This window comes from Punica granatum, chromosome 2 (genome assembly GCF_007655135.1).
Source record: "Punica granatum isolate Tunisia-2019 chromosome 2, ASM765513v2, whole genome shotgun sequence".
In the NCBI taxonomy this organism is placed as follows: Eukaryota; Viridiplantae; Streptophyta; class Magnoliopsida; order Myrtales; family Lythraceae; genus Punica; species Punica granatum.
The window spans coordinates 28,188,279-28,327,205 of NC_045128.1; the positions used below are offsets into that span (position 1 = coordinate 28,188,279).

The window sequence follows — 138,927 nt, forward strand, 5'->3', positions numbered from 1 at the left end:
AAAAATACTTTGAGTACTCTTGTGACTACCTTATTATTATTTTTTTCACATTTTTAACACATTTGTTAGTATTTTAAATCCGACCGGAATAAGATAGCAGGTTATTCGATTAATCTACTATTATAAAGGATCTTGTCTATATGGTCGAATCAATTATTTTTTTAAAAAAGGTATTTTTCACCCAAACTTTGTATCGATAAATCAGAAGAAATTTCATAACTAAAATACTTGATATACAAATTAGGAAATATGCATTTTTTTTTTATTTAGCTTTCTAATGGGAAGCATTTTTTCACTTTTGAGAGTATATTCTTCTGCTCTGTTTGGTGTCGCAGTTAAAATCACAAAAATTTTAACTTTAACTTTAACTCAACACACTACACAATAAAAATATACATTTCCCAAGTCAAAAATTTTAACTTTAGCTTTAACTCAACACACTACACAATCATTTGTCCTTTTCCACAATCAAAATCAAAGTTACTTTAACTCACCATTCATGTCCATGAACATTGCAAACACATCATCTTAAGATCTTATCATCATTAATAAATAAACATCTTCCCCACGCACAGTTTTTTAAAATTTTAAAATTTGATTTTCAAAATTAAATTTTTCTTTGTATATTATTAAATCCGATGCAAAAAAGGTAGTATGTGATCCGAGCGACCCATCGAGACAAATTAACAATTTGGTCCTTTTTAACCCATTTCTTAATATTTTATCTCTGACTCGAATAATGTAGCAAATAATCATATCGACCCACTAGACTAAATGACCTGGTTATTATGGTCAAATCAATCATCTCCAAAAAAATATTTTTCACCCAACTTTTGTTTAGAAAAGTCGGAAGAAATTTTGTATAAAAAATATGTTGAGTGCCTTCACAACTGCTTTATTTTTAAAAATTTCTATTTTTATACATTTCTATTTTTTAATTGCTTCATTAATAATCTGATCCGAATGAAATAGCAAGTTATTATGTCCACTAGACGGGATAAACTATCCGGTCATTATGGTCGGATCAGTTATTTCTAAAAAAAAGGTAATATGTCTTCGCACAATTTTTGTATTGATTAATCATAAGAAATTTCATATCGAAATACTAGATATACAAATTTCGATATGTGTTTTCTTAAAAAAATTAGGTTACCAATGGGAAACCATTTCCCAACCTTTGGAGTTTATCCTTCGCGGACCCATGAACACTCTAAACACATCATCTTAAGATCTTTTAATAAATAAACATATATATATATATATAATAATAGGTCTTGATATTATTATATCTAATAACAAATTATTTGACATTCCATTTTGAATCCGCAGCAAAGCGCGAGGCTGATGCCTAGTTTAAGTTATTGTGCTTACAAAAAATGAAATATGTGTAATTCTGTATGAAGTAATAGTATCGGCCAAAGGAATAGATAATATTCTTCAATAAATTTATTATTAATTAAAAATTATTAATTAATTATATTATAACTTATCTTTTTTCGCTATTGTCAATTTGACCGTAAGAACTAATAAGTACTTTAAAAGTATATGTGATCTCGTGCATTTAACCTTTAGTTACCTATCAAGTATATGCATCTCTTTAAAGTTTTCTATAGTTTTATATTTATTTAGACATATCATTTGCTCTCTATATGTTCCCTATCGGTTTTCTACTAGTGATTGTAATATGTGAATGATGAACTAATAGATGAAATACTTTATGATCCTTGTAATTAAGATTCCGATTAAATCAGAAGGTGCGAAGAGGCTATACTATTATTTAAATAATGGAAAAAAATATTCTGTATCTTTTAGGTTTCAATGATCATCATTATTCACTAGACGAACGTGCATAATAGTGTTCTAAATGAATCTATTTAGACATGTAGATTCACTTGTAGTGAGGGACGGATCTAGAAATTTTGTTCGAGGGGGATTAAGTCCAAAGAAATTATATATGGTAAAGTCAAGGGGGACGAAAAATGATAATTTCATTGATAAATTGATAAATTCGACAATTTTCAACAAAAATTTCATAATTTTTCCCGAATCCTAGGGGCGCCCCGTACTCCCCTAAATCCATCCCTACATGTAATTGGTAGAACCGAAGCACATATCTACTGCTTGCCTTCATTTTATATGGTTAAAAGAATCTTTTATATGCAAAATACATATCATTATGTGTATCTTTTTCTTAATATTGCTATTAATATTAATTATGGTGCTTTCTTGTATTTATTGGTTGTTTCTGTGCATAGATTTAATTCTATACAAAAAATCAAATCTGCCTACTCTTGTTTATGCTTATGATGAATGTATTTGATTAACATGTCCAAACCAATTGAAAACTTTTCTTTTCAGCGTAACCACGTAAATCCTCGACTTATTAATTAGTTGAGACTAATCACGTTTGAACATCAGCTTAACCTTGATTATGAGGAGCTTTTAATAGATTTACAATTCCTGTATTGCAAGTAAAGTCCGCCTATTGAGAGCACTCAACTTGTCATTGAGTCAAATTATTGTGATCGAACCAATTGAAGCCTTTCATTAAGAATATTTGGAAGAAAAATTACTTAAGGCGATGAATTCAGTCTCATGAGTATGAGAATAGTTTATATGATAGACATGAGATGTCACATAAATGCATATAAACTGACACAGAGGGATTAGCATAGCGATACAAGTCATCAATTTAAAATCATGAAATCCTCCCCAAAAGAATTTTTCATGCCCATTACGCTGGTCTATTCCTATTTATAATAGGCCCATGACACTTCCATTATTATGAAGAAAAAAACCTGTAAATCTAGGGTATGATGTTTACTTATATTTCAACATTTTAATCGTAACCTATGCATTTCACACAAACCTTCTTCTTTGATATATATGTTTTAAATATCCTATCATCTAAAAGGGAAAAAAAATTGAAGATGAGGATCTATGTGAGAGTTGGTTAAAATAAATTTATCTTTTTACCAAAAAATAAAATACACTTATTTTAACTCATGATTTTACGCATAACCGCTGTGGGATGCTTTTTTTCCCCTCTTTTTTGGGTTATAAAAGCAAAACCTATAGTTGCTTTTACAAATAAAACGAGTGAAAATAAAGAAATAAATAAAATATCGCTTATAAAAATTGATTTCAGAATCTCTCAGATGATTACACTAACTTTTTTTCTTGCATGCATCTAAATCTTCCAATAAACTAAATTATGCATGAGCCCATGAAAATCTCGTTCGTGCCATATATATTTTAGTCAAATTCCTCCTTTTTTTATTACCCAAAAGAAAAATCCCTCCCTTTTCCTCTATTAAATGTCAGGGTCCGTCCCAAAAGAAAACCCATAGTATGATATTCTCCTGCAATTTTCTTTTAAATATTTTCGGTTTTTTATCCTTGTCTTTTTGGTTTTAAAAAGAATTTCACTTCCAAATATATATATTTGTTCTGTGCCATCATGACTAGTTGCCATAATCACTCGACTGCCCATGTTGAACAGACAGAATTTCACCTTGGTATCTCGTATGAGCTAAGAAACTTTAGTTAGAGTTACGCTCTTGATACTGCAAAAAGGGGGGGAAAAAAGTTACGAAAATGTCGAACTTCTCCTCCTTCAAGAAAGCATGAAATACATATCATATGTATATAGTTTATGGACAACATGAAGCATTGAAGCATGGAGGGGATTGTCTCACTTGGATGTTGATTCTTTTTAGTATTGAGCTTCTGAAATTGCTAAGAAAGGAAGATTTCTTCTGAGTATAAATTGAATGATGAAAGGACGGTGCCTTCTTTCTTTGGGGGAAGCAAACTATAAAAAAAAGTCCTTTAATTTACGTTTGGTTTTCGAGCTGGATAAGTGATTTAATTCAACTTGATTTTATATAATAATTATAAGTATTAATAAATATATTGATTTATAAAAATATATATATATATATATATGTGTATATATAAATATGAAAGTAAATGAAAATTTATTATTAAAAAATTAATTTTGAAAATGATTAGGAAAAAAGTATGAGTGAGAAAATATTATTAAATGAAATTTTAAAATGATTAGGAAAAAATACAAGTGCCAAAGTGTTATTAAATGGAAGAAAAATACAAAATAACAATTATTATATTATTGAATTTTGAGAATAATAAAGTTCAATTGGCTAGGACTAAATTATTAATCAAAAACCAAACAAAACCTTAACTTATGTTTGGTTTTGGATAATGATCCACCTCAATTTAATTTTGTATAATGATTGTAAGTGCTAACAAATATATTAATATGTGATAATATATATGTATGTATAGATATGAAAATTGATAAAAAAATTTATTATTACAAAATTAATATGTATATATAAATGTGAATATAGACGGAAAATTATCATTAAAAAATTAATTATAAAATTAATTTAAAAAATACGTCCAGAGAATTTATTATTAAATTAAAAAAATATATAGAAAAAAATAATGTGTTTGAAAATAAAATTTAGTTGAGGTCAGATAGACTTTTATTATTAAAGTGCGTGGCACATAGAGACAGTGACGCATTTAAAAAGATGCCCCCAATAAAGCTTTTTGAGGGCATTTAATGGCTTGGTTGACATGGACGTTGCATTATAAGTCCATAGTTGTATGGGAAAGTTACTTCGCCCTCTCCCAGCTGGATATTGTACCAACCTTGACGTCCACTCCACCTCCCTCCATTTTCCAGCCTTCGTAATTTCGGAACTTAATGACGAAGAAGTAAGAACATCAACCGGTCGGTCGAGTTAAGGAGAAAGTCTTGTGTGTAATGGTTATTTATAACGAAATTTACGTGGTAAAATCACAAAATATTTTAAATTTTTTTGTGATATTTCTAAAAATCAATAAAAGTTAGAATACCTTATAGGATTGTGATTTTATTACGTTGACTCTACTACATATAACCGTTATATATAAGATTTTGCCGAGTGGAGGGGCTTAACTTTTCACTAGTCTCAGTAATTAGTCTTTCAACACCTTATTTAAATTTTCTGTAGACGGCTATGGTAAGTGCCTCTTTTGGTAATGACATGGTACGGGAGCAAGAGAATCTGAGAATGATAAGAGGGTAATGGTCCGTATAGTAATTTGGTTGATTGAGTGTGGGTCATAAGAGTTTTTGGTCTTTTAGGATTTTTGTTTCGAGTACAAGAATAGTTCATGGACCTAATAAAACGTCTTTTAGGATTTGAGTCAAGAAGACATGTCCATGTCTTACACATGCAAGCTGCATCGCAGTTTGTCACACAAAGAGCTAGTTTCTTTGGGTTGGTTTTTTTTTTTTTCAATTGGAATGGAGATACATAAATTTTGTCTAAGGAGATAAAAAGTTAAATAAAAAATATAAATAGTTTCATTAATATGAATGGAATTTGGAACTTTTTAATTTTTAGGCGAGACATGTTTCATTGTATTACGGTCATTCTCTAACGAGTCAACTTCAGGTATACAAATACTTTGAAAGAATACTTAAATGGGACGCCATATTGGGAGCTTCTAGTTGCGCCAATAATTATTCCACAAGCAAATATATTCATATATGAGCTCGTGAGAAAAGAAAACGTGAGAGACTCCTCACTAGAAAGCCGTGCATATGTAGTGTAGTTCCTGGAATTTATGATGCAATCATAACTATATAATTAATTGAGTATTTAAAAATTTAAATAAAAGTAAAATATTTTGCTAAAAATACTTAGTAAAAATCTTCAAAATTTGTATAAATCTTTCGGAAATTTATGCAATTTATATTAAAATTTGTGAATTTATTTCGAATTTTGCGGAATTAATTTATTAGTAATTTAGAGGAAACTCAAGCAATTTACTCTTGATAGATAAGGAGGTTGGAAATTTACTACAGATTTAAAGAATTTACAATCAATCAAAAGTGCAATTATGGAACCGTAAACCTTCCCGCACGTATCGCACCGCTCTCTTGACTGACCATCTAGATGTCCCCTGTGGCCTTCAAATCGCACGGAATGCCGAGTGCTAACCGCAACCTTTAGTCCGGAAAATGTTCAGCCGCTTCCATTAATAGTCAAAACGCGGGGTATGACAACTAGGGTCCCCGTACGACTACTACAAATCTTATCCTCATTCCAATAAGATCGATAACGCGTACACTGCCTCGACCGACTCATGTAAAACCCATTCGAGCCCACGCCGGGGACCTTCCGCCCCGTAAAATAACGGGTTAAGGAATTCAGATCATATGGGAAGGATAATAAAATCTCGTCAAGACGAGTGGCTTGGCATGGCTTGCATTGTGAACATGAGAAAGATAAGGAGATTGGGAAAAGTCATTGCGATTTTCTCCGGGTAAAGAAAACGAGTGAAGATCAGTAGAGAGTTGTTTTAGTACTGTTCCACTGAAAATGAAAATTTAGGGAGTACGGACTGTTGTGTGGGCCCCAACGCCCCCCGCCCTTTCTGACAACCCTCTCTCTCCCTTTACTTGAATTCCCTCTCTCCCCCTTTACTTGAATTCCCTCGCTCTCTTCCTTACATATGTATCCTCCCTTTCATCAATTGTTTTCTACGGCGCGTGAGGTGGCGCGTGGAATATTTTCTTTTTCCCCCCAAAATTTATTATGAGCTAATTTTATAGGTAGAGACATATATACATCAAGGTGGAAAATTAAATATAAATAAAATATATGGGAATCAATTCATATGGTTTGGACTACTTTTTTTTTTTAATAAGATTTTTTGATAAATTTCATGAATGAAAATATTTCATGATTAAAAGAATTTTTTCTTGTGTGTTTATTCTAGTGTTAGGAAATGTAATGATCACAATTAATTCAGTTCGAATTGGATAGGACCTTTATGGATAAATAGAACTCTTATAATATAGATTTTCTTCATTTACAATATTCGAATTTACGACTTTATAAGAAGAATAAGCGTTAAATCTTAAATCAGCTCACATTAATATGATTAAGAGAGAAGCTTGGTGAATTTATCCAGTTCGAATTTGAATTACTTGGGTTGATTAAATTGAAAATAAATAAAGATGAGAAAAATAGAGGGTGCAGGGAAGGAGAGGAGGAGGGGCGTGAGCTGTGGGGGCTGGTCGGTGGGGTCCACACCCCATGTGCCCTCCTTCCTGTCTCCACCAGCTCCTGCCTCTCAATGATTAGCTCTCTCTGCTTCCCTCTCCCAAACCCTAAAACCTTCACTCTCTCTCTCTCTCTCACTCTCTCTCTCCTCCCCACCTCCTCCTCTCTTTCTCACTCTACAACTCCCCCCCCCCACACACACACACACACACACTCTCTCCCTCCCTCTCCCTCTCTCTCTCCGGTGTGTCGTTAATATAAAGCAGTAGGAGAAGAAGAGCCGACCGAGCGGCCAACCATGTCTAATTCGGAAGGAGGCAGCAACGCCGCCGTCACAAACGGCGCAATTATAGACCCCCAGAGGCCGCCGACGGCCCACCCGGCAAACGGGGCCCTCGCCTTGAAGAAGCCGCCGTCCAAGGACCGCCACAGTAAGGTCGACGGCCGGGGCCGCCGGATCCGTATGCCGATCATCTGCGCAGCCCGGGTCTTCCAGCTCACTCGCGAGCTCGGCCACAAGTCTGACGGCCAGACCATTGAGTGGCTCCTCCGCCAGGCCGAGCCCTCCATCATCGCCGCCACCGGGACCGGCACCACCCCCGCCAGCTTCTCCACCATCTCCTCCTCGACTCGCGGAGGCGGGGGCTCCGCTTCTGCCTCGCTCTCCAGCTCCCACCACCATCACCTGGACCACAAGCCCCTCCTGGGACCCACTCCGTTCATCCTGGGGAAGCGGATTAGGCCTGACGACGACCACGATAACGGCAACGGCAACAGCAATAGTAGTAGCGGCAAGGATGAGGTGTCCATCGTAGGTCCCACACTGGGGGCCATGGTGGGCCCGGGAGGGACCCCTGGGGGGTTCTGGGCCCTACCCGCGAGGCCCGACTTCTGGAGCTTCGCGGCGGCCGCAGCAGCCGCCGCAGCCCCTCCTCCGGAGCTGGTGTCGGTGTCCCAGCAACAGCAGACGTCTCTGTTCCTCCAGCAGCAGCAGCAGGCCATGGGCGAGGCCTCGGCCGCCCGGGTCGGGAACTACCTTCCGGGCCACTTGAATCTGCTTGCGTCCTTGTCGGGCGGTCACGGGAGTTCGGGCAGGAGAGAAGACGATGCCCGCTGATTGAAAGAGAGATGAAAAATTCGGGTATCGAAAAACTCCGGCGAACTCTCACGGCAGATTGGTATATATATAATATAAATGTGTATGTGATGTTGTTGAATTGTGTGTGTGTGTAGATGGGAGAGGATGTTAGGTGAATTTTAGGGTTAGGAGATTAGGTTGGATGGAAGAAAGAAGCAGCAGTAGGGGAGACTCTGCTCCAACCAAAATGGAATGTTGAGATCCTAAAATTTAGGAGGGCTCTTGCTAAATTTAACTAGTTTTGCTTTGATTGATAAATTTTAGGGTTTTAGGTTTCGAAAATTTGTTCTAGGATCTTGTCGGGGAGGAGTGTTTCAAGAATTCTTAGGTTCAGACACTGAGATTCCATGGTGGGAATTTCAAGAAAAAAAAAATCTTGGGTTGTCGGGCACAGACCCAAGAACAAATCACGAAGTTTTAGTCTTGTGTGTTTTGCATCAAAATTTTCTGGGCAAGAATCAAAAGGTGGATTCTTGCGCCAGTGGAAAGGTTTGTGTCACTTGTTTGAAGATTGTGCAGTAAAGCCCAATTAAGGGCCTTCGGTGTTCCGAAAAGTCTTATCTACATCCTCGGTTGTTGCTGCATATGCTGCTGGTATCTCGAAGTGGTCCCAATTGCATCGCCACAATTCAAAGTCACTGCTCATCATCCGAGTAAAAAAGCTCTCAGCTGTCAGCATCGCAGCTCTCAAGTTGCTGTTGCTGTTGCTCAGCGAGTGAAATGAAATCGGGGGCTCCCCGAGCACGATGGATCGAATGCCCCTTCTTCCGAAACTGCAAAGAAGAAGAAGAAGAAGAAGAAGAAGACAGAAAGGAGTGTGTGAAAAAGGTCAAGAAATGCTCTGTTTTTCCACTCTGTAAGGCCTCTGTTTTTGGGTAAATTATTTTTTCCTTCCTCCTTGTTGTCTGTAATTCTTATCCAAATTTCTATTAGATTCTATCAGCGTGCAGAAAATAATGGTGCCTTTTCGACATATGTCTGTAACTTGGATTGTTCTTTTCCGGGGTGCTTGTTGTGTGAATAAGAAAAAAGACCCACTCATCATCTTCCTCTTGGATTCGCCATCTTCTCTGAGTGCTTCGACTCGACAATATTCATGGCCTCATTTCGTTTCGCATACTTCTTCTGCTTGTTTCGTGTTGGAGGTGTTAAAATCTTATCGGGTGGTCATTTCCATTTCTTGATGGAACATCTTCTTTAGTTTAGCCGTCTGTAGTCGATAACATGGTCCAGACAGTATTGGATTCATAAATGATCTTGATAAGTGCAGCCCGTCATTGTTGGTCTCGTTCGGGCATTCACCTTATCATATTTGTATTTTGGTCATGAGGACCGTCTAAGATGATACCGTTATGTAATGGGTTTATCACGTAATGAGCCAACAAGTGGGCACCGTGACGTACGGGACCTAAAAGTGCTCAACGACCACAAGAATTGCCCCAAGAGATTATCGTGCCATATCGATAAACCAGAGATTTACATGCGGTAATGACCAACGAAGAAATTCATGTTATCACTCTCCCACGCGGGTTTGCCTTGCCTCTCCGTTCGGGTGCAAGGCTATGGACTTCAGGCATTCTAAGATCTCAATCATACTCCAATGTGAGTAGTAAGTTGAAGGCTCATTCTTCTCACGTAAAACAGATGAAGCAAACTCTGTCCTGGCATGCTTAATTATTTGTTGTTAGTTTCTTTCCAAGTGATCCCATAAATTGAGTAGGGCTGAGAGTAATCCCTTCGCATTCAAGCTGGGCGCTTCAATTTTATTCACTAACATCCGCATAGATACCAGTAAGGACCAGTCACGTACCCGACACCAAGATGCCAGCGAGGCTACAGGGAATGCGAATCTTCTCCTAACCGCAGGGGTTGTGCAGTAGCAGCAAACTCTCCTTATTTGTGGTTGTAGGAGAAAGAACGACAGACTGTACACCTGCACATCCAAGTTGAAACGAGTAACACGACTGCCATCACTTTCGTGGCAGGACAGGCTTTCTTCTCAGCTCTTTAAGCGTGTCCACATTCCTACTCATCTCCCAAATGAAGGCGCCTTAGATTCGAATCATCCGATCAAGGTGGATAACATTTTCGAGAACTCGCCACTTAAAAAACCAAAGCTCCCCACGATTATCTAGCCTTCCGAAAAGGCTGGGAGAGTCAGCTTGGCGATGGTGTATGATAAGAATGAGTTTGGGGCCAACCTGCTTGTAAATCGCGAAGCGAATGCTATTTGGTTCTCCTTGGGATTATTCTAGATGTTTTTGAAGGCAAACAAGATTAAGGACTAAACTGACAAAAAAGAAGTTTGAATATTAAAGTACAGCAGCATCTAAAAGCCTTTGCCGGGAAAAGATCACAAAATGAGGGCAAATTTATGGATTTGAGTGGAAAGTACCGTAGATATAAGGACTCAATTTCACGAGGATTAATTGGATGGAAGAACCAAAGGTCAAAGAATTATTAATAGAAAAAGTCGAACATCTTTTGGACTATTTCAGATTTTGTCCCCGAAGTTTGTCCATTATCTCACTAGACTCCAATGTAGTTTTGCAACCCGTACTGTGTCGTGCTTACTGCTTCCCGCCAGTCATGCACTGCAGGGATGGAGAAATCATCTTCCTTTTTTTATTCGGCGTCTCCTCAGCGCTTCTAATGGCCTCATTTCATGTCACATACTCGTGCTTGTTTCGTTCAGGATACATTAGAATCTTGTCGATTGGTCGTTTCCATTTCTTCGTGTTACCTTTTCTTTGCTTTAGCCATCTGCAGTCGAGAGCACAGTCAAGATGGTATTGGTCCTATTGGATTAGTAAGTGATACTAATAGGGCGGTGCCCGTCATTGTTGGTCTCATTAGGGCTGATCCCCTTATCATATTTGTAATTTAGTTCTTAGAAGACTGTCTGAGATTATACGGAAGTTTCTCCATCAATGGTAAGCGACGGGGTTTATCTTGTACTGAGCAAACAACCGGGCAATTCATCGGTAGATAATTAGTTCGTCCGTTAAATCATGTAATGAGCCCAATTCATTGGTAGATTATTGGTTCTTCAGTAAAATGGTGTTCGATGTGGCGCCGGGATCCTGTGACCATGCATTCGGTGATGTTGAGGATAGTGAAACTACTACCTTGGTCATTTACCAAATTTAGGAGTCTGATCGCATGCATACTTGCACTGAAGACTTTTTACATGCGCCCGACTATTTCAAGGACATGTCCACTGCAGCCCTCAGATAAATACTTCAAACCGACGAACCACCGGGTTCATGGTTGGTCTGATGGACATTAGGAGTCAAGTATAACTGCAATAACTGCAAACTGTCCTTGGTTGTGTTTGTTAAAGGAGCAATGCAACTGCTCTCATCTGTCTGCTCTTCCAGTAAGAGGACACAATAGGAGAGAGCTTGGGGATTTGCACGCTTGGAAATCGCAAACCGAATGCTTGGTTCTTCTCGGGATTGTTCAAGATATTTTTGCAGGATTAAGGACCGAACTAACAAAAAATAAGGTTGAGGACTACAGAGAGGGTGACAGAAAGCCAGCTTAAATTCTCCCTGCATTTCTTCTCCTCAAGAACAAGATAGACCCCAAAGACTCTCAGCTGATATATGCACCATCTCTAACGCCGGGCGAGCAACTCAGACTGGTCTTCCTGCAGCTTCAACTTGAGGTTTGGCTTCTCAGTTTACCATTGGCACTTATGATACTCGTTTTGAAAAGATCGTGTAAATTTTGTGTAGATAAATACGGAGTTGCTAATCTGTTCATGCAAGTCGAAGACTCGAGTCCTTCATAGTACTAATCTTCACGTACTCTTTTAGAAGCCTACTCATGCGAGCTCACGCCAGAAAAATATCAGTTATTTGAGTGTGTTTGGATTTTGAAATTTTTTTAACTCAACTTCACTTATCTTTAATTCAACAACACAATTATTACTTAATTATTACTTTATCTCAATTATTTATTACTTTTTCATACTTTTTCTCATAATTCAACAACACAATTATTACTTAATTATTACTTTATCTCAACTATTCATTACTTTTTCACATTTTTTCTCATAATTCAACAATACAATCATTACAAACCAATTAAAATCAAAACTCAACTCAATTCAACTCTAAATCCAAACACATTCACATTTTAATTAATTTTATTTGGTTTTTGAAAATGAATATGCACTTATATGTTACTGGACAAGTACAGTGGCAAGGGAGGGCAAATTGATGGATTTTATTGAAAAAGACTCTGAAATTCAAGGACCCAATTTTCTGAGCAATCGAATGGATTGGGATAGTCAAAAGTCGAAGGACCAGACTTCTTTTGGACTATTTCAGATTTGTCCCTGAAGTTTGGCCCTTTTCTAGCTAAACTCCGATGTAGTTTGGTAATCCCTACTATCTATCGCTAGTCAATTTCATAAAAATAAATCACATTGAAGGATTTTCGCTTTTATTTTGTTCCTTTTGCTAATCATGCAGGGACAAACAAACGAACCTTTAACCAATCCCTCCTATATTTTACTACCTGAAAATCACGATTAAAAATTACGTAGATTTCTTGACAGTGGTAAGCAAAGCCGATCAGAATCCCCTTAAAAGTTTCTGAGTCATCACTCTTTCTTCAGCGATGATGATCCCACAATAACTGCGAACAGAACAGCCACATAGAGAGGAACTTGCTGCTAACCAGAGAGGCAGTATTCAGACGACTAGTGAAAATCTTTAGGGAAAAATTCATAAATAAGTGAACTTCAGGGGGCCAATTGACCTCAACTTCCTTTTTATGGTTCATTCGTTTTCTTCTCTTCCCTCTCCTCCATCCTCCTCCGTCCAGCCTTCCGTTTGGCCCGACAGCTGCGATCTTGCCAGAGCTCTTTCGTTGAAGCTCGGCCCCTTTGCCAACTGCTCTAATGTGATCTCCATCTCTCTTCTCTCTCTGATTGCAATTGTTATTCTGATGAATGATTCATTCGACTGTTCTGGCTTGTTTAATCAGTTGTCATCTACTAATGTCCTCATTGATTGGAACCACTGGACCCCGTAATTTTTCGGTATTCCCGAGCCGTTGGACCGATTTAAAATCTGCCTCCAAGCTTGCTTGATATAATTATTTCCTGTGGAATTTCAATAATGGTGAGTTTATATGGTATGAAGTGAATTCACTTTCAAGCTGGATTGGAAGTTTTCATTTTGGTATTACATTTATCTGCATTTCGGTATCGGGTTTGTGATCTTGAGCTTATTAAGGAGTGGTTAAGCGAGGAGCGAAAACCGGAATCTTTGAAGGAGCATATTTTACTTATTTCTGTGGTCACCCGAATAACCATAGTTAAGAAGCTCGTAAATTAGAAACTTTTGTTTTCAGAATGTGCAGTTCGTGCAGATGCTGCAGCCCAGGTGAAGGCTCGGTGTACTTCTAAGTCGGAGGAACCATTTGCTTTACTTTTTATCATATGCAAAGCCCATTCTAGAGCACCTTTCATTGAATATATGGTTAGGATAGCCTCGTGTCTCGCAGTTGCAGCACAGGCGAAGGTTTGTGTTCTTTGTTTCGTTCGGGTGTCTTTGGTCATTACTCTGAAGTGATAATGTACGAGGGTGTTCATATTACGGAGGTAAAAGCATCATATGCTGCTGAAGCATATGCTCTTATCTTGTGATGAATTAAAAAAGTTTTGAGTTGGCTAAGAGATTGTGGCTTTGTCTGTTTCATAATTGGCAAACCAGTTGACATATTTTCTTGACATAAAGAGAGAAGTTCGAAGTTGCTTACATATATATATATGTGTGTGTGTGTTGCTGAGAAGGGTTCCTGTCCTTTCAAATCGAGGGAACACATTATGTTTTTTGCACGTGTAACGTGCTGGTTGAGTTCTTCAATGTGATTTCATCTGTACGTGTTAATCTCCTTCTCGTTATAAAACTAATATCATCTATCCCTCAATTTTCAGATGCCAGTTCTACAATCTTCTTGGGCGGACTTAGTATTCAAACCTTCATTCTTCATGTCGCTGGAATTGACGTCAATTTCAGGTCTGAAGTAACCCAAAGAAGATTCCTTCCCTGTCCACCGGTTAGCTTAATCGTGTTGATTTTAGGAGCACCCTTTTGGAGATCCAGAAACTTAACACAATTTGTGTGAATTAAATGACAGAAATCCTCAGTTACACAGCTTGCAGACAGTTGTCTCAATTGCTCGCTTCGGTCATCTTCTTCCATGGGTCTGAATATGTCCTCGCTATCTCATTCCATGGAAGATCGGATGTAACTCTGAGTTCTCTCCTTATCAGTAAGAACTATCTTATTGCGATGGTCTTCTCGTTGCTGGAGTATTTCGTTGAGATCACTTTCTTCCCGGGGCTGAAGGAGCACTGGTGGGTGAGCAACTTTGGCCTCGCAATGATCATAATAGGTGAAATCATAAGGAAAACAGCGGTTATAACAGCAGGCCGGGCTTTCACGCACTTGATCAGAACTTATCATCTGGATCATCACCAGCTAATTACTCACGGGGTATATGGATTTGTTCGACATCCTGGGTACTGCGGCTTTTTCATCTGGTCGGTCGGGATGCAGGTCATGCTCTGCAACCCCATCTCCACACTTGGGTTCGCAGTCCTTGTCTGGAACTTCTTTGCGAAAAGGATCCCATACGAGGAGTTCTTTCTAAGGCAATTTTTCGGGTCAGAGTATGAGGAATACGCCAGTAGAGTTCCCTCAGGGGTACCATTTGTGAAGTAAAAGTGAATCACATGATTTTGTGCATCCTTTTCATGGCGCAGGCATGTGGATGATGTGAAATGCGGACTGGCCATTTGAAAAGGATTGAGAAAATGGGCGTGCAGCCTCAGTTTGGTACTAATTTTCCCTCTGCTGGAGAGGAAAGATTAGGTAGTCAGCCTCGGCCTAACCTTGAGCAATGCATCATCATCTTCGTAGGGGATAGGGAAGATTACTGAGCAAGCTCTTTGTACACTGGCCAGATGCTTAAACCTCTTTGGAAGAAATGATACTGGGTCTAGTGCGCATCATGGTCGGGGATTTCCACTGGCTGCGCGATGCTGCAACAGATCATTTGTCGAAATTAATGCCCAATCGCCCCACAAATAAATTTGAGGGGGCAAAAGACCTTCATCTAATACTTACTATACTTACTACTATTTAAGGGAGAGTTCCACATTGTAACTGTCCTGATTTCGTAAGGTCAATCATAGTGTAAATTGTAAAAGATTAACAAATTATAAAACTCCAAAATAGTTAGCCATATACCGCCAGCCACTAAAAGGGGGTGCCCTCCAACTGCTATCGTTATTCCACTCCCAAAAATCTACCCACTCCCATAACATTTGGTCGATAATTTGTTCTGTATTTCGTAAGCAGAGTTACTCACTCGACTTTGCCAGGAGCGATCAAGTGCCTCGGGTAATAACCCGGTTGTTCTGTTCAATATATGGTCATCACGTTTCAATCGTTATAATTCCCTAGAGTCTCCTCCTTGCAGGATGTTTGCAGATTTGTGCTCAACTACTTGGACGCAGAGCGCTAGCTAGCACCAACTTTTACAATTTCTTTGCGCTCTGCGGCCTCATCGTCCTATTAAATGTCACGACATTGGTATCAAAAAGCTCGGTTTCTGCATTGTCATTCAATGGACGTCTCAGTAATTGTATTCAAGACGCAGAGAAGCCGAGCAAATTTCAACCAGCAGAAGAAGAAAAGGTGCGAAGTTTGCATCTAAGTCATGTAAGCCCGACCTAGCAGGACAACTTGAATGAGAAGCTCGAGAGCACGGGAAGGTGATGGGAATAAGCACTTCAAAGACGAGAGACGCGATGGTTCCTAAAGTATATCGAGGAAGCATTAGATGTCGAGTTTTGGAAGACCATTTGCACGAAGATAAGCGGGAGTGTGAGCAGAACGGAGCTCATTGCTTTCACATTGTCTCAGTTAAACAATGCAAGTGTAAGACGGGACAGATTCATAACCAAATTGGATCCGCGATGACTCAAAGATTGATGACGGTCGTTGATCGGTTGGAGGGCAAGGTGTATAACTGATCGCTCTCTTACATGTGGAGTCGGGTGCTTCGGCTGTTGAGCATTATTCCGATTGAGGTTGATTAGCCGGTCCCAACTGGTGTTTTGTGAATAATATATGATCATGTTCATGCCGCGAATTGTAATTGGAAAAAGAAATTATATATGCTGCGAAAGTCAGGTATGTAATTTATGTCGGACAACTGCATCTAATGCTTATAAAACTCGGGTCTCGCCATTTAGTTTACGTTGGAAGTAGAAGATTCCTTCTACGTAATTGCAATTTGCTTTTGAATACTCCCCCTTCTGTTTATTCGAATACTTTTGTGCCTAGAAACAATTTTATTATGGTTTAATAGTCCAAGTTATAGCACTTTTACTTGTAACACTAAAGTATGTGCGAGTTATTCATATCTATTAGGTACAATGACATATGTGCATTGCTGGTTGTGGTGTCTCCAGCAATTTGTTAAGGCATTTTTTGTATTGAAGGTATATTTATTGATATATAAAATGCAGTATTACAATAATTTGGACGGTAAAATTACAAATAATCGAAATTGCTGGATGCTTGTGCGTGAGAGGGCACGGTCCATAATGCGCCTATTTGTTTAGGCATTTTTCTCAAGACGTTGCCCTCCAATTTATTTAGGAATTTTCATTAGGACGAATATAGCTATTAAAATACCTAAGTCAATAGTGTGATGATTTGGATTGTTAAACCAAAATCGAATTTCCCCCCAAACAGGGAAAATAATTGCGCATGCGCAAGGGCTACTAGCAGATGAAAAGAACAAACTGACTGACGTTATATTTGCAAATCGAAGCAAAAAGACTAGATTACATTCGATCATTAGCGAAAATACCTGCAGTAAAGAACCACATATTCTGTGGAAATCCGATCATTAGCGGTTTACGTTTTGATTTTTTGATCAGCTTGGCGGGTCACCCAACAATTAAGGAAAAACTCAAATAACATTTGCAATATTCAACTAGAACTTCAACGATCAACATTTAATTAATACAATATCTCAGTCATTAGTTGAAACAAACTCAAACACAATCGAGTCTACTACTTGTCAAGACAATAAAAACCTCAAATACAAACTCAAAGTCACTCAAAGTTAATTTAGATATTTGAAACCCTAAATTAACGTTTTAGTTTAAACTCAGGTTGGGCCCCTTATTGGATTTTTTCCTAAAACCCTAGAACCAACCCAATAATTAAATTATGACGTGAAATTCAACCGAATTTGAAATTGGGTATTTGCATTTTAGGTTTTTGGTCGGTGTAGTTTAGGTCGGGTCTGATCATGTACTCTTCGCCCTAGCATTGCCAACTAAATTGCCTAGGTACTCGCATTTGCAATTCATATATACATTAGCGCTCTATCCCGTGCATTGCACGAATTGATTTTCATATATCGGTGATGATGTTAGTTTCATCCATCACATCTAGGAAGATCAATTTTCTTATTTAGAACAATAATATCTTCATTATTAAATGCAATTTTAACAATAATTTTCAACAAAGTAGAGTAACTTTTCATGTAAAAATGAAAGTAAATTTAATTACAATTAGACTAAGTTTTATAATTCAATAATTTTCACCCCAAAGATTTTCCCGTCGTCCCGTGTATTGCATAGACTTATTTTAATTATATATATGTATTTCTTATTGTATTTAAAGAGTTTTAATAATGTTAACTATAATAAGTTGTATATATTATTAATTTTAATATCCAAACATGAACATCAATTTTGTATACGGCATGGAAATATTATTCTAATAAGATTGAAAATGTCCAGTTTTATTCATACATTTAGTTTCTTAATATTATAAGCTTTTTGGTAAAATATCAAAGTTTTCATTAATTTTAATTATTCGTTTTTACTTGCTTTTGACAAAAGGCATAGTAATTTTTTGTTAGTATTTAAATGTTTTGAAATTAATTATTCTTTCAATGATTTTAAAATAGTATTTAATTAATTTTAATATCCGAACATGATTATCAATTTTGTATATGAAATGGAAATATTATTATAATAAAATTGAAATGGTGAAATACAATTTATTCATAGATTTAGTTTCCTAATATTATATGTTTTTTGGTAAAATATTAAAGTCTTCGTTAACTTTAATGATTCATTTTTACTTGCTTTTTATAAAAGGTATTGTATTTGTCTTGTTAGTGTTTAAATGTTTTGAAAATTATATATATTATTCTTTCTATAATATAATGTTTTGTTTAAAATAGTATTTATCGTTTTTATTTTTTAAAAGTATTAATTGAAGCGCATTTATACTATACGCTTAAATGGAAAAAAAAGTCAAACGAGTAAGACAAAGCAACTAATCCTTCTCGATGGTATTAAGGTCAACAGGATTTGGGAAAAACGCTAATAAAGAGATTATAACTTACTCCATCGCACAAAGTAATCCACTATCTTAATTTTTAAATTAAAATTAAACATGCAATGTTATGAATTATATCTATACAACGTGATGCTTAAAGGAGGGTTCGGCACCTCTTCCTTTTCAACAATTTCTAACGTTCAATTGAAACAACCAAACTCAGAACATGACATATCTATCTATTCATGATCCTTGTTGGACTTTATATGCACTAATGCTGATAATCTCATTCTTCGCACCCAATAAAAAACTGAATGGTTATATATATATATATATATATATATATAATCTATATATGTATATAAACTTTTAATCCTTGCAATAAATATTGTTATGGATGTAAATTTCTGATGATATAAGGGTAGAAAGATCAAGGCTCTGTTTGGTTTCAGAGTTGTATTTTAGAATCACAATTCTAACTTAATTCTACCCACTACAAAACAAAATAACTCATACAAAGTCAAAGAGTGGGTCCCATTTATATTACTTTTTCCCACAACAAAACAACATAACTCTTACAAAGTCAAAGGGTGGGCCCCATTTATACCACTCAAAATCAAAATCAAAATCACAATTCTAAAATCCTACTATGAAACCAAACACCACCCAATTAACTATGAAATATTATTTTTGATTCTCAATAAAATTATATATATTCGTTCTCTTAATTAAAAAATTTTAAACTCTAATTGGCCACTTTTAAGGATCCCCATATCCAAATTCTGCATCCGTCCTTGCATCCACGGATCACCGATTAAGTTTTTTTTCCCACTTCAAAATTATGAAATCTTAACTTCTAATTGAAATACAGATAAAAGAGACTCAACAAAATAATTCAGAAATCAACCCAACTTCTTAATAATGTCGCCGATAAAACCTTCAACTCACGAAGCATGCCTCATTGACAGTCTTCTCACCCTATCCTAAATTTCTTAATGCATCTCGACTTGCATCGTTGTAATATTAACATATAAATTTATATGTGATTTTTTTTGCTGAAAAGTAATTATATAATAATATACATTGATATACAAATATATATGGTTGAAAATAATATTTATATATAGGAATTTATTTATATAGTAAGTATATACACCCACAAATCACTTTCATCAAAGTGCAAAAAGGAAGAAGGGTGCACTTAATTAGTCAAGGGCACTTTAATAATTGAAGTGGGTTCGGTCTACCAATCGATAACTCACCTTTTTTGCTCTTTTCATGTCACCGAAAAGACATGTCACATGCGGGTATGTTTCATTCCCTTCTACTCTCCATATCTTCACTTAAATTAGTTATATATATTGGTTCCACGTCTCATATATGTGATTGTGTCCTCGATTGATTTTTTTATCAATCTTCGTTACATAATTAGATTATTAATTCAAGGTGAACATATATAAATTTAGAAAGCATATATAGTCTTAATTAACCAATTCAAAGTCATTTGTATATGAAATGTGTGACATGTAATTGGAAAGCACATTAGTTTTGGTGTGAATGCATGGGATGCGATTTACCCTCTTAGACAGTCAATTGCACTTTGCCTAAAGAGGGAATAGAGGAAATATATATGGAGCCATCAAGATTTCAATTTACCTTTTTTTTTCTCCCCTTAAATAATTATAATTATTGAGAGCAACTTGAAAGAGAAAAGTTAAACATTCTTCTTTGCCCAATTTCTTTTCATGGATGTATTAATCGAGTCGAGTTAAATCTACTGGTTTCAAATAGATGACAACACCGATCCACATCTTAAAAGTTGGATGTACATTGTAATGAGTGAAACATATAAATTAATTTAATTTTATGTGCCACCATGGATCGGAGGGGATTGAAACCTTCTCCACACTTAAAATCTTGAAAGATTCTACCACGATGATATTATTCTTTTGCAGCTAACGTGATTTCATCACCCTATAATTATTTGCCCCTCTATGGACCTCTTCCCCACTTGAGCCAAATCCTATGCCTTTCCCTTGTGCTACCATTTAAATATCGTTAATATAATACATAATACATAATTAGAAAGTTGATTACATTTATATATAAAGCCAATAATATAACTAGTGAAAAGGTCCCACCCGAAAAATAAACTAGAGTATCAAGAAATCTTCTTATATAGTACTTCTTCGCAAAGTTATGTGTGTGTGTGTGTGTGTGTAAGTATGTATATCTAATAATTGATAATCAACCTTGAATTTGAAAGGATTTCTCAATCAATCTATCCTTATTAGTAAAAGTTGTGGTAATCAAAGCAATGTTCTCTCTTTCCCTTTGGAATATATGTTAATCTTGTCTCCACACCGCGGTTTCAGTTTTAAATAGTATCTACACATTAGATTTTGAAACATATCTTAACTATAGAATAGTTAATTCTAATTGTGATTAGATAATTAAGCACTTTCAGCGTAGCATAATATAATTTTGACCAAAGGATGTAATTTATAATATTCCACCGTCCCAACTTTACATTAATGAAAAAATTATAGCAATTGATGTGATGAAGTATAATATTATATGTGCGTTAGGCCTTAGATTAACTATTAATTATTCACTTGAACTGATAGCTAGGGAGCTTATCATTGGTAATACTTGGATGACATTGCCTCGATAGAGCTACATAGACTATGTTGTTTATAATGCGAGAAAGTGTAGCAAGGAAGGACACATTATCCAACAATAATTAAAAGGGGGTCCGGGAGAAAAATCTATCGATTGTCTTTATGCTTGTTGCATCACATGTGTGCATTCCCGCCAACAATTTTCTCTCCGAAGAATTATTCGGTAGGGATGTTTAGTCCGAGCTGAAGTGATCGAAACTAACTACTTCTGAAACATAATATATGTATGACATTAAAAAGAAAAAAAAATACAAAATTTCCAAGAAGTTATGAGTTCACTATGCGAGATATGAATATTAAGTGGACTGCGATATATCTAGAAAATTGTCCCAATATATATTGTAGGGCAGGGATGGACCCGAGATTTTGATCGAGGGGGCGAGTCCTTAGAGCAAAAGGAAAAGTAATTTGCTTAGTTAGGAGTGAATATATATAGTTTCATTAAAAATGGAAGAAAAACTTATTGTTTTCCATATAATATTAAATTTTATGGGGACGACTGCCACTTTAGCCCTCGAATTTGTACGTGTAATAGCAAATTTCTTTAGTTAGTGAACAATAAAATAGAGATAACAAGTTAAAATGGTGATGATAATAATAACAATAATAATAATAATAATAATAATAATAAAAAAAGAAACCGTATTCTCCGAAACTAAATAGCTGACTTAGATTTTTATCCTCGCCATATGGGCCATTAGAATTTCCTCTGATGTAACTCCGTAATATATTCATGTACACCTTTTTTATGTGTTGGATGGATAACACTAATAATTGATCAGAGAGGCTGTCTTTGATGTGGCCAAATTGAAGAGAATAAATTGGGAATTAAAGTTTGATTATGACGTGATATGAAAAATGGGACATTTCACGGTTGATGGTCTGAACAGATCTTTGCGTTAGTTAGACCTTAGATAGATCACGTCTGCAGGCAGGCAATGGATCCTTGGACTGATGTCTTTGGCTGATGGGCAATCCTTAACAAGAGTACTACTGATGTTGCAGGTAGCACCATCATCATCCCCACCACCCCATTTGCCTACTTTTAAACTGGCCACGTAATATAAGGAATCTCATAACAAATTGAAAGAGCATTATTTAAATTTTCTTATGGGGGGTAAAATTTGAGGCGACCCCTTGGCGAGGAAATGAATGATTGAATATAAACAAAGTATAATTCTTATTTAAGAGAACATACATATTGGGCAAGTCTGAGGAGTACACGAGTGAGTGACATTATGGGACGACTTAACCCATGTCAGTTGATCACAAAGGGCTTGGAAAACATTGAATTATAATTGGTATGACTATTACTAATTTCGGACTTTTTTTTGGTTCCCGATAGTTTCACTCTCTCTCTCTCTCTGTACATTCTCGTCTAGACTTGTTGATATAAATACGGAGGGTCGAGTCGAGCTTCAATCCCTGACTCGACTTACCTATACGGTTTCAAGGGTGAAGGACTATATCAACACGATGAACTCTCAAGGAGTGACTGGCAACCAATTCGTCTCCATCAATCTGTCCATGACTATCACGTCTAGTTTTGGTAATTTACGGGTCAGTTTTTCTCGTGCGAGAACTGTTCCTGTTTCTGACTTGCATTGACAAACCGAGAGGTCGGGACTTGGGATAAATGGAGGCCAGAAATTGCGGGTTGAATCCTGCCTCTTGGTTATTGTGATAGCAGTCAATGACGACAGAAAAACTTAGCTAGTGATTATACAGCTAGCCGACGTGTATTTTGAGTGGTTGGTTAGTTGCAAGTCCCATGCAATCGCTAGTAAGACATTTTGAGTGGGGGAAAAAAATTTGCTACTGCTTGAAATCATTTTTCAGAAAATAATAGTCTTTGTTGGGGACCGGATTTTCGACTTGACCTGGTTAGACCCATGAGACCTGACGTTGGTCCACTAAGCCTTGTAAGGCTCATTAAAGGCTAGCAAAGTCCGGCTCGTTAGGTGCGACACGGACTCAGCAAAGCCTAATATAGGGCCAAGCTTGACGGACTCTATTGCAAGGAAGAGCAATGCTGACCTAGACCAGCCAAGCGAAGCACATTGGCTTAGTTTAGATGTTTAATTATCAGTCAAGTAATCCCATATATCATTCCTATTTTATAATCATAATGAGGGGAATATATCCAAAAGTGATAATGTAATCTATCCTTAAGCTCCCTATAAATACTTATTATGAACCTAGGGACAGGATTAATCGACACATTACTTATTCTTTTCCTCGTGCATAAGACTCATACCGATTTGCTTTTACTAAACAATGCATAAATTTTCGATTTCATTATAATTATAGCACGAGGTCAAATTTTCCATTAATTTGGACGGAATCAAGGCTATAGAACGCCCTGACGACCCCAATTGGGAGGTGATGGTCGGGGCCGTAGCTCCATTTGTCGGAATTGGAAAAATCCCTAAGTTTATTTGTTATTTTCGGGCTGGTCGTGGACTCCTGGTTTTTTTTTTTCTGGCCTAAATTTGATGTTAATATTTTATGGCCATGTGGCCATCGTCCTTTGAGTTTGACCCGTCCCTCGCCCTCGGCCCCTTATCGCCTTGTGCGCGTAGAGACCCATCATTGGCCACCTAAGCTCGGCGCACGGTGGGACTGGAGCAGCTGATCCAACCCCCTCTGAGGGACAATCAGAAGAAGACAGCACTAGCGAATAACACCTTAGGCAGCGAACCTTTGCCGGCTTTACGGAAAGTGTCGTGTCCGGGGACGCGATCACATGCTTCCGGTTCCACGATTGCATCATCACCGCCGTCCAGTTCCCCATCGGACGGTCGGATTTCGAACCACGCTCAAATTGTTTCGACTCCCTCCACAGTGTGCTGCTTTTCTGAGCCATCTGGCGAAATCTCCTCCTCCCGGTTCCGTCACCTTAATTACGGTAACCGTCGCCGTTATTCCAAATTGTCAAAACTACCCTTAGCCGAGTCTTCTCGTTTAATTCCATGCCTTTCCTTTTTTTTCTTTTTTGCCCTTTTCAAATTCTTTTAAGTTTTTTTTCCCATTCTAATCTTTCATGATTAGCCTCTTATTGTTGGATATTCGTAGTTGGGAAGATAAATATTGTTATATTTTTTCATATACGGAGAAAATTATGTTGTAAGTCTGATGGTGGCTCTTACACGTCGCACATAGCTAAATGATTATGATAAAATACATATTATAGTTAAAACGGTTTGCTGATTTTAATAAATGATTTTTTAAAATAGATTTTTCTAATTTCTCCTAGTTTTGGATTACTGGACATTATCATCCAAAGAGCATGGTGAATGCTTTTAGATGGATGATAATAATAATGCTAAACTCTTAAAAATTCGTGTTCCTTATTTATTTCATAGGAATTTCATTGTTCTCTAGTGCATTAAACTATAATTTTGTTTCTTAAATGGATCAAAATATATATAATCTAGCTAAAATGATTTACTTGATTGTTTCATTTAAGTGGAATCATTTACCTAAAGCAAAAGACAAGAAGGCTCATGACATATTGATAATTCATTTTGAATTGTAATGCCGTAATAAAGGCTTAGTATTAATAGTGTCAATTCAAATGATTAATGCATATATTATCTAGATGAGGGTCATAATATTCAGACAATAATTTGTTCAAAGATTCGTATATGCAAGTCATTCAAATTTGTAATTTTCAAACGAAATGAAGGTAATTCAAATTTTGTGATAAGAGATGTATGTCAACAAAGTCCTAACCTTTTTCGATCCTGTGCTTATAATGTTCTATATATTATAGTAACCTTTAATAATTTTACATACAAGAGCAAATTATTTTCATCACAAAATAAGAAATATCAATGATTATTCGGTGATAATCAAGATACCTAATGTTTCAAAATACCGATTTGATTATGGAAGTGTATAGGTTCTATCCAATAAATACTGAAAAATTACAACGAAACAAAATGATCTCAAAAGAATGTTGAAAGTATATGGATATTTTCATAATTATCTTGTCGGATTGGATTGTTTTGATATCCCAACATAATGGGAAGAGGACACACCAGGCATTGCTGGAAAAGGACGAGGGTAATACGGTCATTGAAGAAGGCAGTCGCAGGCCGTACGTTGGAAGATCTTTCAAAATCGGTTGGTGCGTTAATTCCCCCAAATTTCAAAATGACAGGGAAACCAATTTATCATTTTAAATTAATAAAAAAAAGAAAAATGTCTTTTTTAATTAATTTATTAATTTATTATTGTGTTGAGTGAGTCTGAGATGAGAAGAGCAGGGAAAAGAGACGAGAAGGGAAAAGCAAAGAGCAAGAAAGCAAAAGCTTCATCGTCTCCATTCCCACGCAAATTGGATTTTTTTTCCCATTTTCATTTTTTTTTTCCTTTCCATTTCTCCTCCCCACCCGATTTTCTCTCTCGCATTTTTCTGAGGAACCGAACGCCCCAACTGTCAACAGCATCAGCAGCAGCTCTGGTTCGTATTTGTGGCCTTGCTCGGGCGCTTAAGCTCCACCTCTCACACGATCTCCGGCCATCTCTGCTTCGAGCTATTCGAGATCCCGAGGTGCCCTTTTGCGCAGATCGAAGCTAACTCGAAGTGCTTCCAGCAATACTTCCTCCCCACTGCCTTCAGCTCAGCTTGAGGTTTGTTGGGTGTGCTTAATTTTCTTTGTTTGTGGATGGGATTTGACGGCAGATCGTTCAGTGACTGGTCTATCGAGACATTCTGTATGCCAAAGTTCAGCTGAACTTACATTAAAGAAAAGCTCTAATTTTTGCATCTGTAGCAGCAGATTAGGAGAGCGAGATCTCTGCTCCAATTTCTTTTTCCCCCAAATTTCGTTTCTTGTTCTTTTTCTTATCACTGTTTAAATGACGGAAGTTCAAAACCTGGGTTTATCTTTTTTTCAGCTAAAACAGATGAAAATTACGTTCTTTTTTTTCTTTTGGGGATATGGCACATTTGAGCTAACTCAAAGGGGGAAGATTTATTTCTGCATATTGGGGTGGAAAGGCAAGGACTTGGAATTTTCATTTGTGATTTGAAAGAGTGGAAGCATTGTGTCCGTCAACTTCAAGAGTCACATGCAGTTTGGGCAACTCGTTTTGATTTAACCAGACAGTAGTGCGAGGGCAGGAATTTTGGATAGCAAAGTTGATTGATGAGCTTTTTCTCTTGAAGATTGGAGGGCACTAGAGGATCTGTATCTTGATGAATGGCCCCCTCCATTAACAATTTGATAGAGTCTCAAACTGGGGCCACTTTAAAGTTTGTTAAAAGTTCTTGTTGTAAAGTAAACTTTTCAGTTCGAGTCCCTATCCTACTGCCTCATCTTATATGCAATCTACAGGTATTAGACTTCTCCTGGAAAAATGTCAGGGACCGTACGGGTCCAACCCTCTATTCAGTCAATCAAATCGTTGCCTGGAGACTTTAGGTTCATGGGTTCACCAGGGTCTGATCGGCTTCAGACAAATGAGAAAAGCCGATTAGGGAGTGGTAAGACTATCACGTTAAGTGTCCCTGAGAATGGAAAGCTCAGGGATGGCATTGACGAAGCTGCCGAGAGTTACGAAGGTGATTTTGATCAGGCCAATGACGATTCACCATACAGTGGCAATTTGGCATCAACTGAGGAAAGGCCTTCTATTGGTGAAGAAGATGTTGATGCAGTTGCTTTGCCTTTGCCTTCAAGCTCAAAGCCTCCTGCTGAGAATAGGTGGGGTGACACCAGTTCATATGCTGGAAAAAAGGTATTTCATTGCCTCTAGTCTAATATTTTGATTCCCGCCTACCATTTTAATTGGAAAGAAGGTCCAAAATTTGGCGAACATTCTCTCATTCTTTGGAATGTACGAACCCAAGGCTGTTCTCTCTTCTAGATGTTATTATCTGCAAACAATGTTCAACTGGTAGAGACAATTATTATAATCTAAATACAAAATCAGTGTCAACCAGAAAGGGCGTGGAACTATTTGTTGCATTTCTTGATCTTAACATAGTGCAATAACTTAAAGCTTTTGACAATATACACACTCTTTTGAATAGGATTGTCCTTATGGTAGTTTCCAAGCAATACATGCATTGACTTTACCTTTTGTTGTAAAATTAGCTTTGGATTATCTGTTTTTTTCAAGTTGATTGTCTATCAATGTTCTGATTTGCTTCAATAAATTGTCTTTTTCAGAAGGTTCAATCATGGTTTCAACTTCCAAATGGGGATTGGGAGTTGGTGAAGATTTTGTCCACTTCAGGATCTGAATCTCTTATTTCATTATCTGAAGGGAAAGTGAGTCACTGTTGGGAATGCTGAGATCATATTCTCTGAATTCTGATTGATGTCCCTCTAAGTTGTGTTTCGTACATTGAGCGCAGGTTTTGAAGGTGAAAGCTGATTGTTTAGTACAAGCAAATCCTGAGATTCTAGATGGCGTTGATGATCTGATGCAATTAAGTTATCTGAATGAACCATCAGTTCTGTACAACCTTCAATATCGGTACAATCAAGACATGATCTATGTAAGTTTATCATATTGGTTTTCCTCCTGGCTTATTATACTGTTTTCTTTTCCTTTTTGGTGTTTCTATTTTATATGATCTGACAACATTCACTAATTTTGTCTCAAGACTAAAGCTGGTCCAATCTTGGTTGCTATCAATCCCTTCAAGAAGGTTCCTTTATATGGGAATAATTACGTTGAAGCCTACAGGCGAAAATCAATCGAGAGTCCACATGTTTATGCTATCACTGATACTGCAATAAGGGAAATGATTCGAGGTGGTTTTAGTTCTCTCCTTCTATTTTTATCTTTGTAGAATATACCTGACTAATGGTCAATATTTGAGTTTCTTTTTTTATCCTAATATTGTATTTTTACTTGCAGATGAAGTTAATCAGTCTATAATCATCAGGTTAGTCTTGTGAAACAATATTCTTCCATGTATTTGATGCATATATAGTCGGGCATTGTGAATGACTGCCTTGCGTCATGACAGAGGCCGTAAATTCATGTTTTTCTTCAGCATAAACAAAGATCAAACTTCAAATGCATCCTTTTGTCTTTATATATTTATATATATATGGTGATTGTTCTTTGCTCTTTGTTCAGTGGTGAAAGTGGAGCTGGGAAAACTGAGACTGCAAAGATAGCTATGCAGTATTTAGCTGCTCTTGGTGGTGGTAGCGGAATTGAGTATGAAATACTGAAGACCAATCCAATCTTGGAAGCATTTGGTAATGCAAAAACATCGAGAAATGACAACTCTAGCCGCTTTGTAAGCTTCTTATCTTTTTAGGAACTCGTGCATCTCTTGATCTTGGACTGGGAAATTTTTTCATAGCGCGAGTGCTAATAATATCACAACTCTTGACCAGGGTAAGCTGATCGAAATTCAATTTAGTGAAACAGGGAAAATTTCTGGTGCTAGGATTCAAACATGTAAGATCTGCTTTATTTAGTGCTTATTGCAAGATACATTTTTCATTCTAAAATAGTTTGACTATATGATGCTAAGATTCTTTTCTTTTTCTTTGGCTTTGTGGATGCAGTTTTACTGGAAAAGGTAATCATCTCTATCCTGCTGTGTCAATTTGAATGATTAGCTCATTAATTTGTTCTGAGTTATTAATTCTTCTGATTTTATGAACAGTCTAGAGTTGTCCAATGTGCAGACGGAGAGAGGTCATATCATATTTTTTATCAGCTCTGTGCTGGGGCTCCTCATGCTTTGAGAGGTACTTACATGGTGCTTTATCTGGACTTGTGTGAAGCATTTTTATGTAGTCTTTCGTGGTTCTATATTTATTTTTGATTTCTCTCTTTTGGAGTACAGAGAAGCTAAATCTGAGGACTGCTGATGAATACAAATATTTGAGGCAGAGCAGCTGCTTTTCAATTGCCGGAGTTGATGATGCCGAAGAATTTTGTGTTGTCATGGTAAATTTCTCTCCTTTCCGTTGCAAGTTCCATCACATGCATTTTCTCTGATTATATGCTCTTTGCATTTGGTGCTAGGAGTTTTTCTTGTAACTGTCACCTTTATTGTTTCAGGAAGCTCTTGATGTTGTCCATGTTAGCAAGGAAGACCAAGAAAGTGTGTTTGCAATGCTTGCAGCAGTACTTTGGCTGGGGAATACCTCTTTTACCGTGATAGACAATGAAAACCATGTGGAAGCAGTAGAAGATGAAAGTGAGCTTCTTTATCCACATTGTCTTTCAGTCTGTATTTGCTGTATACAAGGAGGATGCATATAACGAAAAGAAGAATAAAATATAATGTGGGACTTTGGATATGTAAGCAACTCTATCCTTTAAGAGTTGACATGCTGATATGTAACTCTATCCTTAAATAGTTAACACACTGCCCAATAGTTCAAGGCAATATCTAAATACTAGGAAAGATAGACTTGTGGTTATTTTACGAGTTTATGTTGCAAAACCCAAGAAATGATGCTGTCAAATGTGTTTGCAGGCATTGGCTGCTCCAGTTATAATTCAATGTTGTCGAACTGTTAGATATGAGTTTGCACTTTTATGGATGCTCTTAATCTTGCCTCCTTTGTTTGAATGTTGTTTATAATTATTATGTGGTCTCATGTGTATGTCTTTTGTGTTCATCGTGAAAATTTTCTTTTGGATAAATATTGTGCATTCACTGTTCTTTCTTATGTGGCAGGTCTTAGCACTGTTGCTAAACTGCTTGGATGCAGCACTGGTGAACTTAATCTAGCCCTATCAACTCGTAAAATGAGAGTTGGGAATGATACTATTATCCAAAAATTAACTCTCTCACAGGTAAGATTATTTCCATTTCAATAATATCAATTTTCTTGAGAACAGTACATGCTATAGTCTAATAGCAGGGTCAGTGCAACTTTCCTTGACATATTGTATTACTAGAACCATCTTAATTGTTCATCTTGATCCATGAGGCTCCCCTTCAGGCAGGATTCTTGAAAATTTGACTTTAATTGTTTCACTTATCGCCTTGTTCCATGGCTAACGTGATCCCTATTGAAACTGAAACTGCTCAGCTCTTTCTGTTTACTGCGTATAATGTTTTCTCTTAGTACATATTACTTTTTTTCCCCTTGTTTTCTGAATTTAATGTTTTCCATCTTTCAGGCTACTGATACAAGAGATGCCTTGGCGAAATCAATTTATGCTAGCTTATTCGACTGGCTGGTTGAACAAATTAATAAATCTCTTGCTGTGGGCAAGCGGCGAACTGGAAGATCCATTAGTATTCTCGATATATATGGTTTTGAATCATTTGACGTACGCTCCATACTTCAATTTTGCAATTCCTCTTCTCTTTCCCTCTGTTTTTTTTTATTGTTCTTTTAGATTGTATTGACTGTATGAATATGCTATTTTTCTGTAGAGGAATAGTTTTGAGCAGTTTTGCATAAACTATGCCAATGAAAGGTTGCAGCAGCACTTCAATCGGCATTTGTTCAAGCTGGAGCAAGAGGTATTGCTTCCTAAGAAATCTGTTCCTGTATTAGTTTAAATTTCCAGTCATTGTGGTGGTTTATTTTTTCATAGCTGAAAACAATAGCTTTAAAATTCGTAAACTCAATTCTTTTTATTTGCTTCTATGACAGCTTGCATGCACCAGCATGTGAAGCAACTTTTGGGCTTATCTAATGCTTGAGGACCAGGTGTTAACTGTTTTCTCTAACATGCTCTTTTTCCTGTTTTGTTAAACCAGGAATATGTGCAAGATGGTATCGACTGGGCGAGAGTTGACTTTGAAGATAATCAGGATTGCCTCAATCTTTTTGAAAAGGTATGGAGCTTGGGGAACAATGTGTTCCTCACTATATATATTAAGCTCTTTCTATTTTTTATCTTCCAATTTATTGAGTCTTCTTATCATTTACCCCTTGTTTTAACTGCATTCTGAAATTATATTTCGTACGCGATTTTAATCTTTTCCTCAGAAACCACTGGGGTTACTATCTCTTTTGGATGAGGAGTCCACATTCCCAAATGGTACTGACCTGACGTTTGCTAACAAGCTTAAACAACACCTGCATTCCAACTCTTACTTCCGCGGAGACCGAGGCAAAGCATTTACTGTTAATCATTATGCTGGGGAGGTATTCACCTTCTCAATGTCCAATCATCTCATTTTGTCTTTGCATATAAATTTTCTCATTATCAGCCACTTAATATATTGTAGTAGCGAGACGTCGTAATGGATGAGTTCTACATTATTAGATCACATAAAGAGTCGCTTGTAATTGCAAATGGGTTCAAAGTATAAAGGCCATCCATCTTTTTGTTCATCATTCTTGTTCCTTTTATTGGTTGAAGTTTTGATGATTCAATTTGGTTCATTGTTCAGGTGACATATGATACAACTGGATTTCTAGAGAAGAACAGAGACTTATTGCACTTGGATTCTATCCAACTTCTTTCTCAATGCTCGTGTCCTCTCCCTCAGATATTCGCTTCGAATATGCTTAACCAATCAGAAAAGCCTGTAGCTGGTCCTTTGTTTAAAGCAGGCGGAGCAGAATCACAAAAGCTGAGTGTTGCCACGAAGTTCAAGGTTGCCACTCAACCAGTTTTTAGAACTTATTGAAATTAGATTTATCTGGACGTTTTTAAAACAGCTGAAGATGTAACATTGGAGTATATAGTCCTCGGGAGATCAATTAGTTCTCAGTACCTGATTCAGAAGTAGCTCTTAGATCATCAATCTAGTAGTTCAGTCTAATCTATGGCCACTAAATCCCCTGGGAAAATTAGCTACAATTGCATGAAAGGTTCTAACTAATTAATACATTCAAAATGCTAAGTTGACGCCGAAAATTGCTTAATTTATACCTCTGTTGCTTGTCATTCAGAGTCAGCTCTTCCAATTAATGCAACGGTTGGAGAGCACCACGCCACACTTTATACGCTGTATAAAACCCAATAGTTTACAGTCTCCTGGAGTATATGAGCAAGGCCTCGTACTACAGCAGTTGAGATGTTGTGGAGTCCTCGAAGTAGTTCGAATATCAAGATCAGGATTTCCTACAAGAATGTCTCATCAAAAGTTTGCTCGGAGGTAAGAAAACAAATCTCACGTTTCCCTCCAGATTTAGTTTTGATGCGTAGCCTGAAACTTTTCATATTGTCATTTTCTATCAGGTATGGTTTCCTTCTATTAGAAAGTGCGGCTTCTCAGGACCCACTCAGTGTTTCGGTTGCAATCCTTCACCAGTTCAATATTCTACCTGAGATGTATCAAGTTGGCTACACGAAATTATTTTTCCGAACTGGCCAGGTGAGATGACTGCATTTCTCAATTCATCTAATATGTTGTGCTTTTTTGGTGTCAATTTTGTAATTTATAGCTCATCATCAGGTACTGACTTAAGAAAAATGAAATACAGATCGGGGTACTCGAAGATACAAGAAACCGTACCCTTCATGGGATTCTGCGCGTGCAGAGTGTCTTTAGAGGCCATCGGGCTCGGGTTTACATCAAGGAGCTTAGAAAGGGCATCACAACTCTTCAATCATGTAACCCTTCTCCTCTAAACAATTAAATTGCTTCCTTATGATTTGCAAGTTTAGATTTTGCTTTTGCATTAGCTGAGTCACTGGGATCATATTTTATATGCAGTTATCATTGGAGAAAAGGTGCGAAAAGAGTATGCCGTCTTGGTAAGAAGACATAGGGCTGCTGTTTCTATACAGAAAAGGGTGAAAAGCAAGAGGGAAATGAATAGGTACCAGAAACTTTGCGATGCATCAGTTGCGATACAGTCAGGTAACACTTGAGGTTTTGCTTCAGTTCTAACGCAATGAAATTTCTCGGATTTTCCAGGACCACCTCATGTTTTTATGTATATGTGTGCATATGTATATATAAAAATATATTTCAGTTGAGGTAGAAAGAATTTCTGTTTATTAAAATAGTCTAAAGTGCTACTAGTTATTGGCAAATTGTGACTTCTTTTCTCATCCAAGTTGAACCTTTCTTTTCCTAATATCTGGTTATGAAAAATTGTTTACCTATTCAACATATATATTCAACACATTGTTCCTAAGATCTGGTTACGAAAAACTGTTTTACCTATCAACATATATATTCAACACATTGTGGCTTTTAGATTTCTGATCTTCTTGCTTGTTTTGCAGTTGTTCGTGGTTGGCTTGTCAGAAGATGCTCCAGCGACATTGGGTTTCTGAGATCAGGGTTTAAGGTACAAATGATTTGTGAACTATGTGTTTGATTTTTACATGGAAATATTTCAAACATCTCACAATTGCTTGCATTCCATTGGTTGATATCATCACTTAATTCAACATTTGCAATGCTGAAGAGCGTGAAGTCATTGTTCCATTTCTTTTTTGCCCTTTTTGGTCCTGGAGTTCATAATTCAGGATCTTGGCAGAAGCATTATGATATTCCATTAATGCTGGAAGTAACTTAAAGAGAGCCCTTTTCCCCTAAGGTTTCTAGTACCCTCAGTCAGATTTATCTATGTTCGACTACTCCGGCTCAACCATGCAGTCACATTCATCAATATTGGACCACACTGGCTGAGTAAACTGGCTCGACCAGGAACCAACAATGTTGTGGTCTTGTCTTGGCAATGGACAAATGTGCATTGCCGACCCATATGAACAAACGAAGAGCCAGGACCACTTTTTTGTATGAACCTTTGTGTATGTTTTCACCTGGTCGTTTCCTTTCATAATAACTTTAAAATAAGTCTTTCAACCTATCAAACAGCTTGGTTGAACCCCGAATGCCATAAGCAGTTCATTGTAGAGTCTGCTTCTTTTGCTAAAATGCTGCTGACTGGTGTATATGGATGATGACTGAACCTTGAATTGCGTCATTATAGGGAGCTGAGCCTGAAGAGGTGCTTGTGAAGGCATCCTTCCTTGCAGAGTTACAGCGCCGTGTCCTAAAAGCCGAGGCTGCCCTCCGAGAGAAGGAAGAGGAGAATGACATCCTCAAGCAACGGCTCCAGCAGTATGAGAGCCGCTGGTTCGAGTACGAGGTGAAGATGAAATCGATGGAGGAAGTGTGGCAGAAGCAGATGAGGTCTCTCCAGTCGAGCCTCTCAATCGCGAGGAAGAGCCTCGCAGTTGACGGCTCCAGCAGGAACTCCGATGCTTCCGTGAACGATGATCAGGACCCCACCAGTTTGGAGGCTGGACCTTTGACAGAGAGCAACGGGACCAGGCCGATGAGCGCAGGACTGAGCGTGATAAGCCGGCTCGCGGAGGAGCTCGAGCAGAGGAGCCAAGTGTTTGGAGACGATGCGAAGTTTCTGGTGGAGGTGAAGTCGGGTCAGGTGGATGCAAGCTTGAACCCGGACAGGGAGCTGAGGAGGCTGAAGCAGATGTTTGAGGCGTGGAAGAAGGATTACGGGATGAGGCTGAGGGAGACGAAGGTGATACTGAATAAGCTCGGGAACGATCAGGGAGGAGGGGCTGCTATTGATAAGGTGAAGAAGAAATGGTGGGGAAGGAGGAACAGCTCAAGGATTAATTAATCAAAATTCCTATTTCTTTTTTATACCTCCCCAACCTTTCGGAGAGAGTTGGAGATGGCTGAAACGCGCTTCACCTTAAGAGAGAGATTTTGAGAAATGGTACAAAATTACTAATTTGGTTGCTACTGCTAGATCTCTCATCAAAGTTCATATTTCTCAAATTTGTTGTATATTTGATTTGAGATTGTTTTTGCCACGGAGGAATTTGTTGTGAGCAGGATTTTGCTTGGTACAGTACAGAAGATTGGACTGAACCTACTCAGTTGATATACCAATCATATGTATATTTTCTCGGAAAAACATCGTCTGTCCCAAATTTTATTCGGATTTGCTGACTATACTCGAACGGTTCAATGACATGTTTATGTTCCACTGAAGCTTTCTCGTTGCGTTTCTGAAGCACTGAGAATTCCGATCAATCTCTGGGAGGGTGGTTTCATATCACTTGCTGGGGGAATGGCTTTGTTTCTGCCTAATGAAGACCTTGTTATGATCATAAACTTCTTATAGCCCACAGCCATCACGATTGAAAACCGGCAACATCGATGGAGTTCTTTCTCTTGGAGAGTGTCCTCATGAAGCCATACCTCAAACGGCTAAACAAATCAAATTAGCGATCTGCTAACTAAACCTTTGAATATTATGAATCATATTTATTTTTATTTAGTTATCACACGCTCGTAGGAAGAAATAATCAAATATTAATTGACCGACTCCCGCGAACCTGCTGAGCACAATGAAGTACATGGACCAGGGTCTTAAACGAGGAAGACAGAACTCCTCCACGATCCCGAGCACCATCACGGGAGGATGCCAGGACGGCGGTAATGTTCAATTGTTCATCCAAGGATTCCAAACCTTAACCTGCGACCGGCTTACTGAATCCATGACAACTTGATGCTCCGCGCCGCACTCGATAATTTCTCCGTAGCTTTTTCCCTCGTGGGCCCCGCGGAAAATATGGGACTGGCTCCTAGCAAGTGATGACGTGGCAAGGAAGAGAGGAACATGCTCCGAGCAGGTTCTCCTTAATCCCTCCGAGTCTCTCCCGGCAGGAATTGCTGAGAAAGGGGCCGCCGGTAATATGTTGGCGGGTGGCTCTCGCGTCTCCCACCACCTCAGAGAATGCGACCGCCGCCACCTGGGGCTCGGTCTCGGCCTCGGCCTAGGGTTTTACAGCTCCAGAATCCTCCACCTCTCCTCCCTCATCTCCAAGCGTCCCTCCTCCACCGCCCCTCGGCTGCGCAGCCGGATGAGCTCCAACCTCCAGCCACAGGGGCCTCACCGCGGCGAAGGGGCTCCCACTCTCTCCGACTGTTTCGGGTCCCAGTCATGATTCTTTTCTTGTTCTTCTGCGTTTCTTTGTGATTCGCTTTATGATTCTCATTGCAAATTGAATCTAAAATGTCGTACCTTGGTAGTTATGGATTTGTCTTTTGTTTGTGTGAAGCCAAAGAGAAGACACTTGTGAGGTTCCTTCTGAAGGGATGTCCTCAGTTGCAGGTCCCTCTTACTTCCTCTTGCTCATGAGACATAATCTCGTTCATGTCTAATGTTGTTGTGCCCCAAAAAAAGGAGTTTTTGTTTTCTATTTGATCTCTTTTGAAACAATATGGTGCATTTCAGACGTTTGCCTGTAATGTTAGCTGGGTTTGATTCACATTGCTCGTGTTCTGGTTTTCCTTTTCTTGCTCCTTCATGGATTTCAAAGTTTGTTACTTCGAGTTGTAATAGGGAAGACGGGGAAGATCTCTTTAAATGACTGGTTGTGTGCAAACCTGTTTCTATTAATCGCATTGAATTTAATTCCTTGTCATTTTGCAGTTGATGGTTTGTTAGTTATTTCAATCCCATAGCTTATAGCATTTCTCCCTTTTAATCAGCTTCATTCGATGCAGACATCCCTCCCTATGGCTATGTATGTTGTGGCATTGGGGCATAATGGTTATTAAAGTATGGGAATAAAAAGAGACCTCTTAATGATTTTTCATTTGGAATTGCAATGGTTTCAGAACTGTGCCCTGCACTGCTTGAATAGTTGCTACTATTTGGATAGTTCATTGCTTTTTCACATAAAATTTTTGAGTCATTGAACACTTCGTTTTATTGATTTCTTATTTGCTATATTTCTTGGTTTTAATTTCAATAGGAGGTATAGTGGCACTTGGCAAATTTGATGCACTCCACATTGGTCATCGAGAACTCGTGATTCAAGCATCAAAGGCTGGGGCTCCATTTCTTCTATCATTTGTTGGAATGGCAGAAGTACTTGGTTGGGAACCACGGTAGGGACACACTTTCTTACTGGTATGCTACTCTTAAGGGGCTTTTTCCTTTTGAAAACCACGTTCATCAGGTCATATCCTGGTGGGGTCCGAACTTTTTTTCAGTTAAGTTAGTTCCTTCATGTATAGCAAATCAAGGTTTTACTAGTGGGATTTTGCTTTGCAACACCCTCTTCTTCCAGATCTCTCTCTCTGTCATTTTGTCAAAGGAATTACTGTTTGGTGCTCTTCTGATTGAAAAGTCAGTCCATATCAATGATTGTCTGACTTCAAAATGACCAAAGTTGTTTGCCTCTGCTTTCAGTTTTCCCTGTACATTAATATTTTTGTCCACTACTTTCTCGGCATTTTTCTGAACGTCTCATGCAGTCCACTTTGTTGATGGAAACTCAACATGTTTGTGTTCCTTATTACTTGACTATGCAGATAGTTGTTTGAGAGTTTTTACATATGCAGTGTCTTAAGTTTATGACAAGGCTAGAGCCATTTTTAAGCGAAGGTTCTGATTAGTTCTTAAATAGGACCCTGATAGTCGCCAAATGTGATCGTCCGAGAGTGCTGTCTTCATGGGCCCAATACTGTGGTAATGCCACTCCAGTCGAGTTTGAAATTGAATTTTCAAGTGTTCGATCTCTCAGCCCCAGGCAGTTTGTTGAGAAACTAGCAAAAGAGCTTGGGGTGAAGGGAGTTGTGGCAGGTGAGAGCCACTATTTCTTTGCCGTCTTTGGATTTAACACATGAAATCTGTATTGCACTCATAGTTTCTTCTTTATTTTGATCTTTAGACAGCGAGTATATGCGATCAACTGACGATTGCGCCCATTTCATTCCTCCTAATATTGGCATTTTTGCATATGGTAGGTGAAAATTACCGATTCGGATACAGAGCTGCTGGTGGTGCATCAGAATTGGTGAGGTTGTGTGGAGAATATGGTATGGATGCTTACATAATAAACTCAGTCATGGACAAAAACCAAGATTTGAGACACTACTCCAACGATTTGAAGGAGAGAGGACAAGTGTCATCCACTCGTGTTCGGTATGCCCTTGCTTTAGGAGATGTAAAGTACGTCTCAGAGCTTTTGGGTCGCCCCCATCGTCTAATATTAAAGTCGAAGGAGCACAACCGGTTTACAATTAGTAGCAGTTGTAGAATATCAGCTTCCAAATCATGTTTGTTAAATTTAGCTCCGAGAGATGGTGCATATGATGATTGTTTCGTTGTTATAGGCCACGGAAACTCAATACCCTGTAGAGTAGTGATAGACGCCACAGAAATCCAAGTGGAAATGAAGGAGGCAGGTTTTCTTAACTTCAACAGTTGTAATGTCTTGGAGCTCTTGCATATAGAATTTGGCAGTTCATGAATCTAATAATCATATGCTTAATATATACTTTTCCTCTATTAGATTTCCAAGTAAGATCGTATTGATATGATTCTTTGCCTGTTAGATATTAAACTGATATGGACAGGCTTTGAACTTGATTTTAGCCAGAATACTCAGAAAGGGATTCCCTGAGTCCTTATAACAGGAAGCGTCATATGGTTCCATTATCGGAGGGTAGCTTTTGCCCTCCATGCCTCCACCTCCAACTTGAGGGGTGTATATATACATACATACATACATACATACATACATACCTTGCCTGGGTGGCTTCTAAGCGGTCGTGTCCTCTTTTAGTCATGCTGAAGAAGGTTGTCATGTTGCAGCGGGTTCAGATCCTGTGAGAGCGCCCTTATGCATACTAGTATGGCTCACGACTCCTCTTGTTTTACTTCAATGCCGGTATTTGTAAAGCTTTTCAACGTTTGATGATTGAGTACATATGAACTTTATGAATCGAGGACTCGTCTTGGTTTTGACAGGGAGTCTGTAGGTTGGGAAAATAGAAGAATGATGGAGAGTCGTGTTTATTTTATTGTGAATCATATCATCATCAGCATCATAATCAATGAAGGGATGCATTAGTCCTCGTGTGTCCATTCATGCTAGCTGTGCGTCTCTGTGAAGTGTGAAGATACTTACTGGGGGTGAAATATCAATGATAACTAATAATAGACTTGGTTCAAATGGTTCGGCATTTGTTCTTCGGTTTCGGGTTCAAGTCTCACAAATGGAAAAAATTTATGATTGGGAGATTCGTACCCTTTAGTGAGTCTATCCAACTGAAATTGAATTGATCGGGGCTGATTGAGTTTTCAAATATCAAGATGTATACCGCAAAAAAATCAACGATAACTGGTGGCTTGGTTTGGTTTGTGTGTTGCCCCTCATGTGGCAAACGGCCAGGAAATAAGCGGCTTTCGAACAATTTTTTGACGTGCACTCATAAATTGTCATTTTTGTGGACAACTTTCAGTGAGTTTAGGCTGACATCGTCGTCAACATTGTTGAGATTATGACATTACTCCTCAAAAGCCGCTCAGATATCTCCCGTCACTCGTCATTGCTCAAGAGCGATACCTATTCCTCCTTATATGTTATTTTTCAGTACGATCACGAGACGTCTTTAATTATCGATACTAGTTCTCGTTCAAGTGTAACTCCCAAAATGCTTTCAAGGAGTTTGAACTCCTGATATACTGGAAGAGCAATTTACGAATTTATCGCATCTTGTTGTTCATCTTTTATGATGTACATTTAAGATATGTGACTATGGATGTATCGCATCATAAAAGATAGCAAATTGATCTTTTTAGAAGCCTCACCTTTTGGTTGAATTGCATCGTTTCTTGTCAACTGGAGCCGGTTAGGCTATATGTTTGTTTTCAGAGACCATATTTCTTTTCCATTTCCAAATAGCATTTCTGTAAATTTAGATACACCCCCGAACTTTTCTAAAGTTCTAAAATCGACCACTCCCATACAAGATAATCATCGAGGGGACATGAGAGCGCTCCAACGACCTATTATATATGGGGGAAGGTGCCTGAGCATTTAGCCACCTTAACAAGAAATTGTATATTAACCTCAACCTACCTCAACTTGGCCAATGCCAAAATTTCAATACCGTGCCGGGCAGTCAAGTTCGTTCGATTGTTGTTGCCTTCCATCAGACCAGGTGGTCAGAGTACTTTCCAACATCTCTGATGAGTTGTTCTATATAAAGCCCCGTGTGGTATGATGAGGAGAAATAGAATGAGTTCAATAATACGGAATACAAAAAGCTTCGGGAGAAAATTGATAATTTTGTGGTAGAATACTGTTAATACCCTACGTACACCAACTTAACGAGATGCTATTCTAACCGATAAAACATGCATATTGATTTTATTTGTTTTATTGTTGAAATTTGTTAAATTGGTGGAGCGGCATACCTTCTTTTCTTTTCTTTTTTTAATGAATGTTCAGTCCATTAGCTTGAAGAAAAATGATCATCACAAGGGAATGACTATTTCAGCTATTACAAGTGCAACTAGATAATGAAATAAAGTCGAAGTAGAGATATATGGTTTTCTTCCCTTCATTGCATTCTCTCGTACTAAAATATGTGATTGAAGGCCATGTGACATGGCTTAGACCTTAAGGTTTTCCGAGAAAGGGGCTCATTTGAACATTACAAAAGATTTCTAGTATGATTTCCTAATGATAGAAATACTCGGAAATGGAAAGAAACAGACGATTTTGAGCCTTACACTAAAGCCAAAATTCTTCATCGACTAGAGTTGGTTCATGTGGTCTTGGATTCGAGTTTTTTGAATGGAGAAAAACTTTGATTGTGAGAGCTTTTAGCTTTTAGTAGATCGATCCGACTCGAACTGGATGTCAAGACCAATTGGGCTTTTGAATACCACGATATACATCGAAAAAAATAAAAAAATTCTTCGGCCTGAATTCACAGTAAAAAGAAAAGAATCAAAATAGTAAACCAACATAATGTTAATGTACGAGCCTATAGAACCGGAAATGATGCACAAATCCATATTAGGTGTCTATGGTGTATATATATTGATATGACATATACATGTAAAAGGAAATTACGGATCTTTCCTAGTATACACAAATCTATCATATTATATACTCCAATACGCCCCCTCAATCTGTTGGAGGAGCGGACACCAACAGATTGGTACAATGTGACTAAAAGTTGAAATGGAGACATTCTTTGTGAGTATGTCCGCTAGCTGAGAGGATGTGGGAACATAGTGAATAAGGAGATCTCCTCGAGCAATCCTTTCTCGAACAAAGTGGTAGTCTACTGCAATGTGTTTACTCCGATCATGCTGAATAGGGTAACCATGAAATGAGGTTCGGTCTAATGAATACAACATAGCTAGTGGTGGAGTGCCTGTTGTCTGGACATCTAGCCTAATCAACATCCGCATAGGCTGTAATCTGAAGGTTAGTGGACAAACGAAGCAAAAGCCCATGTGTATGAGTACCTCTCATATATTGAAGGATGTGTCAGGTTGCCTGTAGATGGACTGTACGAGGAGCATGCATGAACTAGCTTACCAAATTAACAACATGACAAATTTTTGGTTGGGTAATGGTGATGTACTGTAATGCCCCTACCAAGCTCCTATACTCAAAAGGATCAAGTAATGGATCTTCGTCAGTTAATAACGAATTAATGTGTTTTGACTGAAGAGGAATTATGGAGACCGAATCGCTGAAGCACATCAGTTATGTATTATTGATAGGAGAGAAATAGGGAGTGAGACTGTCTGGTGACCTATACGCCAAGGAAGAAGTGTAGTGGACGGAGATCTTTCGTAGCAAACTGTCTGGAAAGGATGTTAATGACGTGAGATAAGAGAGATGGAGAGTTGCTAGTGATAATAATATTGTCAACATAGAGTAGCAAGAGAATGACATGAGGACCCTGACAGTATATGAATAAGGGCATATCTACATGACTTGAATGAAAATGATTAGAGGCCAATAATGAGCTGAATTGAGTAAACCATGCATGTGGAGCTTATTTAAGACCATACAGAGACTTATGAAACGACAGACACGATGAGGGTATTAAAGATGTATAAAACCTAGGGGCCTCACTCATATAGACCTCCTCCTTGAGATGACCATGCAAGAATGCCTTTTTTTTTTTTTTACATCTAATTGACGTATATCCCGACCTAAGGATAAACCAATAGAGAGAACAAGACGAACGGTAGATGATTTTACCACATGTGAGAAGGTCTCATTGAAGTCGATGCTAGATTGCTGCCAAAATCCCTGTGCGACGAGTTGACCTTTATAATGCTCAATGGAGCCATCAAAGTTGTATTTAATGCGGTATTTCTAGGTGTTCCAGACCACGTTCATAGTAGGACGATGTGGTACAAGGCTCCACATGTGATTATGCATAAGAGTATTAAACTCTTCGGCCATAACTTGATGCCAACGTGGGTCCTTATTTGACTGAGTATAGTAGGTGGGTTCTGTGACACGAGACTCTAAAGATGCATACAAACTCATTTTATTGATTGGTTTAAAAAATCCAAATTTTGGCTGTGTAACCATGCTATGAGTAGGTTGTGTAATGCTTGAATGAGATAAAGATTCAACTGAAACATGCTCATTAAAAGAATCAGATGTCACGGGGCACCATGTGGTGTATTCCACCCTTTACCTACACGTGTCACGTGAACACTTAAAACACCCGTCCTCAACAACTTATCTCGAGCCGGGCTCTCATCTCTTCCGGACTTGGGTCTTAATTATCCAAGGTGAGCTTCCTCTTCCACACTCGAGCGATGGGGGTCAAACCAATCGCGAGCTGGGCTTCTACTTCATAACTCGAACTTCACTAGTCATGAGTTCCACACTCGGACCTAACGTGGTGTGAGTCCCACGTGGACATGCAAAAGTCTAAACCGTTTTGATATCATGTATGAGCCTATAGAACTGGGAATGATGTACAGACTCATATTAGGCGTCTTGGTGAATATATATTGATATGACGTGTATACGGAAAAGGAAATTATAGATCTTTCTAAGTATACTCAAATCTATCAGATTGTATTCTCTATACTCTAATAGTTAACGAGGAGTAAGCAAAATCAACTCATTAAGAAGAATAGCACATGTTCCAATTCTGAAAAGTGGATCTAGCGAAAGGGGGAGTGTTCTTGAATTCGAAATTAATGCCTCTCCCCATTTATTTTTTTTTAAAAAAAAAACAGAGAGAGAGAAGGTGTGGGTCGAGTTTACACCAGTCGTCCTTCCCTGAAGGGAACATGTGACAAATTTGGTGACAAGTTGAATTACGTTGTCCACAAAGTGCAATATTTTGCTGAACGGACCCACCCAGCTAAGCTTAGCTCGTTGCCAACCAAATGGCTCTCCCTCGTTTGCGCCATTAATATCTAACGTATCATTTATGATTTTGAACGTGGAGCCACATGGACCGACCGGTAAGTCCATTGACTATAAACAAATTAAAGGAAAATTCTAGCATAGACTGTGTTTCAGCTAATGTACGGCCATCACGACCATCCATCCGCGAGATCCTTGCGGGTCCACGCATGGTGGACGATCGTGATCGTAATATTATCTAACATCGGGTCATGCTAGACCATTCACAAAGAAGCACGAGATCTTTCCTAACTGCAATTCCTATTTTCACCTTTAAAAAAAAAGGAAAATAAAAAGAACATCAAAAATGATTTTTATCAACCAAATACATGAACTTCGGGGGGTCTTTGTGGTTATCTTTTATTTGATTTTTTAAATTCTTTCAGAATTTTTTTCAAAAAAATGTAAAATAAAGAAAATAATGGAGGGATATTTTAGGAAACAGAGTATTGGATTTTTCAAAATTTTACATTTTAATGTCTCCTTCGAAAATAGAAGAGATTTTGGTAATTTGTGCATATAATAAAGTCTAATATTAGGAATTACGATGACGGTTACATAATGAAAATTTCTCTTAAATAATAATATATATAAGATATATTTAAGATGTCTAATAATAATATTATTATTTAAGGGAGAAGTCCATGTTGTGACTGCTTTTTTTATTTCCTAAGGTGAACCATATTGTAAAACTGAAAATAAGAAAACCCCACTTCATAATTTCTATCTCACACATAACTGCCTCCATAATTTCCTCTTCAATCGCCTCTCAAACCGCCTTCACAAATCTCCACAAATCGAGTTTGTGCCGAACACAAAAGCAACGTGTGTGAGAGTTAATATATATATATTTATCTCTTTTTTATTGTTTTGTATATATTTGAGGGTCATAATGTTTGACAATAACGCAATTTTCTATGGGCATCTAAAAATAAATTATTTCTCTTTTCCATTCATAATTATAGCTCGTATTTTTTGAGCCGAAAATAATGAGTAATTCCTTTTTCAAATTTTAAATTATGAAATAAAAATTGTGACAAACTGTTTAACCGAATTCGCTCTTAAAAAAAATCAAATTGCGGTAACCATATCTATATTTTAACATTTTTATTCAAAAAAGAAAGTAGTAGACAATCATGACACTTAACATTATCAGATTATTAAATGGATCCCCCATTTAGACAAAGACTGTTGGTGTCATGGTCAAGTTGCGGAGACTCGACTAGGGTTTTATCAAATCCAATCGTTGGGTGACAACCAACTACTTTTTATCTTTTCACATTTTATATGATTAGTCTTTTGGGGTCAAAAATATAAAATATAAAATTAAATAATCTGTTTTCCATTTTAATTAGTTCAATTCAAATTTAAATATCAAAATTACTAAGAAAGTGGATTTATGGCCATCGCAATTGGCTTTTTTCTGATAAACCAAAAATCCACATTTGCTTTTCACATGCTACAAGATTTCTGCCCATAAATCTAGTTCCTTATTTCTGTCCAAAGTCTAACTATTAACAACTCGGAAGATTTTGAGATCATCACAATCGTAGGCTAACTTTATTGGATTCGATTAGATATATATATATATATTTATTTATTATATGATATTTTCCTAGTGTAAAATTAATTGCCATTGTTCACGTGTGATGTAACTACAAGAAAGAAGGAAAAATTTTATATCCACAAAAATAATTATTGTCCAAAGTCAAATCAATCAATTTTCCAACTACCCAAAAAAAAATCAATTTTCCAAAACCAAAGATGAAAAAAAAGAAGGAAAAAAAAGGGTACGAGGGAGGAGAAATAGAAGAGCCGTAAAGTAATTTGTCTGTCCTTATTATATTGAAGCTCCGAAAGTGATTGCGAAGTTCCGTTTCGATCACATAATCAATTCGCTGCTCATCCCATTACCGTGATTCCCAATCTTCTCCAACCCCCCCTGAGGAATCCCCCAAATCGGTAAGTAATTCTTGCTAATTACATGCTCTGGAGGATGTAATTATCCATTTCTGCTGCCGAGCTGAAGTTTCTTGCTCTTGAAATGGTTGGCTTCTATGTAAAATTTGACTTTTTTTTGAACGATTGGTGGCTTGATCAGCTGATGGTGATGATTTCTTTGTTAATGGCCGGTATTCTGATCGATCCCTGCAATTTTTTTTCACCAGTTGAGAGATTGGTGTGGATTGGCGATCAATTTTCTGTTTGTTTGCTGCGAGAAAATGTCGAAATGGAATGATTCTGTGATGGGTTTCAATTGGCTGACCCAGATTAACCACTTTGGCCTTGTACCGTGGGGGGTTTTCATCACTTGATTGTGAAACTGAAGCATCTTTTAACGTCAATGCTACATAGTTTCTCTCTGGGCTCTTTGTTTCGCATATGTGTTGCCAAGAGATTTCGTTTCTCGATCTTAGACTTGTTATGTGATTCTCGCTAGCTAAACTAACTCTTTAAGTTTCTAGAGCTAAAGAGTGGTGAATTCAGTTTTAGATGTTTGATTTGTTTTTATCTTTGAAGTTGAAAAGCATGCTGCTTTACTTCGTCTTTGACTCTTTTCTCCTTCTCTCAGGCTACAGAGTCTCATTCCCAGGAGAGCTTGCAGAATCAGATTCTACTAGAGGACATCTTAATTGAAACTTGAACAGGACTTGTTCTGTTTGTGAGGGAGATATGTTGTCCACGGGCACTGTTGAAGCGGTTCTTCATTTTTCATCTGGGGCTAGTCCTCACATTCTTTGGTCTGACCCAAGTTTTTTTCGATTGGGCGCAAGACTTTCTTCCAATTCTCCGGTTAATTGTAGAAAGAGAAGGGACTCTATGAAAGTAAAAGTTTACGGTCTTTCCCGGACACTCCTCAGTGATGCTGGTAACTGCAGGCTGGAAGGGATAGGATGCTATCATAATAGAAAGAAGGGAATTAACAGATTGAAGCTTGTGTGTTGCAAAAGCCAACACGTAGAGGGACTCGGGGAAATAACTGCGAAGGATGGGAATGCAAATTGGTTTCTTGATAGTGCAAAGGATTTAAGTGCTTTAAATGGGATGGTAAATGGCCCAGACATTCTGGAATTCCAGGAAGTTCAGCAACATGAGGGAAATGGAAGTCTGATTCTAAATGGTGCTAGCAGGGAAGAGAATAGAGTTCAAAGTGCTCAGTTTGACCCCATTGAGGAGGAAGCATGGGACCTATTACGAGATTCTATTGTTTATTACTGTGGAAGCCCTGTTGGGACAATTGCTGCAAATGACCCAACCAGTTCTAATGTTCTGAATTACGATCAGGTCTTTATTCGTGACTTTATACCCTCTGGTATTGCCTTCCTCTTGAAGGGTGAGTATGACATTGTTCGGAACTTCATCCTCCACACACTTCAATTGCAGGTAATTATCCTTTTGTTTCATGTTAATTACTTTTTCTCATTTGTCTTATTCCGGCATTCTTGTTTGTTGTCAATTAATGCCATCTATCACATCACAGAGCTGGGAGAAAACAATGGACTGCCACAGCCCTGGTCAAGGTTTGATGCCTGCTAGTTTTAAAGTACGAACAGTTCCTTTAGATGGGGATGATTCTGCCACAGAAGAGGTTCTGGATCCTGACTTTGGAGAGGCAGCAATAGGTCGTGTTGCGCCTGTTGATTCTGGTAATAACTGATTCCAGTAGTATTTAGAAAAAATTCATTTCTCAGGAAATTTACCTGCTAGTCACTTCTCTACTGTCAAATTGTTATTGACCACAAGTTACACTGCAGGATTATGGTGGATTATTCTGTTACGAGCATATGGGAAGATCTCAGGAGATCGATCTGTTCAGGAAAGAATTGATGTCCAGACAGGGATTAAGATGATTCTAAGGCTGTGCCTTGCTGATGGGTTTGATATGTTCCCTACTCTGTTAGTGACTGATGGTCCTTGCATGATTGATCGTCGGATGGGAATCCACGGCCATCCTTTGGAAATACAGGTAATTTAGGTTTAGTTTGTATTTTGTGGAAATCTTATGTATTTTAGATTGGAAATCTATTACCAGTGCATATAGAGGGAAAATTTTGTGCATCCTTTAAGTGAAATCGCGTTGTGGCTTTTTTATATTGGAACATGCATAAAAAATAGTGCAGATAGATGAATTTGATGTGGCATATTGAGTGCGTAAGCTATCTTTTCCTTTTTCCTTATATTTTTTGTTTGACCTTGGTTCAGTTTTTGATTCATTAGACAATTTGTGTCAGTCAAGGATCATATTCATATAAAAACCTCGCGAGTATGGTTCTATTGATTTCCTTATTTTCCTAGATGATGAATTAAAGAGAAGTTGTTTTACACTGCACTTTTATGGACATATTGGATTATAAAACACATCCTAAGCACCATCCAAGACATGTCCCTTTCATTTTTGTTTCTTCAGGGTGAGAACAATGGAAAAGTGGAAGGAAAAAAAAGAGAGCAGTTTTTCTCTTTTTCTTGTTCATGTATATGCACTAAATCAAGTTGCTTCTAACATTATACCATTGATCCTGTAGGCACTTTTTTACTCAGCCTTGCTTTGTGCTCGTGAAATGCTTGCTCCAGAGGATGGATCTGCTGATCTTCTCCGAGCTCTGAACAATCGTCTAGTGGCCCTATCATTCCACATTAGGGAATACTATTGGACTGACCTGAAAAAGCTGAATGAGATCTACCGTTACAAGACAGAAGAATACTCATATGATGCAGTGAACAAATTCAACATATATCCTGATCAGATCCCTCCTTGGCTTGTTGAGTGGATGCCCAATAAGGGAGGGTACTTGATTGGAAACTTGCAGCCCGCCCACATGGACTTCCGATTCTTTTCGCTTGGGAACTTTTGGTCCGTGGTAAGTGGGCTCGCAACAACGGACCAGTCCCATGCGATCCTGGACCTCATTGAAGCGAAATGGACTGATCTAGTTGCGGATATGCCGTTCAAGATATGCTATCCGGCCCTTGAAGGGCAAGAATGGCAGATCATTACGGGGAGTGATCCGAAGAACACGTAATTTTTCTTCCTTCATGTTATTTTTCGAGAAAGACTAATCTTCCCAGTTCTGGCAAATCGGTTGAGAATTTGCGGAATTTCATTTTTCAGATTTTAAGAAACATGCTACATATGAAAAGTACATGTTAAATTGCATTGGGCGTGCTATATAACATGTAGTGAATTCCGAACTTTTTTATCTTTGTTTTTGAAATGAGAAAAATGGAAAAGTGGTCGAAGTATTTCAGAAACTAATGGACTTTGCACTATGTGCCTTGCATGCTTCTTAATAATAGCTCTTACAGTATTCGGAAATGTAACTTTCAACATTTTTAATTTTTAGTCAAAGTGATTACATGACAAGCACTTGATGCACTGGTATTCTTCTCCTATTGTGACAGAGAAGGGAATACTAGCTTCTTCAATAATTCTTAGGTGGTCTAAATGCATAGAAAATTTGTTGACCTGATTACCATTTCCTAATTTTTTTTTGCGTGAAGAGGGATTATTTGTGTTTTGATTTTTGTGTCTAATGATAATGCAGGCCATGGTCTTATCACAACGCTGGTTCATGGCCCACTCTACTCTGGCAGGTTAGTCCACAGATGATCTACTAATTTTGTTACTATACAATGACAGAGTGCATTTATTCATCTATGACACGACCGCAAAGTTACGTGAAAATCTATGTAACTGTTCTCCTAAGTCCCTCCCGTTGTTTTGTTCCCGGGTCGAAATGATCTGAGTCTTATTTAGGTGCATCTCAGATATTTTGGCGTACCTGCTGTGTTACATTTACGGAGAGCTTCACTGTTCTAGGAATTGCTTGCTCTGGCTTTATAAAATGAAAAAGTGATGCAAGTGCTATATAAAACGTTTGGATTTCGTGTGGTGATTTTATTCTGTTGTTCCTGTGGCCTATTAGAAACGGTTGCATGGCCTTCTTTGTTTCAATGGAGTAACAGGTAAATTATGTTATGGAGTTGCATTTCCTTTCCAATCATGTTATCAAAAACAGGCGAAAAAGTTTGTTTGGCATGTTATTAAATTTATTTACTTGTCACTCCCTGGGCAGTTAGCGTGTAATGACCTTAATTATTTGACATGTTTCCTTTATGTGTTCAATCAATAAATTCATTTATTAGTTGACTTTAAAGATGAGTCAAGTTTTGCTAAATCTTATCTGTCATTGTTTCGTGTTGTTTTTTTTGGGTATTCTCATAATAGCGTCGCTCGATAATGGCATTATGGTGAGCATTAGGTCAAAATTGTGAGCCAAGTCCATAGAACAATATTGTTGTGTTTGGGTAACTAATATAAAATGAAAATAACACGATGAATATGGATTCTCCTTTTTCCCTCTTGCAGCTCACCGTGGCGTGCATAAAGATGAACCGGCCTGACATAGCTGCCAGAGCTGTGGAAGTTGCGGAGAGGCGCATAGCTAAGGACAGGTGGCCTGAGTATTATGACACAAAGAAGGGACGATTTATGGGGAAGCAGGCACGGCTCTACCAGACTTGGTCGATTGCAGGATTTCTTGTGGCCAAGCTCCTCCTCAAGGACCCAGCTTCTGCGAAGATCCTGATAACCGACGAGGACTCTGAGCTCATCAACGCCTTCTCGTGCATGATTAGCGCGAACCCCAGAAGGATGCGAGGACGCAAGAATCCGAAGCAAACCTACATAGTATGAGTGCGATAATCCTCTTTATAGTATTATGGACTGGTGAGTCTTGCTTGTATAGATGGACTCAAGTAGTTTACTGGTTTTCTTAGGTCTATTAATTATATTCTGGGTATTAGAGTCAGAGCTGGTGGTCATCATTCATCATTATTTATTGGAAGTTGTAAAATATGAGTGTAAATATAGTAATATTAATTTTCTCGATAGATATTACATGAGGCCGGCAAACTTAGATGCCCAACAGGCTTCGATATGTATCCGAATTGCACACTCAAAGAAATTTATTTATGTGCTAATGCAAATAGATCATATTTATTTTATTTTTTTTATTTATAAAATATTTAAAGCAGGTCCATCTCCCCTATGGGGGGAGTGGACCTATTTTTTATACTCTTTCTTTTTTCTTCTTTTTTTTTTTTGTCTTTTCCATGTTAAAATATTATTTTTTATTTACATGTTCTATATTTTTTTAGATTTGTACGAAAATTCAATAAATTTCAAGTAATTCAGTCATATTAGGTCTACTAAGTGGTAAAACTTTCCTAAATTTTCTTTCCATGCAAGTAGTGAATTCACCCTAATTTTTTTTTTAAACTTTTATCTAGTAAAATCATATTATTTGTTTATTTTCATTTTATATTTCTTTATGGGTTTTAGAGAATGATATCCGGAAGTTCAATGAGTTATTAATAATCCAACCCGTGCTAGGTCAATAATAAAACTCCACCAATCATTAATTTTCTTCACACGTAAGACTCGAATTTGCCTTAATTTTTTTTACTTTTATCTATTAAAATGGTATTATTTGTCTATTTACATTTTCTATTTCTTTTCGGGTTTTGGAACATGATATCTAGAAGACCAATGAGTTTAGACTAATTCAACAAGTTGGGTTGGCCTATCAAGTAGTAGAACTCTCAAAATCGTGAAATTTCTTCATACACAAGACACGAATTCCTCTTACAAGAAACAAGTGTTGAAAATCACTTGAACTAACTTATATTTGTTATACTTTCTAATTGTTCATTTGTGATTTTAGATCCTTCTATGAAAAAATTGTGAAACGAGCTCAAAGTAGTGTGCATATATATATGTGTGTCTATATATATATATATATATATATATATAAATTGGTGGCCAATCCTTATTTTATCGGATCTTAATGGAATGAAAGTGCATCTTTCGTAATATGGTAAGCATAAAAAAAATGTGCCTTTGACATAACAAGAATCAATTATAATTAATTATATTATAGATTGAGTAAATCCCTTTCAAATTTTAATATAAATCAAAATAGATATATGATCATTGCTAATCAAATCCATACGAATATCTAATTTTCTCAAATCAAGTCTATATTAAACACATGATAATCACATGCTCTAAATGACGGGAGCCTAAAATAAAGTATCAAAATATCAAATTTAAGAAATATATTCAAGTGTATTCTTTTTAAGAAATAAATTAGGACGAGCGGTTTAAAAAACACTAATGAATGAATGGAAAACTGAGGGAGATAGAAAGAGAATGAACAATGAATACAAGAGAAATAAAAAGCACTGTTTTCTTCTTTTCTTTTTCTTGCATATTTAGCTTTGAATACAATTTTGGTGTACTCTAATGTTATACAACTTTTAATATGTACCACAGTTTTAAAAATAAACTATTTATAAATATATATATATATATATGTTAATTGTATTAGATCTCTATCACTACAAATCATCATGCTTTAAATTAAAATTCACTCCTTCAATATTGTTTGAAATTCATGAGCTTATCACATTGAGTTTTGGATATTGTAATAAATTTTTAAAAATTGGATCAAACATGTCATTTTTATTGGCCAAATAATGACCCGCCGCGTTGCTGCGGGCATTGTCCTCGTATATGTGATACTCTAATCCCTCTTTCCCATTTCTCGTTGCATTCAGAAAGTATGATAATGCTATTGATCTGTGTAGAGTCCACGGAAAAATCCGTCATCATGGAAGTTCGGTAATACCTCCTGAGATGAAGTAAAGCACTTACAGAAACATTATTGCCATCCATTGGCTGGTGAGGTGTTCATAGGTTCGGGAAAATAAAATCTTCGTCTCATAAAAAAAAGAGGGAAAAAGAAAATTCATAGGGCCAATTTTGAGAACAAGCTCCGTGGGCGTTGGGCTTGGATGTGGGCTTTAGACATCGTGTGATCGCACCAAGAAGATGAGGCTCCCATAGCATAGCTTGACAGGACAATGGCCATGGCCATGAAAATGTCTAAAGACATTCCTAGATGGAATTGGTTCGTCTAATGAAGGGGATGACGGGAACAATGGTTCCGGAATTCAGCTTCAGGTCGGTACCTAAGTTGGACTGCGAACAAGAGTACTTTTAGGGAGAACCATCAAATCATTTTCATGCGACGGAATTGGTGACTCCATCATGAGTTCTTATCATCTTGATGTGCCGATTACCTAGAGTCGACGCGAAACAGCCAAAACTACGTTTTAGTTATTCCAAATTAACATAGTGTTTTCAAGCTTCCCTTATGATGTCCGAGAAATGCGTAATCTTTTCATGGATATAGGAGCGATGGGTAATTCTTTCCATTTGTACAAATGTATCTTCGCATAAGTGGGGCTGAGTTTATGTTTTGGAGAAATTCTGTAGTTCTCTATCTCGGGATGGTAAAACACTTGGGTCGACTGCCATAGGGTCGTAGGATGTGGGCCCCCCTACTGTACTTGCAGGTTTTTTTTTTTGGGTAATTACATAAAAAATAAGTTTTGATATCATGGTACTTTGGAGTAATTTTAATCATGGAGATAATGATTTGAGACAGGCCATTAGCATGACTATCAAAATAACCTGATATTTGGAGACCAATAAGAGTAGAGACATTTGATAGTAGGTTCCACGCTTATGACGCGGAACCATTAAAAAAGCCCAATAATTTAAACGTGTTATAAAAGGCAATAGTCATTGCGCAAAATCCAAAGACAAAAGCAATATTATAGGTATGGGATGATCCATGCCTAAACCTACGTAATGGGGTGGAGGGACAAGGAAGCTGCCTTGCACCTCTCCCCCATTTATATCAACTCGATGGATATATCGTGTGACACAATTGTTATAATACTGCCAGTTCGGGTTGAATATGGATTTTTACATCGACTGCGAAAGTGATCTCGATTACCCAAAAAAAAAAGAAAAGAAAAGAAAAGAGAGTGATCTTGAGAAATTATTTAGTCTCTAAACACTCCTTTTGCAAAACATTATTCGCTTGAAATTTTTTATTTTTTTTTACTGCAAACCGTCTAGTATTCAAAAGTTAAAAAGAGTAAAATTAATTCAAGTTCGAGTCGAATCGAAAGTATGTCTATCCTAATTATAAATTAGATTTTTTTCATTAATAAAACTCGAAAATTTATTTTAAGAAAACAGATACATAACCACTTGAACTAACTCGATTTAGTTACCGTTACGGATTTTATGGTATTATTGTCCCAAAAGATTTTGGGAAACTCATGGATTCTGGGGGGTAATCTTTGGATCGAATATCCTAAAAGGATGCTTTTTTTTTTTTTCTTTTATAGGTCGCATAAACGCCACGCTACTACGAGTCTACGACACCCATTTTTTCTTTTTTTCCTTTTCCATTTCCCCCCGTCCAATTTCTTTTTTTTTTTCCTTTTTATTTTAATGAAAGAACAGAATAAGCGAGACCGAATATTTCGCGATAACCGAGGAATGAACACAATCTATCTCATCAGTGGGGGAATCCCCATTCCTATAAACAAGGAAGGGCCCTTTCGCTCCGCTCATCTTCTCCTTCCCTCCCTCCCTCCTTCCTTCGATCTCTCTCATTTTCACCATCAAAAGCTCCTCCGAACGCAGCTGCGGGAAGAAGACAAGACATACGGAGAAGAAGAAGAAGAGGAAGAAGAGGCAACAGCAGTGACGAGCAAAGGTCTCTCTTCCGCCCGGATTCACCATTTCCCTTCGGTAGGTACTCTTCCTCCTCCTCTCACCGCCTCTCTCGCATTGCTGTGATATCAGACACAGCCTTCTCCACCTCCTCCTCCGATTCCATTCCTTCGTTCCTCGATTTCCTCGTCTAGGGATTTCGCTTCCTACATTTTCGCCGGATTGATGGGTAAAACATATTTGGGGCGAATTCAATTCCGGTTTTCCGGCGTTTTCCATTTTTTTTTTTTTAAAAGCTCCGATTTCTCCTCAACAAGTGAAAGAATGAATGCATGAATGAATGGATTTTCTGGGTTATAGATTCAAACCATGAAATGTCTCTCCTTTACTTTTTCTTTTTGGGCAGAATAAATATGTTTTGAAACGGCATTCAATTCAAGCTTTCGCCGACCCCAATTTGATTAAAAAAAATGCAGAAATTATAGGAAACGGGGGTGTTTCTCTAATTTGTTATGTTATATAATATGTAAATGCTTTTTCCTGCGAATTGATATAATATACCCCACAAATATGGTATTTTCCAGCTGGATTGATATATATGATTTTTCTACAAATGCTAATTAATTACTAAATAAGACCCCGTAAATTACCTTTTTTTTTTTTTTTTGGTGGGTGAGACAGGAATTGCCTTTTGTATAAGAGGGCCAGCTCATATTTGTATCTTTCGGACGCTGTGAAGGACTCACCAATTTGCATGTTTTAAGTTGTTTGCCCCAATCTGTATTTACACTGAGAATTTCAATTTTTAAGGTTCGACCCACGATTTTACTTTGTATAAAGATGAAACCTTTTTTTTTTTTGGTACTGGAAAAAGTTGAAGGCTTTTTGTCACATTTTTTTTTTAAAAAAAAACCCAAATCTCTCCAAGTCAATTGTATTCAGAAGAAAGGTCAAAATGGGGTTTTCGTTTTCTATTTTCCATTCTCTTTTCGTTTAAATCCCTCTCCCCATTCTGCCCTTCCACCTCTCCTTCCCCTTCCCCTTCCCCATCTATTCCTCCTCCGACCCTCAGCTGACGTTCTTGTTGGGGGCAAAACTGTCTTTTGATTGCTCCCACATAACCGGAAGCCCATGTTGGTCGGTCGTTTTCATGTTTTCTTGAAACATGATAAACACGCGTAAATGTTCTTGCTTATTCTGTTTGTATATGTTAATTGCCCAGTCCTTTTTAAGCCAAGCCTCCGGTGGAATATCCCAAGTTTGCTTCTTTTGGCTGTTTAGAATAAACCCATTCTGATGCTTTGCTGATTCCCCTGGCTGTCTTTATCGTTTTGGGCAGCTGTTTTTTCCTTGCAAAAGGAGAGGCCTTGATAACCATAACAGAAGGTTGTTGGTCGGTGCCGTGTAGTCTTTGACTCAGAATCGGGCTGTCAATAGCACGCAACATTGACAGCCCGATTTCCTTGAACAAAAGTCCGAGGAACCCTTCAGAGAATCAGGTCAGATTACACGTAAACGATTGTCACATGTGAATCAAAAAACCATTTTCAGTTGCTGAGTCGATCTTTATTCAACATCTGGCTCATTTGTGCAGGTGAATCAAACTCTGCATATTTCGGGTTTCTCCGGCTCAGTACGGGTCCGTTATAGGTCTTAAGCATAATCTAGAGACAATTTGAGGGTTATCTGTAATCTGTCTATTCAACCCCAGAATGGGTTCATTGTCCGGGATCATTCAACGTCCCCTTGTCGCAGCAGCTGCTGTTGCTGCGGCTTCTGTATCTGTCGACCTCCCTGATAGGTTCTCCCCTTCCAAGCCCGCTGATACTTGCTCCGGTTCTGGTCAGATCGTTTCATCTCCCTCCGCTTCCCTGAGCGACTTGCATTCCCCATTGGTCTCTCATATCTCTGCCTCAAAGCTCTCAAATTTGTCCTTTGTGAAGAAGATCCATGTCCCTGTCCCTGACATTAAGAAGTACGCTGTCCCCAGTCTAGGGGCAGACATTGCAAGGAGCCCTTTGAGCTCTTCTATCGTGCCAACCTCAGCTCTTCAGAATCTGTATCAGAGGGCTGATTTGGTGAATGCACCGAAGCCTAATGCATTTGTTATTAGCATTCCTACCTCTGCCTCAGGATCAGAGGAGGTTCTTTACAAGTGGCACTTGCCTGATCCAAGTGCTACAGATGTCTCCAGAAATCCCTCCGATTGCTCATCTGCTAAATCGAGGACTGTTGTGGTGTTGTTGGGTTGGTTGGGAGCAAAGCAGAAGCACTTGAAACGATATGCTGAGTGGTACGCTTCAATGGGGTTCCATGCAATTACATTCACCTTCCCGATGAGTGAGATTCTGAGTTACCAGGTTGGAGGCAAAGCGGAGCAAAATATCGAGCTGCTTGTGAACCATTTGGCTGATTGGTTAGAGGAGGAAATCGGGAAAAATCTTGTTTTCCACACTTTCAGCAACACCGGTTGGTTAACGTAAGTGGCCTCTCTTCTCATGTGTTTGTGTCTATTTCTGTAAGAATCTAACCTAAGCTGGACTAATTATGCCGTGGAACCTCACGACATGATCAAATTCCGTGACTGATATGATTTAGAGGAATATAATTGGCTTGTTGTATTTGTATTTAAAGCGTCTGACACTTTGCTGGGTTGGTCCTACAAATTTAGGTATGGAGCCATTTTGGAGAAATTTCAGAAGGAGAACCCTTCTCTAGTCGGAAACATCAGGGGTTGCATTGTAGATTCTGCTCCTGTAGCTGCCCCTGATCCTCAGGTAATTGACTCTTCAAGCATGTTTAATGATTTTAGTTACTACAAGATATATATATATTGTTTTATTTTTATGCCAGGCATCAATACTGTCTGGTATTATTGGCCTCCTAAGCTTTAGGTTCCATTTCCATTTTGTACCGTGCCAATAAAATGAGCACCAATTACCAGAAACTCACATGCTGATAAATACATTACCTTGTTACAATAAAAGAACTTGAGATGCCCAGCCATATCTATTTTAAATTTCTCATTGCGGCATACATGATAAAGAAGCTTATGGTAAATAAGTATGTACTTTGATTCACTTGGTATGCTCTATGGTTTTTATAACATTCGAATCTCTTTATCTAGGTGTGGGCTTCAGGTTTCTCAGCAGCTTTTCTGAAGAAACAGAGTGTGGCAACCAAGGGAATTACAAGTTCGACCGCATCTATCACAGAAGTAGCTTCGGTACCAAAACCTGCAGTCACAGAGGCTGCTCTGCTATTAGTTCTCGAGAAGTTCTTTGAAGTAATCTTGAACCTCCCATCAGTTAACAAGTAAAATTTGCAATCCCTATCATTTAATATACTTTTTACTCAATATAATCTTCTTTAGTTTCTTTGCTAACGTCGTGAAAAAAAAATACAGGAGGCTCTCTGACGTCCTTGATGTACTATCATCACAACAGCCAAAATGCCCGCAACTGTACATATACAGCTCAGCAGACAGGGTGATTCCTGCGGGGTCTGTGGAGTCCTTCATCGAGGAGCAGCGAAGGATCGGGCGCGAGGTCCGGGCCTGCAACTTCATCTCCACACCTCATGTCGATCACTTTAGAAACGACCCACAGCTATACACATCCCAGCTGACCCGTTTCTTGGAGGACTGTGTTTTAACTTGCTGCCGGAGCTCCTCATCCTGACAAGTTAAAAACGCAAGTCCATACAAGTGATTTTTGCGTAATCTGACAGAAACATCTCCATTAATTTGTAATTCTTTTCAAAACAAGTTACCAGATATAGATGATTTATTGTCTCTAGGAATTGTCATTGATCTGGGAAATGTAAAGATCAAATTGAACAGAAATTAGGATAAAGAGGATGAGATTTCTGACAGCATTTGTCAGTTATACTGTACATTCAAACATGGATGGGCATATCGGATGAAGGATTGTTTGGTCCCACATTGCTCCGTTATCTTGATAATGTTTGCCATACTTCGGTGTTGGTGATGTCCTGAATTCGTAGCTTTGCAGCCTCAGAACAACCGACTTATCTCGTATGGGCACATTGATGATAAGATAAACTTGCATGTGGAACTGGGTATCTTCGATATCTTCCTTATGGTAATTGCTCAATATGAAGGATTCTATTGTTGATTTTGTTTGGGAATGCGTCTTTTGGTTCAATGGTCGATTTGGAGAGAACCTGAGAACTGCTTCCTCGTCTTTAAGTTTGTAATGTCTATATTGGCCTCACAGCGCGGCCAGAATGACAATTCTGACATAATTAGAATTTTGTGTTATTTTTAATATTAAAACTTCTCATAAAAGTGCAAAGCCAAAACCTTGAAATAAAATCCGACTTCAAGAAATTTATAACTACTTAATTGTTAAATGCCAAATCAGATTTTTCCATATATTTTTGGACGGCATTCTAACGGAAGGTCTGATTTGATGTATACTTAATCTCTCAAAATTCAATGTGATGTAAAAAATTTCTTGAAGTCGGATTTGATGTACACTTAATCACTCAAGGTTCAATTTGATGTAAAAAATTTCTTGAAGTCGGATTTGATGTACACTTAATCACTCAAGGTTCAATTTGATGTAAAAAAATTTTTGAGATCAAATTTGATGTAACATGCATATCTGGAGGACCAAATCATTAATTTATTCTTTAGCGGGTGACAGCTAATAACTTTGAAGAAAACCTGCAAAGAGAGGTATGCATTTTTTCTGATTATAAAAGAGACACATAGAACTAGTATAATAAAATAGAAATTATAATAGTTGAATTAAACCTGCAAAGAGAAATGTATGCATTTTTCTCCTGATTATAAAGAGATTTATAGAACTAATATAATAAAATAAAAATTATAACAGTTAATAAAGATGTACAAACAGTCACAAAATGAACATCAAATATAGAATATCTTTGTTACCAAGAATGTATGCTTTTACGCTTGCAATTTGTATTCAATAAGATGGTCAAATTTATTCTTTTCATTTTTTATTCAATTTCACCTTTTACATCACGAAAAGTTTTATTTGGTCATTCCGTCAATTAATAGTAATACCTCACTTGGTGGCACAGGTATGTTATTATGTTTCGATTTTAAAGTTTCTTTAAATTTTCAATTTCAATAAAAAAAATTTGAAAAATATAAAAAAATAAGAGCCAAAACAATCCCAAAGCGAAGGGGCAAGAGTGGGGCCGATGATGGCCTGCCGTCGGCCACCATACATGCCACCGGCAACCTTGCCAATTGGTGGTGGCGGCTCAAAGGCGAGCCACTCGCCCCATCTATCCTTCCTCTCTCTCCGGAGAAAGAGATCGAAAAAGGGCTCGTCCCCGGCTATCTCTCCGCTTCTTCCCTCCGTGGTGTTGAATTGTTTTTCTTTGTTAAATTATAGACTTTTTATTTGTTATAAATATATTTAAAAGACACGTAAGAAATGTACATATGGCACCAAGTTTTGCTACCACATTAGCGATATTAAACAATTCATTGGCAATATTGAACAATTCAATTTATTAAAAGTCTAAATAAGACATTTATCGTTATGTGAAAGATGATAATTAAAAAATGACAAGGGTAAAATTGAACATCTTATAAAACGTAAAGAACCAAATTAAACGTAAACAACCAAATGTATACTTATTCCAAAAGATGATATTAAGAAAATGAAAATGATAAAATTGAACATCTTATTAAACGCAAGAACCAAATGTAAACTCATCCATGTAAACTCATCCTAATTGTAAATGAGTATATATTTCTAGAACTCGTTTCTCTCCCAACATTTTACTATAATTTACACTTACATCTACATGTTTCATCATATTAGCTTTTCCAAAATGTACTTGAGCAAAGTAGCAAAGTATTAATTCATATTCATAGAAGTTATTAGTTCTAGCGCGTAGTTATTCTTTTAAAAAATGGTTTTTACTATTCTTTTCTTAATTTTATTTGATTAATGCCTTGCTTAAATAATGTATCACATGTATAATACAGCAAAGATAAAAAAGGGACCAAGACCCTCCCTTGTCTTTTATAATATTATTGGATATAAATAAAACAATAGAATTATAATAGTAATAGTTATTAATAAAACAATAGAATTGCTCTGCTCTACCGAAGGGGGAAAAAAACGAAGCAACAGAATTGCCGTTGAAAATGAAATTTAGAATTTGCCAGACACCTAATAATTAATAATCTCCTAAAACTAAATAAATAAGCTGGACATAATTAAGGAATAAAATCCCTAATTCATTACTTTTTATTACTTTCTCCTAAAACAAAACTTCCCTATTTGTTAAATTCAAGCCCACTTTGCCATCAATGACATGCCTCCAGCACCCAACAGAAGAGCACCATAACCAAAGACTTGCAACTTCATGCTCCCTTGCAATTTCGGCCCCATAAAATCCAATGCTATTAGATCCACCAAGGCCATGTAGTTCAGTAGCCCGGCTGAGCACGCGTTCAGCAGGCCCACCACAATCAGGGCAGTCGGGCTGCTCTCACTGTACACGTTTGACAGGCCGATCCCGAGCACGATCCCCAGAGGAGTGGTGATTGAGAAGAAGAACACCATGATCGCCTTCACTTTCAGTCCGAACTCCCCCTATATGTACAAAAGGAGCAATTGGATGTTATATAGTTAATCAAATCGATCATATATATTTATATAGCATAGCATCGATCGAGGACGGGCAGTTCGTGGTGAGCTTGTACCTGGAGGATGCAGCCGCCGAGGCCCATCCCTTCGAAGAGCTGATGAAAGCAAAGAGCAGCCACGAGCGACTTGATGGTGCAAGCATTGTCCGAGGCCCCCATTGAGAGTCCTATCACCACTGAGTGCACCACTATTCCCAGCTCTAAAACCTATATCCATCAATAAAGATTGCTCTAAGAATTTAAATATATATAGCATGGTGAAATAGGTGCGAGTATAGGGCTACCGGCCCCAATTCACCCAAAAAAAAAAGTCCGAGTATATATAAATAAATGTATACTATAAACAAAAAATATTACATTTATAATTTTCTACCTGAAAACTCAATTAGTACTTAAGACTGAACCCAAGTTTGTGAATTACTATTATTTTCGATGGAAACGTATTTTCAATGTATTCTGAACTTCTGCACTGCACATAAAGTTAAATTAGCTTACTAACGGTGTTATGCATATAGATGTCGACCACTGGACAACAAGTAAAGTCAATTTTCTATTAGTAGATTTCGACCTCTGCAAGGTCAATTTACTAATAAAGCTACTAATCAAATGCTTTTAGAGAATTTCGAACTACCTACAAGTAGATAAAGTCAGATCACTCGAACAGTGCAGTTGCATTAGGCCCAGGGCCCTAGCTGATTTATGTTTAATTTGGTTTGTATATATAAGTTATATATAAGAAATATGACTTCCTAAATGATTACATATATATATATATATATATATGTTGATGGAATAAGATCAATGGGTTCTATCGATTCAACCTGAGCTACAACTCTGTGCCTCAGAAGCTGAGATTCCCCATCGCCAAGATGATCTTCTCCAGGACCGCCATGAACATGCTCTAGCCCGTTCCCCCTGCCGTCCTCGGCTGCCACAACCCCATCCTTTGCCTGACCACTGACTCTGGTACCGCTGCCGCTCGTCCTCGCCCTGAGCTTCCGGTAGTAAGACATGGCAAAAGAATCCACCATCTGGGTGGCAACGGCCGAGAGCATCGCGATGAAGGTGGTGAACGGGAACTTAGCCCAGGGATCCGCGGGCAGGCAGTCGGAGTTGAGGTACTCGAACGAGTCAGGGAGGACATGCATGTAACCTGTGGCGAGGATCACACCCGACGCGAAAGCCTTCACGATCACGAACGGGTTACTGTTGGGCTTGAGGGCCGGAACGGACCGGGTGAACATCGGGAGGCACACCCCGAGCATGCTCGCAGCGAGGATTGACACGATAGCGATGACCTTCAGCTTCATGGCCTCGGGCCCATTCCTGCACCGCCCTAGGGAAGACGACGGGTCGTCCGCCCCGCAGCCACCCTTGCTCTTACTGATCTCCTCGTTCGCGGAGACCACTTGCAAAGAGATCAAAAAGAGGAGGAGGAGTAGAAGGGTGGTGGTCAGAGGAGGGGCCCGGCCGCAGTGGCGGCGGCACTGTTCGCCGGTGGAGAGTAGTGGGGCCATTAATTCTTTTGGGGGCCTGAGGGAGGACTTGACCGGGCTATAGGGTAGAGAGAGAGAGAGAGAGAGAGAGAGAGAGAGAACTGGGAATCGATTTGGCTGGTGGCCAATCAGATTGTTATATAACGGCCGCTACGATCTTGATGAAATGTCTGATTTGCCCCCGGGGTGACTAGCGAGCAGGATGTTTTACCCTCGGGTAAGATGTAAATATTTGGAAATGCAGGAGTGAACTTGGAGTGGAGCGTGCATGTGGTGGCGTGTGGTGCTAAAGGACAGGCGTGTGCAGTAGTATGGCCCACAGTTGGTTTTGACTGTTACGGAGTGCATGGCGTCAGCCAGCCATAGGAGTGACTTGACTCTGCATGCATGCATGGCATTTGATTTACCTTCTTTTGCTTTTTGGGGAGAAATTAATCCTCGTAAGAATCGCATTGCCACGTGGTTGAAACATGAAATCTCATTGTAACACGCGGCATTCTTCCAGCTTTTTCTCTCTCAAGAAAAGAAAAAAAAATAGTATATTAATGCAAAGAAAGGAGGTATATCGAGTATGGAACACATTTTCACTTAGGAATGTAGATAGATAAATTTACAACAAATATGCCTCGCCCAAACTAAAATACACCGAAGATGGCCTGACTACTGGAAGAGTGATGGGCTGGACAGTGAAGCAAACCTCCGAACCTCAAGTTTTCACATTTTCACTTAGGTATATCACTTTGGAATTGATATAATATACCCCAAAATATGGTATTTTTCCAGCTGGATTGATATATATGATTTTTCTACAAATGCGAATTAATTACTAAATAAGACCCCGTAAATTACCTTTTTTTTTTTTGGGTGGGTGAGACGGGAATTGCCTTTTGTATAAGAGGGCCAGCTCATACTTTTATCTTTCGGACGCTGTGAAGGACTTACCAATTTGCATGTTTTGAGTTGTTTGCCCCAATCTGTATTTACACTGAGAATTTCAAATTGTAACACGCGGCATTCTTCCAGCTTTTTCTCTCTCAAGAAAAGAAAAAAAATAGTATATTAATGCAAAGAAAGGAGGTATATCGAGTATGGAACACATTTTCACTTAGGAATGTAGATAGATAAATTTGATTTTTCGTCAGTTCGGACCGTATATTTTTATTTTTTCAGTCATAAAATGGACTACAACTATAATGAAATAAAAATATAAATTAATAATAGTTAGTAAAATGATACTAGTAGTCTCGTCATGAAATCGAATTTACAATCTTTTAATTCAAAAGTGAGCATTTGCGCTTATTATATGGCACCTTTTTTCTCATTGTGAACCTTTATTTAAAATTTCATTTCCTTTTATTAGGGGCGGGCATAGTTTGGTGCTGTTTTGAATATCATTCTAAACCGTGATTGCAAAAATGATTCGATTCTCATCATGAGAATCGAATTTACAATGTTTTTAATTTAAAGGTGAGGACGTGCACTATTCTATGACACCTTTTTTTGCATTTTGAACCTTTATTAAAAATTTAATTTCCTTTTATTAGGGGCGGGCTTACTTTGGTGCTGTTTTGAACATATAAACCCTGATTGCAAAATTGATTCGGTTCTATTCCGAGGATAACTCCAAATCATAACCAATTTATGAAAAAAAAAAACACCAACAAAATATAACCAATTTTCTGATTCAATTAATTGGTTAATTATATTTAAAAATCCGTTTTTAAGCCTTATAGATGGATTAGAGACGGGCTCCGAGGTGAAATTCCCGTCTCTAATCCGGCTATAAGCCTTAAAGATGGATTTGAGACGGCCTCTGTTTGTCGTCAAAATATTTCATAGACGGATATTCCATCTCAATTCCGTTTGTATTTGAAGAAAGCAAAAAAAGAAAAATGCTAAAAAATTATAAAAACCCACCTCCAATACAACAAATCCAATATGCAATCCAAATATACAAAGACTTTCAGACGCGTTAATCCAAAGTGCAAACATAAGTTCAACAAATATAATAATATATAGTCCGATCGAATTTCAGCAAACAAAATGTAAATAGTTAATTGAAAGAAACGACTAGGTCTTATCTGCTTCATCATCGAAGCAATTGCTAACTCCATCGCCGGAGGAGGAGGAATCCACGTCCTCATTACCGTCGGGATCGCTCCATCTTCTTCCTGCCACCTATTCATTATTTATATTAATGCATTGATTTTTTGCTCGTTCGATGCACGGGTTATTAGTTGGAGTGGTTATTTATAGATGAATTTTTAGAAAATTTTGACATCACAAATTGAAATGTCAAATAAGTTTTATATATTCGAATATTTATTATAATTTATATAAACATGTAATAATTTTTTCTTCTAATTTGTATAAATTTCTGTGGTAAGTCGGACTTGCGATAGTAGAATATATATCAAAGATATATCAAAAGTTCTTAATTAAGAAATTCATATAACATATACATCATTGCAATAATAATTTAATTTCTAAGTAATTAAATCAAAATTTGAATATTTTAATTTACAATTTATATTAACATTTAAAAAATTTACTTTTGTATTGTATAAATTTTAATGTGGAAAATTGAGACTTGTAATAGAAGAATATATATCAAATATATATATATCATTTTTCAATAAGAAATTCGTGTAATATGCAACATCGCAATTATTATTTTAATTTGTGAGCCAATTAGTTCAGAATTTAAATACTTTTAGATAAAATCATTAATTTTAGTTTATGAAAGAATAATACTCTTAGAGCTTATCAAAATTTTTTAATTTCATTATTTGTTTGTGCTTTATTGTAGCTAATATTCCATACCTCCAGATCTTCAAGGAGTATTTGTCTGTTCTATATTAATTTTTATAAATTTGAACGTTGTCACATAAAAATAATCCAATCTCTTGGATGAGTGATATGCTTAATTAAGCATTTATAAGATTAGCTATAATTCTTTAAATTTATTAGATTAATTTTAAATTTATATAAACGATTATTTATTTTCTTAAAATAATGAAAATATTTATTTGTTTACGATATTCCAATAATTGATTGAAATATTCCTTCATATTTCTTTCATATTTTCTTTATATCTATATATTGTTATTAATTAGAATATTAACTATTATCATTTATTTTGTATATGGTACATTAACATAGGAATTAGTAATGGTTTACCATGTTACCTCCATTTATTAGGGTGTTGTTAGGTTTATAACACAGGAATTAGTAATTGTTTATCATTTTGCCACTATTTGTTACGGTGTTGTCAAATATATATATATATATATATATATATATATATAAGATAATAATAATTATCGTTGTGATTTGAAGATATTAATTTATTTGACATTTATTATCATACCCCTATTTGTTAGGGTGGATACAACTTTATAGATATATTTAATTACAATAATTGTCATTATTATTCAACAGTAATAATTAATATTACTCAATTTAAATATAATATGCTAACTAGCCTACCAACTGTGTGTTGCACGGGTTTATGATATACTCAATTTATTCAAATTTGTATTAATATACTTTAAAAGAAGGATATTATAATTGAAGCATTGCTTTTTGATAAATTTGTATTGTTTGGTAATGTTAATGAAAATTTAAAATTATATGAATAATTTAAGTTTATAAAATTAATGTATGGAAAACACAATTTGAAAATATTGCTTTTATTTTTTTACCAAGTTTCTAATGAACAGACAATACTTTCAACTAGAAATCAAACATGTTGGTATAACTAAACCAATTATAATATAAATTATTTCATTTAATTTTTTAAATTTATATCACAAATAAATAAATAAAACATAGATATACGTAATAAACTATTTTGAAATTAATCTCTTGCTATCAATTTTTACATTTTAATAATATTTATAGATATGTAATTTTCATAAAACCATAGATACCTACATGAAATTATGACGAAAATTACTACTGATATTCAAATAATCTTTCATATGTAACTTAGATACTAAAATTATTAATTTTTTTTACATTTTATTTAAGAAAATTGAAGGCAAAATTAATAAATTACAACATATATGAATTTCTTCATTATCTCATTATTGATGCGAAAACTATATATACTTAAATTGATATAATATTTAACCTATATACAAAGTCTCTCTAAACTATTTTAGACCGTCAAATTCTATATAAAAACATATATATATATTTGGCGAATAAAAAGATCGAGGATATTTTTATTATAAATAATTTTGTAGATGATAAAATTTAAATTGATTAACTTTCTATAGAAATTATTTATATTTTTTTGTTTAATACATGTATAATTAATGTACTAATTCTACTTTATATTATTTCGTTGGAAGGGATGTCACATTGAACCAACACTCCCAATACATCTTGCATACATATAGTATCAAAAAATTAAAGAAGATTTTTTATGTCCAATTTGAGTCGATCTCAACGGAACCCTTCTTACTGCGTAGAAGAGAAGGTTTTAGGTAGGGATGATAAAATCGGAACCCCTGACATTTTGTACCCAAAACAAAAGAGCTACCAAGCTGCGCTGCATTTCTTTCAATTGGTCTACAGTGTCATTGTAGAGAATCTCCACCCACTTTTCTAGATCTGTGATTGCCTCCATGGATAACAAATTTATCTTGCTTGGTTTTTATTGAATTATGTACTCATACTCCTCGCGCTGCTCTTACCAACGCTTAGTTATTTATATTCTATTATTTAATGCATGCATAATTAATGGACCATTCTAGTTTACATTATTTATATTTTATTATTTAATGCATGCATAATTAATGCACCAATTCTAGTTTACATTATATATTATAGATTTATTAAGACATTTACTCTTTTACTCCTATTTAATAGGGTGGGATGTTATATATATATGAGATCACAAGAGAAAAGCAACAACAAACCAAAGCGCCAGTCCAAATCAGCAGCAAACCGGAAGACCCAGTCCAAACCAACATATCTATATCACAGCCCCGAACTCGACCTTTAAACATCAAATTCAAGCTAGAACCACCTTAATCGAATCAAGAATCATTCCAAAGCAAAGCAAAGCAAATCAGCAGTGCAGTAAGGGTTGTTGAAATGAGCTTGTAAAGGTCCTAACTCAGCCACGTATTGTAGATCATAGCCGAGACACCAAAACACGAAAAAATCATATCCAGTAAATAACTCATCATTGTTCGTTCAGAAGCAGACACTTCTTCAGGTTCAGGAGCAGACAGTTCTTCAGGTTCAGGGGCAGCCAATCCCTCTCTGTTTTTTTTTTTTTTTTTGCATTGCAATCTATCCTATAGTACTATATATGCTAAGTTAGATAGGTGAAATTTACTGAATTGAAACTGATGGCATTGGATGTCATCACGCATGATATTGATTATATGAGTCCTGAGTTTACATCTGCTTCTAGGTTGTGGAGTTAGACACACTATAAGAGCAGGAGAACTTCTGAGATTAAAATTGTGCTTCATGTTGGATTTAGGAGCAAGTTTGAATGATCGTTTATTTTTCAGCATTCATGCTGGTCGGCATCGAGTTCAAATTCTGCAAAAGTAAAACCTTCTTAAGATCATGTTGTAGGCTGTTGACCCTTAAGCAGTAGTCGCGGAGCTTTCTTTTTTCTCTCATCTATATAATTTCATGGAAGCGCCTCCCTTTCTTTTCGTTTTCGAAGTTAGTAGATTACAGTTTATGCAATACATTCTCTGGCTGCTACAAATATGTATGACAGCTTAAATATCAGATCTCGAAATATAAACTCTGAAATTGGAGATACCTTTTTTGTGGTATTAGATACAAGATGCGATCGTATTTCTATAGTAATGCAGAAGCTCCAAACATGAAATATATGTATCAAGTAATCGCTGAATACGCAAGTTTACCATCAATGGATCAATAAAGAATATTATCTTTGAATTAAAAAATAAACCTGAAGTTAAACACTAATAAAAGAACCTATTTGAGATAAAGAGCACGCAAGCCCTTAAGTCGTTTAGTAATCTTGGTGAGGACAATGACCGTCAGCATTGCGAGCCCTAGCACCTCAATTTGCAAACAAAGAAATACGAAAATCTATGAAAAACTAGAGGCGATTGTGACTTGATACTAGCCACCAATCACGCTTGTGAGTTAGCCATGATGCTTTTAACAGCTTGTTTGAAGGTCATGGTCAATTATGGGTATTGGCTGAAAAAAGAGTCATGGGTCTTGATGCAAAAAATGATGTCGTAAGGTGCAGGTGACTGCAATTGCAAAGAGAGACATGGCCAGATATATAAGCATAGGCCTAAGGCAACCTTTCTAGAACGGTTGTGGCCGACATTGTCCCTTCCGGCCGCCTCTCTCCCTCTCAAGTTAGCATCCTCTTTTTAAATGTTAGTACCGCTCAAGTTGAGGTTATATAGGCCTTAAGCTTTGAATATTTTCATAAAGTTCACGTTATTATTATAATTGTTACTAATTTATATTTATAATTTTTAAAAACATTTTTTTATTGTAATAGATGTTACCTCTGCATTTGTTACAAAAATCGAGTCATTGAATTGAGAAATAAGATATTTAATGTTGAGGAAAAATTGAACAAACTAAAAAGATTAGACAAAAGAAATAACACCGAGAAAGTTATAGAACAAAATTAAAACTTTTTTCTAATCAAAGGATCTCAACATAAAAGTTATCAATTTTTTTGGACAAAAATGAATTAAGAAAGAGTGAAAGGTTTAAAATAGAAAAGTACTAAAAAAATATAGGACATAAATAATTTAAAGAAGAAAAGAACAAAAAAAAAAAGAAAAAGAAAAATAACCAAACTTATATAATGAGATTGAACATATATTTTTTCCATTCTAAATTAATTATTCATCATAAAAAAATTTGTAGTTTACTACAACCAGAATTTACAGTACTAAAAACAAACTCTACACACGCTTATATAAACAAGTGCTGCCGAAGCTCGGCTATGACTGCCTGCTAATATGAATCCCATTTTTCTTTTAGATTAGAAATATCAGCTATTATTTTTAAATTTAACTTCTTATTACATATAATTTTCTTTTTAGGCTGTTTCCAATGGGGCTACTGTCTCGTCTCCCCATTGCCACTTGGCAAGGATAGAGACTCGGCGGGCTTCGTTCTCCACCGGAGCCGAGAGAGACGCGCGCTACATGGTGGGAGGCGTGTCTTTGTAAAGGCACCGCAAAGAGATGGTAGGCGGCCAATGATGAGCCGCCATATAGTCCTTTTTCTGCAACTTTTGCTTTTACTTTTTACTTTTTTGTTTTTTTGGGGGGGAGGAGGGGGGGACTGCTCTTTTTTCTGTGGGGCCCACTGCTGTGGCTCATGTGGCATGCAGTGGGCCACACTTTTATTTTTTAATTTTTTTAAGGTATGCGACTTTTTTTTAAATTATTATTTAAAAAAAAGCGTGAATCCACAATAAAAGTGTAATATAGAGATAGGTATTGGAGTTCATAATCTCTCATTTTTTTTATGGAGTGTGGCGCTTATGTGCCAGCCTGAGACTCAATTTCGAGGCACAATTTAAGAGACACAGTTGGAGATAGTTTTGTGGTCTAATAACCTAATTCTTCGTTAGGAACTTAGGATAGTTACATTTTTTCGTAGAAGAAAAGTTTGCTTGAACAAATGAAATGACCAAAATATTAAAAGAGGGTGTAGTGTGGTAATGCACGTTCTCTCTGACAAGCAAAATGTTGTAAATTCGATATTTAATGGGACTACTATTCTCCTTTATTAGTATTTTAGTATTTTTCTTTCATTGTATTAAACGTACAAACTTCTTTTATATTTGAAAAAAAATCAAAATAGGAGGTAAAAGAATTTAATAAAATAAAAAAGGGAGAGAGAGAAATAGAAGAAATTTTATAAAATGAAAAAGGAGGGGTGGAATCTTTGCTTAGAATAAAGAGAACTGACAACGCCACAAAACCAAACACAACAAGAAAGAAGTCCTAATCATCAATCATCATCGATCAAATTATATCAACCACCTGCCATTGCCTTGCCTGTGCTGCCTCCCTTGCCCTGATTCATTTGCCAATCCCCGCCGTCGCCACAGCCAGTGTTAGGGTTTTGGGATTGGGATCTATGGCTTCTCCCTCCGGTGGCGAATCGGGTTCGGGGGCCGTCCCTGTTTGCATCAACGAGATCCTGACCGACGACGAGCTGAGGTCGATCCTCTCGAAGCTCGACACCGAGAAGGACAGGGAGCTCTTCGGCTTCGTCTGCAAGAGGTGGCTCCACTTGCAGAGCTCGGAGCGGAGGAAGCTCGCAGTCCGGGCGGGCACCCACATGCTCATCAAGCTGGCCACAAGGTTCTTCCGCGTGTCTGAGCTTGACCTCTCGCAGTCGGTGTCGAGGTCGTTCTATCCCGGCGTCACGGACAAGGATCTCTACGTGATCGCCAGTAACTTCCGGGGACTGAAGGTGCTGCATCTGCAGAACTGTAAAGGTGCGATTTTTTGTTGGCTCTCTCTCTCTGTTGATTCGATTAAGACTGCGATGTTCATGTCAAAGTAATGATTTTTCCCACCTGAAGATGCGAGTTTATACGTTTCGGAAGGGCTTAAAATGGCCGTTTCCGGAGGAATTATTGAGTTTATGCCATGCTCCAGTGGTCAACGCTCATATTTATGCACCTGGAGCACTCAACACGATCTAAATAGTAACTGAGAAGTACACTCATTGTGGGATAGTTTAAAATTCTTCCCTCCGAAAGGATTGCGACTCAGTTGGACTATGTTTTTGTGAATTTGCTTTCTTGGGTACTCGTTGAACTCTGTGCATTGCAAGCAGAACTATTCTCGCATAATGGCTTCCTTCTAGCATTCTGATATTGTTTGCTAGAGCTATCTGCGTAAACTAGTTCAATCATTGGGGAACTAGAGGTGCGGCTTTTACTTTTTAATCCGTTGGAGAAGCTTCTTTTCCGGTAACTGTAGTGGTTAATTACACAGATATTGTGCTCCATTTTAAAACTGTTTTTGTCCTGCTTCTCAGAATGTCTATGTTTCCCAATAACTGCTTTGCAAAGCTCTCCCGATGAGGAAATTTTGAACTTGAGCTCTTATAGTAAAATTACCCAATGAACTTGTTGATTTAGTATTATTATTTATCTCGGAGTTCCTTGAGTGAGCTTTTATGAAGGTAGCATTTGAGTTGGTTTAATGAGAAAGATGAAGCGGTTACCAAATGTCTGCTTGTCATTTTTGTCCCACAGGTATAAGTGATGTCGGAATGATAGAGCTTGGAGGTGGTCTCTCTTCTTTACAGTCCTTGGATGTGTCTTATTGCAGAAAAGTCACAGACAGAGGACTAGAAGCAGTTGCTAAAGGTTGTCATGATTTGCGAAGACTTCAGCTTGCAGGTTGCAGACTTATCACGGACTTGGCTTTGCAATCTCTTTCCGAGAACTGTCAGAGATTAGAAGAGTTAGGCCTTCAAGGATGTACTAGTATTACTGATTTTGGAATCACTCAACTTGTCAAGTGCTGTAAAAAAATCAAGCTCCTGGACATCAGCAAGTGCAGCAATGTTGGTGATGAAGGGGTTTCTAATGTTGCTAAGTCCTGTTCATTAAATCTAAAGACACTGAAGCTGTTGGATTGCTACGAAGTCAAAGATGAGTCTATAATCTCTTTAGCCACATATTGCAAGAATTTGGAGACGCTAGTCATCAGCGGATGCAAGGATATCTCTGATGAGGCTATGAAATCTTTAGCCTCTGCCTGTGGGAGCAGCCTCAGGAAACTGAGGATGGACTGGTGCTTGAGCATATCTGACTGTGCGCTGAGCTGTATTCTCACCCAATGCAGATCCTTGGAAGCTCTTGATATTGGGTGCTGCGAGGGGGTGACAGATGCAGCGTTTAATGGTCTAGAAAGTGGTGGGGTTGAATTGGGTTTGAAGGTTCTGAAAGTTAGTAATTGCCACGGGATAACTGTGACAGGGATTCGTGTTCTCTTGGACAAATGCAGATCCCTAGAGTACCTTGATGTGAGGTCATGCCCGAGAATTACTAAGGCTGTCTGTGATGAGGCTGGGCTTCAGTTTCCAGAACGTTGTAAAGTTAATTTCGATGGTAGCCTAAGCGAGTCCAATGTGTATGCAATTTAAGACTGTGTAACCATTTCCAGTCTGGCGTCGCTCGTCATGTATAAAGGGGAAAGACGTAACTATTTAATATGCCTTGCTTGGGCAGTTCAGTTGCCGTGGAAGCTCCATATACGAGGAATGTCACATTAGTGACCATTTCAGGAGTTGGGAGGGGTATCTCTTCCCTCTTGGTATTGTGCCTCCTAAGGGGTTGATGTTGGTGTTCAGCCAGTTTGTTTCATATCTCCCAAGTACAAAGGTTTCATGTCTATATGTGTACATTGTTTAATGGATGATGTATTTGGCCTATGATCGTCATGGGAAGAGATTTCTTTGGTTTGTCTAGTTATTCTTCCATGCCCTGCTTCAGTTTGCACTGCTTTGGATCTTATGTTTCTGCACATCAACTGCACAAGCTTCACTTGTTTCACAACCCCTGAAATCGGGCTTCATGACTGAAAGGTCAGTTTTAGATTTTTATCGTATTGAAGAGCCAGCTTACTGTTTCGGAATGCGTGATCAGTTGTCTGGACTTGGATCTAGGATGTTTATTTTTCCTACACACACACACACACAGTGATTTTTTATTTAGTTGTAAGATCTTTTCTGGGTTTCTATTTTAATGGGTGGTCTCTTGAAGGATGAAATTCGACATGTTTTAGTCATTGGAACTAGTTGAGCAACATCTGCAGGTTTAACTCATCCTGCAATGTTCATAATGTGTCCGACTTTCTTCTATGACAATGTATTGAGCAGAACAAATCAAAAGAAGCAATTAAGTCATGTATGCTCAAGACATTTCCTGTTTTCTGGTAACTGGAGAACCACTTGAACAAGAAAATTGAAGCTTTCCAGTGACTACTTGCTGCAGGGGAAAGGGATTGGATCATCGATAAAGAAGAAAAAGAACGCTTCTAGTGGAACATTATAGGCCCCCTCGTGATCTGCGAGTATTGCCAGAGTGTTGCAGAAGCAAAACCAGATGATATGTTGGTTCATCTGTCGATTACCAGACTTTGGTTTTGGACAATTTATTGAAAGACGAGTGGACTAACATCTTTTGTCTTCTACTGTTGTGATGCGTGTGTAATGAAGCCATCTGAGCTGGATGGTTTGCTCTATGACAGAAGCATCCCACCAGTTCTGGTAAGAGCTCGCATTTGAAAATCGAAGGCCATATTCTATGGAAGAAAAAGGGCCATCTCAACAACTCAATAACGTCAACTACGAGTATGAAAACTGTTGTTCTGGATAAATCTGGTGCCACTGATCGCCTTCTGTAGGTTGCAGCATAAGTTCCAAACTGAGTGTTTCCATGATGTAAAATATTGAGCATCAGATTCACAGTCTGCATCTGTGGCCAACGAACTATACCAGTAGTCCTGCAGACATAGGAATGCCATGTTCTCAATCCGGTGCCATTTGATTAAACAATCAGCAAAAGTCAAATGTCAGCCCCTGCTTCTGAGCTTTATCTAGAAATCAAACAATGCGCTGAACACTGCATGTCATATTTACTCACAAGCACATACATTGTGACACATTACTGCAGTACAACCAACAAAAACTTACGACATAATAATGTGGTAAAATGTGATTGCCTGTCGTTCACAGCTGCATGACCGTTGACAATCGACGAATGATTTCTCCAAATTCAGAGCTTTAATGGGTAGTCAACTTCTCGTGCGCAACTGCAAAAGCATTTGAGGGTAATTATCTTTTTCATCTTTACTTGTGGCTTTTCCTTTTCTGATCTTTTTTCCTTTTCATGTTGGTGCTGAAATTAGCTGAATGTGCTTCTCTATTCTTTCTGAAGGTCATCTAATCACTTGACCTCTAAGAAATCTTGCGATGAACAAATCCATTCTGCATTATGCAGGATTATCAAGAAAAATGTGTTGAAGCTTTCAACAATGAATTAATGGCCGATTTCTGACAGGAAAGTATGTCATGCAAAGTTGTCACGAACTAAGATGAAATGTCAACCGACTTAACTGCTGTACACGATCTCATTGTCAGGTTTAAGTAGTTTCCGAAGAGATTCTTCGGATTACCTTTTCCGTAGGTTCCATATTCTTTTGCTACCTGGAACCTCCTCTGTTACAGTCTAGCCGGGTGGCTAAGTTTGAGCGAGCTCACTAGCTAATTTTGAGTTTTACCTGCATGATAAGCATCCTCAGTTATTCTGGGGATTTAATATTTTCAACTTCGAAAGATGATGTCAGGTAATAAGACGCCAGTGTAGAATGTGATAGGTTTAAGAGGCAAAGGATTGCAAATCCAATCTAAGGGCAACTGAAGAACTATAAAGGTGCATTGTAATAAAAAGAGAATATGCAAAGTGATAGATCTGCACCGGCTTTTTCCCTTTGATAAAATCCTTTCTACATTACGAACAGCTAGTCAAGTGCGTCATGGGAGTTTCGTACATCTGATTCAATGATATATTGATCAGCAGACGTGAAAGAAGGCTTCAGGAGAAAGGATATGGAAAGAAGGGGAGAATCTCTTATGGACACTTGTCACGTCAGATTTAAGGTACTATTTCTTCATATTTGCTTGAGAGATGGCCTGCTGAAGATGTTAGTCTTCTGATAATTCAAGAAACCCATGAACCAGAACTCGAAATTGTCCACAGTGACGATCTGCAAGTACTTTTGTGATGGCTTCTTCATGTCCTCACTTTCTTGGCTCTGTCTATTGTGAGTGGGATGAGTACCAGCACATATCATGGATTCTTTAGACAAGGTTTCATTTTGTCCTGTAAAAGCTGTTCTAGAATCTGATTTGGGAAAAAGAATCGTCTCAATGCTCACTGATCAGTATGATCAGATACGGAAAGGGGTCTCTTCTTGCTTACCTTGTAATGGAGTCTGAGACATTCGCCATTGGGAGAAGATATCTTTAAGGATCTCTCACTGCAGAATGCAATGTTTTGGGTTGAGATGAAGAGGAGGCCTGCTACCGGGCCAGCCAAGGTCAATAAATAGCATTGTGAGGCCTTTAGGAGTCTCTCTTTCTTGCTGACATTGAACAGAGTCTTGAACGCTTTCTCCATCCCCCCCATTTTAAAAATTATGGTTCCCAAGCTCAGTTTCCCCTTCACTGTCTCAGATATCTTCCGTCTAAGCCTACCTGGACACATAGAAATATGATATTTTTAATTCAATGGAGGGCAGTTTGAATTGACTGTTTCATTCATTTATAGATTTTCTTGGTTGGAGACTTGCATCAATAGCCTTATGGACTAATCCTTGTAAGACATCGCAGAAGTTATGGAATTTTATTAATTACCGTGCTCTCTGATGCCACTGGCAAAAACATCAGCCTTCTTCCCGAGCTTGTTCATCCGCTGAAGCACTGAACCATTTCTCTGATATTTGACAGAATTCTCATCTCTCCTAGAATACCAATCCAAGGGGGAGTTGGTAGCTTTTCCGAAGTCAAAAAAGGGTAAATAAAAAGCAAACTTTCTTGTTGCATGACTTAGGTGAGGATCATCAACGGAATAAAGGGACAGACATGACTCATGACCTGGTAATGCATGGGAAGCTCATTAGTGAGATTCTTCCCCCGGCCCCCCCGGCCCCCCCATCCCCCACAGTCCCCCCCCCCACACCCAAACAACCCAACCACAAAGGAAGGGTAGATTTCTTCGGGCCAAAGAGATTGCATCATTCAATAGGAGAAAGAGGAACTTTTGTGAGACATGGAAAAGTTAGGAGCAATCTTCGGTAAACGGGGCAATCTTGCAGAAAGAAGACAGTTGGTGGGTTGGTTGATCGGTTAAATTACTAGGGGGTAGGTTCTCCACATTCAATTGGAAAAGAAGTAGAAAAGTGGATCAGACCTTTTGTCTCATACTGTTGAGATGCATGATGAAGCCTTTGAGCTGGAAATTTAGCTTTCTGACTGCAGACCCTAATTTCATTCAATTCCAGAAAAGCTCTGTAAGGAGCTGAGCTTACAGCACTTGGAAATCCTTTTTCTTACACCTCAACAAAATTCCATGTCTCCGAAGGCAAAGTAACCTTTTGTGTTACATATAATGGTTATAGTGAAAATTCCAGACGTGCATTTGATCATGAATTCATAGGAATACCATGTAACAAAATGTTTTGTGCTGAAATGCATCATCTCGGTGCATGAAACAAAGATAAAGAATCCCTCTTATTCTTACAGGTTTACACAAAACAACAGAGATGCTTAAATGAACAACATATTGGACGCAGAATTTCTCTGAGTAGTCTTAACACATTATCATGGCTTGAGCTTTTGTAATCAACAACTTTAACATATGATTCATCCACTTTTGACTCTCTTGCCATTAAAGTTAAGATCAGCTCCATGTGGGTTTGTCTTTAGGTCTGATGTGGCTCTGATACAGCCTTTTAATAAAGTCTGGTTCCCTTCCCCTTCTTTTGGGTAGCGTTTAGAATTCCCTAGCTGCCCTGCAACTAAGGAGACTGAAACTCGGGTAGGTTGGGATTAGAAACTTCAATCTTGTTCAGCAAGGATCAGGTCTTAGGATTCAATCATTGGAGGATTTGATCATAGTAAATGTCACTTGCTGCAGTATTGCTTCAGAACTCGTTTTAAACTGTTGCCTCCACTGAATCAACATCTTTTTGTGAAGGTTTCACGTTCATAATTTCCAATCGTGAGCAAATATACTCTGTGATGGACAGAAAAGGAAACAAGTCTGATTCTGCCATCATTAAGGCTGGAGGCCAACAAGCCAAAGATAAAGAGAAGTAGACGCACAATCCCCTCTTTCCCAACCTCATAGTGAAGGAAAGAGAGACTAGCGCCATCTCCACTTATCATCGACAAAGCTCTTTTTCTATAAAGCATAAAAGCAGCGTCATTCCACTAAAAAGTTGCCATTACAACATGCTCATCATGTCTGCGGCCCTTTTATTCAGTCGATGATCCTTGTCTCAGTCGTAAAGTGTCGAGATTCACCTGCCTGACTTCATCCTCTATAAATACACATTAAAACAAAACCAATCTAACTTTCTCTGCCTCTCTCACTCTCTCTTGGTGATCAATTTTATAAAGACTTCTACGACTGTTCTTACAGTTTAAGAAGTGAGATTCGGAGCTCAAGGAAAACGTTTCAATTAATGTGGGGGAAACGAGATCCTGTGATGAACAAATCCATCCTAGAATATGCTAGATTATCAGGAAAATGTGGGGAAATTTTCTTCAATTGATTAATGTCTTATTTCTGTTGGGAAAGTATGCCATGTAAAGTTGACATGAACTGACATTTATCTCAACCGACTTAACTGTTGGAAACAATCTCATTGTCAGGTTTCAGTAGTTTCTATTTCCTGTCTATATTTACAACCTCCCACTTTGTAACAGTCCACCTTGGTGGCTAAGTTTGAGTGAGCTCACCAATTTGAGTTTACTGGCATGTCAATCATCCCAAGTCATTTTGGGGAATTATGCTTTCAACTGCGAAACAGGATATCAGGCAACCAGAGACCACCACAGAACGCAAAAAATTTAAGAGGCAAAGAATTGCAAATCCAATTTAAGGGCAACCCAAAAACTTTGAAATTGCACTGAAATAGTAAGAAAATATGTGAACTGTGAAGTGATTAATGAGCATCGGCTTTTTCCTGTTGACATAATCTTTTATACATTATGAACAGCTATTCGAGTGCCTCACAGGAGTTTTGCACATCTGATTCAATGAAATGTTGATCAGGCTACATGAAAGAAGACTTCAGAAGAGACGAAAAAGAAAGAAGAAGAGGATCTCTTATATGTACACTTTGTCATGTGAGATTTGAAGGTATTATTTCTTCATTTGTGCTTGAGAGATGGCCTGCTGAAGATGTTTCAGAGTCTTCTGATAATTCAAGAAACCCATGAACCAGAACTCAAAATTGTCCACAGTCACGATCTGCAAGTACTTTTGTGATGGCTTCTTCATGTTCTTGCTTTCGCTGGCGCTGTCTATTCTTGTGAGTGGAATAAGTACCTGCACAGATCATCGGATTCTTAAGACAATGTTTCATTCTGTCTGATAAAAGCTGTTTATGATTTTGATTTGGAATTAAAAATCTCAAAGCTCATTGATTAGCATGAGCAGAGACCGGTTTCTTCTCGCTTACCTTGTAATGGAGTCTGAGACATTTGCCATTGGGAGAAGATATCTTTAAGGATCTCTCACTGCAGAATGCAATACTTTGGGTTGAGATGAAGAGGAGGCCGGCTATCGGACCTGCTGAGGTTGATAAATAGCACTGCGAGGCCTTTAGGAGTCTCTCTTTCTCACTGACATTGAACAGAGTCTTGAATGCTTTCTCCATCCCGCCCATTTGAAAAATGTGGGCTCCCAAGCTCAGTTTCCCCTTCACTGTCTCTAAAATCCTCTGACTAAGCCTAACTGAACACAGAGAAATAAGATATTGTTAGTTCAATGGAGGGCAGTTTGAATTGACTGTTTCATTCATTTATAGATTTTCTTGGTTGAATATTTGCATCGATAGCCTTATTGACTAATCCTTGTCGGATATCAAAAAAGTTATGGAATTTTATTAATTACCATGCTCTCTAATGCCACTGGCAAAAACGTCAGCCTTCTTCCCGAGCTTGTTCATCCGCTGAAGCACTGAACCTTTTCTATGATATTTGACAGAATCCTCGTCTCTCCTAGAATAGCAATTCAAAAGCTTCCTGTTGGGATATGAAACTGATGCGGACATCACTGGATTTCCTATCGCTCGTCTCTGAATTTCCCACTTCATATTCTCCTAAGTATGACGAGATAATTCACTCCAAGTTCTCAAGAAAGAGATGGTTTCACTGAGAGGTCGACTAAGTGATGAAGATTTTGAATCCTCACATGGTATTTATATGGAGATTGGAGGGGAAGTTGGTAGCTTTTTTTAAATAAAAAAAGGTAAATAAAAGGTAAACTTTCTTGTTGCATGACTCAGACAAGAATCATCAACAGAATAAAGGGACAGACATGACTCATGACCAAGTAATGGGAACTTTTTTAGTAAGATATGGTAAGAAGATGCTATTTGAACTTTTTTTCAAAGTTGGCAATATATATAAATTTATTCTCTCCTCCATTGTTCTGTCGTGATTTTTTCCCAAGACAGGGTGGATGTCTTCGAGCCAAAGGGATTGCATCATTCCATAGAAGAAGAAAAAGGAGCTTTTGTGGGACACGAAAAAGTTTGGAGCAATCTTTGATAAATCGCGGCAATCGTGCTGAAGAAGATGGTTGATGAGTTGGTTGATCAGTTAAATTACTAGGGGGGTAGATTAGATTCTCCACATTCAATTGGAAAAGTAGAATAAAAGTGGCTCAGACCTTTTGTCTCGTACTGTTGAGATGCATGATGAAGTTTTTGAGCTGGATTTTTAGCTTTCTGACTGCAGCCCCTCCTTCCATTCAATTCCATAAAGCTCTATAAAAAACTGAGCTTACTGCATTTGGAAATCCATTTTCTTATGCCAACAAAAAATCGGCATTTCCATGTCTCCGAAGGTAAAGTAACTTTTTGTGTTACATATAATGGTTATAGTGAAAATTCCGGACGTGTATTTCCTCATGAATTTTTAGGAATACCATGTAACAGAATATTTTGTGCTGAAATGCATCATCTCAGTCATCTGCCTTGACTAGTGGTATGTATATAGGAATAGTAGGTTAAGAGGACTTCTTCTCGGATATATCATCATCTTGTTAAGGTAGTTTTTCGGCACTTGACCAGTGTCTCCATCTGAATGCATTAGAAATTCATAATGATTTTGACATCTCATTAGATTCATACTAAGTTTCTCTGTTATTGGTTATTCCTAGACTAAAAGAAACCCATATTAATACACATAATTAGTTAGTTAGGAAATATACTTAATTAATCAAAAAGCAGAGTCGAATATCAATTGATCTGAATATTAACTTCAATTTCTCAGCTGGAAAGAAAAGAAAAAAATATTTAGGGATAATGCTTCCTTTTCCTTGTCATGTTGGTGCAGAACTGTATCTAACCTTGCTTCTCCAATTTCTCTGAGAGCAATCAGGACTCTTTTACTTTGGGAAATAGGAAATTACTAAGCTGGTAAATATAAATGAAGATGCCGCTGGATTTTGAGAAACTGAATCCATCATCTCGTAGAGTAATGGGTAAAACATTAGACCCACATAAGAGATTATTGTTGTTTCGACAAAGGGGGTGTACACTAAGCTTTACGCTATATAGATGAGGATAAATCACAAGTTTCCAGAGTTGTTGCATCAAAGTGCGATTGGTCCACCAAAGTTTAATTTCCTTGCTAGATAAGCATCTGTGAATTTTTACTTTTTGATCGAACACAATAAGCTCAATTTGAAGACTATTCTGAGCAGATATTTTGATTTCCCGGAGATCTGGTCATTTTGAGATCAAGAGAAAGTGCAGTGGAATTTATAGGCATTTGATTTTTCATTCACAAACTATCTTTTTAAAAGTATTAACAGATGTTTTGGGTTCTCGGTAGACCTCTTCCATAAATCTGATTACATTATATATATTGGTCAGCTGAGAGCTAAGAAGGAAAAGAAATGAGAAAATTTCTGTTTTGTGCAGTTATCCTAGACTTGGGGTACTCGTTCCGCTCCTTCTAGGCTCGAGAGATGGCCTGCTGAAGATAAGTCCAGGTCTTCTGATGATTTAAGAAACCCATGAACCAGAAATCGAAATTATCTACAGTAAGAATCCGCATATACTTCTGCGATGGTCTCTTCATATTCTCACTTTCATTGGCTCTTTCTATTTTCGTGAGTGGGATCAGCACCTGCACACAAAAATGGCAACTGTTAAGATTTATTCTAGCCGGAACTAAAACTATACTTAAGAACCAAATGAACCTCAAAGCATATTGATTTCAATGTTTAGTGGAGAAAAGGGGACCTGGGCTTTTACCTTGTAATGGAACCGTATGGATTCACCATTAGGACAAGACAGCTTTAAGGATCTTTCACTGCAGAACGCAATGTTTTGGGTTGAGATGAAGAGGATGCCTGCTATGGGACCTACTGTGGTCGATAAGTAGCATTGTGAAGCTTTGATGAGTCTCTCTTTTTCGCTGACATTAAACAGAGTTATGAAAACTTTCTCAATCCCGCCCATTTGAAGAACTCGGGCTCCCAAGCTTAGCTTTCCCTTCACCGTCTCTGATATCTTCGGACTCAGTTTCACTGCATGGAAAATAAGTTTTACTAAGCAAATTTGTCTCTTCTATTCAGGAAAAGCTTATGGAATGCTTGGTTTTTCTCACCATGCTCTCGGAGGTTGTTTGCAAAAACATCGGCCTTCTTTCCAAGCTTGTTCATCCTCTGAAGCACTGAACCTTTTCTCTGATACCCAAAAGAACATTTAGGTGCGGTAAAATATGACCTTGAAAATCTCTGGATGGGATATGAAAGGGCACATGTATCGGAGACGACTGGATCTCCAATGACATGTTTTTCAGATTGCTTCCACATACTCGATCCTGAAGGGTCTTCTTTTTCCCTCTGCTGCAAACTTGTCAAGGAAAGATATTTGATGTGTTGCTGCTGCTGTGAGGGAGGTTAAGGTATCACATCTCGGGATTATTGCAGCGTATTATAACAACTTTATGCTGCCACAGCATGACTCAGCAGTTGATCATCACCAGGGAATAAAGGCACAATAACCTTTCTTCCATCTCTCGATTCCTTTGGAAAAAGTATTTCGTGGAAAGTCCAACTCTTCTGTTGACTATACAGGATAGAGTTTTCTTATCTGCATCACAAATGACGGTGGGAAGTATATATAAAAGCGTTATCTGCATGGAATTCCTAGTTTCATGGTCGTATCGTAGTACATAGCAGTCTCCCGATTTCATGATATACGACGTGGAACATTTAGGAAACCCATAAAAAAAATTGTGCAGTTTTCTCGTTTTGCTAAATCAATATGTGCAGTGTAGACGTAAAGTCATCGGAAAAAGATAACGACCTTCTGAAATAGGATTTGAGCACTAGGAGCGTTATATTCTGAGAAAACAGCATTGATGATTTAGGTAATATTAATAGCAACATCGTCGTTGGAATAGGTTCATATTCCTGGAGAAGCTTGTGAATCTGTGATTCAGCTCCCATGATATGTACCCACGACTTTGCTGAGTCAGAAATTACACCATATGCTTTATGTCTAAGACAAAGTTATGTTTAAAAAACATAAAGCCTAGTCCAACTAACCTTTTCCTTTCTTTTTATTTAAGGTTGAAGCTGATGCTGAGGTGTAGATGAATGTGCATCAGTACACTATTGTTCAATCAAAAGGGGCTTTCTCTGTACTTTTCAACGGGGCCATCACAAAAATCGGCCTTTCAAGCAGTTGGCCTCCAACTACCAACGCCCTCTCTTTATTCCATGGTCGATTCCAAAACAAATCACCCTATCCCAAATGACATTACTTTCTGGATAAAGGCCAGATAAATTCGAGAAACTGGTTCTTATATCGAGAATCCTAGCAGCTTTTGCTAGTTCAGATTTGGTTTGAGCTTTGGTTCCAGTATCGAACTGACGTCCCATATATCTGGCTGTTGGCTAGTGAATGCTCATATAATTTCCTCTACTTGTTGGTCGTCAATATATTATCTTACCCTATTCACTACGGTAAAGCACGATTTCTTCTGCTAAATTATCTGTAATATGGCCTAGCTCCAATATCTGCTAAATAACCATAGACAGAGCAGATTCCAATCCAAGGTGGGAAACCTTAAAACTGGTCTTTCTTAGACAGCTTCCCCAATCCAAATCCTTTATCAGATAGTCTTTGTAAAATGCAAAGATTATATATGATGAAAATCGATTAATACACATGAATTTCCATACATATGATGAGACATATTCGACTAAACGAGTAAAAATCCCGATAAAATGCCACGATCCACTACTATTTTTAACTTGTAAAACAACTGATGAAATATATTTTGGGGTGGGCTTGACGCCCAGTGAATAATCTCAACCTAAACTAGCCAGATCATAGCACAGGTCTAGTGATATAATGAAAATATCATGGAAACCTCTAGAACTTAGATCGTCCCTATACCCCTTTCCAGCTCCCGACCATAGTGGTGGCTCCATACTAGCGGCCTCTCTGCTCTAGGCAACCTTTTCCTATTGCTCGGATTACGACTGGGTTAGTATGCCATAGTACTCATAAATTTCCATCAATCTCAGTCCACATTTCAAAACCTCACTATTTCATTCACGAATATCGTAATCGGTTGTAGAAAAATACATGAATGATCCGAAACATTGACATGGCCATAATAATGTAGTTCTAAAAATACTGACATAACAAGCTCAAGCTCATGCTCAAGCTCTCCCAAAGCCTCTGTTAAGTTTTGCCCGAAATGAAGACAAATGATTGTTATAAGCAGAGAATGAGTAAGGCGGTGCGGTGAAAAGCATGAGCTGGCGGTGAAACTTATAGTATAAGTCATACTTGACACATGTACAGCTTTGAAACTTATAGTAATTAAATTAAACACATATACATATATTTGATTTGAGCCGCAAAGTTTCAAGGGAAGGTTGCGGTAGGCCCAGTTGAATTTTTGAAAACGTAAGAGCAACACTTTAAACAAGATAAAATTAACCAATTATAAAATATACTAAAATGTCAGGTAATGAAATGTAAATACACACGAGAAATCTGGGATATTACATTCTTAAATTTCTGGGGATGTTGAGAATTAAAAATTATTTAAACATTAAAATTAGAAAAAACATGGTCTATCCGATTGCAGAAAAAGGAAGTGGCCACATCACAGACACATCAGAGAGCATGATAACAAGAAAAATTAATTGTCAGTCAGTCCGTCTAAGAGATTCTTCTGGCAGAGAAAAGGAAAACAAAGACAAAAGTTTTCTCAGCAACAAGCTTATCCAACATCATCGTTTCATAGGAACAAGTATTCGAAGATGCCCAAACATTACCAAAACAAAAAGCATAATATATGTGTATTGTGTCTGTAAGATGTCTTCCGAAAGCTAAATTGTATGGAGGAAGTGAATTGACCCGAGTGGAGCTGATTCAAGTTGGAGTTGTTTGTTTTCTTTTCTTTCGTTTTGTTTAAGTTGGTAAGTTTAAAGTGACACCAACTTATTTCTTCAATTTGGAAACATTTATACAAGGAAAAACAGAGCTATATAGAACGGGAATAATTTCTGATGAGAAACGCTGTAACTAATATATATATATATATATGTGTGTGTGTGTGTGTGTGTGTGTGATTTCAAAGCAAATTTGTCAACATTTTGATTTATATGAGCATAATGTTAGATTTGAAGGCATTGAGAAGAGTACAGTAGTGAGAATCATTGCTAGGAGCCTAGAAGGAGGGCACTATCTCTGGCTACTTTAGATGAGTAATATTCAATGAATATTTTCTCATGAGTTGGTCGCGGGGGTGGGTTCCTTTTCGGCTAACCTGTGCTGGATTACACTCGATCCCCAGCCTTGAAGTCAAAAACTTAGCATGCTCCTGAAATATTTTCACTTGTTTATATATGTATGTATGTGTTCGACTTACCATCCAACTTTTCTCTCCACCCGTTTCCTTAAAATAATTATATATATTATTATGTATTATAGAGGTTTATAAGATAAACATTTCAATCTTAACTTTCTGTGTTGCTTGCTGTGGTTAAGCTTAGTCGTGTTTATTCATGACTGAGTCATAAGGCTTTGGCGAATTCTTCTACATGATTTCCTTCTCTAAAAACACAAATTATACGGAATTGACAGTTTCTTCAGTTCCTTCTCTTATTCTTCCGTTTTTACAAAAAACGACCAAGATGCTTAAAGTTGAAGGAAGCGAAGAGCATATCGGATGCAGAATTTCTGTGGATATTCTTAATATCATGGACCACCAACAACTTTAGCATATGATTTATCCTCTTTTGACTTTCTTGCCATTTAAACTTTTGATCAGCTCCATGTGGGTTTGGTCTTAATTAGACCTGGTATGGCTCTGAGATGGCCCTTTTCTTCTTATGCATATGAATAAAGTAATGGGTTCTCCTCCCCCTACTTTTGGGAATCATTTAGAAATGCTCAGGGTAACTAAGGACACTGAGAATCCGGTAGGCTGGGTTTCCTCAGCTAGAAACTTCAATCTAGTTCAACAAGAATCGGGTCTTATTGGGATTCAATCGTTAGAGGATTTGATCACAGTACTCACTTGCTGCAGTATCAGTTCCGGACTCATTTTCAACTGTTGCGTCTACTGAATCAACATTTTTTGTGAAGGTTTCATCCACATATTTTCCAATTGTTAGCAAATATACTCCGTGATGGACTGCAATGGAAACAAAACCGATTCTGCCATCATAAAGGCTGGAGGTGAACATGCAATGGATAAGGTAAAGAAAACGCCCAATCCCCACTCTCTCAACCTTATAGTTAAGAAAAGAGAGACTGGTGTCGTCTCCACTTATCATCCACAAGCCTCTTTCTTCTTTAAAGCAAAAAAGCAGCATCATCCTACTAAAAAGTTGCCATCAACATGCTCATCATGTCTGCTCTCCTTTTATTCTGTTGATGATCCTTGTCTGAGTCATAAAGTTACAGGATTCACCCGCCCGAATTCATCGTCTATAAATACACACTAACTCAAACCAATCGTTACCACTGAACTTTCTCCCTCTTGCTCCCTCTCGTTAATCAATACTATATCCTTCTCTTCTAAAGGGTTTCTACAACTGTTCTTTCAGTTGAAGAAGCGAGAGGTAGAGCTCAGGAAAAGTTATTTGAAGCCATTCATTAATCGAGATTGAAAATGACGATCATGGAACAAGTGATTGGGATTCCGGTGATCTCAGGATCCTTATTATTGACTGATTCTGATTCCATGCAATGTCAATCCACTCATCACGAAGATCAATTCCAAAGGTTAGGAAAAGATTCGATGCTTAAGAGGATGAACAAGCTCCGGATGAAAGCTGATTTTTTCTCTCACAGTTTCCGAGCTCAGGGTAATTTATCCCGAAGATTGGTTATTAAGAAAGGCTTGATTATTTGATTACTTTTCCTTTGCGACCTTACTGATTAGTTTGTCAACTTTTACATGTTTGTAGTGAGATCAAATCTGAAGATGTCGGAAACAGTAAAAAGGAAGCTGAGCATGGGAGCTCAATTCCTGCAAGTGGGTGGAAGGGAGAAAGTTTTCAAGACACTGTTTAATGTCTCTGAAAGAGAGAGACTCCTAAAGGCTTCACACTGCTGCTTATCAACTTCAGCCGGTAACATTGCAGGCTTCCTCTTCATATCCATCAGGAACTTAGCGTTCTGCAGTCACAGATCCTTAAAGGTGTGCTGTCCAAATGGAGAAGCTGTCAAGGTCCATTACAAGGTAAAAAATAAAAATAAAAATGAGGCCTTTCCACGTTTTCCATTTTGAAAAGCACGGAAAGTGTTTTCATTTCCAGCTCATGATGGAATTGCTTTATTTGTTTTGCACAGGTTTTGATCCCACTTTCTAAAATAGAGACAGCAAATCAATGCGAGAATGTTGAGAAGCCATTGCAGAAGTACATGCAAATTGTTACAGTAGACAACTTCGACTTCTGGTTCATGGGATTCCTGAATTATCAGAAAACCTGGAAATATATTCAGCAAGCACTTTTTCTTGAGCAGTAATAGCATTCCACACTCTCTCGCCAGGAAAATGCCCTCTTCCATCTTTTCCTTTCTTCCCAGATGTAAATGCAGAGAACTCAGACTACTATATATATGTAATTGTCGACAAACTGTAAAAGAGGTTTTGTTCAGAGAAATCAGAAACTGCAAAGTTTCACGAACTGGAAGGGTTAATTAGGTGAAAAATTTGTCATTGGCAATTCAGTTTCCTTTTTTTTTTTTCTCCTGGTTTTCCCTTGTACTTGGTTTTTTGCTCGAGCTTCTTCCGCCCAAAAATCAATGTTTACTTATCAAATTTATCCTCAAAATTACATCATAAATGAGGAAAAAATGAAGACGGTGCGGAGGATCAGGTTGCTTCTGTCCATGACAGGACAGTCCTGGGCCTCGATGAATTTGGCCCGCATGTGATTGCACTGTGGTGGGGGTTGCTTGGGATTCAGAGCTTGGAGCCTTCCTTCATGTTCTTCCCAAGGACTGTATCCTTTATGCTTTTTCTCTGCCTCTATTCATTGTGGTCTTCCCCAAGAGCACACCAACTTTACCAGAACTATGGAATCTCCGGGGAAGTGTTTTTTTGCCTTGCCGATGAATGTGCAGTAGGTGATCTTTGAACATAGATGATCTTTCCGCTTTCATTTTTCACCTGATATTTAAATGTCCATTTTCTTGAGCAGACACCTTTTCTTGAGCTGAGATGTGATAGATATAGAAAAGTTGAAGTTAAAGTTTTCCGTGGCATAGTTCTAGGACCATTCTATTTATTTGGATTTAACCTTGTTCGATCTAGCAGATGTTATTGTGATAGATTGCTTCAGTAGATGAAACGAGAAAAAGAAGTCCTCTATACATGTTTCCCACAAAAATTAGTATGCTTACAGTCCAAGGAAGTTAAGAACATTGGCTGTAAGGAATTTTTGCTTGAATCAATAACTTGAGCTTTTGCATGTTGGTTGTCACAACCCGAAATTTTAGCTAAATTTTCTCTATATTTCCTCAATATCTATTACCACATAACTATTCACCTAAAACTGGCTTTCCATAAACTCTCAAAAATATAAAACCAATATGGTAAGCTCTAATATGTATATACATCTCAAAAGAGAGTAATTTTCTTTTCAAAATCAATTACTAAACCAAACTAAACAAAAATTTCAGGTCGTAACATATTCAAATACATTCTATACAAAAAAATACATATAAAATAACTAACGTTTCTACCTAGTCCTCCAAGCTGATCTCCGATATCAAAAGCTCTCTCATGTGCTGCTAGTCTAGCTCCTAGTTCATCTGAAAAATATATGCAGAGTGTGAGCTGCATCTCAATGAGTACTGTATTCCAAAACAAAATGACTTATTATTAAATAAGTATTTAATTTCAAACAAGCAAATATGCAAATAAATGATACAATCTCATCCAATACAACTATCAGCTCACCCGCACAATTACACAGTATATATATATATATATATATGTATAGATACAAACTACAATAATAATCATATCCAATATAGTAATTAAATTTAAGTTCTACTAATAACAAATACACACAACTCTTCCATCTATTTCTCTAATATCCAATATCATGTAAATATCAAATATCCATTCATTAGCATTCCATAAACCTCATAACACAATCACATAACAGATCAAGCTCTAGCAACAACATGACTTTCACAGAACATGTTCAGACAACCTCAACAATCATCACATTTATAGCAATCAGATTATACAAACAATATACAACACAATTAATCAATATAGCCATAGGGTTGCATTTCCTCGCAACAGAGTTGTGACGGTACCGTGACCCCGCACTCATATCCATAAATTCCTCATTTCATTTATCATAAGCGGGGGCTGCCCATTATCCTCCGGCAGTAGGAGTCTAGGCGTCCATTTTATATCCCGCCGGATCAGCGGTCTAGGAGTCCATTTTTGAATCCCGCCGGATCAGCGGTCTAGGCATCCCTTTTTGTATCCCGCCAGATTAGCGATCTAGGCGTCCCTTTTTGTATCCCGCCGGATCAGCGGTCTAGGCGTCCTATTTATATACCGCCGGATCAGCGGTCCCATGGCTATAATCAAACAACAATCACAAGCATAAACAATTGCAACCATGCCATCTCACCTCATATATCCATACCAATTTCCTATTCCCAATTTATCACAATATCATCACATATCTCATACACAATCAATATATACAATCACACAGCATATCTTATGTCAACATGAAACATAAGAGGACAATATCTCTCAAATCATTTCACACAACATAATAAGACCGATTTCTTAATCTCTAACTATCACAATATTTTTCTTAAATAATTTATATAACTATACTACATCAGTTCACAAGGGAATAAAGTACTCACATAATATATATGTATATATATATATATCATTTCACAATGGAACGAAGTACTCACCTAACACCAAAAATGATTCACCAAGGAAAAGACATGATTGAATAAAATGATGTCTCAAAACTCTAAGCTCAATAATCTGTACCCAAAGCATCAATAATCTAAATGAGTCTATAAGCTTTACCCTGCCTTCACCATCAATCCACCTAACCAACTTCCAAATTCACAAGAGTAATAATTTAGCAAATGAAGCTTAACTTAGCAACAAATAGAGTAGCACCACTCGAAAGAAACAAAAACCATAGATCAGTTACTAGCAGGGCAGTTCCATGATCTAATCGAAAATAAAATTAATATCAATATCTCTAAGCAAATGATAACTTTCTCGATTACTTCATGAACCCAACTAAAGATTTTAACTCAGCATAATATCTACAAAATAATCAAGCTATAGCAGCAAAAGAAAAAAAAAATCAAATATCTCCACAAGGTTCAAGAGCATCAGCACTTCCACCTCAAATAGAAATCAATCTCCAACTCGAAAGACCCATTCCATCAATTTCATATCAAGAATAACATAATCAATGAAAGAAACTTATATAAGCAAGATCAGTAATGTACCTAAGATAGCCCAAAAACTAGTTCAATGTAAGCTAAACTTTTCCCTATTCGATGCTCTCCACTTCCATCCGCCGTACCTTCGCTTGCTCTATCCCATTCGTCACTCTCGATTCTCCTTTAATAGTCTCCCTAGTTCTCCCTCGAGTCAATGCCCTCCCGGCTCTTCGTCACACCCTCGTCTCTTCCTCTGTCTCCTTCTCACTCTTCCTCTTTTCGTTCTTCCTCCTGGTTCTTCCTTTCTTCTTCCCCTTCCACAAACCCCAGCCTAAGCATTCAATCGAGCTCACGTACTTCTTCTCTACTCTGCTACCTCTCGTACATGCTCTCCCTCTTTCTCTCTCTCTCTCTCTCTCTCTCTCTCTCTCTCTCGATATTTCTCTCTCTCCCTCTCTTCCCTATCTGTCTCCTCATTTTCAATATATCGTCATCAAAATTCACCTCAATAAGAACGCAATCAATTCAAATATTCTTTAGCTTGAATCTACACCCCATTAACTGAAAACAAAGGGAAAAACCGGCCATTCTGGTAGCTGTTCAGAAACAAGATCAAAACAGAAGAATTTTTGCTACGATTAAATTCTGATTTCTTTTTTTTTCTTTTTTTTTTTCCGTCTCTGCTTGCTGGTTTATTGCGACCACAGAGGGACAAAAAGAAAGAAAAGATAACTAACAAGTACCTGAGAAAGAGAGGTCGGAAGGGAGAAGGTGGCCGCAGTGCCGGGTTTGCACGAACATGCACGGAACTTCTCATGCTCCTGCAGATTCCTCCCGCTTCCTCCTGTTCTCTCTTCTATCTTTTCGTTTCTTCTGCTCGAGCAGAGCAAAGAACCCCCAAAAGCCCCTCAATAAAAATAATATTATCTAGACATAGGTATGGCAGTGGGGTAGAGATTAATCTAGAAGGAAATGAGCCTTTATATGCATATGTAAATATTATAAAATTAAAATGATATATAAGTATGTGTAGGCCGAAATATCGGATTTTACATTGGTAGGGTCCACTCAGACCAACACGGCCTTCCTTGTCAACTACTTTAAATCCTGACTTATCTTGTCAACTTTGTTGCACTTCAAAAAAGATTTGATCACCTTCTTGTGGGTTTTGCCTATGGTGATAATCTGGATCTGATGTAACTATATCCTTTCTTTTGAATATAATTAAAAGTATGGGGTATCCCCTACCTTTGAAAAGCACTTAGAAAACCGAAGCAGTCTAGACTTTTGAATACTGAAACTGGGGTATGTTCAGGTCAAATTTCTTCTCACCCTGCAAATAGACCTGGTTTAGCCTTCTCAACCTGAGGCTCACCTCTGGGAACTTTAAGAAATCTGAGTGTTCAGTTCAGACTGATTTCAGCTTAGGTACGAAGATTTCCACATGGAACTTGTCACGACCCGAAATTATCGAAACATTTCCCTTAAATTTCATCAATAGCTCTTATCGCATAAACTATTCCTATAAAACTTGCTTTCCATATCTCTCAAAAACATATTACCAATCCAGCAATATCTAATGTATACAAATATATATATATCAAAAGAGAGTAGCTTTTCTCAACCACATCACTAATCAACTAAACAAAAATTTCAGGTTGTAACATGTTCAAATACATTCTATACAAAAAGAATACTTATCAAATAACTAAGATTTCTACCTAATCCTCCGAGCTGATCCCTGATGTCTGAAAAGTTCTCCTGTGCGGCTAGTCTAGCTCCTAGCTCATCTGAAAAAATATATGCAGAGTGTGAGCTGCATTTCAGTGAGCACAAAATTCTACAGTGAAATGAACTATTACTAGCTAAAAATATATTTCCTTAATCGAACATAGATAATATTAGCATACCCAAGTCCGTCATTTAATTCCCTAATATAACATGGTCTACATTATTCACGAATACTTACTAACTTGATTCTTAAATAATTAATCATATTTATGACCTTATAATAATAGTAGAATTAGCTGTTAACTTAGCACCACTTAACATTCACACCTTGACTATATCTAGTTCTAACAAATAACCCGGCTTCCACATAATAACTTCAGACAACATCAACAATCAGCACATCTATAACAATCAGATCAAACCAATAATATACAGCACAATCAATCAATATAGCCATATGGTTGCATTTCCTCGCAACCTAGTTATGACGGTACCGTAACCCCGCACATCTCAAATAATTTATTTGCTTGTCATCATCAACATATCTCATAAGCGGGGGCTGCCCATTATCTTCCGGTAGTAGGAGTCTATGCGTCCATTTTCTATTCCGCCGGATCAGCGGTCTAGGCGTCCATTTTATATCCTGCCGGATCAGCAGTCTAAGCGTCCATTTTTATATCCCGCCGGATCAGCGGTCTAGGCGTCCATTTTTATATCTCGTCGGATCAGCGGTCTAGGCGTCCATTTTTATATCCCGCCGGATCAGCGGTCTAGGCGTCCATTTTTATATCCCGCCGGATCAGCAGTCTAGGCGTCCCTTTTATATCCCGCCGGATAAGCGGTCTAGGCGTCCATTTTTATATCCCGCCAGATCAGCGGTCTAGGCGTCCATTTTATATCCCGTCGGATCAGCGGTTTAGGCGTCCATTTTTATATCCCGCCGGATCAGTGGTCTAAGCATCCATTTTATATCCCGCCGGATCAGCGGTCTAGGCGTCCATTTTATATCCCGTCGGATCAGCGGTCTATGGCTATAAACGATCAAACAATATCAGTATACGCAAGCACAATCCCAACAGATTACTTCATATTATCATCGCATATCTCATACATGATCAGCATGCACAATAACATCGCATATCTCAAGCCAAAATGAAACATAAGAGGGCAATATCTCTCAAATCCTTTCACACAGCATAGCAAAACCATTTTTTTTAACCCATATCTATCACAATATTCTTCTTAAATAATACTCCGTATATCTAGTATTCATATATATATATATATATATATATATATATATCATTTCACGAAGGAATAGAGTACTCGCCGCTAGTTCTCAAAAATATACTCCATCCAATCGAGTTATCGGGATGCAAAGCCTCTCAACCTTCTCAATCCCTTAAAACCGAGCCTAAAATCATAACTTATTCCACCTCAAACACCTCCATCCCTTTAACTGAAAAAATAATGCCGAGATCGCGATTACAGGATAACCCACAACATAAATTTGGCCTAAAATAGACAATTAAAAGCTGATCTGAAAAATAGAGAATATAGACAAACTGAAATGTAACATAAAAGAATCATTATCGATGGAATTTGAAGCCAAACAATTTTTAACATTTAAATTATCAATTTCAAAGATTGCTTAGCTCAAATTTAAGCCTAGTAACTGGAACCACCAAGGAAGCAAAAGGGTTTCCATACATGATCACAAACGAAAGCATCGAATAGAAATTTTGCTGCTTTGTTTTTCAGTTTTTTTTTTTAACATATTTCTATCCTTACCTTTCCATAATCCCAGCTCACCCATTATTTCCAACTTCTCACGGGGAAGAACTCAATCAAGTAAAAATAAACTCAAGGAAGCAAAATCAACTAGGAATTCAATTCATGCTACTCATGAGAAGCTGCCAAAGCTAAAGCAAGCATCACCAAATGCTAACCTATCGGGGCAAACCAGCTCAATCAAGAAGAATTGGCAACATACCTAAGCGATCATGCAACCTAATTCGATGCAGCAAAGCTTTTCCCCATTCGATGCCTCTCTCATTCGCGAGCTCCTCAACATCATAGCGAAGACAAACCAACAAGAACAAGCAAGAGGAACATCAAATCGGCAATGGCCAGAAGCTGGTAAATCAATTAGAAGCTCAAGAGTTAGAAAAACAGAAGCTCCGATGACCTCGACGAAGCTCGAGAAGGTTGTCAATAACGGCCTCTCGTTTTCCTCCGTCTATTGCTCTCTCTGTCTCCCTGTGTCTCCTCTGTTTCTTTTTTTTTTTCCCCGAACAGGGAAGCTTCTGGACCAAAAATTGAATGAAAATGCTGAGGTGAGGAAGGCGGTGGAAATTATGGGCTAAAGGGAATATTGGAGGCCTAATGGGCTTACTAATTCCAAGTCTACACTAGCATATCAGCCCATTAGCAATTTTTTTTTTTCGGTTTCAAGACACCCGCATCATGGTCATATGTGTGTGTATATATAATGAAGATATATATCAATACCTATATAAGTCAGCGGTGTCAACCAACAGCAATATATATACATATATACATATAAAATACACATAACGTATATAATTAGTTATATTCGGGTTCAAATAGCCGGATTTCACAGAACTATTGCAAAGCGAGATGAGAAAACTGCATTTCATGTTGATGAATCATCTGTGCTCCTTTTATTTTGTTCATTATCCTTGTCAAGATGCGAAATTCTCCCACTCGAGTTCCTTCTCTTTAAATACATATAGTTCCTTCTTATTCTCTTCTAAAGGCTACTGCAAGAATTCTTCAAGTTTTAGTAAGAAGAGAGAGTTTGTGAGACCTGGCATTTTAATCTCAAATAGAATACATATACGTATACTTACATGCTTATATATATATATATACACAAACGTCATACACGTTGCTGGAGCAATAAAAAATAAATAAAAGAACAATAAAAAAAAGGGGGATGGAGGCATGGGCTCCACGTGGCCCCCAAAACTTTTCCCTGAGTTCCCACCGCCTCATTCATTCAATTTCTTTTGTTCTTTCTTTTTCTTCATTTGTCTGGTTTAACTGGGAAGAATCGAGAGAAAGAGAAGAGAGGAAACAGAGAGAGAGAGAGAGAGAACAAGAAAGAGAGCTAGAGAACGATAGAGAGGCAAGAACGAGGCAGAGAGCGAGATGGAGAGTAATTGTGCGGGGGAGAACTTGGCTGGAAATTCACGGAGGGGGACTAAGGACTCGGCTTGGAGAAGAGGGAGATGGACGTTGGTTGTTAGTTGGATTGAGGATGAACGGGTCTTTAGGCTATACCCATCATTGATAGCAGCTGAGGACATCGATTGTGTACTCTGAAGGTCAAGTTTGGTGAATCATTTTTGGTATTAGGTGAGTACTTCATTTCATTGTGAAATGATATATATAATTATAGTATGTTATATGAATACTCTATTTTCTCGTGAAATTATGTGTTATAATTATATAAATTGTTTAAGACGAATATAGTGGTAGTTAGACTAAGGAATCGGTCTTGCAATGTTGTGGGAAAGGATCTGAGAAATATGGCCTTTTATGTTTCACCTTGATTTGGGATATGCAGTGTGATTGAGTATGTGGCCGGCGTAAGAAAAATATGATGATAATGTGATTGAGATTGTGCTCGTGTATGATGATATATGAGATGCGATGGCATGGTTGAAATTGTTTGTGCTTGTGATTGTTCTTTGATTATAGCCATGGGACCGCTGATCCGGCGGTTTATAAATAGGACGCCTAGACCGCTGATCCGGCGGAATACAAAAAGGGACGCCTAGACCGCTGATCCGGCGAGATACAAAAAGGGACGCCTAGACCGCTGATCCGGCGGAATACAAAAAGGAACGCCTAGACCGCTGATACGGCGAGATACAAAAAGGGACGCCTAGACCGCTGATCCGGCAGGATACAAAAATGGACGCCTAGACCGCTGATCCGGCGGGATATAAAAAGGGACGCCTAGACCGCTGATCCGGCGGAATACAAAGACGGACGCTTAGACCGCTGATCCGGCGGGATATAAAATAGACGCCTAGACTCCTACTACCAGAGGATAATGGGCAGCCACAGCTTATGATTAATGAAAGGAGGAATTTATGGATATGAGTGCGGGGTCACGGTACCGTCTCAACTCTGTTGCGAGGAAATGCAACCCTATGGCTATATTGATTGGTTTGTATTGTATATTGTTTGGCTGGTATGATTGTTGAAGATGTGTTGATTGTTGAGATTGTTAGAGGTGTGATAATTGTTGAGATTGTCTGAAGTTGTTCTATGAAAACCGTGTTGTTGCTAGAGTTGGATCTGTCAATTGATTGTGTTGTGAGTTGCTATGGAATGCTAATGAATGTATGTTTAATGTTTATGTGATATTGGGTGTTAGAGAAACGGTTGGAAGGGTTGTCTGAATTGGTTAGTAGAACTTAAATTTAGTTATTATATTGGATATAATTATTATTACAGTTTGTATATATATATATATATATATATATACTGTGTATGTATGCTGAGTGAGTTGATAGTTGGATTGGATGTGATGATATTAGTTATTTGATTATTTAGTTATTTGTAATTAAATATTTATTTAAAAAATGTCATTTTACTCTGGAATATAGTATTTACTGAGATGCAGCTCACATCCTGCATATATTTTTTCCAGATAAGCTTCTAGCTGCGCGGAAGAAACACTTTTTGATATCGGGGATCAGCTCGGAGAATTAGGTAGGGACCTTAGTTATTTGATAGATATCTTTTTGGTATAGAATGGATTTGAAAATGTTACCACCTGAAATTTTGTTTAGTTGTATTACTGATATGGGTGCGAAAAAGAAAATTTCTCTCTTTTGGAATGTATATACATATTAGAGCTTACCAGGTTGGTTTTATATTTTTGGGAATTTTATGGAAAGCCAGTTTTAGGTGAATATTTATGTGGTAATGGATATCGAGGAAAGATAGGGAAAATCCAGTTGAAATTTCTGGTCGTGACAGAGTTAGAGTGGGGAAACCAAAAGGGGATTTTAAGCCCCCTGTTCATTTCCTGAAAATGAGGAAAACACTCGAAGGACAGAAAGTTAATGTTATTGCAGACATCTCCAGAGCATTAGTATTGTCAGGATCTGATTCTGCCATATTTGGACCCAAGCATCTGGACCATGAGTTGCTACATAAGTTTGGGTGAGGTTCGTTTAAGCGGATGAACAAGCTAGGGGAGAAGGCTGACGTCTTTGCGCACAGTATCCGCGAGCATGGTAAATCTCAGATCTGTGAGAATGCAAGATAGTACAAGAGGGCTTCATGTTCATTCAAAAGCAATTGTGCTGACTATTCTCTAAAACTTTGTTCATTTCCAGTGGGATTGAGCCCAAAGTTTTCGGAAACAGTAAAGGGAAAGCTTAGCTTGGGAGCCCGAATCCTGCAACTTGGGGGGAGCAGAGAAAGTGTTCAAGACTCTGTTCAATGTCTGCGAAAAAGAGACTCCTAAAGGCTTTGCATTGCTACTTATCGACCGCAGCAGGTCCCGTAGCAGGCCTCATCTTCATCTCTACCCGAAATATTGGGTTCTGCAGTGAGAGATCCTTAAAACTGTCTGGCTCCAATGGTGAATCCATTAGAGTCCATTACGAGGTAAGATGAGACTTCTTAAAATCCTGGCTAGTATATCTGATTTCCAATGTTGTCTTTCACAAATCACTTGATTCTCAAAACAGATCCAAAGGGTAATCTCAGGAAAACAATTCTAAATGATTGTTTCCTGTCATGCATGCTAAGGAGGAGGTTTCTTTAATCTCTGCAGTTATTGATCCCACTTTCGAAAATAAAGACAGAAAACCAGAGAGAAAATGCTGAGAGACCGTTGGAAGTACATGCAGATAGTTACTGCGGATAACTTCGAGTTCTGGTTCATAGGATTTTTGAATTATCAGAAAACCAGGAAACATTTTCAGCAGGCAATTTTTCTAAAGCAGAGATGCTATAAATGATAGCATTCTTGAATCCAGGAGAATCCTTTTCCCTTGGTTTCCCTTCTTTTTTGATGTAACTGCAGAAAATGCCAAATATCATATGTAATTAGTTGACAAACTGTAAAGAGGTAAATGTAGAGAACGCCGACAGCTATTTCTAGTTTCTTAGTTCAATACGATGAAATCCGGCAGTTGCAGATCCAATCTAATGAGATCATTTGCACTGTCTTATTTTAAAGTTGGAATTACTGGTTTGTCATAGAACTGATGTTACATTCCTTTTGAATGAGCCCCGTTTTTCTCTATAAAGTATGAATAGATGGGGTTTGCTCACTTTTTCTTATGACTGGCCCCCGAGACTGGCTCTGACAGATAAAAGGATTTCAAGAACCGGAATAAAACCTCTCCATGAATGATGGAATATGCAAGTGCTATTAGGGATGCACCTGTAAACAGAAGAAGCGTTTCAATGTTTTTCGTTGGAGATGGATCAGTGCCGTGGATTATGTTGCAGGAAACAGACTTGTTGCATGTGTTTCATTTATTTTTGTTCAGTTGTTTGGTTCCTGTTTTATAGGGATGTGGGACGTGTATTAGGCAGTTTTCTTATGTTGTAATGACAGTTACATGTTGCCTTTATGTCTCAGTTTTCCTGTACTTTAGTCTGCAGACCTTTGCAGTTATGTCAATGAAGCTTGTGTGTGTTGTTCTCTCATCTCCTCTCTGTTCTGGTTACTTGCTATCTCTATGTACGGTGTGCATTAAAAGTGTCATCAGCGGTATAAGAACTGTAAATGATCTTGAGGGGCCTGTGAATGAGTGTTTGAGAGATCTGTGAGTGAGTGTAAAATTGTGGTTGCTTGAGAGCCTTGTGAGTGAGTTTGAGGAAGCCTCTTTCCAGTCTGTATCCATAGGAGTTTAAGACAAGATGGAGAAACTGATTCAGAAGGCTGAGTCATTAGGCTTTGGCGAAATTCTTCTACATGACTTCCTCCTCTACAAACACAAATTATACGGAAGTGACAGTTTCTTCAGTGAATGAAACAAATATAAAGAATCCCTCTTATTCTTCCATTTTTACAAAAAACGACCGAGATGCTTAAAGTTGAAGGAAGTGAAGACCATATCGGATGCAGAATTTCTGTGGATATTCTTAATATCATGGCTTGAGCTTTTGCAAGCTGGTGGGGGGTGGAGGCGTGGCCACCCCAACCAATAACTTTAGTATATGATTTATCCTCTTTTGACTTTCTTGCCATTTAAACTTTTGATCAGCTCCATGTGGGTTTGGTCTTAATTAGATCTGATATGGCTCTGATACTGCCCTTTTCTTCTTATGCATATGAATAAAGTATGGGTTCTCCTCCCCCTACCTTTAGGAATCAGTTAGAAATTCCCAGGGTAACTAAGGACACTGAGAATCCGGTAGGCTGGGTTCCCTCAGCTAGAAACTTCAATCTTGTTCAACGAGAATCAGGCCTTATGAGGATTCAATTGTTGGAGGATTTGACCATGGTACTCGCTGCAGTATCAGTTCAGGACTCATTTTCAACTGTTGCTTCTACTGAATCAACATTTTTGGCGAAGGTTTCATCCACATATTTTCCGATTGTTAGCAAATATACTCCGTGATGGACAGGAATGGAAACAAAACCGACTCCGCCATCATAAAGGCTGGAGGTGAACATGCAATGGATAAGGTAAAGAAAACGCACGATCCCCGCTCTCTCAACCTTATAATTAAGAAAAGAGAGATTGGCGTCATCTCCACTTATCATCCTCAAGCCTCTTTCTTCTTTAAAGCAAAAAAGCAGCATCATCCTACTAAAAAGTTGCCATTACAACATGCTCATCATGTCTGCTCTCCTTTTGTTCTGTTGATGATCCTTGTCTGAGTCCTAAAGTTTCAGGATTCACCCGCCCGACTCCATCCTCTATAAATACACACTGACTCAAACCGATCCTTACCACTCAACTCTCTCTCTTGCTCTCTCTTGGTAATCAATATTATATCCTTCTCTTCTAAAGAGTTTTTACAACTATTCTTTCAGTTGAAGAAGCGAGAGTTAGAGCTCAGGAAAAGTCATTTCAAGCCATTCGTTATCCGAGATTGAAAAGGACGATCATGGAACAAGTGATTGGGATTCCGGTGATCTCAGGATCCTTATTATTAACTGATTCTGACTCCATGCAATGTCAATCCACTCATCACGAAGATCAATTGCAAGGGTTAGGAAAAGATTCGATGCTTAAGAGGATGAACAAGCTCCGGATGAAAGCTGATTTTTTCGCTCACAGTTTCCGAGCTCATGGTAATTTATCCCGAAGATTGGTTATTAAGAAAAGGCTTGATTATTTGATTACTTTTCCTTTAGGAAATGACCGTACTGATTAGTTTGTCAACTTTGACATGTTTGTAGTGAGGTCAAATCTGAAGATGTCGGAAACAGTGAAAGGGAAGCTGAGCTTGGGAGCTCAATTCCTGCAAGTGGGTGGAAGGGAGAAAGTTTTCAAGACACTGTTTAATGTCTCTGAAAACGAGAGACTCCTGAAGGCTTCACACTGCTGCTTATCGACTTCGGCCGGTCACATTGCTGGCTTCCTCTTCATATCCACCGGGAACTTAGCGTTCTGCAGTCACAGATCCATAAAGGTGTGCTGTCCAAATGGAGAAGCTGCCAAGGTCCATTACAAGGTAAAAAAAAATAAACTAGGTCTTTCCACGTTTTCCATTTTGAAAACCACGGAAAGTGTTTTCATCTCCAGCTCATGATGGAATTGCTTTATTTGTTTTGCACAGGTACTGATCCCACTTTCTAAAATAGAGACAGCACACCAAAGCGAGAATGTTGAGAAGCCATCGCAGAAGTACATGCAGATTGTGACAGTAGACAACTTCGACTTCTGGTTCATGGGATTCCTGAATTATCAGAAAACCTGGAAATATATTCAGCAAGCACTTTTTCTTGAGCAGTAATAGCATTCCACACTCTAGGCAGGAAAATGCCCTTTTCCGTCTTTTCCTTTCTTCTGAGATGTAAATGCAGAGAACTCAGGCTACCATATATATGTAATTGTCGACAAAATGTAAAAGAGGTTTATTCAGAGAAATCAGAAGCTGCAACGTTTCACGAACTGGCATGGTATTCTTAAGCAGCTTCAACTGCAGAAGCTCATCATGTTAATTAGGTGAAAAATTTGCCATTGGCAATTCAGTTTCCTTTTTTTTTTTTTTTTTTTTTTCTGGTTTTCCCTTGTATTTGGTTTTTGCTCGAGCTTCTTCCGTCCAACAATCAATGTTTACTTATCAAATTTATCCTCAAAATTTACATCATAAATGGGGAAAAAAATGAAGACTGTGTAAAGGATCAGATTGCTCCTGTCCATGAAAGGACAGTCCTGGGCCTTGATGAATTTGACCCGCATGTGATTGCACTGCGGTGGGGGTTGGTTGGGCTTCAGAGCTTGGAGCCTTCCTTCATGTTCTTCCCAAGGACTGTGTCCTTTATGCTCTTCCTCTGCCTCTATTCATTGTGGTATTGGCCAAGAGCTCACCAACTTTACCAGAACTATGGAATCTCCGGGGAAGTGCTTTTCTGCCTTGCCAATGAATGTGCAGCAGGTGATCTTTGAACGTAGATGATCTTTCTTCTTTCCTTTTTCACCTGATATTTAACTTTCCATTTTCTTGAGCAGACACCTTTTCTTGAGCAGAGATGTTATAGATATAGAAAAGTAGAAGTTGAAGTTTTCCGTGGCATAGTGCTAGGACCATTCTATTCATTTGGATTTAACCTTGTTCGAGCTAGCAGTTGTTATTGTGATAGATTGCTTCAGTAGATGAAATGAGGAAAAAGAAGTCCTCTATACGTGTTTCCCACAAAAATAAGTATGCTTACAGTTCAAGGAAGTTAAGAACATTGGCTGCAAAGAATTTTTGCTTGAATCTGACTTGAGCTTCTGCATGTTGGTAGGGTTCACTCAGACCAACCACGGCCTTCCTTGCCGACTACTTTAAATCCTGACTTATCTTGTCAACTTTGTTGCCCTTTAAAAAAGATTTGATCACCTCCTTGTGGGTTTTGCCTGTGGTGATGATCTGGATCTGATGTAACTGTATCCTTTCTTTTGAATATATTTAAAAGTATGGGGGATCCCCTATCTTGGAAATGCACTTAGAAAACCGAAGCAGCCAAGACTTTTGAATACTGAAACTGGGGTAGGTTCAGGTCAAATCTTTTCTCCCCTGCAAATGGACCAGGTTTGGGCTTCTCAACCCGAGGCTTACCTCTGGGAACTTTAAGAAATCTGAGTGTTCAGTTCAGACTGATTTCAGCTTAGGTACGAAGATTTCCACATGGAACCATTGCAAAGCGAGATGAGAAAACAGCATATCATATATAAAGACTTGGTTTTGAGCTTTTATCCATATACCAAATCGACATCGGTGTGAAAGCAAGATCTAAGTAATGGGTCAACAGAGAAAGTTCCGGGTACCACATGAAGTGGAAATTGAAACATAACCAAACCTACCATGAGAAGGGGAGTGGAACAAGAAAGGAAAATAAGCACTCAGGTCATCTCCATCTATTCTCAACAAAGATCTGTTCTAAAGGTGAAATAACATTAAAAAGTTCCCATCACATGTTGATGAATCATCTGTGCTCCTTTTCTTTTGTTCATTATCCTTGTCAGAGTCAGCAAGATGCGAAATTCTCCCACTCGAGTTCCTTCTCTTTAAATACATATAGACCGAAGCCATTTTCAAATCACTTAGCAATAGCATCTCATTCTCTTCTAAAGGCTACTGCAAGAATTCTTCGAGTTTTAGTAAGAAGAGAGAGTTAGAGTGGGGAAACCAAAAGGGGATTTTAAGCCCCCTGTTCATTTGCTGAAAATGAGGAAAACACTGGAGGAACAGAAGGTTAATATTATTGCAGACATCTTCAGAGCATTAGTATTGTCAGGATCTGATTCTGCCATATTTGGACCCAAGCATTGGGACCATAAGTTACTGCATGAGTTTGGGTGAGGTTCGATGTTTAGGCGGATGAACAAGCTAGGGGAGAAGGCTGATGTCTTTGCACACAGTATCCACGAACATGGTAAATCTCAGATCTGTTGAGAATGCAAGATGGTACAAGAGGGCTTCTTGTTCATTCAAAAACGATTGTGCTGACTATTCTCTAAAACTTTGTTCATTTGCAGTGCGATTGAGCCCACAGTTTTTGGAAACAGTAAAGGGAAAGCTTAGCTTGGGAGCCCGAATCCTGCAGCTTGGGGGAACAGAGAAAGTATTCAAGACTCTGTTCAATGTCTGCGAAAAAGAGACTTCTAAAGGCTTTGCATTGCTTCTAAAGTCTGGTCTGTCGCACAGACTAGTCTCAACAGTCGGATTCATGATATTTCAAAAGCCTAGCATCCCTAAGTACTAAGAGTACTGAGGTATCTAAGCCTTCTCTGGTTAGGGGTTTTATGCCAACTTGGAAGAGCCCTATGTGGATGAACCCTCATGTTTTTTCAATGACTCTTGGTTCAAGAGTTTTATGGTTTGTGAGGAATTTTTCAAAGGAATGTCTCTTTCCTCTGCGGTAATGGTATAATCGGTTTTTAAAAATATTTGATGGAATTTTGAGTTTTTATAAATCTGTTTTGAAGCAATTTTTGGGATTTCCCAATCATCGATAGATTTATCAAAACATTCCAAATTGACCTCTTCTCTGTTGAGAACAAAATCATTATCGAAAGAGTTTTCAGAAGGACATGTACTCGATGAACTTGCTCTAAGCAAATCCATATTTTAAAACAGTAAATCTTCCAGTATCACAAATATTTATCAAGATATTCAAATAACATATCAGTTCCTAACCTTTCAGTACACTAATCTATACCTAGACGAAGCTCTAGAAATCATAGACCAAAAGCTAAGTGGTTTGAAGATGCTATATTAGACTTACTTTCTTACCCTAGCTTCTCTCAAGATCAAGATCTAGACATACCTGGACGCTGGAAGTAGCCTCACACTGTGTTTCCCTTTCAGATCTTGTACGTACCTTACCCAACTGTTGTACCTGGATTTAACAATAATAGTACACAGGTAAACTCAATATGATTCTCACATGTACCTAACTCTTACCCCAACTGTTGTACCCGGAATTAACAGTGATGCATGGAGATAACTCTACTCCGAATTACGCTGATAACCTCCATCTACTTAGACCATATCCTTACACCATCACTCCTCCTGGTTATACCAAAAAACTGCCCTAACCGTCGGGACTTACAACCTGGGTTCAGTAGGCTAGGAATAGGCACTTAAGGATTAGAATTTGTAGGGTCCATTAGAGCAGCCGGATGAACATTAGAGCTCCAAAATCATCACTAGATAGTCGGCATCAGTACATTGTGGTATCCAAGAACTAGACACTTAGAGAGACATAAGCTAGGACTGTGCACTACGTACTGTTTACCAGCTTCAGTTCATTATGTATGGCATGTACCTAGGCACTTAAGCAAGAACACAAGATGAGATACTACCAACCATAAAGGAGGTCCTAGATGAAATGACCTATACGAGACTGGAGAACTAAGAATAAAAACAGCATATACATCCTATCCCCACTTGGCTCTGATACCATTCACACCCAAGATCTCGAATAGGGGTAAACCTAGAGTACTGAAAGAACAAGAATCTGATATAATGGAATATCAACATAAATAGATGATCAACATGGAAGATTTATTCAGAAGTTTAGCCCATAGTAAACAAGATGAAGTACATGCGTATGATTAAAACAAAAGAAATCATTAAAAACAAAAGGGGAAGAGATGAACTCAACCCATACTTACACTGGGAACTTACACACAGAAGAGGGGGATTGGGGATCTGGGTTTTACTTGCCGGATGTTTACATATGAGAAGAATGAAAGAAGAAGAAGAGAGAATGTGATTATGTCTGAAGGTGAAGCCCCCCCTTTGATGCTGAAGGAAGGGTCCTTTTATGGACGCTAGAAGGCGCCTTATCGCTGTGTAGCTTTAGGCTGTACACTCACATGCGGGGTACTGTTGTGCTAACTGTAGCTACAATGCCTTTTTTGTCGCAAAAGTGGGCCAGCATACTGCTTTGTGTCGGCCACACTCACCAAAAGGTTTTTTGTCCGTTCTTGCACCACTGGAGAGTGGTTGGACGCTTCCGGAAATAGCGCGAAATGGGGCCTGCGAACCGAAAGGTTTTTTGTCCGGTTATGATCCACTTGATGAAGCAGTGGTCGGACTCCCTCGGGGTTTATCGCGGAGTGGGGCCAGCACTTTGTTAATCTGATAACATTCCACTACCATCGTCGTCCCTGTGGGAACTTGATGTAGACGAGGCTGTGATGTTCAGATCTTTGAGTTCCAGGAGCACTTGGCTTAGTCGTCCTATGTAATCCTCGTCAGTTTTTACTGCAGAGAGGAAGGAAGAAGCTTTGGCTTTGACCTGGATAAAACTTTGATGGTCCACTTGAGCCCTGTCAGAGACTAAAGCATTTTTTTGGAACCAATCAAGAACAAATTGATGGTCAAGATGATTTACTTTCAGCTTAATCCACCATTTACATTTGAAGATCCTGCTCAGTGTCTGCAGGCCTGTCTGTTGATCAGGCTTGTATCCGAAAGTCCAGTTATGAACCCATGATAATCCAAAAATTTGGAAAAATTGGAGAAGCATGAGGAATATGGTTTGGTTTCCCTGTGGTTTGAAACGAGAAGCAAATCTGGTATATGCTTCATAAATTATGGGAGGTAGTATGTCTAGAATTGGGCCCTAGAGAGACCATCAATGGGCAAACTGGTAAGGGAATTTGGATGGTGTTTTGAAGTTGAAAAAGATAAGCCAGGTGTGTCTGAACTCATAGTTTTGGTACAAAAATGCATTATACTAGGCTTGTTGGTAATCCCAGTAAGAATACATAGGATTATATGGTAAGTTAGACGAAAATTTGGCTTAGAATTTTCGAACTTAGTATGGGTTTCCCTCGTTCCATTCCTTTGGGTGGATGACCCTTAGGATTTTGGCAGTGGAATGGGATATGGTGTTTGGTGATCCAGGAACGAGGTGATGTTCGAACTCAACATATATGTAACGACCCGAAATTTCAGCAGAATTTCCCCCATATTTTCTCGATATCCATTATCACATAAACAATTTATTCATAACATGTTTTCCACCTCCCAAACAGTTAACCAATTCAGCAAGCTATACCAAAAGTATATAACCAATTCAGCCGGTTCTGATATATATATATATAACTCTCAAGAGAGTACTTTCCACAACCATATCACTAACCCAACTAAACAAAAGTTTCAGGTCGTAACTTAATCATAACATTCTACAAGAACTTACTACTTATACTAGGAGTGGGCCCTACTGCAAAAAGATCTTCCGCGCTGATCCCCGTTGTCCAAAAAGATATCTTGTGCGGTTAATCTAGCTCCTAGCTCATCTGGAAAAATTTATGCAGGGAGTGAGTTGCATCTCAGTCAGTATTAAATTCCACAATAGAATGAAGTATCAGACTTATTTACGTATTCACAATACCATTATAGTAATATCATATATTTTAAAACTATTAGTGGTACATGTATAAAATTTCCAGCCTGAAACCTTTCACTCATCGATCAATTCAATATCACCTAATTCAAACAATCATTCTAAGCAACAAACAATAATAGCCATAGGGTCGCAATCCTTGCGACAGAGTTACACGGTACCGTGACCCCGCACTCATATTCACAAACTTCTCATTTCATTTCTCATAAGCGGGGGCTGCCTATTATCCTCCGGCAGTAGGAGTCTAGGCGTCCATTTTTTTGTATCCCGCCGGATCAACGGTCTAGGCGTCCCTTTTTGTGTCCCGCCGGATCAGCGGTCTAGGCGTCCCTTTTTGTATCCCGCCGGATCAGCGGTCTAGGCATCCCTTTTTATATCCCGCCGGATCAGCGGTTCCATGGCTACAAACAGTAATTTCACCACATCGCAATCAACCGGATTCATTTATAATAACTCCTTGAAATCCTAATACTATCCTCATTCAACTTATTTCAATCAAGCAAGCATTTATACAATTATTATGCTTTAGCTTCCTTAGTTAGTTCCCCAACATCCTACAATTTTCATCTCAGCTAGCCGTCATTCCAGAACTTAAAACTAATCCATCTCATCTAATCCTCCAAATTCAATAATTCACTCAATCAGTAACTCTGAAGCAACAATAAAATATGTTCTTAATTACTTCAAAATCTCCAAATTTTTAACTTAATAAAACTAACTATAGAATACTCAAATAATCCCCTAGCAACAGTGAAAAGCCAAATGCATCGACAAAGTCTAGATCCTAACACTCAAAATCGAAATGCAAAATTAAGCTCTTTCATACTAAAGCTAAGAGCATCAGTCTTTCCACCTCAGTTGTCCATCAATCCATAACTCCAAATTAACCCATTTCTCCTGCTCAATCTGCTCTTAATTTCCACATAATGAATCACACTAAATCGACCTTAAAATGATCAAAGAAATGGAAAGGATAAATTAAACCAATAATAAAAACCGCTTAGCATTCTTTCAAGGAACTTAACACAATCGAAGACATCAAAGAAGCAAAAATCAGTCCTACTTTAACCATCTTCACAGCCAACTCTTTATTGTACCCATAGATAGGCAAGAATAAGCAAGAAAATATGCAAGCAAATTGCTAACAGGACAATTCAAATACAAATAAACAACTTCAAGTCTACTACTATTAATAACATGGATGACCCACAGAATGATTTTAGTGAAAAATATATAGAAAACAAGAGTAATTTACTAAGCAAGCAAGCTAAGTTCCATATTGGCAGGGCTTAAACCATTTCCCAATTCCCATTCTACCTCGTTCCTTGCTTCTCTCTTATACAATTCTACATGGAGCTGCAGCAAATTCACTCTTTCTGTTTCCCTTTACTCCCCTTTAAGTTATCTCAACCGACAAAACAAAAACGAAATTCGCACTACATACCCGAAATTGGTCGGTAATTGAACCTGAGGCAAAGTCGAGCTCTTCCTGAAGCTCTCTCTCTCTCTCTCTCTCTCTCTCTCTCTCTGTTCCTCCCGATTTCTCTCGACCAAAAACAGGGCAAAGGAAAGAAGCAAGAAAGAATAATTGAAATGAAAAAAAAAGAATGGCGGTGGAATTGTTGGGGAAGGACTAAAGGCCACGTGGGGCCTTTTTCCACCCGTTTTCTCTTTTCTTCTTTTTTTTTAAAAAAAAAATTCTCCAGCCACAAAATTTAGTATATAATATGCATATGTGTGTGTATATATATATATATATATATATATATGCATGTCTTAGAAAATAAACCCGTGTCTCACAATATATATATATATATATATATATATGTACATAAAGAAGATTGTCAACTATTCTTTACATCGCTATTTTCTCTTCTAGCGGCCGCAAGAGTCCACACTGCCTTTTTTTTTTTTCCTTTCTTCGTGTATACCCTTGTCAACGGAAGCCCCATGGGGCCCCGACTAATCCAGTTTGAGCCGGACCGACCCATTAAGGAATAAAATTCTCCCAACTTATGATTATTTTCATTCACAAGACTCGAAACTAAAGACCTTGCTTAGGCCACGATGCTTTACTAATAACTGGCAATCTCCACGACTTAAAGATTTACTAAACAAACTATATAAAATCTAATTTTCATTCATCCTCCCTCCCTATATCCTCGAAGTGTATCACGGTGGTTTCTAAATACGTACGGTTCCATTCTGAAATTCTCGTAACATCTAACATTATTCCCCAAAATTTCAAGCGTGTACTCTCTTCCTTAGATTCGAGAAGATCTACACGGGATGTTTCATCTAACCTGTTCTTCGGCCGCGACAACTTGCATTATCAAAAAGAAGAACTATCGCTGCTAATTTCCATCTCTTTGTCACTAGAGGTATCATCATATCACGAAGAAGTTCTATTCCTTGGCATATTGTCTTTCAATTGTGCGCCTATAACAATAAAAGGAAGTTCATTAGAATGTCGTTAATGGTAAAACACAATAATTCATAACCATACAAAATAAAAAATTCCAAGCACACATAAAACATAATCAAGTCAAGATATCAAAACACACATAACAAACATAGCAGTACGAGTAATGTCATAACAAAGAAAAAGAAATGAGATTATCAAAAAAGTTCAACTAAACATAAAGCCGGATCTCGAGCTCATTCAAGAGTCAGAAAGATGTTGTAGCCATTCCCTTTGTGCGTCTTTCGCGTAGTACATGAAAAGCCTCCCCATTTTATCATCAAGGATAGCTAAGTTGCTAGATATATACAATTTAAGCGGGAATGTTGGTTTCAATTTATCCAACTCCTCCATGGCTTCATCGATGTTATTCCTCCCAAGCTTCTCAGGGCTTGAAAGGACTTGCTTCTCTTTGATGACGGTGGGGTGCTTTTTGGCTTCTGTTTGAAATTAGCCTTGAACAAGTCCATGCACTCCTACAGTTGTGAGCTTGTCAATGAAGGTCTTTTGCCTACTCAAAGTCGGGACTCAGATATAATAAGCTCTTGAACCTGGACAGGGTCGTCACTCTCGTCGAAGCCTTCTTTGAGGTTGACAGGTTGTTTATGCTTTTTCTTGGATGTTGATAGGAATTCCTCATGTAGCTGTCGTTCCTCATTTGAAGTCCTCGGTCGATCGGTCGAGGAGATAAGACAGTTGAAGCATTGAAAAGCTCATTCAGCAGGAGGTAGTGCTTGCAGCCTCTGGCTCGGAATGTCTTGAAGGCTTTGTTCTTCTACACGATGAAAAAAGGATCATTGAACGAGACACTTCATTACATACAAAGCAACCATACAAAGAGAACGTATAAACAAAGGACATGCACATATATATTAAAATGAAGCAATAATATAGTCGACATTTTACCTTGAAAGACTCGTCATATTTCTCAATTGATATTATTAGGAATTCGAGTTCATGCTCAAAAGACAAGAAAAAGATCGATATAATGTTATGCGAAGTCGGCAAACGAAGATTGTACCTTGATAAACATATCTCATACATCGGGACTTGCCTTGATAGTGTTGTTGTCTTCCTCCATCCAACTCCAATATGGTTCAGCAGTTCAGTGAATTGCTTGTACATGGTCTTCAGTCTCATCGCCTTGTCCTTTATCTTCTAGGAGCATAGTTGCTCATTGGGAAATTGCTTTCTGTCACGACCAGAAATTTTAGCTGGATTTTCCCTATATTTCCTCGATATCCAGTACCACATAACTATTCACCTAAAACTGGCTTTCAATAGATTCCCAAAAAAATATAAAACCAAATGAGCAAGCTCTAATGTATATATACATCTCAAAAGAGAGTAATTTTCTTTTCAACCACATCACTAACCAACTACACAAGTTTCAGGTCGTAACAAATTCAAATACATTCTATGCAAAAAGAATATTTATCAAATAACTAAAATCCCTACCTAGTCCTCCGAGCTGATCCCCGATATTCCAAAAAGTTCTCTTGTGCTGCTAGTCTAGCTCCTAGCTCATCTGAAAAAATATATATGCAGAGTGTGAGCTGCATCTCAGTGAGTACTATATTCCAAAGCAAAATGACTTATTATTAAATAATTATTTAATTGCAAACAACCAAATATTCAGATAAATAATATAATCACTTCCAATCCAACCATTTCTCTAATATCCTATATCATATAAACATCAAATATCCATTCATTAGCATTCCATAGAACTTCACAATACAACCACCTGACATATCAAACTCTAGCAACCACACGGCTTTCACAGAACATCTTTAGACAGTCTCAACAATCATCACATGTCCAGCAATCTCAACAATCATCACATCTCCAACAATCATACCAGACAAACAATATACAACACAACCAATCAATATAGCCATAAGATTGCATTTACTCGCAACAGAGTTAAGACGGTACCGTGACCCCGCACATCTCATGTATATCATCTTCAATTCCCAATATCCATGTCTCATAAGCAGGGGCTGCCAATTATCCTCCGGCAGTAGGAGTCTAGGCGTCCATTTTATATCCCGCCGGATCAGCGGTCTAGGCGTCCCTTTTTGTATCCCGCCAGATCAGCGGTCCCATGGCTATAATCAAACAATAATCACAAATTGCAACCATGCCATCTCACCTCATATATCATCATAGACAAACACAATCTCAATCACAGTATAATGGTAGCAAGTTATCATCACAATCAGCGTTCACAATCACACTGCATATCCCAAATTAAAATGAAACATAAAAGGCAACATCTCTTAAATTAATTCACACAATATAGCAAGACCAATTTCTTAATCTCTAACTATCACAATATTCTTCTTCAATAATTTATATAACTATACTACATCATTTCATAAGGGAACAGAGTACTCACATAATATATATATATATATATATATATAGTATATAATATATATCATTTCACAATGGAATGAAGTACTCATCGATAACTCCCAGAAAGATAGCTCACCGGGTTGAACCTTCAGAGTCCTCGATTCCTATGATTTGCAAACATAAACTTAGAAAATAATTAACATAGCACCATTACGGGCCTCTCGTACCTCCCACAATCTCCTTTAGAGCCTATTATTTCCAATAAGTCCCGATTATTATATATATATATATATATCTTATTCATCATATCCATTTCTCATCTATATCAAAAACTACTTAAAACAATCTCTATATTTCTCATTTAAACAAACCTGATTGTTCTTGTCAATTTCAAGGTAAATGAGAGATTCATAAAAGACAAAAAATATATAATCACAATAATAGCAATAGCCAAATAATACTCTATACAAGAAATACAACATCATGAAACTCAAGACAGCAAAGCGTAATCCTCTAGCATTGCCTACCCAATATTATTTATACAAATTTATAATAACTTGTCTAAGCTAAAATAGCAATACCAAAACTTTAGTAGCTTAACAACAATATATACATATTTATATATATAATTGAATTCACTAACCATATTTAGTTAATACAAATTGAACAGTTGTCATTATTCTTCACCTCACCAACTCACATGTATAATTCAATTCATATCAACTTGCTCATTACATATATTTTATCTGAACATTATTAAGGAAGCTTAACTGGAGGCTTCTGAACATTCACCACATCAATTCAAGACCTCTAAATCATATTTGAATAGAACATTCTACTATAAAACAAACTTCCCATCACAACCGTCAATTGAACGCTCTCATGAGATCACCATTCGACCTTATCTATAATTTCCACCCAAACAGGCCAAGATCAGCAAGAAATCAATATGAAGAATGAATTATCATCCATAGGATTTAATAAGAAAAATCAATCCATTAACCAAAACAATTCAGTATAGTATGTTACTATAAGGATCACATAATATTGTTCTAAATCTTCTACAGTAGACCGAGAGCAACAGAGATTCGAAAGAGATGGGTAGAGAGGGGAGGTGAGACGAGAGAAATTTTGATGAGAATATTTCGCTTATACTTTCAAATGTGGTTTACATCAATTTTATAAAACAATTGTGTATCTCTTCGAAAAGAAATGTCCATCTGGATAGTCAGTGATGACTTTACTCGCAAGTACTTAATGTTTTTTTCCTTTTAGACACATTAATTAGTAATAATTCTCATCTCTCAAAATTTAGAATAATATTTTTCAATTTTTACATATTTATCCCAATTTTCCAATATTGTAATAACTATGGATGAGGTTTGAAAGTTCCCCAACAACCATCCCAGCACACAATAACAAAATAAAGAATTAGAATAAAATATATTCGACATATAAATATATTTTTCCAATATTATTTTTTAAATTATTACCTATTTAATAATATTATTTATTATTATGTAGTATCTCGAGCATATTAGCCTAATATATTATAGAACCTCTAAGAGGGTTTGCTCAACCTTCTCTTTTCATTACGGAAAAAACAAGCACTTTAATTGGAATGGTTATCTTTGAAAATATCATTGTGCATGTAACCATCTATGTGATAGACTTTCTCTCATTGAACTCAAAGCTTGAAGTTGTAGCGAGCGATTTTATATTATACTTGATGTTCTTTCTGGCCAATAAAAATAACAAATAAACAAAATTCATGGACACTTCATATTATGTTGTCTGATACGTGCAGTGTCTTTTCAATTTTGACATAATTTTCATTTCATCCACATTCCCTATATTCTCTCAATCTCTTCTGCAGAACAATTTTGCCCTTTGAAACCTCCTTTTCTTCTTCTTCTTCTTCTTCTTCTTCTTCTTCTTCTTCTTCTTCTTCTTCTTCTTCTTCTTCTTCTTCCAGCCACATAAACGTGATATATAATATACATATATAAGTATATGTATGTATATGATTATGTATGCAATTTTTTTTTTTAAATATGAAGGGTCTCACATTTCATTACGGAAAAACCAAGCACTTTAATTGGGATGGTTATCTTTGAAAATATCACAATGCTTGTAACCATCTATGTGATAGACTTTCTCTCATTCAACTCAAAGCTCGAAGTTGTAGGAAGCGATTTTATATTTCACTTGATGTCCATTTCTGGCCAATAAAAATAACAAATAAACAAAATTCATGGACACTTTATATTATGTATAGCTGACACACGAGTCCATCTCATATATATGTTGTCTGATAAGTGCAGTGTCCTATCAATTTTGGCATAATTTTCATTTCATCCACATTCCCTATATTGACACACGAGTCCATCTCATATATATATGTTGTCTGATAAGTGCAATGTCTTATCAATTTTGGCGTAATTTTCATTTCATCCACATTCCCTATATTCTCTCAATCTCTGCTGCAGAACACCAGTTGTGATTTGGATCCTCCTAATCCTCCTTAGATTCACCATTGGATCGAATCTCCCGAAAATCTAGCTAGTGATGTTCTTCTCAGTCATATTCCACCGTATCCCTATATCCTCTCCCTCAAATTAATATTTCATAATCTTGATCTTTACGGATCCTAATTAACACTGTATATATAAACGTACCGACCACCTGAACCCAATGGACATCCCGCAATACACACACACACTCCCCATCATCATACATACCGATTGATCGCTCGAGCATTCTCGACCGACTACTCCATCTTGAGATTATAATTGAGATCGAGTGCTAGCAGTTTTTCTTGGAAACACATAAATATGGACAACGACATCGAAGTAAGCATCAGTCAGATGTTCGAGTCTGCGCGTGCTGTCACCGCCGGTCGCATGTCTCTCTATGATTATCTGGATGGCTTAAACCATGACAATAATACTCAGGACATGACTCTGGAGGATCTGCGGCATTCTCTGGACGAAGAATTACCAATCCCAGTAGCCGTTACCGAGGGTGAAGAAGCAGACCGCAGACTGTCAGCTATCATCCCACCCTCAGGTGAGGCGGGCCAGAAGCGCAAGAGGAAGGAAGCAGTTGGCGATCTGGTGGACCAGAAGCCCGAGAGGAAGAAAACGGTCTCCTGGACTGAGGATGATCACAAGTACGCAAGTCACGTAGTGATATTTTCTATTTTCTTCTAATATTACCCGAGCGTTCTTTATATATTTATTTTCTTTTATTACCCGAGCGTTCTTTATATATTTATTTTCTTTTAATTACTAGTTCATATACCGGGATAATTTTGTTGCCCATTCTTCGGTATACATCAATTACTGGCTCTAATATAATAAATTCATATATATATATATATATATATATTGATCCGTGCTTTGTGACAAATTAATATTCTTGACAAGCAGGATATTCTTGCTGGGATTGCGCTACTTCGCTACCCTGCCAAAAAAATGGAAGAATAAGAAATGGGAGATAATTTCGACGTATTTCCTGACAAATAAGAATACAAGCGAACTTGCAAGCCATGCCCAAAAGTACTACAAACGGCAACAGCAAAAGGGAGAGACGAAGAGGAAGAGCATCAACGACACAATCCTTCAAAAGGAGGACGAGGTCAGACTCAAGCAGTTGATCCGGGAAAACCTCAGAGCCCGGAAGCGGTCCCAACTATCCCAACGAGGGGCAGCACCCACCGTGGTGCAGTCCCATGCAGAACAGGAGCACGAGCAACACCATCTTCATCAGATGCCCGGGATGGGGTTCCCAACAGTCCCTAGGCTGAGCTTCGGTGCATGTGTTCAGACTCATCAGATGCAGCCCACTCCGCCTGTCAGCTGGAACATGGCGCCAAATACACCCAATTGCACATCTTCAGGAGGAACTCCACAGATCCATCAGAGAACCAGCCATCCCGTGCCCGCCTCTGGTCTCAGCTGCGCCAATACAACACCGCATACACAATCCATCACACAGGAGTTTCAGCCATCGCCCACTGCTCAACCAATGGTCCGGCCCCATCTCCCGCACAATACTATTAATCTTCGTTAAAGATTATTCCAACTGATTATTATTATATGGAAAGCAGAAATTATGCTGTTGCAAGACCTTACTTTGAACCAAATGGAGTTTATGCTGTCAGTTTTGAGGATAAATTAGTTAATAAGTGATCCTGTTTGTTTGGACAGGTGCAACACCATCTTAATCAGATGCTCGTGATGGCAGCTCCGGCTTTCTCCAGGCCGAGCTTCGATGTAGGTGGAGGACATACTCAGATGCAGCCCATGGCGCCAAACACACCCAATGCATATCCTCAGGAGGAAATCTTCAGATCTGCCAGAGGACCCGCCATCACACGCCCGGCTCTGGTCCCACCTGCGCCTATTCAAGAGCTTACGCAATCCATCAGACCGGAGTTTCAGCCAGTGCTCACTGTTCAACCAATGGTACGGCCTGCCATCCCACACCCGGCTCTTCAGTTTGGAGGACCTGCCCCACTCGTCAGATCCATCGGAGGACCCGCCATCACACACCAGGCACTGGTCCCACCTGCACCTATTCAAGAGCTTACACAATCCATCAGACCGGAGTTTCAGCCAGTGCCCACTGTTCTACCAATGGTACGGCCCCATCTCTTGCACAATACGATTGATGTTCGTTAATTAGAAAGAATTTCAACTGATTATTATCATAATGAAAGCAGAAATTATGCTGTTGCAAGACCTTACTTTGAGCCAAATGTATTTTATGCTGTAAGTTTTGAGGATAAATTTAGTTGATAAGTGATCTTTGTTTGTTGGACAGGCAGAACGCCGTCTTGATGAGATGCTCGTCATGGCAGCCCCAGCAGACTCCAGGCCGAGCTTCGACGTATGTGGTCAGACTCAGATACAGCCCATGCCGCCAAACACACCCCATGCACATCTTCAGGAGGAACTCTTTAGATCTGTCGGAGGACCCACTGCCCCTCACCCAGGTCTGGTCCCACCTGCACCTACTCAAGACCTTACACAATCCATCAGACCGGAGTTTCAGCCAGTGGCCACTGTTCAACCAATGGCACGGCCCCATCTCCTGGACACAGTGCCACTACATTGATGCCGCCACTAATTGTTTGGGACGACTGTTCAATTCAGAGCTTCAATATGTCCGGTGGTACCATCCCGATATCTCCAGTGGTTCAGTATCAACAAGTCCAACCATCCTTTTACGACGACCAGCGCATGTGCAGCTTTTCAGACCATGCCTACGCCAACAGCACCACTGAGGCGGAGCACCGGCGCATATGAGAAACAGCCTGGCTGCTTGACCATATGGACTGTCTTCCATTAGACACAACTTCTTGCATGGTCCATGGGAATCGTTAATTCCTTTACATCTGCGTTTAGTAGAATGTCTTCTGTAAACTTAGAGATTCTTGTTACCTCTAATGACTAAAGTCGATCAACTTTATCAATACTTTGGTCGAGATAATTAGCAAAATTGTTAGTATAACCTTTGAAAGATACTCAAGGAGCAGAGATGCAGATTTTCTTCTGATGTTTACTGTTGATCCTTATGACTCAAACAATGATATTGTCAACAGGTCGGAAAATTGTGAGACCCGATAAATTTTTTTTAAAACATGCATAAGTATACTTACATATGTTTATATATATATATATACACACGCATTATAAACATACGCTGGAGAGAAGAAAAAAATATGGGTAGGAAAGGGGCCCACGTGGCCCTCAATTCCCCAAGCACCCCATCTCCACCGCCTTTCCCTTTCTTTTTCTTTCTTTTCTGTATTGTTCGGCTGGAAGAGAGACGAAAACAGAGGAAACAGAGCATACGAGAGAGAGAGAGAAGAGAGAGAAGGCCGAGCGAGCTGAAGAGGAAGGCGAAGAGAGGGACAGCTTCGGGGAGCTTCCGAACCGGGCTTAAGCCCCGTTATTTCTCTTACCTAAATGAAGACTGGTGCGGGTAGAAATGGAACAGAGGAAAGAGAAAGAGAGAGCTAGGCTTGGGCTCTTGATGTCAGTGTATTCTCCTTACCTTCGACATTCCTATTCATTGGTCTACATACGAATTGAGTCGGTTTTTCTTCGCTCTAGCTCAATGTTGCAGTATTGAATGTGAGAAATGAGAGAAAGTTTGGTTGAGACTCGTTAATGGCTGCTTGATGTGTAGATGTTATTAGTTCGAAAATTTGATATGGTTACACTCCTCTGATCATTTGAATGGCGTAACTTTTTACGGAATTGGATTTCGTTATACGGTTTGAAAGTTATCGCAATTTTAAATTTCTGAAAATCATAACGAAACGTCAACTTCGACCTGCATTTTTGAATTGATTTCTACATGTTTTGACACGCCGTTTGTTTCTAAAACATAGCCCACGCTATAAGCTTTCCAAAGACTCTGAGATGGTGGTATTCGGAGTTTTATAGAAGGAGAACTGAACCCCCGAAATTGGGCTATTGCACAGTCCGGGACTGTTCTGCAACAGCCCGCACCAGCAACTTCGGGAGGCTCGTTTGACACGCTCCGATCTCCGTTTTTACTGATTTTTACGCCTAATGACTCGTATTTCAATTTCCTATTTTCAGTAATTTTATGGGATTTTTCTGGAAATATCAGTATACGATGTATTTTTGGAAATAAATGAAAATTGTCGGTTTTGGGTCTCGGGAGAGCTGAAACATATCCTTGGTTTTCTGTTTTCATTTTCAGATAACTTAAAGACAATTTACATACTGAAATGCATGTGCTTGGTATCGATTAAGTCGGTTTCATAAGACTTGAGTATCTTCATCCTTGAGAGGGAGTTTGATTTTTATACAATTTGATTGAGCTAATTATGATAGAGATTATGATATAGGATGTAATTCTTTACGATAATGAGTGTTAATCAATGTGGTGATCCTAGTGTGAATTAGAGAACTTGTTATGTGCTTATAAATTGGTTTCTTGTTAAATTTAATATCTGTCAGGGATGGAGTATACAAAAGCCATGTATCTCGAAAACTTGAACTTGGTGATTTATTAATGGGAGTTACCGGTGAGTACTTTATTCCATTGTGAAATGATATATATATATATATATTATGTGAATACTCTATTATCTTGTAAAATGATGTATTATAGTTATATAAATTATTTAGGAAGAATATTGTGATAGTTAGAGATTAAGAAATCGGTCTTGCTATATTGTATGAATTGATTTGACAGATATTGCCCTTTTAGGTTTATTTTGATTTGAGATATGCAGTGTGATTGTATATGTTGATTGTGTATGAGATATGTGATGATAATATGATACCATTGTAATGTGATTGAAATTGTACTTGTGTATGGTTATATATGAGGTGCGATGGCATGGTTGCAATTGTTTATGTTTGTGATTGTTATGTGATTATACCCATGGGACCGCTGATCCGGCGGTATATAAATAGGATGCCTAGACCGCTGATCCGGCGGGATACAAAAATGGACGCCTAGACCGCTGATCCGGCGGGATACAAAAATGGACGCCTACATCGCTGATCCGGCGGGATACAAAAAGGGATGCCTGGACCGCTGATCCGGCGAGATATAAAATGGACGCTTAAACTCCTACTGCCGGAGGATAATGGGCAACCCCCGCTTATGAGAAAGGAAATGAGGAATTTGTGGATATGAGTGCGGGGTCACGGTACCGTCACAACTCTATTGCGAGGAAATGCAACCCTATAGCTATATTGATTGGTTTGTGTTGTATATTGTTTGACTTGTATGATTGTTGGAGATGTGTTGTTTGTGGAGATTGTTGGAAATGTGATGATTGTTGAGATTGTCTGTAATTGTTCTATGAAAACCGTGTTGTTGCTAGAGTTTGATCTGTCAATTGATTGTATTGTGAATTGCTATGAAATGCTAATGAATGGATGTTTAATGTTTATGTGGTATTGGGTATTAGAGAAACGGTTGGAAGGGTTGTGTGAATTGGTTAGTAGAACTTAAATTTAGTTATTATATTAGATATAATTATTATTATAGTTTGTGTATATATATATATATAGTGTATGTATTAGCTGATCGTTGGATTAGATGTGATGATATTAGTTATTTGAATATTTAGTTATTTGCAATTAAATATTTATTTAATAATGTCATTTTACTTTGGAATATAGTATTCACTAAGATGCAGCTCACATTCTGCATATATTTTTTTTCAGATGAGCTAGGAACTAGACTAGCATCACAGGAGAACTTTTTGGACATCGGGGATTAGCTCGAAGGACTAGGTAGGGACCTTAATTAATAAATATTCATTTTGTATAAAATGTACTGAATATGTTACGATCCGAAATTTTTGATTAGTTGGTTGAGTGAGGTGGTTTCTTGGGAAAAAATATATATATATGTGTGTGTGTGTGTGTGTGAGAACTTGCTGAATTGGTTATATATTGGGAAATTATGAAAAGCAGGTTCTATATGGATAGTTTATGTGATATTGGATATCGAGGAAATATAGGGGAAACTCTGCTGAATTTTCGGGTCGTGACAATTTTCAACCTCGTGCCCTGTCTGGTTGTGGTTATGGAACACACTACATTTGAACGGGGTATCGTATATGGGCCAGGGGAGAATGATGCGGTAGAAGACGCGGCAAGTCGGTACCTGGAGAAAAATAGGATCTGACAACCCTATTTCGAAGAAAACGGCATTCGGAGCAAAACTCGCTACTTCGCCGTGATTTTTCAATATTTAAGACAAATTCCATCAATTAGAGTCTCAAACAGGCAATTTATGTTATTTAGGACGTTTTTACAATTTTAGAAAAGTTTATGTTTTTTATGCAATTTAAGCATTTTTAAGACATATTTAAGCTTTGTACAACCCTAGGATTGAAGGAGTTGAATTTCGGATTTATCAATAAAGTTGTAGAGCTACCGTGCTCTTTCTTCCAATTTCGGATTTGTTTTCGAGTTTGATACCTATTCCTGGTATTCCCAGAATTAACAGGTGATAGAATGTTGTTGTCTGGTATTCGTGCGCAAATCAACGGATCGCAATTTAGGTTCCGCTGCGTCAGTTTAGTACTGGAACCGACGGTTAATCTTAAACTAAATCAGTGTGGTTGCTTGAAAAATAAGAAAAATTGTTTATAATGCTTATAAGTTGGGTGGTCTTCTTATGTGACGTCCCGCCAATATAGGCATGGATGAGCTCAATCTATATATGTATATATATACTAATACTAAATATAAAAGTGCGTATCTCATCAATTTATTTATTCACATTTCACTTCTTAAAATACTTCCACATATATTTTAATATTCTCATAATACCCTCATATTTATTCGAGAGATATACTCGAAGCAAATCACTAGTAGAGTTCATCTTAAAAAATCTATAGGTTTGGTTGCTAAAATGGAGAAACATCTTATCTGATTCCTTTGTGATTACCGGGCTTTTCAAAGAAGAGCTATACAATGATTATGATGTAAGAAGTTCCTCTCTCTCAGTTGAGAAGGATCTCCTCAACTGAGAGAATGTGAATGTGACATTCTCTGTTACTTTGTCTAATTTTAATCACACCATTCAATCTTGGGGTTGAAGCCGCCTCAGAGTTCTTTCTCCTTTTAAGTATGTGAAACATAACTGTTCAAGGAAATGCCCCTAGGAAATCATTATATTTTCAAGTGATATTTTTATACCCAAAAGATTTTCCAAATATTGGTAGAATTGGATCATATGGTTGTGCACTGTATTGAAATCATAATAGTCACCCAACCTAAAAAAGGAAAAAGAAAATCATAATAATAATAATAATAATAAAATAATAATAATAATAATAATAAATAAAAGAATTCTCTCCCTCAATGCCCAGCAAATTATCGAAATGGATTTTTCTTGTAACTGCGAGCCCCATACTATTGATGGGTCTATCAAGACCATTACTGACTGAGACCAAGAAAATAGAGTTGGATTATGCATTGCCTCAATTTTATTTTTTTTCCTTTTTGGATAAGCCGGAGCAATGCCTCGATTTTAAAGCATGAATAGAGAATTTATGCATGCATCATTAAAATGGCTCTGATACCACTTGGTTTATTACTATTACACTAATGTTCCACATATATGGTATCAATGAGGTACTAGCTTTAATGCCCATGTTTTTGCATTTATATGTGGTGTGGAGGTTCAACTATTTGTCAAAGATGAATGATTATATTAGCTCTCCTTCTTCTTTTTTTTTTTTGTTTTGGTGAATAGCTCTCCTCTTTTTTCTTTTATTTTTTCCTTCAGTATCTTTGCATATCCACATTAATGGTTAGGGCTGGCAAAGGAAATGTTTATTAATGTTTATGTGAATTTTATTATAAGAATTATTTATGTTGGAAAATCATTATAGACTATTTTACGAATTTTTTGTTGTATGATTATTATGTGAATTTTGCATATTACGTATATATACATATGTATATTTACACCTCATCAACTCTTCTCTCTCGGTCTCATTGAATTTATAAGCATTGAAAATATGTGATTATATACAGTAGATATTTTTTAAAATTCTTTTAATTCTATAAATAATTTTTTTTCTCTCATTTCTTTTATTGCTTTATTCAATCGTTATCGATATCGACAATATGATAAATGAACAAGAGACATGAAATACGTTGCACATGAGCAAAGGAGAAGGCCAACCGTGAGCTCTCGCCATCTAACGGAGCTCTATCATCAATCGGAATCTACTTTAAATATATATAATAGGTGTGAATTTTGCATATTACCTATATATACATGTACATATATATACACCTCATCAACTCTCCTCTCTAGGTCTCATTGAATTTATAAGCATTGAAAATATGTGATTATATATAATAGATAGTTTTTATATTTTTTTCATTCTATAAATAATTTATTTTCTCTCATTTCTTTTATTTCTTTATTTAATTGCTCTTGATATCGAGAATATAATAAATGAACAGGGAACAAGAAAGGACTTCGCACCACGAGCTGAGGGAAAGGCCAACGGTGAGCTCTCGCGATGGAACGGAGCTCTGTCATCAATCGGAATCTACTTTAAATATATATATATATATATATATATAATAGATATTGAATAGTAGTTGTTTTTAAAAACCAATTATATGGTGGAATTTTCTTTAATTTTATTAAATATTTGTATCATTATTTCAATTTTAGTCCTTACCAAAATATATTATATTATATTAGTTAAAAGTGTGCCATCGTATTTCTTAATATTGACAAGAACATACCCTTTGATCTTTTCTGTATTGGGCTTTTATAATTAAATTAATATGTAGTTGGGGGAATGAGTCTTCCAACCTTTCACACACCATAAACTATGTCAATTCTCAGATGACGTAGACCTACGCCTTATTAATTTTTGTAGTAAAAAACTTTTGTTTGTGAGCAGTGTCGCGTCACGATATTTCAATCCAAGAAATCGCTTGCACATACGAAAGTGCAAAATATAGTTACTAACTAACGGTACAAGAAGTAATTTTTTGAATATTTTAAATGTAATTTTACTCTGAATTAAATTAATTATTTTTAGTTTTGGTAACATACATTCTGCTCTATTTAAATAATAAATTATCAATTGATTTTACAGATTGATTAAGTAACTTATATTTATTGGTTTGCTACAGTAATCCAATGAATAAAATAATTAATTGTGTTATATATAATTATGTTTTTCTAATGAAATTTAAATTTTGTATATATTTCTTAACATTTTATTTACATGCATTTGCAACTCTATCAAGAAATTTTTCACTTGCAACGCACATATAGATTCACTAGTATATATAAATCTAAGAAAGCAGAGTTGAGGTGGCTTCGTTTGATAGTCTCGAATGCCTGGTTTACCCAATGAAATTTTCTTGATATATTGATTCTTTTAGTTTCTCTATTGTAATTTTTAGTGAATCCCAATGTTTTAAATATTTTAAATATTTTATGACATGATCTAGATAAAACATAATATTATTTTCTAATGAGTTGCTGTTGTTTACAAAATATTTAATTAATCCCAAACTTTTGAGCTTTTTAAATTAGATAAATATCTTAAGATAAGATATCAATATAATAAAACTTTTTTGAGAAAATTTTATTATTTACATAATCTATCTATCTTTCTTTCTATCTGTTTATTTTATTTATTTATTAATGTTATCTACTTCTTTATAAAACCAAACACTCACTCTTTGGTCTCACTTTTGTTTTTTAAGTTATTCATTACCCATTAACTCTAATTCATTATTACCATTAAATTTTCCACAAAATATTAATTTTGTTGAATAGTTTCCAAATCAACTTTCTCCTCCCCTTATCTAATGGACATACACCCAACTCCTTTTTTTTATTTAAGTTTACAAGTTTTATTAATTTATGAAGGGAGAACGAAAGTATGTCTAATTTTCATTCTCTTCAAAATGCCCTTTGTAAATAATTATTAAAAAATTAATATCCATTACATCAAGCGTGAGTTAGAGATTAATTAATAAATGGCGCCTCATCTACGCATTTCGTGGGATTATTATTCGATTATATAATTTACATATAATAAATTATTAGATAATTATTTTAATATATTGTGCATGTAATATATTAATATCATGGATTAATTACAATTATGTTATCTTTTTTTTTTTGAGAATTTTATTGGTTCAATTAATGTGGTGGTTTAATTAATGCAAGGGGTTAATAAATGTCAATTATGTAATAAATGAAAGTGCTTAATTAATTTCATGAGGTATGTGAAAGTTTGAATCACGAGAAACTGAGGGTTTGAAGATTGAACCCACAACATTAATCTTACTTTTCGTTTTGTAATTATATATTACCTAAAAATTTTAAATAATTTATTTAACCACCAACTACGCACTTCCCTTAATCTCTTTCTCTCCCTTTCTCTTATTCTCGCTCTCCTCACGTTATCCTCTCACTCCTCTCTACATGCACCATTATCTCTTAATTGATATTCATTGATCGAGGTTTCTAATAGACAATAATATTTTAATTTTTAAGGAAAAATTTTATCACATCTTAAAATTATAGAAGTGTTTACTACGTAACACAGCTCATGAGTATGGTTCGATTTTCATTGATTGATGTTTCTAATAAACAATAATATTTTAATTTTTATGAAAAAATAATTATCACAGCTTAAAACTATAGAAATGTTTACTGCGTAACACTGCCGCGTGAGTATGGTTCTTGTATGTAATTATGAAAGAGGCTTATGAATGTTACTGAGGATTTTTCAAAATCTTTTATACTTTCCGTGCCCCATCTTTTATAATCTCTTTTAACCCCTATATATTTTAAATTTCTTTTTCCAATAGACGCACATCGTAAAATAGCAGTATAAGATTGGCTTCTCAATATTTTCGCTTCGGTTCAAGAGAAGCAATTATACCTAAAACACTTCTTGGCGGTTTGGCTTTCGAAATGGAAAACAAGACAAGAGACACCTTTCACAGATCGATCTGTAGTACTATCAAGATTCTAAAAGCATCTCCAATGGGGTCCCGACTCGTAGGCCCCTAATTAGTAGGGACATCCCCCACGGGCTCTGGGACATCCATTGGAGTTGCCCAGCTTTTTGGCCGCAAAATGAGGCAGCCACGTGGACCGCCGAGCCCACCTGCCGATCATTGGTGCCCCGCCCACGGGGGTGTGTGGTTTCTGATAGATGCACTGTCTTATGAATGGCTTTTTTAGCCAGGCTGGACAACGAACTAAATAAAACCAAATTTTCATTCATCCGCATCCCCTATATTCTTTCTGCTGCATAACGCTAATTGATCCTCCTAGTCTTCCTAGATTCACCATTGGATTTTATATTATCTTTCTGATTGATATACACCATCCGATAAGCGCATCATCTGCCAGAATATTCTAGCCTACGGGTGGATGTGGGTTGGCGGGGAATTTTCCTTTGTTTGGATATTATTTTATGAGGGAAAGAGAGGTGAGGGAAGGGGAGGTAAATGTATTAGCCTATCCAAACAAAGAAAGTGTACCCCTTCCTTTCCTTCCATTTTTTGCAACCCAAATATAGTGTAATCTTTATTCGATCCCACCAACAGTATGCAATCGGGATCTCCCAAATAAACTTCTAGGATACAAAATGAAATCAATCCCGTTGGAACGTACAGATGTTGTATGATCACATAATATTGTTCTAAATCTTCTGCAGTAGACCGAGAACAAGAGAGATTTGAAAGAGATGAGTAGAGAGGGGAGACAAGAGAGGAGAGGGGAGACAAGAGAGGAGAGGTGAGACGAGAGAAATTTTGGTGTGAATATTTCGCTTATACCATCAAATGTGGGTTACATCAATTTTATAAAACAATTGTGTATCTCTTCGAAAAGAAATGTCCATCCGGATTGTCAGTGATGACTTTACTCGCAATAGTTAATGTTTTTTTTCCCTTTCAGACATATTAATTAGTAATAATTCTCATCTCTCAAAATTTAGAATAATATTTTTCAATTTTTACATATTTATCCCATTTTCCAATATTGTGATAACTATGGGTCAACTTCAATTAATGAAGTTTGAAAGTTCCCCAACAATCATCCCCAACACACAATAAATCTATTTTTTAAATATTATTTTCCTAAATTATTACTTGTTTAATAGTATTATTTATTATTATGTGGTATCCCGTGCATATTCGCCTACTATATTATAGATCCTCTAAGAGCGTTTGCTTTGCTCACCCTTCTATTTTCATTACGGAAAATATCATAATACTTGTGTCACGACCCGAAATTTCGACAAAATTTCCCCTACATTTTTTCAATATCCTTTATCACATAAACTAGTCATATAAAAACATGTTTTCCATAAACCCAAAATATATATATATAATCAATCTAGCAACCTCTAATATATATATATACTTCTCAAAAGAGAGTAATTTTTCTCAATCACATCACTAAACCATCTAAACAAAAGTTTCAGGCCATAATATATTCAAATACATTATATACAAAAAGAATACCTATCAAATAACTAAGGTCTCTACCTAGTTCTTCGGGCTAATCATCGATGTCCAAAATGGTTATCCTATGCAGCTATAAACTTATCTAGAAAAATATATGCATGGTATGAGCTGCATATTCCAAAGTTAAATAAATTATTATTAAACAATATATATATTAGATTGCAAACAACCAAATATTCAAATAAATAATACAATCACATCCAATCCAATTATCAGCTCACCCGCACGCATATACAGTATAAATATATATATATATAAACTATAATAATAATTATATTCAATAAAGTAACCAATTTTAAGTTCTATTAACAAATACACACAGCTCTTCCAATCATTTCTCTAATATTCAATATCACATAAACATCAAATATCCATTCATTGAGTGTTTTATAAAAAGTCACTACGCAATCACTTAACAAATCAAGTTTCAACAACAACACGATTTTCATCGAACAACCTCAGACAATTTCAACAAGCATCACATCTCCAGCAAGCAGATAAGACAAATAATATACAACAAAACCAATTAATATAGCTATAGGGTCACATTTCCTTACGACAAGTTAGGACGGTACCGTAACCCTGCACATCTCATTCAGGCCCCATTTTCTATCAGCCGGGTCCAGCGGCCGTTCGGGCCCCATTTTCTATTCCGCCGGGTCCAGCGGCCGTTCGAGCCCCATTTTTTATTCCGCCGAGTCCAGTGGCCTATGGCTATAGTTAAACAACAATACAAGTATAATCAATTGCAACCATGCCATCTCACCTCATATATCATCACACACAAACACAATCCCAATCACATTATAATGGCAGCATGTTATCATCACATATCTTGTCACGAGCCGAAATTTCAATTGGATTTTCCCTATCTTTCCTCGATATCCATTACCACATAACTATTCACCTAAAACTAACTTTCCATAAAATTCCCAAAAATATAAAACCAACCTGGTAAGCTCTAATATGTATATACATCTCAAAAGAGAGAAATTTTCTTTTTCGCACCCATATCAGTAATACAACTAAACAAAATTTCAGGTCGTAACATTTTCAAATCCATTCTATACCAAAAAGGATATCTATCAAATAGCTAAGGTCCCTACCTAGTTCTCCGAGCTGATCCCCGATATCAAAAAGTGTTTCTTCCGCGCAGCTAGAAGCTTATCTGGAAAAATATATGCAGGGTGTGAGCTGCATCTCAGTGAATACTATATTCCAAAGCAAAATGAATTATTTATTAAATAAATATTTAACTGCTAACAACCGAATATTCAAATAAACAGTACAATCACATCTAATCCAACTATTCGCTCTCTCGCACAGATATACTACATATTTTATACATATTATAAAAATAATAATTTTTATTCAATAGGGTAACTAAATTTAAATCCTACTAACAAATACACACAACTCTTTCAACCATTTCGCTAATATCCAATAGCCCATAAATATTAAATATCCATTCATTAACATTCCACTTCACAACACAACCACCTGACATATCAAACTCTAGCAATCACACGACTTTCACAGAACATCCGTAGACAGTCTCAACAGTCATCACATCTCCAACCATCTCAACAATCATCACATCTCCAACAATCATACTAGATAAACAGTAAACAACACAACCAATCAATATAGCCATAGGGTTGCATTTCCTCGCAACAGAGTTATGACGGTACCGTGACCCCGCACTCATATCCATAAATTCCTCATTTCATTTCTCATAAGCGGGGGCTACCCATTATCCTCCGGTAGTAGGAGTCTAGGCGTCCATTTTATATCCCGCCGGATCAGCGGTCTAGGCGTCCATTTTTGTATCCCGCCGGATCAGCGGTCTAGGCGTCCATTTTATATCCCGCCGGATCAACGGTCTATGCGTCCATTTTATATCCCGCCGAATCAGCGGTCTAGGCGTCCCTTTTTGTATCCCGCCAGATCAGTGGTCTAGGCGTCCATTTTTGTATCCCGCCGGATCATAGTCTAGGCGTCCATTTTATATCCCGCCGGATCAGCGGTCTATACGTCCATTTTTGTATCCCGCCGGATCAACGGTCTAGGCATCCTATTTATAAACCGCCGGATCAGCGGTCCCATGGCTATAATCAAACAACAATCACAAGCACAAACAATTGCAACCATGCCATCGCACCTCATATATCATCATACACGAGCACAATCTCAATCACATTACAATGGTACCACATTATCATCACATATCTCATACACAATCAACATATACAATCACACTGCATATCTCAAATCAAAATAAACATAAAATGCAATACCTCTCAAATCATTTCACACCACATAGCAAGACCGATTCATTAATCTAACTATCACTATATTCTTCTTAAATAAATTATATGACTATAATATATCATTTTACAAGATAATAGAGTATTCACATAATATATATATATATATATATATATCATTTCACAATGGAATAAAGTACTCACAGAACTCCCGAGATATAGTGCATAGAATCGAGTCTCTTGAATGCCAGTATGCAGTTTCCTCAGTCCCTAGTAATAATACATAACGAGGAACCCAAATTTACAAGCATGTCATAAACTCATATCATTCAATACACATCTTTTACCAATAATTCTTTTCCCCAAATAATTAAATCATAAATAGCATCTTTGATCTTTAGCCTGAATGAATTATTCACATAATTGCATTAAGACATAAGTATTTGAACCTTGTACCCAAAAAAAATTCTAATAAAAAAAATTTTAAACCCAATTCCAACAAGTACAAACCAAACAGCCAGTATATGCCTTCTCACGGGATTGCAAGAGCAGTCTCATATGAACTGGTATAATAATAAAACTTGATTCCAAGGTCCATTACGCTATTTCACTAAGCTTAGTTAGTAAGATGATCCCCACAGTGAAAAGAACCTCAAACCATCAAAAATAAGAAAAAAAAATCAACGGCTTTTCATGCTCCTTAAAATCATAGCAACCAAATCTCCTAATGTCGGCTCCTATCTGCTGACAAACACAATTTATTAAGTCATGAACAATCATGAGAGGTGCCATCACATATACACAATTCACAGATAGAATAATACCATAACAAACAATACAATCCAAGTCAGCTATATATTAAACATGCCCGAAGCTCAATTGGAACCGAGCCTAACTAGGTGTATACCTTATCTCCATCACTAGTTAATTAACCAAAATCTACTTGGTTCTTCCATCCTTTTATAAGTCAATTTAGCCACATCTTTTAAATGTAACATAAAGTCGTCATGAACATGTAGAATAATCAAAAGTCGGACAAAGGATTGATAGGCAACTCAACCAACACTTTAATCACTTCCTTTAGTAATCCAAAAGGGTGTCAAAATACTCGAATCGTCCAAGTAATTATCAGATAATAATACAGCTAATACATCAAGCACAACTTCTAATTGAACAAGCAGAAATTGATCAAGAGAACAAGGGACTGATATGGAACTCAATCCGCAACTTAAACTCGAGATTAAACTATCAAGATCGAGCTAAAACCTCCTAAATTAAACAAAGAGGCATCATATGATTCAGCTCTACTTCAAACCCAATCTCAATCATCCAATCCAATCTAAATCGAACTTGAATTGCCCCAAGGACCATCTAATTAATCGACTCAGCACTCCAACATGATTTCCAGTCATCAAAGCCAAGCAAAACATCTCCAAAACAATAGGACAACATCCCATAACCGTCCATGAGTTAACAATATAGATTAGGGGTAAGAAATGTTACCGAGTCCTCTCTTCTGAGGAGGGCTCTGCTGCTGGTCGAGAGAAAAACAGGGGCTGTAACGAAAATCCCTGAAATTGGACGATAATCGAACTAGCGAGCAAAGTCGAGCTCTCCCTTGCTATCTCGACACTTCGCCCTCTCTGCTACGAGTTGCCATCCAATCTTCCATCACAATCTCTGGCTCTCTCTTTCTGTTTTCTTTCTTTGGATGCGAACCTCCCCCTCTCCTTCTCTCTTGCTCGCTGGTCATCTCGAACTCTCAACGCCCCTCTCTCTCTCAACCTCTGTTTCTCCATTTTATTTTTTTTCGTTTTCCTCTCCCCTGTTCTTCTCCGTTTCTTCTTCGATTTTTTTTTTCTGCTAAGCAGAACAATGAAAGAAGACAAAGAAATAGAATGGTTGGAAGTATCCAAAAGAAGAGAAAAAAAAATGGCGGTGGGGGTACTTGGGAGCAATGGGGTCACGTGGGGCCCTGTGACCCCCAAAATTTTTTTTTCCCCTTTAAACTTCCAGCAGCATGTATATAATATAAGTATGTGTATAAGTATATCAGGGTATGTGCACGTGTGCTGTTTGGTAAAAAATATCAGGTCTCACATATCTCATACACAATCAGCATATACAATCACACTGTATATCTCAAATTAAAATGAAACATAGAAGGTGCAATATTTCTCAAATCAATTCACACAACATAATAAGATCGATTTCTTAATATCTAATTATCACAATATTTTTCTTAATTAATTTATATAAATATAATACATTATTTTATAAGGGAATAGAGTATTCACCAAACTCGCCAAAATATTTAATGAAGTCGAACCATCAGAACGCACAATTTCAGTCTCTTCAGCTTCTATAGGCCATAAGCATGACAAGAAAAACAATTATAAAATTTAAGCTTTTTCTTCATATATTCCTTATAGCAAACAATATTGCATTTGACCCTAAAATGAAAAAATTTATTCAGACTTAATTGCCCCGAAAACCTCGAGACTTAACTAGCTCCAACTGTTATTAATATGCAATAAATCAAGCTAAAATATTCCTATTCATATCATCTTCACCACAGTAATTCAAGACTTCAAAGTCTTATTTGAGTAGAACCACTATATTAATCAAACCTTTTATCCTGACCACCAATTAAACGCTCTCATGAGATCAATTACACTTACCATCAAACCTTATCTTATAATTTTCACCCAAACAACCCAAGGTTAGCAAGGAATCAGCTAAAAGAATGAATCACCATCCATAGGACTCAATAGGAAACATCAATTCATTCACCAAGACAACTCAATATGGTATAGCCCAACAACAATAGAAACCATTAAAACATATTCCTTCCTTGCCACGGCATGTCTAAGCTATGGAAGAGCATATCAATTAGTTGGTGCATGTATGCATAACATTAATCGGATCAGTCATTAATGCAAAAAGATTAATTAACGTATCATCCTTAACAATCACGAAGATATAAACTTCTTCACTGCTAGCGAAATTCCCATAAATTGAACCTTCATATTACAACCAACAACTTCCTCAACCTAACTATCCAATCAGTAAACCAGACCTTATACTAAGCTTAAGTGGGCGAAATTAAAAATAAATGTTCATGTAAACTTAAGAAATAACATGCCAAAGCCATAATTAATCAATTTGCAACAAACCCACTTAGAAGAGAAACCTACTAATTCATACAAACCAATAATAAGAAAGTCAATCGTATAAATTAAATACATCATTATATCACAATAATCCAAGGCAGCAAGCAAGTAGCTCAACCCAAAACTTTTCTAGGCAAGAAAAAAAAAACCCAATCCTGTCCAACCCGGGAAAACTATCAAATCAAGTGCAACAATCTAAAATTAAGCAAACTCAACCATGATGAACTATAAGTAATTCACAAACACATATATACCTATTCAAGTTCATAAAATTCACTAGCTTCATCAAATTTAACTAATTTCACACAAGGCAAGGCTCAAGCAAGGAAAACATAAAAATTTAAGTCTATTGGCTAACTTGATTAATTTGGAGAAATCTACCTCATTTCAAATCTGAGATGAAAATAAATCCCTTAAAACTTTCTCAAATCGCTTAACCTTCAAACCTATAGCCAAAACCTCAGAGAAAGAGAGGTTGGAAGGGGGAAAGGTGATCGCAGGGTCGGGTCTTCATGGACATGTACTGAACTTCTTCTGCTTCTGCAGGTTCCTCCCACTTCCTCCTATTCTCTCTCTCTCTCTCTCTCTCTCTCTGTTCCTCTCTCTCGCCCTCTGTTCTTCTCTGTTTCTCTTTAATTTCTCCCGCCCAAAAACAGAGCCAAAAGGAAAGGAACGGAACAAAATTAAAAAAAGAAAGAAATGTGTGGCGGTGGAAATGGATTTGCAGGGGCAGATGAGCCCACGTGGGCCCTTTTCTACCCTTTCTTTTTTGTTTTATTTCTTCGTGTTCTGGCAACGTGTATATAATATATATATATATATGAAAGCATATGTATGTATAAGCGTACCTAGGTATATTTTAAAAAATAAATATCAGGTCTCACAACTTGTAACCATCTATGTGAGAGACTCTCTCTCATTGAACTTGATGATGTCCTTTTCTGGCCAATAAAAATAACAAATAAACAAAATTCATGGACAGACACTTCATATTATGTATAGCTGGAACGAGTCCATCTCATATATATGTCGTATGATAAGTGCAGTGTCTTATCAATTTTGGCGTAATTTTCATTTCATCCACATTCCCTATATTCTCTTAATCTCTGCTGCAGAACACCAGTTGTGATTTGGATCCTCCTAATCCTCCTTAGATTCACCATTGGATCGAATCTCCCGAAAATCTAGCTAGTGATGTTCTTCTCAGTCATATTCCACCGTATCCCTATATCCTCTCCCTCAAATTAATATTTCATAATCTTGATCTTTACGGATCCTAATTAACACTGTATATATAAACGTACCGACCACCTGAACCCAATGGAGATCCCGCAATACACACACACTCCCCATCATCATACATACCGATTGATCGCTCGAGCATTCTCGACCGACTACTCCATCTTGAGATTATAATTGAGATCGAATGCTAACAGTTTTTCTTGGAAACACATAAATATGGACAACGACATCGAAGTAAGCATCAGTCAGATGTTCGAGTCTGCACGTGCTGTCGCCGCCGGTCACATGTCTCTCTATGATTATCTGGATGGCTTAAACCACGACAATAATACTCAGGACATGACTCTGGAGGATCTGCGGCATTCTCTGGACGAAGAATTACCAATCCCAGTAGCCGTTACCGAGGGTGAAGAAGCAGACCGCAGACTGTCAGCTATCATCCCACCCTCAGGTGAGGCGGGCCAGAAGCGAAAGAGGAAGGAAGCAGTTGGCGATCTGGTGGACCAGAAGCCCGAGAGGAAGAAAACGGTCTCCTGGACTGAGGATGATCACAAGTACGTAAGTCACGGAGTGATATTTTCTATTTTCTTCTAATATTGCCCGAGCGTTCTTTATATATTTATTCTCTTTTATTGCAAGGAATCGGCATAAAAGCACAGCTTAGATATTAATTACTAGTTCATATACCGGGATAAAAAATGTGCATCTATTACTATTAGTCCATGGACAATTTTGTTGCCCATTCTTCGGTATACATCAATTACATATATATATATATATATTGATCCGTGCTTTGTGACAAATTAATATTCTTGACAAGCAGGATATTCTTGCTGGGATTGCGCTACTTTGCTACCCTGGCAAAAAAATGGAAGAATAAGAAATGGGAGATAATTTCGACGTATTTCCTGACAAATAAGAATACAAGCGAACTTGCAAGCCATGCCCAAAAGTACTACAAACGGCAACAGCAAAAGGGAGAGACGAAGAGGAAGAGCATCAACGACACAATCCTTCAAAAGGAGGACGAGGTCAGACTCAAGCAGTTGATCTGGGAAAACCTCAGAGCCCGGAAGCGGTCCCAACTATCCCAACGAGGGGCAGCCCCCACCGTGGTGCAGTCCCATGCAGAACAGAAGCACGAGCAACACCATCTTCATCAGATGCCCGGGATGGGGTTCCCAACAGTCCCTAGGCTGAGCTTCGGTGCATGTGTTCAGACTCATCAGATGCAGCCCGCTCCGCCTGTCACTTGGAACATGGCGCCAAATACAACCAATTGCACATCTTCAGGAGGAACCCTACAGATCCATCAGAGAACCAGCCATCCCGCGCCCACCTCTGGTCTCAGCTGCGCCAATACAACACCGCATACACAATCCATCACGCAGGAGTTTCAGCCATCGCCCACTGCTCAACCAATGGTCCAGCCCCATCTCCGGCACAATACTATTAATCTTTGTTACAGATTATTCCAACTGATTATTATTATATGGAAAGCAGAAATTATGCTGTTGCAAGACCTTACTTTGAACCAAATGGAGTTTATGCTGTCAGTTTTGAGGATAAATTAGTTAATAAGTGATCCTGTTTGTTTGGACAGGTGCAACACCATCTTAATCAGATGCTCGTGATGGCAGCTCCGGCTTTCTCCAGGCCGAGCTTCGATGTAGGTGGAGGACATACTCAGATGCAGCCCATGGCGCCAAACACACCCAATGCATATCCTCGGGAGGAACTCTTGAGATCTGCCAGAGGACCGGCCATCACATGCCCGGCTCTGGTCCCACCTGCGCCTATTCAAGAGCTTACGCAATCCATCAGACCGGAATTTCAGCCAGTGCCCACTGTTCAACCAATGGTAAGGCCTGCCATCCCACACCCGGCTCTTCAGTTTGGAGGACCTGCCCCACTCGTCAGATCCGTCGGAGGACCCGCCATCACACACCAGGCACTGGTCCCACCTGCACCTATTCAAGAGCTTACACAATCCATCAGACCGGAGTTTCAGCCAGTGCCCACTGTTCTACCAATGGTACGGCCCCATCTCTTGCACAATATGATTGATGTTCGTTAATTAGAAAGAATTTCAACTGATTATTATCATAATGAAAGCAGAAATTATGCCGTTGCAAGACCTTACTTTGAACCTAATGGAGTTTATGCAGTAAGTTTTGAGGATAAATTAGTTGATAAGTGATCGTTGTATGTTGGACAGGCACAACACCGTCTTGATGAGATGCTCATCATGGCAGCCCCAGCAGACTCCAGGCCGAGCTTCGACGTATGTGGTCAGACTCAGATACAGCCCATGCCGCCAAACACACCCAATGCACATCTTCGGGAGGAACTCTTTAGATCTGTCGAAGGACCCGCTGCCCCTCACCCAGGTCTGGTCCCACCTGCACCTACTCAAGACCTTACACAATCCATCAGACCGGAGTTTCAGCCAGTGGCCACTGTTCAACCAATGGTATGGCCCCATCACCTGGACACAGTGCCACTACATTGATGCCGCCACTAATTGGTTGGGACGACTGTTCAATTCAGACCTTCAACATTTCCGGTGGTACCGCCCTGATATCTCCAGTGGTTCAGTATCAACAAGTCCAGCCATCCTTTTACTACGACCAGCACATGTGCAGCTTTTCAGACCATGCCTATGCCAAAAGCACCACTGAGGTGGAGCACCAGCGCACATGAGAAACAGCCTGGCTGCTTGACCATATGGACTGTCTTCCATATAGACACAACTTCTTGCATGATCCATGGGAATCATTAATTCCTTTACATCTGCGTTTAGTAGAATGTCTAATGTAAACTTTATCAATACTTTGGTCGAGATAATTAGCGAAATTAGAGATGCAGTCTCTAATTTCGAGATTATAGAAACTTCCTTCTTAGCATGCATGGCAATGATCATTTAGATTTACTTTCCTTAAATTGATTGTTGGATGTGTACCAAAAAGTAAGTTTTTAAGTAGAACAAAAAAGTGGACTCTTACCTTGTAACGGATTCGCCACTAAAATAGCAGACACTTTGGATCTCTGCCTGCATATCCCAACATTTCGGATCAAGATGAAGAGGAGGCCCGCATGGGATGAGGAGGAGGCCCGCTATGGTACCTGCTGTGGTTGATAAGTTGCAACATGAAGCCTTTATGAGTCTCGCCCAACCCAAGCTTTTCCACTGTTAAAGAAATGTTCGGTCTTGATTGGAGTGCAATCACTCCCTGCATATCTCATGAACATGTAATTGGAACTTTAGAAAATGAATCTTCGTGTACAACTGATGGACATTACCTAAGCTCCTAATCCTTTCCTGATTCCACTGCCCTTCTCATGACAGGGTCGGTTAGGTTTCCATTTTCACGCTAAACTACATTGAGTATTGATAAAATATGCAGAAGATTTGCTCATCCTGCCATTCTTGGAAGGGGCGAGTTCTTCAGTTATCATTCTGGCTCATTCATTCAATGATCATTCTGGTCCATTCTGTATCATAAGTTCTTTTCGCCCTAGCCTGATTAAAATGTATCTTTAGAGGGCAGCTTCCCTGATTCATTACCAGAGAAGCCAAGAGGTGGAGTGCTGCTAAGGAATTCTAGAAAATGTTCGAACATGATAAGGAAACATCAGACCTTAGTTTATCATCTTTTGGTGGTGACTAAAGCTCGCAGAGCCGATCAAAGTACAGAATAAAAGCCTAAAACTGCCAGTTTGAAGTTTCATTTAAGTTGCAGATAAGCTTCCTTAGCACAGCATTGTGTATGTATTCCTTTCCAGCTGGGGGAGATATTCTTCGAGGATGACATACCATTGATGAAACTTAAAGCAGATTCACATTTCTCGGTAACAAAGTTCTTTGCAATTTGTCAACCGGCTAAAGATGTTGATATTCTCCAAATTTACATGTCATAAGAAATTAGGACAAAGAAGAAAATGAGAGTTTTTCCTAAAGCACAAAACTACCATTATTTATCACATCTATGCTCGAGGAAGAGTGCCTGCTGAAGATATTTCCAGGTTTTCTGAAAATTCAGGAATCCCATGAACCAGAAGTCGAAGTTGTCTACAGTAACTATCTGTATGTACTTCTGTGATGGCTTCTTGACGTTCTTGCTTTGGTTTGCTCTCTCTATCTTTGATAGTGGGATCAACACCTGCGGAAAAGGGAAAAGGCAATCACGTCATAAGGTCGAACCAAAAGCACATCCGTTGGTTTGCAAAATTGAAAACATGGAAAGGCTTCCTTTTTACCTTGTAATGCACCTTGACAGTGTCACCATTCGGACAGGACAGCTTTAAGGATCTGTGACTGAAGAATGCTATGTTCCGGGTGGAGATGAAGAGGAGGCCGGCAATGGGACCCGCTGTAGTCGACAAGCAACAGTGTGAAGCCTTTAGGAGTGTCTCTTTGTCAGAGACATTAAACAGTGTCTTGAAAACTTTCTCCCTTCCACCCACTAGAAGGAATCGAACACCCAAGCTCAGCTTCCCTTTCACTGTTTCTGATATCTTGGGACTCGACCTCACTAGAAACATGTAAAGGTTGAGAGGCTAATCAGTATGGTCATTTCTTAGAGGAATAATAATCAGGTATCATAACAAACAAAGTTTCATGATAAATTACCATGATCTCGGAAACTGTGAGCAAAAACATCAGCCTTCTTCCCGAGCTTGTTCATCCTCTTAAGCATCGAACCTTTTCCTAACTTTTGCAATTGATCACCACGCTTACTGGATCGACATTGCATGGAATCAGAATCAGTCAATAATAAGGATCCTGAGATCACTGGAACCCCGATCACTTGTTCCATGAATTGTTTCCTCATCTTCATTCGATTAATGAATGGCTTCAGATGACTTATCTTGCGCTCCGACTCTCCGCTTCTTCAAATGGGAGAACAGTAGGAGAAGCCCTTTAGAAGAGAAGCATATGATATCAATCACCAAGAGAGAACGGGAGAGGCAGAAACTTGAGTTGTGAGGATCGGTTTGATTTAATGTGTATTTATAGAGAATGAAGTCGGACGGGTGAATCGGGAAACTTTGTGACTCGGACAAGGATCACCAACAGAAAAAAGGGGAGCGGACATGATGAGCATATAATGGCAACTTTTTTGTAGGACGATGCTGCTTTTTTGTCTAAAGAAAAAGAGGTTATTGATGATAAGTGGAGATGACGCTAGGACTATAAGGTTGAGTCAAGAGAAAGAGGATTGCGTGTTTTCTTCTCCTTAACTTCGCATATTCACTTCCATCCTTTATGATGTCGGAGTCTGTTTTGTTTCCATTTCTTTCCATCACAGAGTACATACAAAACATTTGCCGAGGACCAGAAACTATGGGATGAAGCCTTCACAAAAAATGTTGATCCAGTAGATGCTTAGAACTGAAAAGGAGTCCTCAAGTGATATTCCATTTTCCCGTTTCCAAGAGAACTCGGAGACTCATACTGCAGCAAGCTGTGACAGTTACTATGATCAAATCCTTCAAGGTTAAAAGCCTAAACTTCAATTCCACCAAAATAAAAAATTAAAAAGAAAAGAAAAGAAAAATCCTAAACTTCAATACTTAGTTACAGGGCTGCTGGGGATTTCTAAATGCTTGCAAAAGGTGGGGGAAACCATACTTTATTCATATGCATAAAGCAAATGGATGCATCATAGCCACATCAGACCTATGACCAAACCCACATGGAGCTGACCGAAACTTTATTTAATGTATAGAAAAGTCAAAAAAGGATAAATCATATGCTAAAAGTTGTTGGTTGGGGTAGGCTAGCGTTTATATGAGCCCCAACAACTTGCAAAAGGTATTATGCCGTCGTGTAAAAACTGTAAGAAGGATTCTTTAGCTTTGTTTCGTTCACCTAAACTAACTGTCGCTTCCATATAACTGTTTTTAAGGAAAAGGAAGTCAAATAGGAGAAATTTCCAAAGCCTTATGACTCAGACATAGATCAACCATACCACGAAAAAGGGAGACCAGATATGATGTCAAATGGGAACTCTTTAGGAGGATATGATGCTGTCTCTGGCTTTCAAAAGAGGATCTTTAGTGTACCATCGACATGGTAGTCCACTAGGAACGAGCTAAGAATTAAACTTCAAGGCAGGAGATTGAGGTCCCTTCACTCGTGGTTGAAGCAACTCG

The 138,927-nt window shown here is 37.7% G+C and overlaps 14 protein-coding genes, 4 long non-coding RNA genes and 1 pseudogene across 25 annotated transcripts; 11 read left to right on the top strand and 8 right to left on the bottom strand.

Moving 5' to 3' along the window:
- The first annotated feature begins 7,227 nt into the window (after positions 1-7,227).
- LOC116195782 (transcription factor TCP21) lies at positions 7,228-9,283 on the top strand. The gene has a single exon (XM_031525123.1). It carries the CDS (start codon positions 7,387-7,389, stop codon positions 8,203-8,205), a length of 819 nt encoding a protein of 272 aa, XP_031380983.1. The 5' UTR covers positions 7,228-7,386; the 3' UTR covers positions 8,206-9,283.
- A 3,713-nt stretch (positions 9,284-12,996) lies between these two features.
- Positions 12,997-16,564, top strand: LOC116195783 (protein-S-isoprenylcysteine O-methyltransferase A-like). Of its 2 annotated transcripts, XR_004154699.1 has the most exons (4): positions 12,997-13,140; positions 14,180-14,261; positions 14,383-15,650; positions 15,730-16,564. XR_004154699.1 is itself a non-coding variant. In XM_031525124.1 (3 exons), exons 1-3 carry the CDS (start codon positions 13,012-13,014, stop codon positions 14,967-14,969), a joined length of 798 nt encoding a protein of 265 aa, XP_031380984.1. In that variant the 5' UTR covers positions 12,997-13,011; the 3' UTR covers positions 14,970-16,564. The 2 variants fall into 2 exon arrangements, 1 of the variants encoding a protein (XP_031380984.1); XM_031525124.1 differs by having other exon boundaries at positions 14,383-16,564.
- An 8,995-nt stretch (positions 16,565-25,559) lies between these two features.
- LOC116194662 (myosin-1) lies at positions 25,560-35,166 on the top strand. Its single transcript, XM_031523529.1, has 24 exons — positions 25,560-25,939; positions 26,647-27,049; positions 27,484-27,585; positions 27,672-27,815; positions 27,924-28,074; positions 28,181-28,208; positions 28,406-28,571; positions 28,672-28,735; positions 28,846-28,859; positions 28,947-29,031; positions 29,130-29,233; positions 29,348-29,486; positions 29,973-30,091; positions 30,422-30,574; positions 30,681-30,770; positions 31,011-31,088; positions 31,243-31,401; positions 31,650-31,856; positions 32,155-32,360; positions 32,444-32,579; positions 32,689-32,818; positions 32,922-33,068; positions 33,440-33,504; positions 34,153-35,166. Exons 2-24 carry the CDS (start codon positions 26,669-26,671, stop codon positions 34,807-34,809), a joined length of 3,525 nt encoding a protein of 1,174 aa, XP_031379389.1. The 5' UTR covers positions 25,560-25,939; positions 26,647-26,668; the 3' UTR covers positions 34,810-35,166.
- A 556-nt stretch (positions 35,167-35,722) lies between these two features.
- On the top strand, positions 35,723-38,504 carry LOC116194664 (FAD synthetase 2, chloroplastic-like). Its single transcript, XM_031523530.1, has 5 exons — positions 35,723-36,132; positions 36,260-36,312; positions 36,959-37,094; positions 37,616-37,791; positions 37,956-38,504. Exons 1-5 carry the CDS (start codon positions 35,894-35,896, stop codon positions 38,459-38,461), a joined length of 1,110 nt encoding a protein of 369 aa, XP_031379390.1. The 5' UTR covers positions 35,723-35,893; the 3' UTR covers positions 38,462-38,504.
- A 6,698-nt stretch (positions 38,505-45,202) lies between these two features.
- On the top strand, positions 45,203-50,386 carry LOC116195352 (neutral/alkaline invertase 3, chloroplastic-like). The gene is made up of 7 exons (XM_031524480.1): positions 45,203-45,361; positions 45,972-46,783; positions 46,881-47,046; positions 47,155-47,366; positions 47,923-48,416; positions 48,943-48,991; positions 49,767-50,386. The coding sequence occupies exons 2-7, from the start codon at positions 46,073-46,075 to the stop codon at positions 50,091-50,093; spliced, it is 1,959 nt and encodes a 652-aa protein (XP_031380340.1). The 5' UTR covers positions 45,203-45,361; positions 45,972-46,072; the 3' UTR covers positions 50,094-50,386.
- A 3,358-nt stretch (positions 50,387-53,744) lies between these two features.
- Positions 53,745-58,139, top strand: LOC116195353 (transmembrane protein 53-A). Of its 2 annotated transcripts, none has more exons than XM_031524482.1 (6): positions 53,745-54,078; positions 55,336-55,495; positions 55,591-56,475; positions 56,668-56,773; positions 57,124-57,311; positions 57,403-58,139. In XM_031524482.1, the coding sequence occupies exons 3-6, from the start codon at positions 55,709-55,711 to the stop codon at positions 57,674-57,676; spliced, it is 1,335 nt and encodes a 444-aa protein (XP_031380342.1). In that variant the 5' UTR covers positions 53,745-54,078; positions 55,336-55,495; positions 55,591-55,708; the 3' UTR covers positions 57,677-58,139. The 2 variants fall into 2 exon arrangements, with proteins under 2 accessions (XP_031380342.1, XP_031380341.1); XM_031524481.1 differs by having other exon boundaries at positions 53,745-54,074.
- A 1,858-nt stretch (positions 58,140-59,997) lies between these two features.
- LOC116194976 (fe(2+) transport protein 1-like) lies at positions 59,998-62,257 on the bottom strand. Its single transcript, XM_031523914.1, has 3 exons — positions 61,479-62,257; positions 60,715-60,864; positions 59,998-60,604 (listed from the first exon to the last, which is right to left on the bottom strand). Exons 1-3 carry the CDS (start codon positions 62,172-62,174, stop codon positions 60,299-60,301), a joined length of 1,152 nt encoding a protein of 383 aa, XP_031379774.1. The 5' UTR covers positions 62,175-62,257; the 3' UTR covers positions 59,998-60,298.
- Positions 62,258-70,132: 7,875 nt separating this feature from the next.
- Positions 70,133-73,341, top strand: LOC116195898 (F-box/LRR-repeat protein 20). Its single transcript, XM_031525305.1, has 3 exons — positions 70,133-70,644; positions 71,413-72,749; positions 73,159-73,341. The coding sequence occupies exons 1-2, from the start codon at positions 70,281-70,283 to the stop codon at positions 72,306-72,308; spliced, it is 1,260 nt and encodes a 419-aa protein (XP_031381165.1). The 5' UTR covers positions 70,133-70,280; the 3' UTR covers positions 72,309-72,749; positions 73,159-73,341.
- A 1,302-nt stretch (positions 73,342-74,643) lies between these two features.
- On the bottom strand, positions 74,644-75,636 carry LOC116193852 (annotated as a pseudogene).
- A 2,230-nt stretch (positions 75,637-77,866) lies between these two features.
- On the bottom strand, positions 77,867-79,137 carry LOC116195900 (putative GEM-like protein 8). Its single transcript, XM_031525306.1, has 3 exons — positions 78,850-79,137; positions 78,416-78,690; positions 77,867-78,282 (listed from the first exon to the last, which is right to left on the bottom strand). Exons 1-3 carry the CDS (start codon positions 79,049-79,051, stop codon positions 78,097-78,099), a joined length of 663 nt encoding a protein of 220 aa, XP_031381166.1. The 5' UTR covers positions 79,052-79,137; the 3' UTR covers positions 77,867-78,096.
- A 1,568-nt stretch (positions 79,138-80,705) lies between these two features.
- LOC116194967 (putative GEM-like protein 8) lies at positions 80,706-82,280 on the bottom strand. Its single transcript, XM_031523904.1, has 3 exons — positions 81,579-82,280; positions 81,224-81,498; positions 80,706-81,095 (listed from the first exon to the last, which is right to left on the bottom strand). The coding sequence occupies exons 1-3, from the start codon at positions 81,784-81,786 to the stop codon at positions 80,922-80,924; spliced, it is 657 nt and encodes a 218-aa protein (XP_031379764.1). The 5' UTR covers positions 81,787-82,280; the 3' UTR covers positions 80,706-80,921.
- A 3,678-nt stretch (positions 82,281-85,958) lies between these two features.
- On the top strand, positions 85,959-87,615 carry LOC116197038 (GEM-like protein 4). Its single transcript, XM_031527042.1, has 3 exons — positions 85,959-86,313; positions 86,416-86,690; positions 86,801-87,615. The coding sequence occupies exons 1-3, from the start codon at positions 86,118-86,120 to the stop codon at positions 86,975-86,977; spliced, it is 648 nt and encodes a 215-aa protein (XP_031382902.1). The 5' UTR covers positions 85,959-86,117; the 3' UTR covers positions 86,978-87,615.
- A 311-nt stretch (positions 87,616-87,926) lies between these two features.
- LOC116197039 lies at positions 87,927-93,944 on the bottom strand. Of its 5 annotated transcripts, none has more exons than XR_004154975.1 (5): positions 93,627-93,944; positions 91,624-91,692; positions 91,151-91,235; positions 90,646-90,829; positions 87,927-88,267 (listed from the first exon to the last, which is right to left on the bottom strand). It is a non-coding gene; the product is annotated as an uncharacterized LOC116197039 (long non-coding RNA). The 5 variants fall into 5 exon arrangements; XR_004154977.1 differs by having other exon boundaries at positions 90,646-90,775; positions 93,627-93,943; XR_004154974.1 differs by lacking the exon at positions 91,151-91,235 and having other exon boundaries at positions 90,646-90,809; positions 93,627-93,942.
- A 759-nt stretch (positions 93,945-94,703) lies between these two features.
- Positions 94,704-98,341, top strand: LOC116194344 (putative GEM-like protein 8). The gene is given in 7 exon segments (XM_031523144.1): positions 94,704-95,014; positions 96,321-96,912; positions 97,015-97,082; positions 97,084-97,130; positions 97,132-97,288; positions 97,458-97,519; positions 97,521-98,341. Coding segments are annotated over 6 exon segments (513 nt in total). The 5' UTR covers positions 94,704-95,014; positions 96,321-96,857; the 3' UTR covers positions 97,645-98,341.
- A 1,257-nt stretch (positions 98,342-99,598) lies between these two features.
- On the top strand, positions 99,599-100,767 carry LOC116194128 (putative GEM-like protein 8). The gene is made up of 3 exons (XM_031522862.1): positions 99,599-99,938; positions 100,047-100,321; positions 100,427-100,767. Exons 1-3 carry the CDS (start codon positions 99,752-99,754, stop codon positions 100,601-100,603), a joined length of 639 nt encoding a protein of 212 aa, XP_031378722.1. The 5' UTR covers positions 99,599-99,751; the 3' UTR covers positions 100,604-100,767.
- Positions 100,768-105,800: 5,033 nt separating this feature from the next.
- Positions 105,801-107,823, bottom strand: LOC116194129. Its single transcript, XR_004154351.1, has 2 exons — positions 107,662-107,823; positions 105,801-106,110 (listed from the first exon to the last, which is right to left on the bottom strand). It is a non-coding gene; the product is annotated as an uncharacterized LOC116194129 (long non-coding RNA).
- A 9,007-nt stretch (positions 107,824-116,830) lies between these two features.
- Positions 116,831-119,999, top strand: LOC116195202. Its single transcript, XR_004154596.1, has 3 exons — positions 116,831-117,083; positions 118,041-118,108; positions 119,265-119,999. It is a non-coding gene; the product is annotated as an uncharacterized LOC116195202 (long non-coding RNA).
- Positions 120,000-126,860: 6,861 nt separating this feature from the next.
- On the bottom strand, positions 126,861-132,157 carry LOC116194609. 2 transcript variants are annotated; one of them, XR_004154468.1, is made up of 3 exons: positions 131,908-132,157; positions 129,857-130,213; positions 126,861-127,254 (listed from the first exon to the last, which is right to left on the bottom strand). It is a non-coding gene; the product is annotated as an uncharacterized LOC116194609 (long non-coding RNA). The 2 variants fall into 2 exon arrangements; XR_004154467.1 differs by having other exon boundaries at positions 129,857-132,151.
- A 4,235-nt stretch (positions 132,158-136,392) lies between these two features.
- On the bottom strand, positions 136,393-137,764 carry LOC116194781 (GEM-like protein 4). The gene is made up of 3 exons (XM_031523666.1): positions 137,402-137,764; positions 137,029-137,303; positions 136,393-136,931 (listed from the first exon to the last, which is right to left on the bottom strand). The coding sequence occupies exons 1-3, from the start codon at positions 137,607-137,609 to the stop codon at positions 136,743-136,745; spliced, it is 672 nt and encodes a 223-aa protein (XP_031379526.1). The 5' UTR covers positions 137,610-137,764; the 3' UTR covers positions 136,393-136,742.
- Between the last annotated feature and the right edge of the window lie 1,163 nt (positions 137,765-138,927).

Excerpts from the sequence above, each read along its gene's own strand:
- LOC116194128 (XM_031522862.1), top strand. The coding sequence starts at position 99,752 with ATGGAACAAGTGATTGGGATTCCGGTGATCTCAGGATCCTTATTATTA. Across the intron at positions 99,939-100,046 it reads TCACAGTTTCCGAGCTCATG|TGAGGTCAAATCTGAAGATG; the intron begins GTAATTTATCCC and ends ACATGTTTGTAG. Across the intron at positions 100,322-100,426 it reads CTGCCAAGGTCCATTACAAG|GTACTGATCCCACTTTCTAA; the intron begins GTAAAAAAAAAT and ends TGTTTTGCACAG.
- LOC116194662 (XM_031523529.1), top strand. The coding sequence starts at position 26,669 with ATGTCAGGGACCGTACGGGTCCAACCCTCTATTCAGTCAATCAAATCG. Across the intron at positions 29,487-29,972 it reads GGAAGCAGTAGAAGATGAAA|GTCTTAGCACTGTTGCTAAA; the intron begins GTGAGCTTCTTT and ends CTTATGTGGCAG. Across the intron at positions 30,092-30,421 it reads AAAAATTAACTCTCTCACAG|GCTACTGATACAAGAGATGC; the intron begins GTAAGATTATTT and ends TCCATCTTTCAG.
- LOC116195900 (XM_031525306.1), bottom strand. The coding sequence starts at position 79,051 with ATGAAGTGGGAAATTCAGAGACGAGCGATAGGAAATCCAGTGATGTCC. Across the intron at positions 78,691-78,849 it reads CAGTGGCATTAGAGAGCATG|TTAGGCTTAGTCAGAGGATT; the intron begins GTAATTAATAAA and ends CTCTGTGTTCAG. Across the intron at positions 78,283-78,415 it reads GTCTCAGACTCCATTACAAG|GTACTTATTCCACTCACAAG; the intron begins GTAAGCGAGAAG and ends TGATCTGTGCAG.
- LOC116195782 (XM_031525123.1), top strand. The coding sequence starts at position 7,387 with ATGTCTAATTCGGAAGGAGGCAGCAACGCCGCCGTCACAAACGGCGCA.
- LOC116195783 (XM_031525124.1), top strand. The coding sequence starts at position 13,012 with ATGGTTCATTCGTTTTCTTCTCTTCCCTCTCCTCCATCCTCCTCCGTC. Across the intron at positions 13,141-14,179 it reads CCTTTGCCAACTGCTCTAAT|ATGCCAGTTCTACAATCTTC; the intron begins GTGATCTCCATC and ends CTCAATTTTCAG. Across the intron at positions 14,262-14,382 it reads GGAATTGACGTCAATTTCAG|AAATCCTCAGTTACACAGCT; the intron begins GTCTGAAGTAAC and ends ATTAAATGACAG.
- LOC116197038 (XM_031527042.1), top strand. The coding sequence starts at position 86,118 with ATGACGATCATGGAACAAGTGATTGGGATTCCGGTGATCTCAGGATCC. Across the intron at positions 86,314-86,415 it reads TCACAGTTTCCGAGCTCAGG|TGAGATCAAATCTGAAGATG; the intron begins GTAATTTATCCC and ends ACATGTTTGTAG. Across the intron at positions 86,691-86,800 it reads CTGTCAAGGTCCATTACAAG|GTTTTGATCCCACTTTCTAA; the intron begins GTAAAAAATAAA and ends TGTTTTGCACAG.
- LOC116194664 (XM_031523530.1), top strand. The coding sequence starts at position 35,894 with ATGTTGGCGGGTGGCTCTCGCGTCTCCCACCACCTCAGAGAATGCGAC. Across the intron at positions 36,133-36,259 it reads ACTCTCTCCGACTGTTTCGG|CCAAAGAGAAGACACTTGTG; the intron begins GTCCCAGTCATG and ends GTTTGTGTGAAG. Across the intron at positions 37,095-37,615 it reads GTACTTGGTTGGGAACCACG|GACCCTGATAGTCGCCAAAT; the intron begins GTAGGGACACAC and ends GTTCTTAAATAG.
- LOC116195898 (XM_031525305.1), top strand. The coding sequence starts at position 70,281 with ATGGCTTCTCCCTCCGGTGGCGAATCGGGTTCGGGGGCCGTCCCTGTT. Across the intron at positions 70,645-71,412 it reads GCATCTGCAGAACTGTAAAG|GTATAAGTGATGTCGGAATG; the intron begins GTGCGATTTTTT and ends TTTGTCCCACAG.
- LOC116194967 (XM_031523904.1), bottom strand. The coding sequence starts at position 81,786 with ATGTGGAAGCAATCTGAAAAACATGTCATTGGAGATCCAGTCGTCTCC. Across the intron at positions 81,499-81,578 it reads AAACAACCTCCGAGAGCATG|TGAAACTGAGTCCGAAGATA; the intron begins GTGAGAAAAACC and ends TTTTCCATGCAG. Across the intron at positions 81,096-81,223 it reads CCATACGGTTCCATTACAAG|GTGCTGATCCCACTCACGAA; the intron begins GTAAAAGCCCAG and ends TTTTGTGTGCAG.
- LOC116194781 (XM_031523666.1), bottom strand. The coding sequence starts at position 137,609 with ATGAAGATGAGGAAACAATTCATGGAACAAGTGATCGGGGTTCCAGTG. Across the intron at positions 137,304-137,401 it reads TCACAGTTTCCGAGATCATG|TGAGGTCGAGTCCCAAGATA; the intron begins GTAATTTATCAT and ends ACATGTTTCTAG. Across the intron at positions 136,932-137,028 it reads CTGTCAAGGTGCATTACAAG|GTGTTGATCCCACTATCAAA; the intron begins GTAAAAAGGAAG and ends CCTTTTCCGCAG.
- LOC116195352 (XM_031524480.1), top strand. The coding sequence starts at position 46,073 with ATGTTGTCCACGGGCACTGTTGAAGCGGTTCTTCATTTTTCATCTGGG. Across the intron at positions 46,784-46,880 it reads TCCACACACTTCAATTGCAG|AGCTGGGAGAAAACAATGGA; the intron begins GTAATTATCCTT and ends ATCACATCACAG. Across the intron at positions 48,992-49,766 it reads GGCCCACTCTACTCTGGCAG|CTCACCGTGGCGTGCATAAA; the intron begins GTTAGTCCACAG and ends TCCCTCTTGCAG.
- LOC116195353 (XM_031524482.1), top strand. The coding sequence starts at position 55,709 with ATGGGTTCATTGTCCGGGATCATTCAACGTCCCCTTGTCGCAGCAGCT. Across the intron at positions 56,476-56,667 it reads AGCAACACCGGTTGGTTAAC|GTATGGAGCCATTTTGGAGA; the intron begins GTAAGTGGCCTC and ends CTACAAATTTAG. Across the intron at positions 56,774-57,123 it reads TAGCTGCCCCTGATCCTCAG|GTGTGGGCTTCAGGTTTCTC; the intron begins GTAATTGACTCT and ends CTCTTTATCTAG.
- LOC116194976 (XM_031523914.1), bottom strand. The coding sequence starts at position 62,174 with ATGGCCCCACTACTCTCCACCGGCGAACAGTGCCGCCGCCACTGCGGC. Across the intron at positions 60,865-61,478 it reads GGCACAGAGTTGTAGCTCAG|GTTTTAGAGCTGGGAATAGT; the intron begins GTTGAATCGATA and ends TGATGGATATAG. Across the intron at positions 60,605-60,714 it reads TCGGCGGCTGCATCCTCCAG|GGGGAGTTCGGACTGAAAGT; the intron begins GTACAAGCTCAC and ends TTGTACATATAG.